The sequence below is a fragment of the Geotrypetes seraphini genome, chromosome 17 (assembly GCF_902459505.1).
Source record: "Geotrypetes seraphini chromosome 17, aGeoSer1.1, whole genome shotgun sequence".
NCBI classification, from domain to species: Eukaryota; Metazoa; Chordata; class Amphibia; order Gymnophiona; family Dermophiidae; genus Geotrypetes; species Geotrypetes seraphini.
The window spans coordinates 22,095,773-22,214,496 of NC_047100.1; the positions used below are offsets into that span (position 1 = coordinate 22,095,773).

Sequence of the window (118,724 nt, forward strand, 5' to 3'; positions counted from 1 at the left end):
GGGAAGAAGCCACGTCGACTTTTTTCAATCGCACAGAAAACATGCCTTTCTCTCCAAAACCTACTATAATTCAGGTAAATCTTGCAATTTGTTTTTAATGTAAAATTTAATCAAGACCCACAGCCGGAAACACATAAGACAAGGGTGTCATACACGTGCTCAAGAAGAAACGTTGGCTTTTAACAAGCGCGCATGAAACATGCCTGTCTCTCCTCAAAACTCAAAAGAAGCGTGACTTTACTACCCTCCACTTATAAAACATATAGATACACTTTTTTTTTTTTTTTCCATCAGCCACAGTCAAAACACAAGTGTAACGGCACCCCGGGACCAGTCGCTGCTTTTTGTCGCCAAAAGCCCACGCCGCTCTTCGAAAATACCTCGGCGATTTTTAAGAATCCACCGGAGGGCTCATTTCAATGTTAAAGAGCACATTTGCATGCCGTTGGCGGAGACCGCTAGGAACCTCGCTAAAGACGGAGATAATCCGTTTTGATAATCCGCCGCTAAAATGCGTGCAGGCTAAACCGTCGGAAAGCAGTCTAGCGACGGCGTTAAACTTTTGAGAAACTTGCCCTAAGTGACTTGACCGGGGTCACAAGGAGTAGCGCGGGGTTTGAACCCACAACCTCAGGAGGCTGAGGCTGTAGCGCTGACCATTACACCACACTCTCCTCCATCAGTTCTAATCTAATCTTCCATTTGTGAGTCGCACATACCTATACAGTTGCACACTTTGCCAACATACACCAGCTGGCGCCCCCACCAGGACAGCTCCTGGGGCGGAACTCCCCCCCCCTACCTCCCTCCTCCTTGCTACGCCACTGGAAAGATGCATGCATACATTTTTTCTGTGTTGATCCCAGAAGGGGGTGTGGTCATGGGAGGAGCAAAGATGGTTCAGGGGTGGCTACAGAATTTTCGCGCAATGTTATAAAATGCAGCTGATCTGCTCCTAATTTAGGCGTGGGGATTTGCACCAGGATTCAGTTCATATCCAAAAAGTGGGTGTGGATCCGGTTGTTGAGCGCTAACCTATAAACACTGTTTATAGAATAGCAAGAAGGCCCAAATTCTATAAATGGCGCTTCTAGTTAGGGCGCCATTAAGCGCCGTAACGGTGCCAGCTTTAATTGGTTTCATTGCCTTTAGTCAACATGATAATTGCGTTGTTTAAAAGCAATTCAAATATAATCATAAAAATTAAAGATGGCGCCGGGTTAACACTGGAAGTACCCTTAGGCATCCGTAGGCGTCTCCGTAGCTGCGATTCTCGTGACAGAAATGTAGGCCTTGAAAACCCTGGCCGACAGTTCCGCTGCCTATGTGTGACGCAGCCGCGATTCTATAAACAGCGCCGTCACGCGATTGACATGTGATCGGCGCCGCTTTTGTAGGCAGCTGACAATCACGGCGCCCTTTATAGAATCCGGGCATTTTTTTTGGGGGGGGCACTCAGTATTGGACGCCATTTACAGAATCGAGTCCATAATGAGGATGCACTGAACTGAAGGCGATGACTGCTTTCTCAGACAAGAGCAAACCCTTCCTCCCCCCCCCCCATTCACAAATATCTGCAATTAATTCAGACCATAATCTTAAAATTGCCGAGAGCAGCTGCTCGGAATCTTTCACAGTGTTGGGTTGAACACCAAGCCAACACATGTGTTTTTAATCACGGGCTATTTGGTTCAGTGCTTGAAAATCATTATCTGTTTATAGCTACTAAAAGCATTTCTTGGGCAATCTTTCGACTGGCTCTAGCAAACCATAGAAACTTTCAAGTGAGAGCTGAAGATATTCTTCAAGCCACCAACAAGCTCTTTTGAAATCTTGCTAATGACGACGGCTCCCTGTTACGAGATTTGCTAAAGAGCACATTTTGTTTTCTTTGTTGGACGCTACATAGGGCCTATTCCAAAGGAGGACTCTGTCGAAAAGATGTAGCCAGGTTACAGAGTCACTCTGTGAAAAAATGTTCCTGTATGTGATCAGCCTTTGAATTTAAAAGAAAAGTGTGTGTGTGTGTCGGGGGGGGTGGGGGGGTGGTAGAGTTGCAGAAGAATATCATAGTACAACTGTACTGATGCTACGCTTGAGAACAGCTGAGTTTCCCCTTGAGGCTGGCGGTTCTCCAAGGCACTAGTCATGTATAATGGGAAGGCTAGGGAACTCAGAGCTCATCAAAAATTTTGAGATCTTTAAGGGCTACGCTAGATTCACTAAGCTCACCGATCGTGTCACCAGTTTGCGAGCGTTCCCCGACCCGATTCACCGACCTCTTGGCTGATCAACCTCCCACCTGATCCGATCCGCCCATGCAAATGAGAGGAAACGGCATGCAAAGTAGGAAGGCAGCGATTCACTAAACAGAAGAAGGAACGCCGATTGGCCTGGCCGATCCAAAAAGAAGCGACTTCTGAGGACCAGTTGCTGCCGACTCTCCTGCTCTCTGCTGCCCTGTCCCTGCCGACTCTCCTGCTCTCTGCCGCCCTGTTCCTTGCAGTGTGAGCCTGTGGTTATAACCCGCGGGTTAAAAGCGTGTTCTGTTCTGGCTGCAGCGTGTTCCGTAATCTGTTCCATAATCTGGCTAAAGCGTGTTCTGTTCTATTAATGTCCACTCAAAACTGCAGCCACTCTCCCCGCCTTTGTTTTGACCTCCCTTGTGCGGTCTGCGCATGCGTCTGGATCGCTCTGCAGCGATCTGTGGGGTCGCTGTGGGGCGTGCCTCCGATCACATTAATTTTCACGAGGACTCGTAGTGAATCGGTCGCCCAGCAAGACTCGGCCACGGATCACCCATGGATCACCCAACAAAGGTGAGCTTAGGGAATCTAGGCCTAACTCTCTTCATGTCTAGCAACCACAATCAGGTCTCTTCTTAGGAGCATAAGTGCAGCTTATAGCTAAGCATGTCCGATGAAGAGTTGACACATAAAGCCAGGGACTCTGAAAACTGATTGAGCCATGGTGGTGCCGCTGGGGACCGGTGAAAAAATTGTTATTGAGAAGCCTAAGGGATACAGCTTGAACTTTACTAGCCGAGTCCTGTGGACTTTGATGGTGTCAGGTCAAAAGCGCGCCGGGACAAAGGCGAGCACAGACAACTGAGCGCAATGCAGAGCTGTGCGCCGAAGAAAATGACTATTTTAAAGGGCTCCGACGGGGGTTTTTGTTGGGGAACCCCCCCCCCCACTTTACTTAATACAGATCGCCGAAGAAAATAACTGTTTTTAGGGGCTCCGAGGGGGTGGGGTGGGGGAAACCCCCCACACTTTACACAGATCGCGCCGCGTTGTGGGGGGTTTGGGGGGTTGTAACCCCCCACATTTTACTGAAAACTTCACTCTTTCCCTAAAAAACAGGGAAACAGTTAAGTTTCCAGTATAATGAGGGGGGTTACAACCCCCCAAACCCCCCACAACGCCGCCGCGATCTGTATTAAGTAAAGTGGGGAGGTTCCCCAACAAAACCCCCCGTCAGAGCCCCTAAAAACACTATTTTTCTTCGGCGCGCACTTCCGTCTTGCGCTCAGTTGTCGGCGCGCGCCTTTGTCTTCGGCGGTTTTGTCTATGAACCGGATTTGATTCTAATAGTTTCTCTAAAAGTTTTGATCTGAGATTGAGGTGCCAGGTATACAAATTCATTTCTTTTGTAAGCATCCTAAATCCTCCCTGTAGTTCTCAGGCCTTGTTTTCTTGCGTCTCTGTATGTATTATTCTAACTGGCATGGGAGACTTCTTAAGATTATAAAATAAATAATGACTTGATCTATAAGTATTTGGGAAATGCTTTCAAACATCACTTGCGCCTCTGAAATAAAAAGAGATTTGATGCAATAGCCTTTAAAAAAAATGATTTCACAGTATTGTCTGCAAAGCCTAAGTTTAAGCATGCAGTTAGCTTACATAATGCGGAGAAAAGGCGGTATATCAAATAAAAATAACCATAACCATATGTGACTCAGAAAAAAATTGAAGGCTTTGCTATACGACGTCCTTTTAGAATTTTATTTTCTATCGAATCTTTAAGGTAGTTTATATTAATTTAATTGTGTAAACCGTGTCGAGCTGACACGGTAAAACGGGGAGACAAGACATTTTTTTTTTTAGATATATTAAACTAAACTAAACCTTAAGTTTATATACCGCATCATCTCCACGGAAGTAGAGCTCGGCACGGTTTACAAGAACTTAAAAAATGAGAAAGGGTAGGAAAAGGTTTACATAAGTTTATAAATCGAGTGGAAAAGTAAGGGAAAAGAAATTACATGTTAGAGAAGAGCCAGGTTTTTAGTTGCTTGCGGAATAAATGGAGGGAGCTCAGGTTCCGCAGTGGGATAGTAAGGTCATTCCAGAGACCTGTGATTTTGAAAAGAAGTGATTTTCCCAGTTTACCTGCGTGGAGAATACCATGTAGGGAGGGGAAGGATAGTTTTAATTTATGGGCGGTCCTGGTGGAGTCAGGGCACGAGGAGTTGAAAGAAAGTGGGATTAGGGAAGGAAGGATGCCGTGAATAATCTTAAAAGCCAGGCAAGAGCATTTGAATTGGACTCTGGAAATCACTGGGAGCCAATGAAGATTGGATAGTGATAGGAAGACGTGCAAAAGTGGCACTGTGAGACTCAAAGGTGAAGGGGAGCGATATGTAGAAGCTGATAAGGAAAAGTCCGAATTGCTTAACAAATGTTTCTGTTCTGTGCAGGTACTTTGACTCCATGGCTATCAAACCAGTCAGACCTCTGTCCCGAAAGCCAAACTTCTCCCAGGCTGAGACAGAAATGCTGGTGCAGGAGGTGCACACACACACACCACCACCACTAGCTCTTCTCGCCCCAAGGAGGAAGCTTTGGGGCATACTGGGCGAGAATAGCTGAGCGCCTGAATGCAGTCCACCGCCATAAGCGAGATGTGGAGGACTGCAAGAAAAAATGGAGAGCCATCAAAAGGGAGGTCCGAGCTAAGGTGGGAAGCTGGCCTCCACATGCTGACAGGGCAGGCCTCAGCCCCATGGAGCAGTGGGTGCTCACCTTTGTGTCACCAACCTCCACCTATGGTGTGGGCCCGCAGGACACGTCAGCTGCCGCACCTGTCTTAATCCCCAGTCCCATATTCAGAGAGACTTCTCTTTCATCCTTCTTCTCCTACTCTTCTAATGGGGCAGTGAGTACACCTGCTCTTCAAACCTTTACATAACACCTGTTTGGTACTGCTCCATGTGCTGGTCCCAGAGCATGGAATGAGATTCTTACACCCTTATACTGACAGTTTGGAACATTTGCTATGATCAGCAGGTGTGCTCAGGCAAGGTGTCTGCACATACACTCCTTCCATCCCCTTCATAATGTCACCAACACACCTCCCTGTGGTAGCTGGGTATGTAGTCACACACCTTTGGGATGCATGCTACTGCCAACTCATCTCACCTAGACACAGGTAGCGCACCTGGAGGGAGTAGGACAAACTGTGGTATGCTGTGACTTCCATATGTGCTTTTCCCCTATGCAGACGGCAGCTCCGAAGAGGATCAGCCAGGATGTAGTGCCATCGAAGCACTAACTGTGCAGGGGCAGCAGGATGAGGCAGATGTGCAGGCAGCTGCAACACTCAGCCAGCAGGAGCCTGACGAGTCCCCCAGGCCACCCAAACACAGGGGCCTGCCAATGGGGACGAGGACCTGCTCATTCTCCCACCGCCTCAGCAGTTTGCCGATGGGGCTGCGGATACTGAGGAGGGCAGTGAGGGAGCACAGCCTGGCCGCTGGAGGGTACCCAGTCGCCAGCATTGCCACCTACTTAGACTGGCCCAGAAGCTACTGGGGCACAATCTGAGCCTGGAGGAATTTCGGCAGCAGAAGCTCCAGCTGCTGAGACAGGGTGTGGAGGCAAAACGGCAGTCAGTGGAGGCAAAACGGGAGAGCAATGAACTTCTGAGGCAGCTTTTGCATGCCAACACTGGCATCGTTGTAAAGCTGAAAGGCCTCCAGAGTGAACTGAGAGCTAGGAACCATCCTCCCTCCACAAGCCAGCACACTCATCAGGTGCCTGCACCACCCTCCAGCACTGGCTCAGTGGCAACAGGACGCAAAGCCACGGGGAAAGGAAACCATCCCCTGATCTTGGGGCCTGTTCCACGCCTGCCTTCTTCCACTCGAGTAAAATGGCCAGCTTTTGTACAACAGGACACTAACTTCAGCAGTAATAGTGTCAGCTCAGACACTGATGTGGCCCCAGTTCGTCCAGAAGCTTCAGCTCTATCTAGAGGGGGAGCTGGGAGGGCTGTTAGGGGCTGAGGGAGACCACGTGGGTGGGGGAAGAGGAAGGGGAGGTTGGTAAGGGGCTTGTGTTGTTGGGGTATTTGGGTGGGAGGGTGGGTTTGGTGAGGATGTGTGTATGTAGGGGTGGTGTTGTGCACAAAATTTTGGAAAATAAAGGTGTTTATTTCAAATAACCTATTGTCCGTGCTGTTTACCAGCTTCAGTTTATCTACACTGAAGCTGACCATTGTCCTTGCTGTTTACCAGCTTCAGGTTATCTACACTGAAGCTGACCATTGTCCGTGCTGTTTACCAGCTTCAGTTTATCTACACTGAAACTGACCATTGTCCATGCTGTCATTTTGGTTTTCACCAAACCAGAGCCAGGTCAGGTTTTCAGGATCTCCAAAATGAATATGTATGAGATAGATTTGCATGCGCTGCCTCCTTGAGATGCAAATCTATCTCACGCATATTTATTGTGGAGATCCTGAAAACCTGACCTGGCTCCGGCTCTCGAGGACCGGAATTGCCTACCCCTGGTCTATACCTAAGGTGATAGTTGAACACATGTCTGTCGTCGTCACATGGCTTCTGGATCCCTCCCCTACTCCATCCTTGGAACTGAATCCAGGACCTAATTATCTAGAGAGAAGCAAATGTTTGATGCTCTCCAGGGGACCGGCTTCTTAACAGTTATTTTTGAAATGGGGTTTTCTTTTTTTTTTTTTTCCAACATTCTGTGAGCCTGCGTCCTTTCTTCCAAAAGTTTGCTCGAGAAGAGCGTTGCAAGTTTTGGCAGACGAATGTCTTCCCACCACAACTCTCCCTTGCAGAAAACCAAGCTGATGGAAAGTTGTTTTCATGTTCAGACTATGCAAAATCCAAGACTCGCGAGGCGCGGTGTTGCACCATAGTAACTATGTTCATCCATGTGCCAGCGAAAATTGCACAAACTGTTCATCTGTAGAGGATAAAGTGACTAAGGACAGCGCTGATCTAACATCACTCACTGTATATCGCTTATTCAAGGCATCTGAGTAAGACACGGCGGGCTGTTTATTGTAGTGAAATTATGCACCCTCCCCCCCCCACTGTAGAACGAATGATGAACACAGCTAGCAGTATGTAATCACAGGTCAATGCCGTTGAGGGTCTTTTTTGTAATTGTAAAATGGATAAATAGCATGAGTAGGATGAAAACCCCAAAAATACTTTAGTGCGGCTGATGGCAGAAAGGGCCTGATCTGCTAGTTCGCGTTGCCTGCAGCAGGAGTCCCATTAAAGTGGCTTTCTGCCAGGTTGACTGTTTATTAATGAATTCATGTATTTGGTCCCAAGTGATTTGCAGCTACTTAAAATAATATAAGAGAAAAGATTCCTAAAATGCTAGAGGCCACTTGACAGAATCCTGGCTTTTATAAATGCTAATAGACAAGAGCTCAGCATAGAAGCGCTATAAGTGTCACGATATGCATGTAAATGTATATATTACATATGCCCATGACACACCCATGCTCCACCCACATTAATGCATTTCCATAGTGCAGTTCTGCACTATGGAAATGTAGCACACTGTTTATTGGATAGCACCTGGCGCTTACACGTGGAACTGATCATTTACTGGTGGCATTCATGTGTCTAAGGCAGGGGTGTCACAGTCCCTCCTCGAGGGCCGCAATCCAGTCGGGTTTTCGGGATTCCCCCAATGAGTACGCATGAGATCTATTTGCATGCACGGCTTTCATTGAATGCTAATAGATCTCATGCAGATTCCTTGGGGAAATCCTGAAAACCCGAATGGATTGCGGCCCTCGAGGAGGGACTTTGACACCCCTGGTCTAAGGTGTCCTTTTATTAAGGTTCGCTAACAGATTTAGCATGCACTAAATGCTAAGACGCCCATAGGATATAATGTATGCCTTAGCAGTGAGCGGACGCTACATCCGTTAGTGCACCTTAATAAAATTTCTGTGCACTACCGATGCCTATATTTAAGTAGAATTTAAAGATTTGCCTATCACCAGTTTAGCTCCAGAACCTAATTTGCAGTGCAGTGTTCATTCTATGTGCCTTCACCGGAACAGTTTCCCAAAACTTGAAACAAAGAATCTCTGTGGAACAGAACTCTACCTCCTGCGGGAGACTGCTTTCCTTCTTTTCCTCCTCTTATACCCTCTTGCTCCTCCCTCCCCTGGCTCCACCTCCTTGGGTTGCCCTGGGACCCTCCCGTCTGTCCTCGATTTAGAACAGGGGTCTCAAAGTCCCTCCTTGAGGGCCGCAATCCAGTCGGGTTTTCAGGATTTCCCTAATGAATATGCATGAGATCTATGTGCATGCACTGCTTTCAATGCATATTCATTGGGGAAATCCTGAAAACCCGACTGGATTGCGGCCCTCAAGGAGGGACTTTGAGATCCCTGATTTAGAAGAATGATTCCTTGTTTTCTGTATCCTTCCTTGCTTTATACAGGGGAAGGAAAATTCTGTGGTTCTCTGGTATTTTGGTGTAACGGAGACAAAACAGAAAGGCCTCTCTGTTTTGTCTGCGTATATCCCAAGGTGAGGTGTTCTGTTTGTCTGTCCATTTTGGTGTAATGGGACATACACTTTGTCACAGTGAGTCAGACCAAAAGTCCATCTAGCCCAGTATCCTTGTCTCTACCTAGGACAGACAGTAGGTGCTTAGAAGCACAGAACATACCTTTCTCTAAGGGCGAATGTTGCTCTTTAAACTGTTTTAAAATCTTGAGGAAGGTTCCATTTATGTTGGATTGTGGCGTCTAAACAGGCATATACTTGCTTTATTTTAGAGAACAATTTCTGGGGGAGTGGCCTGAAATCTGGTAAAACCCCCACTTTTCTTCAAACTCCATAGCAAAAGAGATGTAGGGCTCCAGCCCCTCTCTTCCAAACAGACTGCAGGGAACAGTTTTTGGACTGTCTAATGCAGACTCACCTCTCCTGTTGCTCCTGTCCACGACGAACCTGCCCCCTCTCCCGTTTCATTTTTTTTAAAGATATATTAGTGATAGGAAGAAGTGCAAAAGTGACACTGCGATACTCATAGGGGAGAAATATGTAGAAGCTGATAAAGATAAGGCTGAATTGCTTAGCAAACATTTCTGTTTTGTGTTCGCAGCTGAAGCACCGGGAACGGGACTGCATAAGGCAAATGCAAGTAGGGATGTTGTGGAAGACCCTGATCGATTTTCAGAGGATTGTGTTTGTGAGAAGCTAACTAAACTAAAGGTAGACAAAACAATAGGGCCAGATGGTGTACACCTGAGGGTACTGAAGGAAGTTCTGGCAGCTCTTCTTGCTGACCTTTTCTATGCCTCTCTAGAATTGGGAGTGGCACCAGAGGACCGGAGAAGGGCAGATGTGATCCAAGGAAGAAGTAGGGAACTTAAGGCCATTAAGTCTGTCTTCAGTGGTAAGTAGATTAATGGAGGCACTTTTAAAACAGAGAATAGTAACATTTCTGTAATCCTGTGGATTACAGAACCCGAGGCAACATGGATTCATTAGAGACAGACCTTGTCAGACAAATCTGATCAAATTCTTTGACCGGGTGACCAGATAACTGGATTGGAGTGCGCTAGATGTGGTGTATTTAGATTTTAGTAAAGCATTTGACACTGAGTGCCCTAGGGATGGGTCAGGAACTGGTTGAGTGGAAAGTGAGAGTAGTGGTCAACTGAGATCTCTGTAAAAGAGTAGACACCCCTGATGGCGTGAATAACACGAGGAAGGACCTGGCAAAGCTTGAAGAATGGTCTGAAATCTGGTAGCTAAGATTTAATGCTAAGAAATGCAAGGTCATGCGTTTGAGCGGCAGAAACCTGAGGGAATAGTCCAGTTTAGGGAGTGAAGAACTCTTGTACATGAAAGAAGAGTGGGACTTGGGCATGATAGTATATGATGATCTTAAGGTGGCCAAACAGGTTGAAAAGGCAACAGCGAAAGCTAGAAGGATGCTAGGGAGCAGAGAGGTATGGCCAGTAGGAAAAAAAGAGGTAACGATGCCCCTGTGAGACCGCATTTAGAATAATGTGTACAATTGTGGAGGCCGAGATGTAAAAAGGATGGAGTCGGTCCAGAGGAAGGCCACTAAAATGGTGCGTGGACTTCATCATACGACGTAGGGGGACAGACTTAAAGTTTTTAATATGTATACTTTGGAAGAAAGGCGGGAGAGGAAAGATATGATAGAAATATTTAAATACCTACATGGAATAAATGCACATGAGTCAAGTCTCTTTGGAAGCTCTGGAATGAGAGGGCATAGGATGAAGCTAAGAGGTGATAGGCTCAGGAGTAATCTAAGGAAATATTTTTTTGCAGAAAGGGTTGTAGATGCGTTGAATAGTCTCCTGGTGGAGGTGGTGGATTCAAAGACTGTGTCTGAGTTCAAGAAAGCATGGGACAATCAAGTGGGACCTCTTAGGGAGGGGAGGAGATAGTGGATGCTGTGGATGGGCAGACAGGATGGGCCAGTTGGCGTTTACCTGCCTTCATGTTTCTATCTACAGATTAAGCCCTGCTAATTTTGAGTATATTGTCTTGTTGGTCTTTTAAAATTTTTGAAATTTCTGGCAATTTTTAAACAAAAGCAACTTTCCTCCCTCCCTCTGTCTGAAGCTCTTTTAGTGAATGCAGAGACCCAGCAAATGCCCACTGAAGCAGAAAATTACATCATTATCAAGCTTTCTTCCTAATGCAATATATAACTAAGTTACTGGATTAGTTTTGAAAAAACAGGCAGCCTATCTAGCTGTCAGTGTGTTGAAAGTGGGGTCATATTATTGTTACATCAAGCAGAACATTTCCAGGGAGACGACCAACTCAGAAGGGGGTAATGTCAAGATTTCATTAAACAAATACTCCAGTTTGAGAAATAAGAAATTGCTAAAACTAAATGGTGCCATTAGTATATGACATTGAAATCAAAGATACTTTTGTATGCAAAGACAACTTAGCACCCAATTAGGGGTGTATATGCCTGTTTTATAAGTGTGTGTCTGCTCATCGCTGAGAACATGCACTGCGGCTGCCAAGTGAGAAACACAAATATATTTTAAAAAAAGGCCAACTTTGCATCAGAGGAAGATGAGCTCTTCGTTGAGGAGGTGATAAGGCATTATAAAGTTCTTTACAGGCCTACTTCTACCAAAATGACCCTGATGGGGAGCTACAGGAGGCGAGAAGAATTCAAGATTGTTTAGATTGTCAGCTCTTTCGAGCAAGGACTGTTTTTCTTCTTCTTTGTGACTCTGTGCAGCGTCTGGTAGCGCTGTTGAAATAATGATTAGTAGTAAGAGCACCCAGCACAAGGCGAACTAGCAGAAAAAAAGCACCAAGGGCCTCCAAGGTTGGGATACCAGGATTTTACTGGAAGACCCAACACGGGCCGTGTTTCAGTATAAACACCTGTGTCAGTGGTCGATTATTGAGCTCCTCTCTGTCAGTAAAACATTAATATACTGAAAGCTGATGAATCGACAGTTTGCCCCACTAGTGCTGCGTCTCAAATGCCATCGCAACAAACTCCTTTGTTGCTAAAAGGGTGGGTGCGGGTCTTCTTTGAGGATACAGGCCTTTTGCTGTGATTATTCTGTTGCTTTTTTTTAAACATTTGATTTTTGTTGGATTTTATGTCGTTTGATTACATGTATTGACTTGCTTTATGTTGTAATTTTGGTTTTAACTGATGTTGTCCATAGTCTGTTATTGAGAAAGAAATGGGGGAAGCCACTGCTTGCCCTGGATCGGTAGCATGGAATGTTGCTACTCCTTGGGATTTGGCCAGGTACTAGGGACCTGGATTGGCCACCGTGAGAACGGGCTACTGGGCTTGATGGACCATTGGTCTGACCCAGTAAGGCTATTCTTATGTTCTTATGATAAACCACTTGAATGGCATATACCAAGGACACAGTATATAAATCTTTTTCAAACTATTAAAGGGATGAACTTAATTTGTACTATACGTAATAAAGCTGCCTTTTACAAGTCACCTGGTTTGCATTTCATTGTGGAGGTGTTGCCTAATGGTTACAGCAGCTGGTGGTTGGACGAACATCATACTGGAGAAAATATTTCTTCGCATGTGTAATTAAACTCTGGAATTTGTTGACAGAGAATGTGGTGAAATCAGTTAGCTTAGCGAGGTTTAAAAAAGTTTTGGATAATTTCTTAAAAGGAGAAGTCTATAGGCCATTATTGAGATGGCTTGGGGAAATCCATTGCTTATTCCTAGGATAAGCAGCATAAAATCTGTCTTACTACTTGGGCTCTAGCTAGGTACCTGGGACCTGGGGTTGACCACTGAGCTTGATGGGCCTTTGGGCTGTCCCAGCAGGGCAGTTCTTATGTGAACCAAGTACAGTGGTGCCTCGCATAACGGACACCTCGCACAGCGAACGCTGCGCACAACGAACTTCAGGTCTTGCTTCCCACAACGAACTTCGTTTCACACAACGAAGTCGCCCGAGCTGCATCCTTCCGCGCAGGCACTGCGCTTAACTGCCCTCTCTCCGCCTGGCTCCCTGTGCAGTGGCGGACCGTCGGCTCGCAGGGGCCCGGCGCCTACTGCTGATGCGTTGGGGGGGGCGGAGCTACTCTCGCCGCTTCCCCATGAAGGGAAGGGTGAGCGCTCAGAAGAAGAAATGTTTTATGTAAAAGCAGCACAAACTCGGGGGGAAACGGCAAATGCTGGGACTGTGAGCTGCCCCGCCAGTAGAGCAGAGATCTGCCTTGCAGAAACAACTGCCCTCTGACCACAGAACATGAAAACCACCGGGCCAACCAAAAATAAGCCAAGAAAAAAAAAATGAACAGGTAAGTCCCAGTTTTTGCCGCTGAGACTCTGCCCTCTCTCACTGTAAAATTAGACTCTACTTAGTCTGTCTTTAAATTTAAAAAATGTGTGTTGTTTTAAAAAACAATTATGCTTTTAGATGTATCTAAATAAACATAATAACAAAAAATTTATCTTTTTTTATGTCATCTTAGCATATTTTATGCTGCAGAACAAATTATTTTTTTTAACATGTATTGTTATGGGAAAACGCATTTCACATAACGAACTTTTCGCATAACAAACTTGCTCCTGGAACGAATTAAGTTCGTTGTGTGAGGCACCACTGTATAGGACAATCAATGCATTGTGACATCACTGATGAGTTTGGCTCTTAGGCATTGGTGGGAAGAGGCATTATGACATCACAATCTCAGCTCTGGAATATTGCTACTCTTTGGGTTTCTGCCAGGTACTTTGGGACCTGGGTTGGCCACTGTTAGAAACAGCTACTTGGGCTTGATGGACCTTTGGTCTTTCCCAGAATGGGAATTCTTATGTTTTTACCTTGTGACTTTGGGTAAATCATTTAAATCTCCATTGCCAACAGTACAAACACTGGGGTACATTTGGTAAACCATATTCTGGCAACCATGCACATTAAAGGACAATTCATGAGGTAAAAGCTGTAGACTAGAATCAACTTACATAGATATCATATTAAAAATTACAATGCCAACCAGGATGTCAACTCTGTCAGATGGCACTTTGGAAAAACTGGCCACTGCCCCAATGAATTTATGGTGAGGATACTGAAAGGCAATTTTAAGACCTTCCAAGAACGTAAGGCTTTTGAAATCAAAATGATAAAATATTTTGATAGCCACCAGACAGGACTCAACAAGGACCTTGGCTTTCTTTCCCACTACAAAGAAACTTAAACTGCTTTGACAACTGTCTCCTATTTAACAAAGACCTTGGCTTTCTTTCTCACTAGAAAGAAATTTAAACTGTTTTCTCATCTCTTTGTCTCCAACTACCGACTTGCTGCAGTAGCAGTCCATGAAGTCCAACATTCTGCCTCAGGGGAGGGCGACTCCCGCCCACTGCAATCCAAATGCTGGAGGTATGGGGCAGGCAGGCTCGATGGCGTGCTTGGTGGGAGATGGGACAGAGGGAAAAAGAGAGGTTGCACAGGTTGGGGAGCGGGAACGGAGGGAAAGACCGAGGCTGCACAGGCTGCGAGGGAGGGAGGGAAAGAGAGAGAGATGCCTACTTTGGGTTCAGGCCTGGCCAAAATTGGCTGTCTGCCTATGCCACTGATTGCAACGGGCATGTTATATTGATTACTGTTATCGCAATGATTGATGTTGTAATGTTCATGTTGCATTGATTCGAGCTGCAGCCTGCTTCGAACTTAGCGGGATATAAATTCACAAATAACAACAAAAAGGAAAATCGAGATGATGCCCAGAGGAGAGGACAAATTGGATTGTGCTTCATGCTGGCATTTCTCCTGCATTCACAAAATCCATCCAGTTTGCCACAGACCCTACAGCTCTGCCTATGTCAGGCAACACTTACCAAAGCAACGCTGGAGCCTGTTTTGAGGTCCCCTGATGGCACCATGAGGGCACATCTTGGAGCAGTTAGCCCTCTGGTGAAAAATCTGTCTCAGCCCAGTTGAGAAGCTCCTAGTTTCACTTTTAAAAGCTCACACCTTTCATCGCTGTGAGAACTGGACGGTAGAGGATGGCTGAGGAGAACAGTTCTGCCCATAGAAACATAGAAACTGACGGCAGAAAAGGGCCACGGCCCATCCAGTCTGCCCATACCGATGTCCCACCCCCCTAACTCCCTCCGTGAAGAGATCCCACGTGCCAATCCCATTTTTTTCTTAAAATCCGGCCCAAGCAGAAAAGCTAGGTCAGCAGTGCACAGAGTGAGTCGAGCCAGCTGCACTCATGCGTGAAACGTTGATATTCAACTGAACAGCAATGTGAAATCTCCCCTACTTGTACCATAACAGCGAGGAGTGCTATGGAATACAAGATTCAGATTTTACGGCCAGCTTAAGAGGAAATTCTCTCTTCTGCGCTGAAGCCTATGGTGGTATCCTTGGATGGTTCATGGGAAGTTGTGTGTGATCTTTATAAGTCTGTTTCCAAAATTGGAGGTTACCTTGGATATTGGACCAAAACGATTGAGGACGCACAGGCAATGAGGACAGATGAAGCACCCCACAGATTGGAAACCTGGCGTAATACAGCTAGACTTGTTAATCTGAGGGTTTTGAATTTTCATCAGATTCTTGTGGCACCGCCTGCAGAGCTGTTTAAGAAATATTTGGTAGAGATTCTGAAGATATTGAGCTCTGCTTTTCTTACCATTTATGACATTCTTCACATAGAAGGTTAAGAAAAAAGGTGATGGAAACAAGCATGAGAACATTCCTACAGATAGTTATCTGGAACATTCCTTGATTAAAGATCATCAAAGGGGAACCCTACTTACATCATAAGAATTGCATTACTGGGTTAGACCAATGGGCCATCAAGCCCAGTAGCCCGTTCTCACGGTGGCCAATCCAGATCCCTAGTACCTGGCCAAAACCCAAGGAGTAGCAATATTCCATGCTACCGATCCAGGGCAAGCAGTGGCTTCCCCCATGTCTTTCTCAATAACAGACTATGGACTTTTCCTCCAGGAATTTGTCCAAATCTTTCTTAAAACCAGCTACGCTCTTACCACATCCACTGGCAACGCGTTCCAGAGCCTAATTATTCTCCGAGTGAAAAAATGTTTCCTCCTATTGGTTTTAAAAGCATTTCCCTGTAACTCCATCGAGTGTCCTCTAGTCTTTGTCATTTCTGAAGGAGTGAAAAATCGATCCACTTGTACCCGGTTCTACTCCACTCAGGATTTTGTAGACTTCAATCCTTCATCCTTAGGGCTCCTTTTACGAAGGCGCATTAGGGCCTTAACGCACGGAATAGCGCGTGCTAGCCGCCACCGCCTCCTCTTGAGCAGGCGGTAGTTTTTCGGCTGGCGTGCGGTAATCCAGTGCGTGTGTTAAAAACGCTAGCGCACCTTCGTAAAAGTATATGCAGGAATAACAGCAGGGCAATTAAAGCGCTTACAAACAGTACAAAATGCTGCGATTCGGTCGCAAGGCCATGCACATATTCGTGACAATGTGACTCCTTTGTATTTGAAATTCCACTGGTTACCAATGGAATTTAGGTTCAGATTTAAGATTTTGAGGTTAAAACTATAAAAATACTAGGAGTCACATTAGTACCCATTCGACCATGGTTGAATACACAAATATAGTGGTAAAGAAGTGCTTTTTTACACTATGGAAATTAAAGACCTTTAAAAAATACTTTGACCTTTTATCATTTAGATTACTTTGGTGCTATCTATATTAGACTACTGTAACATCGTCTATTTGGGCATACCTAAAAAAAAAACCAGTGAGGAAATTAAGAATTGTTCAGAACATGGCTGTCCGCTTGCTATTTGGATTGGAAAAAAGCGACCATGTTAGTCCCTACTACAGACCGGTGACCAATGGAGGCACGAATAATGTTTAAGTTTTCGTGCGTTTGGTTCAAGCTGGTTTTGGGGGGGGACTAGCTCCCATCTACCTTCTATCTCATTTCGTGTTATATAGTCCTACGAGGATAACCAGAAACTGTAATCCATTTGCATACCCAAGCATTATCGGTTGTAAATACAAATCCTTTTTGGAAAGGACTCTTATGTACCAAGCAAGTAAACAGCAATCTTGGTTAGGTAACTACATTAATCGAGCTAGCCTGACCTAGGGCGTCTTTAGGAAAGAAATAAAAATTGCATTAATAGATTTATCTCCTAAACAGAAGTTTCACTAAATCTAATACTGCTATTATGTCCACTCTTGTGTTAAATGTATTTTAATAATTTGCATACTGTAATTTGCTGATTGTCCAGCTCTTCGGTATGAACCGCCTAGAAGTCATCTGATTATGGCGGTATAGAAGAATAAAGTTATTATTATTATTACAAGCGTTATAGCCTTCTCCTTGGTGTTATTCTATGCACCTAAGCATTTATTAAGATCTTTGAACGATAACAGAGAAGTTGTTCCCCATATTTCAAAGGCTCATCTTGCCTCGAGTAGAAATTGTGCGTTTTTTTTTAAATTTAGTCCCAAAATTATGGAACAGCTTGCCTGTAGAATTAAGAAAGGAAGAATCTTTTCAAAATTTCAAGACATTTAGGGCCTCTTCTACTAAACCGCGCTGCTCTCGACGCTCATTGAGTTCCTATGAGCGTCGGGAGCAGCGTGGGCCATTCAGCGCGGCTCCCCGCGCTAAAACCACTAGCGCGGTTTAGTAGACATTTTTTTTTCAACTGGCCTTTTTAAATTGATGAGAGGAATTCGGGACTGCTCTCTGCATTTATACATTTATATAATTTTTAAATTTGTATGAATTAACTAATTTAAAATTTCATTGATCAATTTGGATGTTATGGGATATTATGCATTAGAAATGTTATTCTTTTTCTTTTCTATTAAAATGGAGTTCTTTTCTTAATTTCGATTGAGTTATATTGTAAACTGTCTTGATCCATTTTGGCTGTGTATGTGGAATATAAAGATTTTAATAAACAAACATAAACCTTAACCATTTCTCTGTATAGGCCTTGTCCATAGATTGATATGGTCCCTCAGGAAAACCAAGCACTTCCCCTCCTGGCCAGTTTAGAGCAAAGCAAGCCGTTTTGGCAGGTTACCCGCGGCTGCCACCGTGTCGTTCTCTACTGTATTGCCTCAGGTACAAACATGAAAGGCAAAACTATAATTGCATATAAGCGCCGAGATACTAGCATGAGGGCGGGCAGATGTGTTGGAGAGGCATGACTGTGTCTCCATGCTACATATACAGCTAAAGAATAGCGATGGTTGTGTGGAGATGATGGAGCATTGAGGCACACTTATTATGCCTGCATCGACCTGGCATGAGTGTGCCACTTTGAGCTTACGTCGGTACTCTATAAGGGCATCCATGTGGCTCAGCATGTCCGTGATATCCAGTTATAGAATTGTCCCCTTAGATTATAAGTCCTTCAGGTATATGGAAATAAGAACACAAGATTTGCCATACTGGGACCGACCGAAGGTCCATCAGGTACAGAATCCTGTTTCCAACAATTGCCAATGTGGGTCACAAGTACCTGGCAAGATCCCAAGGACTAAAACAGATTTTATGCTCTTATCCTAGGAATAAGCAGTGGATTTCCTGAAATTCATCTTAACAATGGCTTATGGACTTTGCTTTTAGGAAATTAGCCAAACCTTTTTTAAACCCTGCTAAGCTAACTGCTTTCACCACATTCTCCGTCGTCAAGATTCCAGAGTTTAATTATCTATTTTACCTGAACATAACTCACCTTGAGCTACTACTGATAAAAGATATGAACTAAAAACAATTAAATTATTAGTTAGACAGCAAGGCTCATCATATAGATCTATTTCCATTCAGATATCCAAGTTTAGTAAATCTTTGTGAGAAGAGAGGTGGGTCAGAGGTTGATAGTTCTGGCTTTTTAGTTTTATTTTAATCATAGCATTTATAAGTGAAAAAGTTATTCTAGAAACTACTCATTAAGGACAATGACCAGTTTTTAATATTTAGACCTAAAAAAAAAATCAACTGGTCTCAAACACGTTGTGGCTTGTTCCAGAAAATACAATTTAAAACAGATAGAAGGGGGGGGGAGGGAGAATCACAAAAATTATTGAAATGCTCAAAAGCGCTCCTGGCTGTCGTGTGGATTCATTCTTACTCCAAAGAAATGAAATTAGTCTGTTTTAATGTTTTTGGTTTTTTTTAATATGATCCAGGTATTAAAACAGTACTGAAGATGTCTTCATGCCATAAAGGAAAACAGATAAATTGTTCCAGGACACTACAGAGCATAGCGTGTTCATATTCAAAGGAACTTGATGCCGACACCAACACAACTGCATTGCTTGTAATTTCAAATGCCTAAAACAGCAGCTTTTTAACATACAGCAAATTGACATTTCTGTACATGGATGTAATTGTTGTTTTTTTTTTGTTATTTTGTTTTTTTTAATCAGACTTTGGTTATTTTAACATTGCTGACCTCTAACTGTTAAAGTTACTTTTCCGAAGTTTAAAGATCTTTTCAAAATCAACAGAGGTGAAGATGTGCCAGGTGTGAAAGACTCCCAATAAGCTATGCGCACTATACCGATGACGTGATGCATCATAAGACTATTTTCTCCCACTGACTACAAAATCATACTTCATAATGTCCCTACGAACAATGTCCGGTGGATAAGTGACAAATTAAAGCGACTAAGCAGTACCATTTTAAAACTCTTTAAGATTGCATGCAGCTCTGGGACTGTATATATTTCTAAGACGGACAATATCCTCTGAGTTTCCAAAATACAAAAATATTTTGTCAGTACTTTCATTTACATCCCATTTACAATGAACATGTAAATAACTTAAAATATATTTGCATTGCCTGATAAATTACGGAGGGGAATAAAAAGGTACAGAGAGTGAAAACCAGGAAAAAACGGTTCACACAGAATGGCCCAAGCTAACAGGAAACTGGCGGCTGGAACATACTGTGGTAACTTAAGATATATGAAGGACTCCGTGGGGAAAAGGGTGCTTTTATGTCGGTACCAGGTAATAGGGTTTAAAGTGAAAGTTGCTTCAAAGTGAAATGTGCAAAAGAATTCACCATGCTAATAATTAGGATTATTTATAGAAGTCAGTCCATAACTTTTGCCTTAGTACTTTAATTCCCAGTCCTTAAAACTTTTTTGTTACATAAAAAAAAAAAAAAAAAAAAAAAGCGCTTAAATCCAAAAACAGTGCAAGTTTGTAAATTGACATTCTTACTAAGAAATAATACAGTTTTTGCTTTTTCGCCTTTTTCTGCTGTGCAACTGTCCTCTGCCACCTAGGGTGGAGGACTTGGGGATGCCACCGCTGCCGCCACCGCATGAGCCATACTGGTGAATGAGGTCCTCGCTGGTTACATAGCGAAGATGAGTGGGTTGCGGAATTGGCTCTCCTAGGAAATAGCCTTCATTGTCGGATTCAGACGAGGAAGAGCACGTTGAACACCAGTCGTATTCGTTGAGATAGGGCCCCCACCTTTCAAATATATGATTCTGTAAAGCAAGGTCAGATGCAGTCCTTTGATAATGGCTGTACATCTCTCTCTTGTGGCCCGGTTCCATTGCGTCTCTGGACCCTCGTTGGAGCATGAAGCGATCATAGTCCTCCCTGGTTCTCAGAAACGGCTTGTCTTTCATTCTATTGCACTGTTCACTGGCAAGGTGAAGGGCATTGTCTGATCGAGACCGTCTAGACCTCCTTTGTCTGTGATGGCGATAGTTTTGATCGTTGTCACGGGTTCGCCTTCGAGTGCGCTCACTCAGGGGAGGGAATTTCACACTGCTCTGTCCTGCCATGTCGTTCCCCGTCATTCCGCTTTCAAACGGAAATCCTTGAAGCATCCTTCCGTGAGACGACAGCTCCCTGTACTTGGCGGGATTTGCAAGCTGATTTAGATTTGGCTCCAGGTCTTGGTACTGTTGTGTGGACAGCAAGCTTCGAACGGATTCAACACTCCTAAATTGTGCAGAGGAATTCAGAGTCCCCATGTTGCTTAATTTTTCTGAAACGTTCATTCCAGAATCTTTGCTTAAGTCTGGCATCGAAAACCTGGAGAGGTGCTCCTGACGCTTGGGACCACCTTCGGTAGATAATCCTGGTAGAGAGGGGGAAAAAAGTGAATTGAAATGTCAGTTGATTGCGATTAAAGACTTTGTCCTAAGAGAACTTTAAAGATAAAAGCTAAAATTCTGATTGGCGTCAGCACTAAGTTTTTTCGCAAGTATGTCTAACACCACCAGACCAAGAAACATCAAGAAAGAACGAACGAAAGGCAGAAAAAGACAGAAACCATTTGAAGAAATTGCTCCCGACACAAATCATTACAGCTGCTAATACAGGAACAACATGTACTCACTTTCTAGAGTTTGGTTCAGGTTGTGGAGGAGCTTTGCCTCTCCTTGACCTTTATCATTTTACCAATAGTGATGTTTTAAATCAGTATGGTCTAATTATGAGATATCCAGACGGAATTGAGCAATCCTGGTTCCATGTTCTAGAATCTAGACCAGTGGTTCCCAACTCTGTCCTGGGGCTCCCCCCAGCCAGTTCCTCATGAATATGCATGATCGAGATTTGCATATCTGTCACTTACATTATATGCAAATCTCTCTCATGCATATTCATGAGGGATATCTTGAAAACTCAACTGGATGGGGGTCCCCCGAACCAATGGAAGACATCTGCTTTTTGATTTACTACATAGCAAAAACACGGTCTTGAATGAAATGGCTTAGCTTTACAGGTATCAGGCAGTTCTGTAACTAGGTGAACAGGGATACATGTTCCTTCTGTGTATGTAAGTACAGAGGAAAGTTACACATGTACGTACTCTATATGCACGCCAGACAATCGCGCGGGGACAAAGGAGCTCATAAAATGCACGCAGGACGTCAGCGCGCCAGATTAAAAGTTAAATTTAAAGCGCTCCAAGGGGGGTAACTAACAAGTGTTGGTGCTGCCGTGGCGGGGGGGGGGAGGGGTAGGAACCCCCACACACTTAGAGAGGAAACTGTAATTTTTTCCCTTCTCCTTGTACCCGTGCTGACCATTTTTTTTGTCACTGTTTCGGCGGGTTACCCGTGTCTAGCTGCGGGTAACAGCCACCGTGTCATTCTCTAGTGGCCATTGTCAAGAAGCATAATTCAGTACAAGCATCAAACTAGTTTCTTTTGCTCTGTGTCTGTATTAAAGCACATTTGCTTAAAGAGTTGAGAGTCCAGCCGGTAATGTTCTGAGATTGCAGTGCAGAAGGTTTAACTGATGATATCCCCAGGGAAAGTCATAATACTAGGCGCACACTGCTTGCACCTACTTTACAAGTGCTTTGGGGGTGATTTTGGGATGCTTTTAGAAAAGCCCTTTTATGTGGGTAAAACGAGCTTCATCTGGGAAAAGCTTATAAAGCTACCTCCATCATAGGAAGGGGGTCTTAAAAAAACAAAAAACTTACAGAAAAATCAAAAACTAAAAATTATTTTCTGGTGTATTAACTCTCCAAACAGATAAAAACATCAGTCGAAACATAGAATTCATATTTCCTTCTTGGGGGAAGGAAGAGCCACCTAAACTTGGCAGAATGATTGCTCTCCCGAACGTTTACTTGTAATATGAGAGTCTCCGTTCCCCTGAATGGCTAAGATGCTCGGATTATTCTTCTGTGGTACGCTGCAAAGGGTTTTAAGAATGAGAAACTGTGCTTCCCCTCAAATCAACTTTACTCTACAAAAGGCTCCAAATATGGAGGTGCGCACCGGAGAACGTCTGAATCTTCTGACAAAGCAGCACAGCTGCCGGGTCTGCGCCGTACATGGATGCGTGCGATTCCTCAGAGCTTATTTTAAATTGCACTTAATATAAACACGGGCCGTTGTTCCTTTGCAGTTCGGATGTGAGGCTTCTCACTGGAATACTGAGAAAGCCACAGACATAATATTCTGTACTCTTAGATACAGCCATTCTTTAGCTGCCGTCAGCAAAGAGACTAAACTAATTTTGATTCCTTCATGCCTGAAACCAAGGTGAAGAAATTTCTGATAAGTCTGAGTGATTTTCAAGTAGAATGAAGGAGTAGCCTATAGAAACTAGAGCAGTGGCCTATGCTAGGGGCATCACTACCATTGAGCAAGCCCAACAAAATACCCAGGGCCCTCTCTTCCATGTGCCGAGTCCAGCACCTCCTTTCCCCGCACTCAGCTTCTTACAATGCTAAAGGTTGCCTATCCGACCCTCTGCCAGGTACTACCGCACTAATGCAACTACCTGTGGGCAGGACGCGTCAGAGGAAAGATCTTGCTGGCCAGTAAGGCAGCCTTTAACGCCGTCTCTGATGCTGTAGCTGTGGAGGACCTGGCAGGAGGGTAAGTGGCTGAGTGTGTGTGTGTGTATGGGGGGGGGGGGGAGGGGGAGGTGCTGGCCCAGAAGGACCTAGGGGGGGCACACATGCTGGAGAGGGGCCCACATCAGTCCTCCGGCCCAGGGCCCACTGAGTCACAGCTATACTACTGGAGTATATGTTAGAAAAGTCAGGTTCAAATTAGAGAGTTGCGCGGGGACAGAAATCCCACCCATCCCCGCCCGTCCCCACCAGAATCCTCGCCATCCTCACCCGTCCCCGCCAGGATCCTCTCCGTCCCCACCCGTCCCCGTCAGGATCCTCTCCGTCCCCACGCATCCCCGCAAGGAATTACCTCCATCCCCACCTGTCCCCATAAAAAGCAGTTTCTTTTGTTTTTGCGCTGCTGTTTTCCTTGTGGAATCTCTTTGATGGAACCCTTTTTTTGCTTTCTGTTCAGGTAATTAACTTATAAACCCCCTATTTTACTAAGGCTGACGTGACCATTATGGGCAAACCCTGCTTCCAAAGCCTTCCATCCCTGTGGGAGTCCCGAGAGCCAGAGGGGGGTCCCTGTGGGAATCCCATGGGTTAGGGGGGATTCCCGCGGGACCCGCGAGATTCCCGCGATCCCAGTTTCCGTGCAGACCTCTAGTTCAAATTCCACTTCCACTCTAGTCCCAGTGCTGCCGCTAGACCACTAGGGAAACAAGATAGGCCTGGGGTCTTTCAAATGGGTCTGGGAGGGGGCTGTGATGCCTGTTCAGGTAGGGAGGGGGCGCTGAAGGTTTTTTTTGTAAATAATTAAAAACAAAAGACTAGTACTTCGGGGGAACCTCAAATATAAACTGAGACTCCCGAAAGCAATCCGGATAATTGGAGTTTGGATAATCGGTGTTCCACTGTAGTTGTTACACATGGAAATAGCTTTCTAAAATCACTCCTATATATGTACACAGAGGAGCTTGAACTTGAAGACAGAAACCATTCCTTTGGAATATGTTAAATTGAAACCAATTGCTGCATATGAACAATATTAGAAATAAATTTAAAAAAAGCATTCGTTCCAGCACAAAGGTCGAATGCCTCATTTTCAGCAAAATAATCCAGACTTTAGTAATTATATAGAATTGTAAAAAGCACAGACACATTTTAAAGGACTGAACATTTAATATGTCTGAATGGGGAAGTTCCAAGTTATGTCTACAGGATGTTGTGTTGACATTTTTCCTAGGAGATGAAGTCCTTGGCATGCGTCTTACTGAGCCTCGCGGTCATCAGGATACCAGCGTGATTGGCCAGGAGATGCTCATGCATTGCAAAGTTGAAACAGATGTTGTAAAGTTGAAGAGAGAGCATCGATTGTAAAATGTTATTAATCTTTAGTCACTTTGAGTCACCAGGTTAACTCTTTAGATTACCTGGGCACGCGTTTAAATATTCAACATACATAAAAGAGGTAATTTTCTATGTCATTCATGCTGTATATGTCAATGCATGTGGATAAATGCCTCATAAAAATACTAGCTGGTATAAAAGAACGTTCTTTGGCATGATGGCCCATATCTTGTGGTGAGTATGCACGTTGCAAAGTTTGAACAGAGGGTAGTCAGAGTTTGAAAGTATCCACATAGGACCTGATTTTATATATAGCACTCAAAAAATTGTTACCAATTAGAATGGAGTTTCGTGTAATTCTATAAAAGGCATGTGCCATAAATAGAATCAAGCTTAGCGCCAGTGCGTGTCATAATTTTGAGGTGCATCCATTTAGGCCAAGGAAAACTAAGCCTAAATGCCTAAGTTTTGCATGCATCAGTGTACAATTCTGGAGGCCGCACCTTCAAAAAAATATAAAAAGGATGGATTCGGTCTACAGCAGGGGTGTCAAAGTCCCTCCTCGAGGGCAGCAATCCAATTGGGTTTTCAGGATTTCCCCAGTGAACATGCATGAGATCTATTTGCATGCACTGCTTTCATTGTATGCTAATAGATCTCATGCATATTCATTGGGGAAATCCTGAAAACCCGACTGGATTGCAGCCCTCGAGGAAGGCTACTAAAATGATGCGTGGTCCTCATCAAAAGGCAGATCGGCACAGACTTAAAGACTCAATATGTATACTTTGGAGAAAAGGCAGGAGAGGGGAGATATTTTAGCGTCGGATTCTCATAACGGCTTACCGTGGTCTTTTTCGAGCTTCCTAGCGGTCTCTGATTCTGTCATACAAATGGACTCATCAATATTTAAATGAGCACTCTGAGCGATTTTTCATGATTGCTGGGTGATTCTCCACGCACAGCGTTGGCTTTTGGCAACCCCCCAAAAATCAGCCACTGGTCCGAGGCTGCCAGTACTGTGCCGGCACTGTGAAAAGCGCATCTCTGGCATGCATTTTGACTGCGGCTCATGGAAAAAAAAAAAAAAAAATTACAAGATTCACAAATTATAGTAGGTTTTGGGTTGCTTTTTTGTTTTTTTTTTTTGGGGGGGGGGGAGAAGCAAGCTTTTTGAGCATGTATACTTCCATAGGAGCCAAAAGTCAGTATGAACAGGATGCCGCCTTAAAAGCACTGGGGTTTTATCTGTTTTTGAAACATCTCGTGCCTATGACATGTGCATATATTATGCTCCAATCAGGCATGCACATATGTATGCTTACAGCATTGCTTTTCCAGTGATTCATCTCATGTAAATTTAGTGAGCTTTCACTACTCTCCACCAACCGTATTTGCATGCACAGTTTTTCGAGAACGACTCGCCTTTTTGGAAATCTAAACTAAACTAAACTAAACTAAACCTTAGGTTTGTATACCGCACCATCTCCGCGTACGCAGAGCTCGGCACGGTTTACAGAGGTTGAGAGGAAAGGAACTACAAGGAAGGGATATAGGAGAGGGACTGAGGAGATAGAGGGGGACAAGATACTAGAGCACGGGAGGTGATTAGGTTTTTGAAAAGAGCCAAGTTTTCAAGTGTTTGCGGAAGGATTGGAAGGAGCTAGAATTTCTGAGCGGGGATGAGAGGTTGTTCCAGAGTTCTGTGGTTCTAAAGGGGAGGGATGTTCCAAGTTTTCCTGCGCGGGATATACCTTTTATAGAAGGGAAAGATAATTTCAGTTTTTGGGAGGATCTAGTCGAGAGCGGGTTTGAGGAGTTCCAGAAGAGTGGGATAACAGGAGGGAGGACGCCGTGTAGAATCTTGAAGGCTATGCAGGCACATTTATAGAGGACTCTGGAGTAAACTGGGAGCCAGTGAAGCTTGGAGAGGAGTGGGGAAACGTGGTCGAACTTGCCTTTTGCGAAAATAAGCTTGGCTGCGGCGTTTTGAATTAGCTGAAGTCTATGGAGGTTTTTCTTTGTTAGGCTTATATAGATGGAGTTGCAGTAGTCCAGTCTGGAAAGGATGGTGGATTGAACGAGGATGGCAAAATGAGAATGATGAAATCATTACAGTAATGGCTGCGACAGGGGCCCGTTGGTTTTTACCGCAAAGTTTTGAGAATCTAGGCCTTAGTCCTGCATACCTGTGCATTAACCTTCCATTGTGGACCTCGCTGATATGTATATTTCAGTCACGTGCAACCTAAGTGCTTCCGAAAGTTCCCACGTATTAACCAACAACAGATTAATCAATGACTAGTATCAAAGGACTCATTAATCTTGTAAATGGCTCTACTGGACTCCATCAAAGTCTGCAAACATCATTTCTTAAAAATGCAGACTTGGCCCTTAGTCTACCCCTGGGTGTTCTAGAAGAAAAAAGTGGAGAGTGACGGGGAACACAGAAACTAGAACTTTCTTGACATATGCGAGGAGATGTGAATGATGTGGAGTTATGAAACTTATAAGTTACTCCACACTTTTCTGGACACTTTTCGTTTCGTTTTAATATCATTGAAACAAAAAGTGTCCAGAAAAGTGTGGCATAACGTGTAAGTTTCATGGCTCCACGTCATGCTCTTCTTGGTTGGGCTGAGAACTTTTCAGCGGCCCCTGGTATTGTGACGTCATGATGCCTCATTCCACCAATGCCTAAGAGCCAACCTCATCGGTGATGTCACAATGGCTTGGTTTCCCTATACTTGTGCCCATTTGCTAGATACATTTGCCTCACTGAAACGATAAGTGTCAAGAAAAGTGTGGAATGACTTGTAGGTTTCATGGCTCCACATCATTCTCTTCTTGGTTGGGCTGAGAACTTTTCAGCGGCCCCTGGTATTGTGACGTCATGATGCCTCATTCCACCAATGCCTAAGAGCCAACCTCATCGGTGATGTCACAATGGCTTGGTTTCCCTATACTTGTGCCCATTTGCTAGATACATTTGCCTCACTGAAACGATAAGTGTCAAGAAAAGTGTGGAATGACTTGTAGGTTTCATGGCTCCACATCATTCTCTTCTTGGTTGGGCTGAGAACTTTTCAGCGGCCCCTGGTATTGTGACGTCATGATGCCTCATTCCACCAATGCCTAAGAGCCAACCTCATCGGTGATGTCACAATGGCTTGGTTTCCCTATACTTGTGCCCATTTGCTAGATACATTTGCCTCACTGAAACGATAAGTGTCAAGAAAAGTGTGGAATGACTTGTAGGTTTCATGGCTCCACATCATTCTCTTCTTGGTTGGGCTGAGAACTTTTCAGCGGCCCCTGGTATTGTGACGTCATGATGCCTCATTCCACCAATGCCTAAGAGCCAACCTCATCGGTGATGTCACAATGGCTTGGTTTCCCTATACTTGGGCCCATTTATTAGATGCATTTGCCTCATTGAAACAAAAAGTGTCAAGAAAAGTGTGGAATAACTTGTAGGTTTCATGGCTCTACGTCATTCTCTTGGTTGGACTGAACTTTTCAGCGGCCCCTCGTATAACATTTCAATAATCTTTCCTTTACTGCCTTTTAAAAAAAAATTGCTCAAGGTCACCTCTCTGCTAATTGCACACTGAGTTCTATACACACAAATAAAAGGTTTTCCATGACAGTGTGAAGTCAGTAAATTTAACCACGTGTTGGTTCTTTTATGTAATAACTATCTTATTTGGCTCTAGCTCTGTTAAATAAATGTAATACTTTCGGTGAACCTGTAAAATTGACTAGAACTCTTTGGCTCCGACATCAATTAGTATACCATACGGCAAAAGCATCGAGAGGAGATGCTCATTTCAAATAACCGGTTAGCGGCTTATAGTGAAGGAAGTGGATGGTAGCACTTTGCCAAATGTTTATGAGATTTGGCTCGCAAAAGTTTATATAATATGCAGCTCACATTTACTGTTACGGGATTTTTTTTTATTTCTGAAGGCTGCAGTTGAGCAATGCATAAAACAGCTGTCTGAGCCTAGCTACCATGTCTGATTTGAGAAACCTTGTCTTTGGTTCTCAGAATTGACAAATGCCTTTGCGGAGCCTTGTTCTAGTTGCTTGTCGGAACATGGTTGGCCATATGAAAAGACATCACGTCTAATTATGTACAGAACAGAAAGACTGGGAGGTAATAACCGTAGCGGTGGGACCGCTTTGGTTGAGACCTGAAAAAGCAGTTCAAAAGATTACAGCAGGGCTGCCCAAGTCCGGTCCTCGAGATCTACTGGCAGGATATCCACAATGAGAGAGATTTGCACACCAAGAAGGCAGTGCAGGCAAATCTCTCTCATGCATATTCATTGTGGATATCCTGAAAACCTGGCCTAACAATAGATCTCGAGGACCGGACTTGGGCAGCCCTGGATTACAGCATTCGGTCACAGGGCATTGTGCAGCTTTTAACACCTTTTTAAATGGCTAAGATGTGTCAGCAAACCGGGGTTCGCTCTAATTCCAGTTAGCATGAAGAAACTAAACGGCTTTTACTCACGAAAAATGCTTCCTTTTCAAGCTCTAAGAGGCAAAGCAGCTGATGGAATTTGTAATCCAATACTGCCTTTAGAAATACAAAATGATAACCAAGGTCTTACAATCTCAGACAGTGACGCCAAACTTTTCTCCCCAGATAAAGCAAAATGTATGAATGCTTTGTATTACAGCAGTATATTTAAAAGCCAAGTACTGTACCATGTCTTGAGTTAGATCTCTTAGGGAGAGGAGGAGATAGTGGATGCTGCAGATGGGGAAGACTGGATGGGCCATTCGGCCTTTAAAAACTACTTTATTTACGAAACACCTTGAAAACTAATTTCTTGAAATTTAGTCTTATTTTTTTATGGTTTTTATTGTAAACCGAGTCGAGCTTTCTTAGAATGATGACTCGGTTATATAAAGCCAAGCCTTAGATTAGACTAGATCTGACATCATGTTTCTATAACTATAAAGCTTTATGGCCCACAATGCATGTGTTAAGAGCCGTGGAGGGGCATAATCAAAAGAAATGTCTAAGTCTGATTCGGATGTATGATGCTAGACACCCAAATGTCCAGGCTCAAAAAAATACATCAAGAATTTTTTTTTTTTTTTTTTTCAAAAAATCACGTGGACGTCCAGACTATTTTTGTCCAGAATGTCTGTACATCTATGTTTATTTCACATTTTCGACCACAAAAGCGTCTTAAGTCCCAAATGCCCAGAACAAATTTGGTAAAAATTTTCAGAGCTTTAAGTGAAACAAAAATTTCCTCCTATCTGTCTTAAAAGTATTTCCATGTAACTTCATTGAGTGTCCCCCCAGTCTTTGTATCTTATGAAAGAGTAAAAAAAAATCAATTCACTTTTATCTGCTCTACACCAGTCAGGATTTTGTAGGCCTCAATCATATTCACTCTGAGCCATTGCAAATACCAGCACAGTGTTGGATTAATGTGCATCTACACAAAATATTATGATACACTTTGCCTTTGGATGTACGAGGAGTGTTCAATAATTTATCTAACTCAGTATGAAAGAAAGTAGCAAGTGGGGTGAAACAAGTCTGTGAATGTTGTGACATATCTCAAGATTACTCATGCACAGTTGCAGCTCAGTGCAAGTCTAACATTCCAAGAGACAGGATGTCAGGAGAGTCCTCGTGTAAATTAAGTAAGAAACTGCTAGATTTGGAGCACCGTTCAGTGATAAAATTTCTCACAAAGGAAGGGAAAAAGCCAAAGAAGATCTATGATGCATGACTGCAGTTTATGGAGAGTCTGCCCCATCATCCTACAAAGTAAAATTTTGGAGCAAGCAGTTTAAGTGGGGTAGAGAGTCCATTGAAGATGATCCTCACACTGGACGACCTGTGAAAGCAACTTCCATAGAAATGTGCATGAAAGTTGAGGATTTCATTTTGTCAGACAGACGAATTAAGGTTTCCTGAATAACTGAAGAAACAGGCATCTTGGCATGTACAGTTTGGAAAATAATTCATGAAAAGTTGGGCATGTCTACGATTAGTGCAAGATGGGTTCCAAGAATGCTGATGCCGCGTCAAAAGGCCACGAAGCTCTAGAGCTGTCAGAAGAACTTGGTGATGCTCCGTGAAGACAAAGTGAATTTATTTCATCGTTTGGTGACTATCACAGAGATCCTGAGTCCAAAATAGAGTCAATGCAGTAGAAGAATAAGTCATCCCCCACCCCCCAAAATTTTAAGACAGAAATATCTGCAGGCAAAGTCATGGCAATTGTCTTCTAGGATAATGAAGGACTTTTGCTTCTGGAGTTCATGCCACACTTGAAAACCATAACTAGGGAGAGTTACACCAACACAATGATCACTTTCCTGGAGTCAATTAAGGAGAAAAGACGAGGAAAACTCACAGCAGGCATGCTGCTTCTTCATGACAATGCGCCGGTGCACATGTTTCGACAATCACAGGTTGCCATCGGAGAATGTGGGTTTCGGCAGCTGAACCATCTACCCTACAGTCCTGACCTGGCACCCTTGGCTTATTTCCTGTTCCGAGTTTTGAAGAAATCTTTCCATTGACAGCGTTTTTCAAGTGATGAAGATGTCAAGGAAGCTGTGACATCTTGGTTTGAAGGTCAAACAGAAGAATTATTTTCAAAGTCAGGGCAGGAAATGTGGACGAAGTGTATGGAGCTATCAGGGGACTATATTGAAAAATAAAATAAAATTTATTGTGAAACTCTTTTCCTTCCTACTGAGGTAGATAAATTATCAAATGCTCCTCGGTACGCATGGAACAGAAATATTTTGCTTTTGATAAAAAATGAAATCTTGTTTTTTTACTCAAGCAGTTACATGATATCAAGTCTTTTAAGGATACCACTTTCTGATTGATGTCTTTATTCATTCTTATTTGTTTGTTTATGATTGTAATCTCTATCCCTCTGATAACCAGAGGTACTTAGCCAGTCAGGAATGGCGCCTGGCTAAGTACTGCTGAGCCAGCTATCTGCCGATATGAAGCAGAAAATAGGCAGCTATCCCACACTGAATACCTGGTTCGCCAGACTGACTGGTGAGCAGTTTGGTCACGGCCAATATTTATTGGCTGGTTGGATAAGGCACATGGCCAAATAGGCCTAAAAGGCAGATCTATCTTTGGTCACTAGGCCTTAGCTGGCCAGCCAATGAATATTGGCTTTGCTGGCTAAGTCAAGGTAGTGAACTTTGACTTGGATAAGCAATGCCTGTGGCCCGATACAGCCCCGGCACTGTTTATCTGGGATCGCCGCAGTCTGCGGCTGTCTCATGGGGTCTCAATATTGGGCCCTATGTATTTATTTATTGCTCCTGTTGTTTTTTAATGATGCACTTCACCTAGATCATTGACAGTCAAAGTAATGAAGAGGTGGTGTAGTCCAGTGGTTCCCAAGCCTGTCCTGGAGGACCACCAGGCCATTGGAGTTTTCAGGCTAGTCCTAATGAATATGCATGAGAGAGATTTGCATATAATGGAAGTGACAGGCATGCAAATCTGCTCCATGCATATTCATGAGGGCTAGCCTGAAAACCCGAGTGGCCTGGTGGTCCTCCAGGACAGGGTTGGGAACCACTGTGGTCTAGTCTGTGAAAACCTCAATTGTCGGAGTTCCTTAGGAATTGATGTAGAAAACCTGGGTCTTCCTTCCTTCCCACAAGGGCAGGGTTTCCACATAAAGTGGGAAATGGGGCGAGTCTCCCACCCAGACACCCAATAGGGCTTTTGGTCCTCTAACTCAAAAAATAAGAAGAGATGAAGACAAGAAATGGGACAGGAGCGAGATGGGTCTCCCATAAGAAAGGAGTGTGGAGAGAAAATGGTTTTGAAGTCTGAGAATATCTGAGGAGGATACTGGAGGCTATGAGTGCCAGAGCTACTCCTAACTATCCTACATAATCTAATCTCTAATCTAATCTTTGTGCGTCGTGCAAACCTAAACAGGCTCAAAGTGACTTGCAGTGGGAAAAGGGTACCTTGGGGTATAGAGAGAAGGACGAGAAAAGGAGAAGACGAATCTAATCATACTAAGCAAAAGGATCATGTGGTGATCATGTAGATATTAATTGTCAAAGAGTAGAGTTTTCAGTTTCTTCCAGAATAGGGCATGGTTGGCTTCTAATGGTCTCTGTAAAGTCATTCCAAATTTTGACTCCCAGGAAGGTGAGCATGGTCTGGAATAGGGAGGGTCAGGTGGCTTGCCTAGAGCCACAAGGAGCTAACATAGTAGATGACGGCAGATAAAGACCCGAATGGTCCATCCAGTCTGCACAGCCTGATTCAATTTTAATTTTTTTAAAATTTTCTTCTTAGCTATTTCTGGGCAAGAATACAAAGCTCTACCCGGTACTGTGCTTTGGTTCCTACTGCCGAAATCTCCGTCATAACTCACTCCAGCCCATCCTCCCCCAAACGGCCATATACAGACACAGACCGTGCAAGTCTGCCTAGTACTGGCCTTAGTTCCATATTTACTATTATTTTCTGCGGTGGGATTTGAACCTGAGCCCTCTGCCGCTATAACCATTAGGCTACCCCCTCTACCTCTTTTCTTGTTTCAGGCTTAAAATATTTAAAAGCTGCGTCTGGTTGTGAGCATTTCACATGCCACAAGATGAGTATTTCCGCTTGTTTGCATATGCAATTTTGAAACGCTGCACTTGGAAGGTCAGCTTTCTTTTATGCACGGCTGTAGAAATGAAATGCTCAAGTTTCCTGTCTATTCCTGCTAATGTTATCTAGGCCAGACCGGCTCAGGGCTTGTGGAGATCATCTTTCTCCATTCTCACACACTGCAGTGACAGAGCGTCGTTCAGCATTCCCTGGCTTCAGGCCATGATCCCCCTTCACAGATGTCAGCCAGCCATTCACCGTACCTCTGTCTTGATAGCCAGAGCAACTGGAAGCGCAGAGCTTCACAGCTCTGTGCAAAAAAAAAAAAAAAGCAGAGAGAACCTGTAGGCGACAGCTAGGATGCTCAGCTATGGTATTTTTTTTTTAAGGACGGTCCTGTAGCAGATTGCTCCTGGGTATATTTGTCCCCGTTGTTCTGCTTTCTCACGTCACTGGCTGGGTAGCGTATTCTCATAATGTCTGCTGCAGTTTCTCCAAATAAAGTAGAACCAATTAACCAGAACTTTTAAGCAACCAGAAATAAAAATTCTAAGAAATACAGACGTTCCCGGAGCGTTTGTTTTTCGCTCAGATGGCTATTGTGGCCTTGCCTGATGGATCGCCAGGTAGGGACGCTGTTGTTCGTCGTACATAGCTTCCGGCTGGTCTGCGTACGTTGGGTCAGCTTTGGGATACGACTATGCGCCCTTTAGAGATTTACAAGAAGAATTTGGATTAGAAGACAGGGATTCATTTCTATATACGTGCTTGCACCTTTTTTTGTTTCGTCGGGCTTTTTGGGAGCTTTCTTTAGGTGAGACCTGGCTAGGGCAAGCTCTGAGGGCTGGGGCTGGAAGGGGGGGGGGGAGGGGGAGTTTCCAGGCTTTCAAGCTTTATTAAAACGGGAAGCTCCTTTGGATTCTTACAAGGCTAGTGGGGAACGGGATCTTCCTGGGGAGCGTACTTTCTCTCACTGGGATTCTATCTATAAGAGGTTATTTAAATTGACTTTAACTATTAATTATATTGAAAACAGATATAAGATGTATTACAGATGGTACTATACCCCTGAGCGACTTTTCTCCATTTTCCATGAGGGAACAGATGCTGTTGGCGAAATTGTGATGAACTGGGGGGGGGGGGGGGACGGGACAGGACTTCCTTCATATTTGGTGGACCTGTCCGGCGGTACGCTTGTTTTGGCAGCAGGTGGGTTGTTCTTTGGTTCAAATTCTACATCAACATTGTTGTTTATTGATGGAATGTTGCTTACTTAATGTGGGAGTCCCTGGCAGAAACTGGCGGCCTGTGCTTTTACGGCAGCCCGCATTGCTTTGCCACAGTGTTGGCGTGCTCCTAAGTTGCCCCCTTTTCTTACCGTTTACTAAGATCTGGGCGCCATAAGTACGCTGGAGACAGCGCTCTACTTAACTCTGTGGTTTTTTTGCGAATGGGGTAGGGGGGTGTTTGAGGGGTGGGGGGGGAGAAGGTTTCTTTCTGTGGCTCTATTATAGGGATTTCTGATTACTGTTTTGTTCTCTGATTTTGGAGCATGGCTGTCTTGGATTGGATTGTGCTTTTTGCTGTGATTATTTTTCCTTTGCAAAACCTTAAACATATTTTTTTTAAGTTCAATATTTTTAATGGTATATATAACAACAAAACAGAAACGATATAAGCAACAAGGACAATAACATGATAGTACACTCATTGAACCAAAGTCTGAAAAGCAATGGGGGAAAGAATAGGAACACTGTATGTACATCAGTCAATCAATGAGAAAGAGAAAATAAAATAAAACAGCCAAGTACTGGAGAGACAAAGCAAATAGAAAGCATGTAAAATAAGCTATATAGGTAGGTAGTACATATTGTAACAATGAAGGAGCTAAAGAAGTCGGAGAGATACTAGTTTAAAAAAAAAAAAATCGATTTCTGGCAGAAATTTAAGTGTAAACTTGGCACACCACACCTGAGAACGCCCACTGTTTGCCTACCACATGTCCGCTAGTTGGTGTCTGGAACAGTTTATAGTATGGCATAGTATGGGGTATAGTATTAGTAGGGCTTATTTGTAATAGTAACTCTCAAGCAACCAGAAACGACATTTATCCGGCATTGATGAATCCCCATGGGTGGCAGTTAATTGAGCGTCTAGTTGTGTATGAGTGGATCTAACATTTAAATGCCTGCACCATAGAGCTGGTGCATCTAACTGTGGCAGGATGCATACAGCTTACAACATTCTGCCCTGCCCCATTTCTGCAAGCTCCGTCCTCATCTGCGCAAGCCTCAAACACTTGAAAAACCTAAGTAGCAACATTCTAGAGCTGAGATTGTGATGTCATAATGCCTCATTCCACCAATGCCTAAGCTCCGTCCTCACCTGCGCAAGCCTCAAACACTTCAAACTCCTAAGTAACAACATTCTAGAGCTGAGATTGTGATGTCATAATGCCTCATTCCACCAATGCCTAAGCTCCGTCCTCACCTGCGCAAGCCTCAAACACTTCAAACTCCTAAGTAACAACATTCTAGAGCTGAGATTGTGATGTCATAATGCCTCATTCCACCAATGCCTAAGCTCCGTCCTCATCTGCGCAAGCCTCAAACACTTCAAACTCCTAAGTAACAACATTCTAGAGCTGAGATTGTGATGTCATAATGCCTCATTCCACCAATGCCTAAGCTCCGTCCTCATCTGCGCAAGCCTCAAACACTTCAAACTCCTAAGTAACAACATTCTAGAGCTGAGATTGTGATGTCATAATGCCTCATTCCACCAATGCCTAAGCTCCGTCCTCATCTGCGCAAGCCTCAAACACTTCAAACTCCTAAGTAACAACATTCTAGAGCTGAGATTGTGATGTCATAATGCCTCATTCCACCAATGCCTAAGCTCCGTCCTCACCTGCGCAAGCCTCAAACACTTCAAACTCCTAAGTAGCAACATTCTAGAGCTGAGATTGTGATGTCATAATGCCTCATTCCACCAATGCCTAAGCTCCGTCCTCACCTGCGCAAGCCTCAAACACTTCAAACTCCTAAGTAGCAACATTCTAGAGCTGAGATTGTGATGTCATAATGCCTCATTCCACCAATGCCTAAGCTCCGTCCTCACCTGCGCAAGCCTCAAACACTTCAAACTCCTAAGTAGCAACATTCTAGAGCTGAGATTGTGATGTCATAATGCCTCATTCCACCAATGCCTAAGCTCCGTCCTCACCTGCGCAAGCCTCAAACACTTGAAAAACCTAAGTAGCAACATTCTAGAGCTGAGATTGTGATGTCATAATGCCTCATTCCACCAATGCCTAAGCTCCGTCCTCACCTGCGCAAGCCTCAAACACTTCAAACTCCTAAGTAGCAACATTCTAGAGCTGAGATTGTGATGTCATAATGCCTCATTCCACCAATGCCTAAGCTCCGTCCTCATCTGCGCAAGCCTCAAACACTTTAAAATGGTAAGTGTTCGAGGCTTGTGCTGTTAAGGCTGAGCTTACAGGAATGGGGCAGAGACAAAACTCGCAGGGCAGGGGAAAAATTTTTCCCCCCCCATCATTCTCTACTGTGCATCCTTCCGCCAACCCAGAATGCCACTGTCCACTGGAGAAAAGTTAGCCTTGGCCGACCACCTCAATTGCTGCAATAATTCTGCTCTGTTGAACTGACAGTGGCACCATGGAAACCAGGTGGAGCTTTGCAGTAACGAGCAAAATGTTGCCTAGCAACATACGAATGAATTCGTGAACGCAAGTAGCAAAAAAGATGCTCCAGTTTTTGTAATCTGGAAAACAGGATCCATCATCAGGAGAAGTCAAGACACTGAGGTGGAAGAGACTTGCAAAAAAAAAAAAAGGATGCGTCAAAGTAGGGCAAAAATATCTGACTCCCAAAATAATTCCGTTTCTTGTCACTACAAGAATTCCTTGGTAAAGCTACAATGAAAGAAAGCAGCCATTAAGCTATCACACATTCTCTGCGTTATTAGTTTATTTTGTCTAAAAATGTGTTTAATTTTAATAAGAAAAGATGGATTTGTTTGAACAAGCCTGAGAGATATTGAACATGAAAAGACTGTTCAGCATGCCGGAAATTTACACGAGTAAAGATGCATGAACCAGGAAACAGTGGTTGCTTTTTGGTTTTTATTATGGCCAATTCCACAAATTTGTGTTAATAAAAATTTTTTAAACACACACAAATCAACTTTATACCGTAAGCTGATTTTGACCCTACATATTTCAGGCTGTGCGGACAGGATTCACGCTCATGAAATAATAATAATATACCGCCATACCCAGGGAGTTCTAGGCAGTTCACAACAGATAGATGAATTACATACAGTGCGATTGAAAAAAAGAACATAACATAATGATATCCCTCCCGTAAATTCCAGAACTGAATCCAGCCGTTCCCGTCTAGACGTCGATTTATTATATATGGAGGAGAATTAATTTTCTCTTATAGCATCTTTATGGTTTCAAGGTCCAATAGAAGAGAGCAGATTGCGCCCACTTTATTAGCAACCCAACGTAAAGACAATGCACAAATCAGTCTTGTCGATCTGCTACGGGTTTTAATCATCGACAAGACTATATGTGCATTGTCTTTACGTTGGGTTGCTAATAAAGTGGGCGCATTCTGCTCTCTTCTATTGGATCTTTATAGTTTCAATAGCTTATAAGAACATATTAACAATGAATTCCATTGCTGAGCTCTACCAATAGGTCTTGGGGCTTTAAACCATGCTTTTGCATCAGTGAAACAAGGGGGATCTCAAACCCAGGGGTGAAAGGGAAAGAGGATGGGATTTGTGGCTACAGTCAAAGCAGCTTACATATTATATATTTTGTACCTGAGGCAATGAACTTACCTACTGTCATAAGGAGCTGCAGTGGCATTTGAACGCTGTTTCCCTGGCTCTCAATCGCTGCAATAATCACTAGACTACTCTTTATTCTTTTTTTAGCATTTGATATACTGACAGTTGGCCTGAAAGGCACATAAATGGTTAGAACAAAAGTTACATATACAATAAGGCCAGAGGTTGTGGTAAGAGTGGATAGCGTAGTTGGTTTTAACAAATTCCTGGAGGAAAAGTCCATAGTCTGTTTTTAAGACATGGGGGAAGCCTCTGCTTGCCCTGGATCGGTAACATGGAATGTTGCTACTCCTTGGATTTTGGCCAGGTACTCGGGACGTGGATTGACCACCATGAGGACAGGCTACTGGGCTTGGTGGACTACTGGTCTGACCCAGTATGGCTGTTATGCTCTGATGAGGTTGGCTCTGAGGCATTTTGACATCACAATGTCCGCTCTGGAACGTTGCTCTCATTGGGGTTCTGGAATCTTGCTATTCTTTGAGATGTTGGAATATTGCTACTCCTTGGGTTTTGGCCAGGTACTAGTGACCTGGATTGGCCACTGTGAGAACGGGCTACTGGGCTTGATGGACCATTGGTCTGACCCAGTAAGGCTATTCTTATGTTCTTATGCCCCTTCAACAAGCCTTTCCTTATCTACTACTGCTAGACATACGCAGCGCTATGCATTAAAACATCCAAGAGAGTCCCTGTTCAGTAGAGCTTACAATCTAATCAAACGGACAAAGAGGACAAGTAGGGGTTTAGGGAGTTTCCCAGGCACAGGTACTTTACAAGCAAGTGGGGGGTTAGGAGTTAAAAGCAACCTCGATTTGAATACCGCCCGGGGATGGAGCTTGACGCACCGACTCAGGAGATCTGTTCCTGTCCTAGGGTGCAGCAAGAGAAGGAACGTAGTGGAGATGGCAGTAGAGGAGAAGGGTACAGAGAAGAGAGACTTGCCCATGGTTCCCGGGGAGGAGTAGAGGGAGAGATAAGAGCTGCAGCGTGAACGCACTTGGAAGTCAATAAGAGGAGTTTGCTTCTAAAGACAGCCCGATATTGAATCTGACTCGCAAATATTTTTCACCGAGGTGTTGGTACAGAGAGTCTGAACGATCATATCTTAGCATATATGACATACTGATGGACTATGAGAGACTTCCTTGTTCACACGTCGATATTTTGTTAGTTTGAGAAGCTTAGCAAGACAGACGGACAGGCCCTTAAACAGCCCGTAACTAGCCTTTTAAGGCTCCTATCCTCTCCCCTTCCACGAATGTTACTTTTTTAAAAATTATTGTTCTTCCCTCTTGCTTTTGCTTCTTGTGAATATGTGTGTCAGTAATGTCTAAGTTTTTCCTTTATTTGATATTATAATTTTAATGTAAATTGCTTAGAAATCACTTATAAGCGTTTTATCCAATATTTTAATAAACTTGAAACTTGATAATTCATTAACGGGCCCCCCTTTACCATGATTTGGTACAATTTGGAGTTTCTGCTGCTGAACGGGGGTCATTACTGCATGGTAGCTGCAGGTTTTATGCCATACTTAGGGTGGGGGAGGGGTGTAACCAGCCTTTTCTTATTGGGGGGTCCTGCATTAATGCTACCATTAGCGCATGGTACCAGCTGGCTGTTAATGTGGAAGTACGCAGTCCTCCTATTTGAGAGGTAGTAAATAGCCTCGGGTTAACTGTGCAATGACACGGGGACAAATCGGTCCCCGTCCCCGCAGGAACTCAATTTCCCTGTCCCGTCCCCGTGAGCTTTGTCCCTGTCTCTGCCCCATTCCCGTAAGCTCTGCCTTAACCGCGCAAGCCTTGAACACTTATGATTTGATGTGCTTGAGGCTTGCGCAGATGACGACCGAGCTTGCGGGAACGGGGCAGGGACAGGAAAGCAACTTGCTGGGACGGAACGGGAAAAGAGGACATTTAATTAATGGCTTATGCGGTGTTATCCTGGGATTGGAGCTGCTATCGACAATATGTTTAAAAAAAATTCAACACCAATACATGCCAGGTTTTATACTATACCATAGCTCTTTTGACGTCTTACCTGTGGCATTGGAAAGGGCGAGAGATTCCATCGATCCTCTCGGAGTCCGTTCTGTAGAGGTCAGCTGCTTGCTGAATTTAAGTGCGTTAATCGGATGCCTGGTTCGACACTGCTGAGCGGTCAGGCTATTCCCTTCATCATAGCTTGGAACGCGGACGTTTGCTCTCGTCTCGCTAAAATTTTGGTTGGTCATGTCGTTGAAACTTTCCTGCTGTCTAAGCCTTCCCTGATAATAGTCGTCCCTGCAGTCCTGGGCAAAGCTCTCGCTGTGTCCCATCATAGCTGTCGATAAACTTCTCTTTGGATTACCAAAATGTTGCGCCCACGTGTCTGGCTGAGCCCCTGCAACCTGTCCGGGGCTATAGGAGGTCCGGATGTTACACTGGCTAAGAAGTTGCAAGGGGCTCTGCGAATGACTTCTTTCTGTCTTGTTTCCATAATGGTACAACTCATCTCGGCTTCTCCATACCTGCTCCCTCTTTAGGCTCGGAGTCTGACTGGACAAACTCAGCAGATCCATTTGCATCGATAAAGGATCCACGTCGGCAGACAGTCTGTTGGATGTCACGTGTAACTGGTTGCACGGATTCAATTTCTTTTCTTCCATTTTCCCTTTGTTTTTGCCAATTTTGGTGCTGTGGCGCGATTCCTTTGCTCTTGCGTTCTGAAATGTGGAGTCTGACGAGTCGGAGCCGTTAGGATCTTCTCCTGCGCTACAAGCTCTGGAGCAAAATATTTGTCCTTGTTTGGGTAAGAAAGGACGTCCCAGTAGCGATTTTTTGCAATGTGCACAACAAAAGCAGGTCTCTGTAGCATGCCAATGCTGCCCGTCGTACGTCATCTGACCCTGATCAATTCCTTTAAGAGAAAAACAAAAAAAAAAACCATAGAAAATATAAATGGTTTTGTTCTATTATTTTATTAAACCACATTGAGACGAAAATATCAATTCAAAATCTTCAGGAAAATTCTAACTAGTGAACCACTCCTGCCTGATTAAATCACTGGTGACCTGGTCAAATACATTAATCAGATTTGCCTGAAAAGACCTACCTCTAGTAAACCCATACCGCTTCGGATTTCTCGGATTTGAATTACTGTAATTTATGATGGTCAGCCAATCAATTCCACCAACTTGGGAATGTTCAGCTTCTGGACAGAGGTCAACAATAGAGAATGACACGGTGACAAAATTCATCACCGTTCCCGTCCCCGCAGATAACTGCGGGAAACCATCTTCATGTCATTCTTTAAGGAAAGAGGGAAGAATCAGAGTATAATTGGGCACAACCACTGACCCGCAAGCTTTGCTTTGAAGAATGCTGGTGTAGAAGGACCGAGGTTGAAACAGACACTACAGAATGACAGTCTCTGGTATCCAGAGCAGATATTGTGATGTCATAATGCCTCATTACACCAGTGCCTAAGAGCCAATCACATCAGTGATGTCACAATGGCTTCATTATCCTTGGCTCACATAAGAATCAGAGTATGAATGGCCACAACCACTGACCCGCAAGCTTTGCTCTGAAGAATGCTGGTGTAGAAGGATTGAGGTTGAAATAGACACTAGAAAATGACATGGGATTATTTCCCGCGGTTATCCGCAGGGACAGGAACGGTGATGAATTTTGTCACCGTGTCACTCTCTAGTCAACAATGCCAAGTGAGCAACCTATATCATTGAATATGGTTGTAGAACTACAAAAAGGCGATATAGAAGTCCCATTTTTTTCTCTTTCCCCACATGTTTGTTTTGTTTTATTTATTTAATAACCCACTTTTTCCAGAGCAGCTCACAGTAAAACATGCACAATAATTAAAACATGTCTGATACACATTTATACACCAGCAAGTTGGCGACCTGCGCTTAAGCTGTTTCATCGAGCTCAATACACCCATATTTCATACTGCAAAACAGGTGTGTCTTCAATAATCTCTTAAAGTCACGTAAATTTCCCTCTTGTTGCATGCACGTTGGTATTCGGTTCCATTCCTGTGGGCCCATGCAAGAGAACACACTAGCCCTTGAAATCACCGACCGCAGGCATTTAACTGGAGGAATGCACAAGTAGAATCACACCTTTGGCAAAGGTATGCGACAGAAATGTAGGCCAGGCTTTTGAAGGCCTACATTTCCGGTGCTTACCTTTGACGTGAATCATGGAAACATAGACATAGAAGATGACAGCAGAAAAGGGCTACAGCCCATCAAGTCTGCCCACTCTGCTTACCCACCCCCTGTCTATGCCCTAATGACCCTCGTAGGGATCCCACATGGGTATCCCATTTATTCTTAAAGTCTGGCACGCTGTCTGCCTCGATCACCTGCACTGGAAGCTTGTTCCAATGATCAACCACTCTCTCTGTGAAGAAATACTTTCTAGTGTCGCCATGAAATTTTCCACCCCTGAGTTTGAGCGGGTGCCCTCTTGTGGCCGAGGGTCCCTTGAGAAAGAAAATATCATCTTCCACTTCGACACGTCCCGTGAGGTACTTAAATGTTTCAATCATGTCTCGAATCACGCCTATGGATACGCTGTATAGCGCTAACGCCATTTCCAACATTAGACACGCCCACAGTGGGGTTAGAGAACATAAAACGCCTCTGTAGGTGTGATTCCAGCGCAGTTTTTTAAAATTGCTTTTAGCGGGTTTTAAATGGCTTTTTCAACTTAAGTTAGGCGTCGGTAGGGTGCCAACCGGAACCTAACTTAAGACACCATTTATAGAATCCAGGCCTTAGTGCATCCACATTACCGCGTGCTAACTACCGCATGAGCTCATATTGCCTGAAAACTAGTTGTTGGTAAGTGCTTACGCAGTAATTTTTTATTAATGGCCATTAATAAGAGAAACGGAAACTTGGCCATTTTCCTAAAAATGTCTTTAGTGAACGGGTAAAACCCATGTAAAGGCTGCATTAAGGCTACTTTTTACCGCAGCTTAGTAAAAAGACCCCAATATTGCACATATATCATAATTTCCTTTAAAAAAAAAATCCCTTTTTTTTGGCCTAACACCTAACAGTCTATAAGGGGATTTTGAAAAATGCATTATACAACATGCAATAGTCTTTCTACATCTCCCTGCAGATAATTAATGTGTTAAAAGGATAGATCTCGCTGTTGCATCTTCAATGTGCACGTGCTTTATATGTCTCTTTACCGTGCTCTTCACAACAAAATGCAACGTTACCTTGGCAACTATCACATCACACGGTATTTATAGAAGTGAAGGGCTACAGAACATTGTCCCTTGTGTTAATCTATTCTGCTCAACATCTTTATTGACCACCTCTGATGTACACACACACAAGCACATATGCACAGACATGTACATCAATATATATATATATATATATATCAGCAATTCCTTTTGGAACACTAATTTAAAAATCTCAGCACGGGAGTATAATTAATGCAAACATTTTGAACCAATCTTCCAAACAATGGCACAGCCAAAATTGAGTCAACAGTATAGGTGAACCTTAACCCCCAGACTTATTTATATATTTGGATATATAGTATATTCAAGAGCTCAGAATGGGTTACTAGTTTAGATACACAATAAAGCATAACAGGGTATACATAATAAGGTATGACAAGGTTTACATAATAAACTAGAACAGGATATAATAATATAGAGCATGATATAATAATAATATAGAACAGGATATAATAATATAGAGCATGAGAGTACATTTTAGGTCATGACACAATAGCACAATATATAGAGGAGCATGATAATAGTCAAAAAGCATGGCAATACTTACTAGGATAAGACAAGACCTCATACAGCATGGGGTGCTGATGTTATGAGTTTGGAATGACAGTGCGGTAACTCTATATAAACACCCAAAACTGGGCACTGATCCAAGACGTCGGCCCAACTAAATTGGCTAACGAGCCAATTAGTGTCAACCATTGGGTCCAATCTGAATGTGGGCACGCATCTTGCTACCTTGCTCAAATCCCACAGCAGCCACTCTGAAGGGGGCGTGGCCATGGGAAGGGCACGGCGGGGGGAGGTCAGGGGCATTTGTAAAATTTGTGCGCGGGGTTATAGGCTATTGGGGGAAGTGTGATCAATTTGGGCACCAGGAATTATACCTGGTTTCGGCAGGCGTTAAGTCCTGGCGTTCAAATTGGGGCACTCATCTTTGATGTTCAAGGCCACAGCCCGGCACAGCTCCTGTCAATGGCAGCCACAATAAGCGGTAAGAGTGGCAATGCTGGCCACCGTGGGGGTGGGGGTGGGGTGGAGATGAATGCTATCAGTGCGGGGCAGAGCCGACTTGACTATATGTCTAAACCCTAATTTTGGGCCTTTTCTGAGGCCAAAAAATCCTGGCTTGGAAGCTTGGATAACTAGTTATTATCAAGATGACATCCAAGGAGGGTTAAATCTAAAATCAGATATCAAAATGGATATCTGCACCTAGATTGTGAACTGTCTGAGGTCAGGGAACATATGAGCATAAGAACATAAGAAGAGTCATGCTGGGACTGACCAATGATTCATCTAGCCCAGTGCCCTGCTTCCACAGTGGTCAAGCCAGGACAAAAGCACTTGGCAGAAACCCAAATAATAGTCTACTCAAATGCAACTTGCTTTGAAACACTATCAATGGTGTAGTGGAGGAGACTAGCGCCTGGCACCACTGTGCTGTGAGTCCCCCCTCTTCCCCGTCGCTTAAGCGCCCCCCCTGCGTACCTCTTGAAATGTTCTCCAGCGCGAGCGACATTTTCCACTTGCTGCTTGCACCGGCCTCGGCTCCCTTCCGATGTCCCGTCCTGGTCCCACAACCAGGATGTGATGTCAGGAGGGGGGGGGGGGGTCGAGGCCGGCGCATTCCAGGCATCCGCCGCCCTCTCCGTGAAACAAGAATTTCCTGACGTCGCTCCCGAGTCTTCCTCCCTGCGGCCTCAAGTTACGTCCTCTCGTTTTATCATTTTCTCTTCTCTGGAAAAGATTAGGTTCGTGCTGGTGAACATTTCAAAGGGTACGCAGGGAGAGGTGGAGAGATGCCGGCGCTCCTGCGAAGGGCACCCGTGTCATTCCCTCCCCCTCCCCCCGCCTCCCTACACCATTGGAGTACTACTGAAAAGGCAAGAGCTCAATTAAAAAAGTATTTTTTTTTCTAGCTTAATGAATCTGCTTCTACAAGGTACAAATGATTTTTCATACTGTTTCTGAATATGTTTCCAATCATTAGCCTTTGTCCTCACCTATGTGCTGAGCACAGGTATCACAATATTCCGCATACAAGGACTCAAAGCAGTTGCAGCAGTACGGACGCCCCTCCTTCATGATATACCTCTGGCCTCCCAGCGCCGCTTCACATTCAAAACAGCAAAAGTGCTTCATGTGCCAGTGCCTCCCTTCGGCTTCCGTGCATTCGTCTGCAAAAATGATCTGAAACGAAAAAGGCCTCAGCAAATCAGAACTGTGCTTGGGCAGCTAGAAACGCCGAGGATAATCTGCGCCCTCGGTGTCGGCGGCGATAATTAAATGGCCCGGGACGAACATTTACTCTGCAGCACTGCGCTACGTGCAGCGAAGACAGCCGTGGAGCACCCTCGCTGTCTGCCACTGCGTATGGCAAGGTGGGGGGGGTGGGCCCGGGGGGGTGGGCCCAACTAGAAATAATCTAATCGCGACATCCGCTACATCATTCTCCCCCAAATCCCTTCATCGGAGGATCTCATGCCTCAATTTATGCGTGCAACTAGTAACTGATTTTGTTTAGCATCAGTAATTGCTTGTTAAGAAGCCAATTATTCTTCCTAGTTAGCTTGATATTCAATTACATTGCGCGCAATTTAGGTATGCAGCCGAATTTTTAGTGCTTTTTTTTTTTTTTAGTAGAATATGGGGTAAGCATGATTTTATAAAGGGCGTGTTTCCTTTATAAAATCATGCTTAGAATCGTTTTACGGCACCAAATTTTGAGCATCAGTACTAAATTCCCTCCTTAGTGTGCACTTAGGGCCCAATTCTCTTTTGGACGCCGACAATGGCAGCCCACTTAAGAAGCGTCTGCCAATTGCGTGTCAATCACGCACTGGCATCCAAAAAAAGAATCACGCCTATATTCCCGATTATACACCCGAAATGCGGGCCAGCATTTTGCAGGCCTACATTTAAGGCGTCGGTCTTGCGTCTACGTAGATGCATAGCGACACTTACGTTCACTTCTGGGCAAAGCCACGCCCACGCCCCACCTTGGGCATGCTTACGCATCGCTACACAGAGGCCTACAATGTGGGCGTCCCCACTCAAACCATATCTCATTTTCCCTGAGCTTGGGGACATATCTAGGGGCATGACGTCATCTGCACATGCTCGGAGGCCCTCCAGACATGGCTCAAAGCTCGGGGAAAATGAGACGAAGTTCATGTGGGGGGGGGGGAGGTGGAAAGGCGCCAACGCCGGAAATGACTCAATCCCTGGTGGCAAATCCGGAATCCAGCCGTGGCACACAGTTTGCGATTCACCCATCTACAGTATCCTTCTGGTAGGTGCAATATAATGCCCCCCAGCATACTCCGGTGATACGCGGCTAAAACGGGTAAACAAACCTTGCAAAGCTCTAAGGCAGGGGTGACCAACCTGTGGCCCGTGGGCCGCATGCGGCCCAGTGAAGTATTTTGTGCGGCCCCGGTTGAGGACGATGCAGTGTTTTCCTCTGCTGCCCCCTGGGGTTTACCGTCTTGCCGGCTCCCTCCTCTGTCTTGCTACAGCGTTTGCGCGGCCCCAGAAACATTTTTTTCGACCAATGTGGCCCAGTGAAGCCAAAAGGTTGGACACACCTCATTCTCGTTCATTTTATGAACGCTGTCGGAACCGCAAGCCCACGGGCAGGATGTCACTGCACAATGCCTTAGCAAGTACAACGAACTCTGCGGGCTCCTACCTCATCACATGCTGCGCAGCGAGGCTTCAGGCATTCCGCATGGTGTCTGCCGCAGTAGATCTTTCCATCTTGGTGAAAGTAGATGAGGTCGACTAGTAACTCGTTGCACACGGAGCACACGAAACACTGTGGATGCCAGCAAATTCCATGTCCCGCCCTTGAGGCAAATACGGCCATATCTCCTCCGTTGATCTGGCCCTTGCACTGTGATAAATAAAGAGGGGGGTGGGGAAGACATTTGTTTCAGACAGAACTCATATGTTTATCCCTCTGATGACATAAGGTATCATGAAGGGTCCCTTCTCTAATGTTCTTCCCCATTTATCTAATCTAATCTAATACACAATTTATTAATCTCTAATCTAATACACAACTTATTAATCGCACTATACCAAAAAGGTTCAAGGCGATTTACATTCAAAGAGGCCGTAAAATCTATGGGAAAATACAAAACCAATCAATAATTAAAATATCGTCATAACATGAATATTACAAGTCATATAAAAAAAAAGTTTGCAAATTTCTATAAAACCTTATGTGTTTTTCTTGAAAGTTGAGGTTCTTCCTTTTTATCCTCCCCTAATAAGTTTGACACGGGTACCATTTGTCGTTTACGTGTTTCAAGATGCCTCTTTTTACATTGTAAATCGCTTAGAAATTTCTTAATAGCGCTTTTTTAATCAAATTTTAATAACACTTGAAACTTGTTTCAAAAAGAGCCCCCAGAACAGGGAAGAGAAGATCCAGGAGTGGTTACAAACTGGCCCCTTGCTTCTTGGGTCTGTCTGCACTTCAGGGAGTGTTTGGAGAGAAAAAGATTACAGCTTTGCGTCCCTTCTAAATACAAAAAAATAAATCTGATTTTTTTGGTTTGAAAACAGAACTACAGTAATTAGCACCTGAGCTACCAAGAGAGCTAACCTCCTAAGCGTGCGTTTACAGGCCTGCCCTGCTCTGCCCAGTCCCACCCATCATTCCACCCTATCCACAGCAGCACCAACCTTTCCTTCCAGCGGCAGCAGACGAGGCCTTCCCAAAAATGTCATTTCCTGTTGCTGCAGGACCAGCGTCAGCAGGACATTTCTTTTTACAAAGGCCTCTCCTGCTACTGGAAGGAGAGGCTGCGCAGTGACAGATCCCAGCTCTTCAGCGAGAGTGCGGAAAATGGCCCACAAAAGGCGAGAGAGCAGGAGACTTGGCAGGTCTGCATTAGAGAATGACACGGGGATAAACTTTCCCCGTCCCCGCGGGAACTCATTTTCCCGTTCCCGTGAGTTCTTTTCCTGTCCCTGCCCCATTCCTGCAAGCTCTGTCCTCATCTGCGCAAGCCTCAAACACTTTCAAATCATAAGTAGCAACATTCTAGAGCTCAGACTGTGATGTCATAATGCCTCATTCCACCAATGCCTAAGCTTCATCCTCATCTGCACAAGCCTCAAACACTTTAAAATCCTAAGTAGCAACATTCTAGAGCTCAGACTGTGATGTCATAATGCCTCATTCCACCAATGCCTAACCTCCGTTCTCATCTGCCCAAGCCTCAAACACTTTAAAATCCTAAGTAGCAACATTCTAGAGCTCAGATTGTGATGTCATAATGCCTCATTCCACCAATGCCTAAGCTTCATCCTCATCTGCACAAGCCTCAAACACTTTAAAATCCTAAGTAGCAACATTCTAGAGCTCAGACTGTGATGTCATAATGCCTCATTCCACCAATGCCTAAGCTCCGTCCTCATCTGCGTAAGCCTCAAACACTTTCAGATCACAAGTAGCAATATTCTAGAGCTCAGACTGTGATGTCATAATGCCTCATTCCACCAATGCCTAAGCTCCGTCCTTATCTGCGCAAACCTCAAACTTTTTAAAATCATAAGTGTTCTAGGCTTGGGCGGTTAAGGCAGAGCTTACAGGAATGGGGCAGGGACAGGGACAAAATTTGCAAGGTCTGGACGGGGAAATGGAGTTCCTGCAGGGGATGGGAAAAATTTGTTCCCGTGTCATTCTCCAGTCTGCATCACAATCGATAAAGAGCTGTCACCCATGACGTGCCCATGCCCCTCTCATGGCTATGTCTCCTTTTGAGAGTTCCACACGATTAGGGTAAGGCGCCACGCCTTATGTAAGCGCAAATTTTAACAAGTGCTAATTAAATTCAATAACTAATTATTAGCAGCCAATTCTCGACGTTAATTGGTTCATTAGCCAATTAATTTGTGCACGCATCGGAACCTAGACGCCATATAAAGAACCCAGGGGAACAGGACTGCTTTCCCTTGGCAGACTGGCGTCATTTGTGCGCCAGCCTGCGTCACAAATGAGGCGGCCCGTTACGAAATCACCTTCAGGTCATTTCAGAAGCGGCTACGCCACGTAAATAACGATTGCAGAAAGCTGTGATGTGGACGCTCGGGATGGAGAGATTTCAAGGGGCGTGCTGTGGGCGTGGCTCGACTGCTTTTTCTCTTCTTTGGACGACAGGGTTTGAACTCCACCATGCCGCGCCCCCTCCCCCTTCCCCCCCTAACTCTTAGCTTCTGCCCTCTGAATCACTGTTTGTTTGCGCAGCTGCACATGCACAATGAAACGTGTACAGATGGACGACCAGACGCAGCCTTAACAGGCTCCTTCATTATTGGTGAACGGCACCTAAAAATGGGAACCATAAAGAGATCTTTGGGGCTAAGAAAAGGCCAACATAATCACCTCCCCCCCCCCAAAAAAAAAAAAGCTCTTAACCCTTTCAGGACCATAAGGATCGTAGGCCAATTTTTGTGGTTTTGACGACATTTTTATGGTAAAAAGGGCTTGCAGATGCCAAAAAATTGATTTGTTTTATGAAATATCATTATTTTTTTAAAAAAAATCACACTTCTGGCTTATGGACAGTGTGGCAAGTGAATCTTCTCGTCAATCTGGCAACAACGCTAATGAATGAATGTCGGAACCAGTTTGTTTACATAAAGGCAGTATCCTATGGAATCCGAACATATCAAATTTAGAACTGTAGACTATCCCAATCAAAATTTATAGGATTTTAAAGTTATGGGACAAATATGTCCCTTGGTCCTGAAAGGGTTAAAGAAAGCACTTTAATTTAAAACAAAAAGCTGATTCATAGAACTTTGACTATCCCACATCTATATCGTGGCTAAAATTCCCTTGGCTGTCCTGCTTTCTTTCCTCGTCGTCCTGTTACATAACAGAAGGCTATTTGTATATGCTTTTCATTAGTGTTTTATGTAATTGATCTGATGTCATTGTTTATTCTTAATGTGTTTCAAGTACCCAACTATCCACCCCTCCTGTTCCCCCAGGATCCAGCTAAAGGAGGCTTTTGTCTTTATCTTAAAGTAAACAGAAAAATGAACAGAGCGGCTTTGACCGGGCTCCAAAGAAAGCTTGTCCCGACTCTTCTGTGAAACTGAGCCACATGGTCATTCTCAGCTAAGAGCTGGCGCTGTGAAAGCCTTTTTTAGTAAAGCCCTCATTCTTCCTGCAGAAAATTCAGCCCATCAGAGAGAAAAGTCACTTTGACGGCATAAGTGCTGGAGGTATGTCTCAGCACAGTGGGGTGCCAGGCACGCACTGTTGTTTTAAAACAAGGTGAAAACATCAGTGTACAGGGGTTCCGTTCCAGGAATCCCTGCGAGTTTTGAAAAACCGCGAATACGGTTTTTTCGCCTGTCAAAAGGCAGGAGGGGGCAGCTGGGGCGCCGGCGGGTGTGGAAAGGTAGGGCTGACCTCAGTTACGGCACTGGTCTTTGACCTAGGGGCTGCCGCAGGAGTGGACTGCTGGACACGATGGATCCCTGGTCTGACCCAGCAGTGGCAATTCTTATGCTCTTAATATAGATCTACATTTTTTCCAGAAGACATAATTTGAGGTTGAGGGGTGGTATACTGGAAAAACAGAGACTTAGACGGTCATGATAGAAACTTACAAGATTATAAAGGGTGTAGAGAGGGTAGAGAGGGACAGATTCTTCAGACTGGCCGGGGTAACAAGAACGAGAAGAAAATTGAAGGGAGACAGATTCAGAACAAACGCTAGGAAGTTCTTCTTCACTCAGAAAAACCTCCATAGACTCCAGCGGATACAGAATGCTGCGGCCAAGCTCATCTTCGTAAAAAATAAATTTGACCATGTCTCTCCGCTTCTGTCCAAGCTTCACTGGCTTCCGATAATCACCAGGGTCCACTTTAAATGCGCCTGCCTAGCTTTCAAAATCCTACACGGCATCCTCCCTCCCTGTATCCCTCTTTCTTGGAAATCCTCTAACCCTAATACCACCAGATCCACCCACAAATTAAAATTATTCTTCCCCTCATTAAGAGGCATTTCCCATACAGGAAAACTAGGGACCTCCCTCCCCTTCATAATCACCGAACTCTGGAACAACCTTTCCTCCCCTCTTCGGAACCTGAGCTCTCTCCAACTTTTCCGCAAACATCTGAAGACCTGGCTATTCTCAAAAATCTGATACCTATTCCATCTCTGGCACTCTAAGCCCTCTAAAAACCCTTCTTACTTGGACCTCTAACCTTTCATTGTTAATTCTTTTCTATCCCATCTCCTGTAAGCCGTGCAGAGCTCTACGAATGTGGAGATGATGCGGTATACAAACCTAAGGTTTAGTTTAGTTTAGAGGGTGGTGGATACCTGGAACGCAGTGCACTTCCAGAGGAGGTGGTAGAGCAGAGTACGATTTCGGGTTTCAAAAAAGGGGTTGGACAAGTTCCTGAAGGAAAAGGGGATTGAAGGGTATTGTTAGATTAGGTACTATACAGGTCAGAATGTCTTAAATAATGGATCAATTACAGGTCGCTGACCTGGGGGGCCACCGCGGGCGCGGACTGCTGGGCACGATGGACCTGTGGTCTGACTCGGCAGAGGCGGTTCTTATGTTCTTATGTGTAATGTTAGGAAATTCTTTTTCACGCAGAGGGTGGTGGATGCTGGGAATGCCCTCCCGAGGGATGTGGTGTAGAGGAAAACGGTGTCGGAATTCAAAAAAGACTGGGATGAACACAGATCTCTAACTAGAATATGAACGGGAAAACTTTCATGGTCCGAATCCCGCAAAGGAGATGGTTTGGATTGGCTGGCGTGAGTTTCAACTCCAGCAGTTGGAACCTAAGGACAGTACCAGTTCTAAGGTTTGGGGCCCAGAAGAAACAAAGGAAAAAAAAAAAACAAAAGAGGACAATTCAGTCATGAAATTGTAAGGCAGGGAAGACTGGATGGACCGTTCAGGTCTTTATTACATTATATTACATTACATTAGTGATTTGTATTCCGCCATTACCTTGCGGTTCAAGGCGGATTACAGAAGAGGATTTGTGGACATGTCCAGAGGTGTTACAGAGTAGAGCGGGTTGCTTCAGAGGATTGAAATATTTCATACGGTGTTAGTTAGTGTTCATGGATTTTTTGAATAGCAGCGTTTTTATTTCTTTTCTGAAAGTTTTGTAGTCTGGGGGTCACGATTAGTAGACTGGAGAGTTGGTGGTCTAGTTTTGCTGCCTGTGTGGCTAGTAGGCCATTGTACAGTTTTTTCCGTTTGATGTCTCTGATTGGAGGGTATGTGAATGGTGTCTGGGTTCTCCTGTGCCTTGTTGTAGTAGTTTGGATTAGGCGGTTCTTCAAGTAGGCTGGCCTGTCACCATTTATGGATTTAAATAATAGAATTTAAATAGTATTCTCGCTTGAATTGGGAGCCAATGTGAGTCGAGGTATGCCTCGGTGATGTGGTCGTGTTTTCTTAGTGAATAGATTCGTTTCAGGGCTGTGTTTTGTACTGTTTGTAGTTGTTTTATCATGGTTGTGGGGCAGGGGAGATAGAGGATGTTACAGTAGTCTAGAAGACCTGGGACTAGGGACTGGACAATAAGCTGGAATTGTTTTCTGTCGAAGAATTTCCACACTTGCCTTAGGTTCCTCATGACCGCGAATGATTTCTGTATTGTTTTGTCGATTTGTGGTTGCATGGTGCAGCCTCTGTCTATCGTCATTCCCGGAAGTTTTAGAGTGGGTTGAATGGGGGGGGGGAGGGGGTATGCGATTGAGTTTATCACTAGGTTTGTTATGGTTGGGGCTTTTATTTTTTTTTCGAGACGTATGAATTTTGTTTTGTCGGGGTTCGTTTTTAGTTTGTGGTCTTTCATCCACGTTGCCACTGTTTCTAGAGTTCTGTGTAGTGTGTCTGTCATGGTGGGCGTTGGCTGATCAAAAGGAAGGAGAATGGCGATGTCGTCTGCATAGCTATAGGAGGTTAAGCCTATTTAGGCAGGTGCCGAGGGATGCAATGTAGAGATTGAAGAGTTGTTGCTGTCGTTACTCTGATTCTTCCCTCTCTCCTTAAAGAATGACACAGGGATGGTTTACTGAAGTTAACCGCGGGGACAGAGACGGGGGGACAAGTTCTGCCCTTTAGGCCTGATTTTATAAACAGCGTCTAACCGTGCCTAACTTTAGGCGCAGTAGTCAATCAGCCGCTAGACGCCGCTTATAGAATCCCATTTACCGGTGCCTAGGCATGCTTAGGTTTGGCTAGCTGTCTTAGAGAAGGTGCCAGTATATCAGGCCATGTTTTACCTAGCCTAATTTAATGGCACTTAACTAACGCCTAGTAATGCCTAAGTCAATCAGGCTTATTTTCTACCCTTAACCACCTAGTAGTTGAAAGATAAGTGCTTGATTTTGGCTTTATCTGATGTTACTTATGAGTGATATTGCGTTTTGCACAGCTATCTTGCACTATTGAAATTTGCCATTTTGCACAGTTTATAATATGCTATTTGCGCAGTTTTGAAATAAGTTAAAAAAAAACAAAATATATACAAAATAAGAGTGAAAAAACTACTAAAATTAATATTGTTGAGTAGTTAAGAGATATACGAACTGTGACGAATTAAGTCACGTTTAAATATATGACGGTTTTTTGATCAATGAAAGATATCCACGCCACAACTCCTTATATGGATTATATTATTATGATCCTTGGAGTGGCAATTCTGAGATCTTTTCCTTCATTTTTGATTATTTCACCTATATCATCTTATTAGATGGTCTTTTCTCAGTTGATTCACCTTTTGGGGACCTTGTTATTTGTGGTTAATCTTTCTCTTTTTTTGTACTATTTTTGATTGAATATCTAGGCTCAGTGCTGACCGCAAGAGTCAGCCCAACTAACTCTTGCGGTCTGAACTATCAAGCCCCATATGTAGGATTTCCCTGGACAAGTCCTCCTTTTCGAGGACATGTCCGGGGATCCGTCCGGGTTTTGAAAAGCTTCCTCGAAATCGCGTCGGGCAGGAGGGCATCCGCGCACACGTCGCATCCTAGCCGACAAGATCAGGCAGCGGGGGGGGGGGGGGGAGGGGGAGGGGGGAAGGGGAGGGGAGGCTAGGGCGGAATTGGGGGCAGGCCTGGAAGTGGGTCTAGGAGGTCTGGATTTTACTAAAGTAAAATCTGGTGACCCTACCCATACGCACAAGATAAAAAGATCAAGAAACAGTACACAAGGCCCATTTTGATAGCTAATGTTTATGAACATTGGAAAAAAAAAAAAAAAAAAGCTTATTTAATATGGGAAAATGTCCAGCAGATGAAAAGCGAGTAGTATCTGCAAACGGTGTGGGGTGTTGCCATTTACCTGTTCACAAATCGCTCCAGTCATCGTCACAGGGAAAGGCCGAACGTTGCCTCTGCCTAAACTTTCTCTTTTTCTTTGGTTGCTGAAGAGTTTTAGTTCTCTTTTCTCTTCCTCATCCAATGAATTACAATATCGGACCTAAAAAAAACAAACGAGAAGATGTTTTACGCAGGAAAGATTTCATGCTTATTTTAAAAGAACATGTTTTACCTCAGCTTGGTAAAAGGACTTACCACAGGTCGCACTGAGGCATTCCACAATCGAAACCTCATGTGCTACCTGTGCACTCAAAAATACACATTTTACTTTTTGGCTGAGGGAGAATGTTGGGGGGTAGAGAGTGGGTGCGTTTGTCGTAATTAGCACAGCCCCATTGCTGCATGCTAGCCGATTGGCGTGGGGTTAGCGCGTAAGCCCTCGCTGTCTAGATAATGGATGGCGGCAACGGGAACACCAGCGCATTAATGCGAAAAAGTGGTCTTAACGTGCAGAAAAGACCCACCTAAGGCCCTGCAGCTTTGTAAAACAGCCCCTAAGCGAGTTGGTAACAGAAGGAAATAAAATAATGAATAATATCTTCATGTTAAGGTTTTGCATATATGCAAAAAAAAATGTGTTTCACAGGTAGAAAATATCATGGCAAGTTCACGGGCCCAAATTCTTTAAAAAAAAACCTCCAAAAACACCCATCTAAAGTTAGGAGCCTAGACTGGTGCGCTTAGCCAATCTGAGCGCTTAACTTACAGAGCCTAGACTGGTGCGCTTAGCCAATCTAAGCGCTTAACTTACGGAGCCTAGACTGGTGCGCTTAGCCAATCTAAGCGCTTAACTTACGGAGCCTAGACTGGTGCGCTTAGCCAATCTAAGCGCTTAACTTACGGAGCCTAGACTGGTGCGCTTAGCCAATCTAAGCGCTTAACTTACGGAGCCTAGACTGGTGCGCTTAGCCAATCTGAGCGCTTAACTTACGGAGCCTAGACTGGTGCGCTTAGCCAATCTGAGCGCTTAACTTACGGAGCCTAGACTGGTGCGCTTAGCCAATCTAAGCGCTTAACTTACGGAGCCTAGATTGGTGCGCTTAGCCAATCTGAGTGCTTAACTTACGGAGCCTAAACTGGTGCGCTTAGCCAATCTAAGCGCTTAACTTACACCCTCTTTTTACTAAGCCATGAAAAAAGCCATGATGGAGGTTTCTACTGCAGCCCAGAGCGCTAAATGCTCCGACACTGACAGGAATTCTATGAGCCTCAGAGTAGCGTCGGCCATTTAGCTCTGTGGGCCATGGTTGAAACTTCTACTGCGGCTTAGTAAAAAGGGGGGTGGGAGGGGTGTTTAATTAGCATAAATGGCGCCAATAGAGCCATTAGCAACTCATAATTGGCTTAAATTAAAATTAATTGGATAGTAGGCGCCTAACTCAATAGGCACTTACCACTTTCGCGTAGATGCTTAGTTCTTGTTGCCCATCAGAAAATAGGTATGACAAGGGGCAAATTGTGGGCGTGTTTGGCGTGGTAGGTGCCTGTTTTGGACTTCAACACCGGCATTAATAGAAAGTGCCTAAGTAAGGTTACCAGATTTTCAAAAGTAGAAAACCAGACACTCCGCCCCATCACAACCCAGCCCTGCCCCCACAAAGCCTCATCTCTCTTCTCCGACCTCCGGGCTGCTTCTGGGGGGGGCCTCTGAGCATGCTGTGTGTTTTGGAAGTCCAAACAGGCACCCAGACAGTCCTCTAAAAAGAGGACATGTCCGGTTTGCCCAGACGTCTGGTAACCCTACGCCCAAGTCCACTTTAGATGCGATTCTATAAAAGGTGCCTAAGTTAAGCTTGACCTGCGATAAGCGCCATGTGCTTCAGAATCGGGGCCATGAACAGTGGCATAGTAAGGGGGGGGGATGCAGACCGCCCCGGGCACCAGCTTCGTGGGGGCACTGGCACCCCTCCGCCATGCCCTACCACACCACCCTGGCGCCATCCCTGCCCCGTCCCTTTTAATCTTCGCCGGCACGAGGGGCTTCTGCAAACATGCCCCTCGTGCCGCCCTGGTTCTCCTCTGCATCACTTTTGGGCCACAGGCCAGGAAGTGACGTCAGAAGGAAATCCAACGCTGGCATATAGAACTTGCTCGCAGAAGCCACTCGCACTGGCGAAGACTGAGAGGTACCGGGAGAGGGGGGGGGGGGGGGGGGGGGGAGAGCGAAAGTGTGGAATGGGGAATGGGAAGGAGCAAGGGGGCATAGAGAAGAGGGTCCAGGGGGTGCATGGGGGGCACGGGCGGGCACCACCAGCCATGAAGTATACTGAAAATCTCAAAAAGGCAAAAGTAAGCTGAAATCTCTTGGTGCAGAAAAAAAATGGAGTCTGTTCATATGACAAGTGGTATAATGTAACAAGATAAGCCTAAGACATTATACAGGCAGAAACATTATGCAAGGAGGAAAAAAAAAAGATCTCAAGTGCCAAAGAGCAATCTGCATGTGATTTCTCAGTGCTAAAAATCAGCTGTACCAATCATAGATCTAAAAATACTCCCTGCTTTTACCAGGCTTTTCATCAAAATAGTTAAAGCTCTGGAACATGCTGCTGGAGGATATGATAAAAGCAGTTACCCTATCTGGGTTTAAAAACAGGTTTGGACAAGTTCCTGGAAGAAAAGTCCATTAACTGCTATGAAGAAAGACATGGGGAAAACCCACATTGCTTATTCCTGAGGCCATAAGAATTGGCGCTGCTGGGTCAGACCAGTGGCCCATCGTGCCCAGCAGTCCGCTCCCACGGCGGCCCTTAGGTCAAAGCCCAGTGTCCTAACTGAGTCTAGCCTTATCTGCGTACGTTCTGGTTCAGTAGGAACTTGTCTAACTGTCTTGAATCCCTGAAGGGTGTTTCCCCCTATAACAGATTCCGGAAGAGCGTTCCAGTTTTCCACCACTCTCTGGGTGAAGAAGAACTTCCTTACGTTTGTACGGAATCTATCCCCTTTTAACTTTAGAGAGTGCCCTCTCGTTCTCCCTACCTTGGAGAGGGTGAACAACCTGTCCTTATCTACTAAGTCTTTCCCCTTCAGCACCTTGAATGTTTCGATCATGTCCCTTCTCAATCTCCTCTGTTCGAGGGAGAAGAGGATAAGGATTGCCACTGTTGGGTCAGAGCAGTGGTCCATCGTGCCCAGCAGTCCGCTCCCGCGGTGGCCCCTAGGTCAAAGATCAGTGCCCTGAGTCTAGCCCTTCCAGCGCACGTTCTTGTTCAGCAAATACTTGTCTAACTTTGTCTTGAATCCCTGGAGGGTGTTTTCCCTTATAACAGCCTCCGGAAGAACGTTCCAGTTTTCCACCACTCTCTGGGTGAAGAAGAACTTCCTTATGTTTGTACGGAACTGATCCCCTTTTAACTTTAGAGAGTGTCCTCTCGTTCTTTCTACTTTGGAGAGGGTGAACAACCTGTCTTTATCTACTAAGTCTATTCCCTTCATTATCTTGAATGTTTCAATCATGTCCCCTTTCAGTCTCCTCTTTTCAAGGGAGAAGAGGCCCAGTTTCTCTAATCTCTCACTGTAGGGCAACTCTTCCAGCCCCTTAACCATTTTAGTCACTCTTCTCTGGACCCTCTCGAGTAGTACCGTGTCCTTCTTCAAGTATGGCGACCAGTGCTGGACGCAGTATTCCAGGTGGGGGGGGGGTCGCACCATGGCTCGGTACAGCATGGAATCTTGTTACTCTTTAGGATTATACCAGGTACTCGTAATTCGGATGGGACGCTGCTGGAAGCAGGATTCCGGGCTGGATGGACCACTAATCTGACCCGGTATGTTCTTATCTGCTTAGCTCCAGAATGTTGTCCGGGATCCTGAATAGCATTCTGAAGTCGAGTACACTTTATTAAATAAAGACTGATAAAATAGAAAATTTAGATCTATAATTGATTCAGCTGAGGTCTGGCATTGAAAACTCATAGTTACATTGCTTGTAGCTGCCTGGCATTTAATCAGACAGTGCCACTTACTACTACCGCTAACTGCCCCTAAATTGTCTAGTTAGTGCTGGGTCGGCCAGTGGGCAACCCTTATGCAAAGACTTGGAAGCCAGTACTTAAAACAGCTCACTAGAAACATAGAAACATGATAGCAGATAAAGGTCAAATGGCCCATCCAGTCTGCCCATCCGCAGCATTCACTATCTCCTCCCCTCCCTATTGGCTAAGGCTCTTTACACCTGCATTGTGATGTCATAGAACTTTATGGTTATAGGAACATAGTAACATGATGGCAGATAAAGGCCAAATGGCCCAACCAGTCTGCCCATCCGCAGCATTCACTATCTCCTCCCCTCCCTATTGGCTAAGGCTCTTTACACCTGCATTGTGATGTCATAGAACTTTATGGTTATAGGAACATAGTAACATGATGGCAGATAAAGGCCAAATGGCCCATCCAGTCTGCCCATCCGCAGCATTCACTATCTCCTCCCCTCCCTATTGGCTAAGGCTCTTTATACTTGCATTGTGATGTCACAGAACTTTATGGTTTATAGGAACATAGTAACATGATGGCAGATAAAGGCCAAATGGCCCATCCAGTCTGCCCATCCGCAGCATTCACTATCTCCTCCCCTCCCTATTGGCTAAGGCTCTTTATACTTGCATTATGATGTCATAGAACTTTATGGTTATAGGAACATAGTAACATGATGGCAGATAAAGGCCAAATGGCCCATCCAGTCTGCCCATCTGCAGCATTCACTATCTCCTCCCCTCCCTATTGGCTAAGGCTCTTTATACTTGCATTGTGATGTCATAGAACTTTATGGTTATAGGAACATAGTAACATGATGGCAGATAAAGGCCAAATGGCCCATCCAGTCTGCCCATCCGCAGCATTCACTATCTCCTCCCCTCCCTATTGGCTAAGGCTCTTTATACTTGCATTGTGATGTCATAGAACTTTATGGTTATAGGAACATAGTAACATGATGGCAGATAAAGGCCAAATGGCCCATCCAGTCTGCCCTTCTGCAGCATTCACTATCTCCTCCCCTCCCTATTGGCTAAGGCTCTTTATACTTGCATTGTGATGTCATAGAACTTTATGGTTATAGGAACATAGTAACATGATGGCAGATAAAGGCCAAATGGCCCATCCAGTCTGCCCATCCGCAGCATTCACTATCTCCTCCCCTCCCTATTGGCTAAGGCTCTTTACACCTGCATTGTGATGTCATAGAACTTTATGGTTATAGGAACATAGTAACATGATGGCAGATAAAGGCCAAAGGGCCCATCCAGTCTGCCCATCCGCAGCATTCACTATCTCCTCCCCTCCCTATTGGCTAAGGCTCTTTATACTTGCATTGTGATGTCATAGAACTTTATGGTTATAGGAACATAGTAACATGATGGCAGATAAAGGCCAAATGGCCCATCCAGTCTGCCCATCCGCAGTAACCAGTTGAACAAATGGCTAAATTTTGGACAGCAATTAGCTGTGGAGCTAACCAGGCACGAGTCTGAATATTGCCCAGTCCCCAGTTAACTTCTGGATAGCAGCAAGAGGAGTTTTGGTTACCCTTCCCTGATCTCCCCTCCAATTAGTTTGCGTGAGCATCTGGGCGACCTCTATAGAAACCAGAGGTAAGTTTATAGAATCTCTGGTTTCTCTTCAAATCGAATAAATCTTTCGCCTTTTACTAAAGATTTCCGTGGAGAGGAACATTAATGAGTTTCGTTAAATTTTTGAAGGTCCTACTAGTAATAGTAGGACTAAAAAAAAACAAACAAAAAAACACCCAAATAGTGGCAACATTCCATGCTACTGATCCAGGGCAAATAGTGGCTTCCCCCATGTCTGTCTCAATAGCGGACTATGGACTTTTCCTCCAGGAATTTGTCCAAACCTTTCTTAAAACCAGCTACATTAACCTCTCCTACCACAACCTCTGACGTGTTCCAGAACTTAACTATTCTGTGAGTGAAAAAAATATTTCCTCCTATTGGTTTTTAAAGTATTTCCCTGTAACTTCATTGAGTGTCTCCTAGTCTTTGTAATTTTTGACGGAGTGAAAAATCGATCCACTTGTACCCGCTCTACTCCACTTGGGATTTTGTAGACTTCAATCATATCTCCTCTCAGCCGTATCTTTTCCAGGCTGAAGAGCCTTAACCTTTTTAGTCTTTCCTTTTATCATCTTGGTCGCTCTTCTTTGAACCTTTTCTAATCTTTCTTGAGATAAGGGGGCTGCTGATTGTAAGCAGTGGTGTAGTGAGGAATGTTGGTGCCAGAGGCAGTGGCATCCAGCATCGCTGCACCGTGTGCCCCCCAAATCTTCCCCGTATACCTCTTGAAATGTTCACCAGTGCAAGCAACATCTTCCATCTGTTGCTCGCACAGGCCTCAGCTCCCTTCTGACATCACGTCCTGGTCCTGTATCCAGGAAGTGATGTCATAAAGGAGCCAAGGCCGGTGCAAGCAGCAAGTGGAAGATGCTGCTTGCACTGGCAAACATTTAAAGAGGTATGCGGTGTGGTGATGGTGGGTGTAGAAAGGAGTCAACACCACCCCCCACCACAAAGACAGTGCCCGGGGTGGTCTGCCCTCCCTCATTACTACACCACTGACTAAGCTTGGGTAGGCCTGGGGAGGTCTGATATTTGTTAGACTTCGGGGGTACTTAGCTTGAAGTAGTTGAGAAACACTCTTATAGGCAATCAGCTGGCGCCACTGCCTCTCCTCTCCGACCCTCTTCCCTGCTGGCGTCTCAAGGCCCACCTGGAGGGCCTCTGCACATCCGTCGTCGACGTGATGATGTCATGCATATGTGTGATGTCATCGTGTGGACATCCACGCACTTCTGGATGCCTCAAGCCGTGGCCACTACCCTTTAGTGTACCCCATCTCGACAAAGTTTGAGAGACACTGATTTAGAGCAAGGACACCGGGTATATCTCCTAATCTTCTGAAGAGGGCACCATGCAAAATATTTGCAAGGACTGTGACACAACATTGCTTAGCAACACACTGTCATGCGAAGCAAACTCCCCCCCCCCAGAAAACGTATCTTGCTCCTCTCTATGGTGATCATAGTGTACACGTTCCTCTCTTGCAACCATTTTGCAACTTAACACATTTGCATCAACACTGCATAATTAGCCTACAATGCTCAGCTAATTTTAGTGGATTCTTTAATCCACGGTGACAGCATTTCAGAAATGTTCCCCTATATATGGCATGAGCACACGGGAGAAAACCACTTGACTTTTTGCTTTACATGTATCGCTGCCTTTTTAGCCTCAAGGGATTACAAAGCTAACAAGTCATAAATCCAAATTCGTACACCAATTAAAACACATAAAGTGCAAGTCATTCAAATTCAATAAACAACAAAATACATCATAAAAAAAAATTGGAGCTTACACCCAGTTATGCTTTCCTCCCTGCTCAAAGGAATTATACACTTTAAATATTAAGGGTTTTTTTGCATTTTAAACAACAAACTCATCTTACCGCCAACCTCGGCCTTGTTGCACTTCAAATCATTACCTCAGGAGCTCCTAAGGGTTAGTAACATGTTTTCCCCTATAACAGCCTCCTGAAGAACGTTCCAGTTTTCCACTACTCTCTGGGTGAAGAAGAACTTCCTTATGTTTGTACGGAATCTATCCCCTTTTAACTTCAGAGAATGCTAGAGTGATATTACTCAAGTACCATCAGCATCCTAGTATTAGTAGTTCACCCTCTCCAAGGTGGAGAGAACGAGAGGGCACTCTCTAAAGTTAAAAGGAGATAGACTCCGTACAAACGTAAGGAAGTTCTTCTTCACCCAGAGAGTGGTAGAAATCTGGAACGCTCTTCCCGAGGCTGTTATAGGGGAAAGCACCCTCCAGGGATTCAAGACAAGTTCCTGCTGAACCAGAACGTACTCAGGTAAGGCTAGACTCTATTAGGAGACTGGTCTTTGACCTAAAGGCTGCTGCGTGAGCAGACTGCTGGGCAAGATGGACCACTGGTCTGATCCAACAGCGGCAAATCTTATGTTCTTAAGGAGGCACAGTAATCTACTCTTGTTCTTTTTTCAGCAAGGGAGATGGAAGAAGCCCTGCCGTTAGGTAGCTCTGGCAGGTCTCAATTTCTTCCGTCTCCTGCCATGGGCTGCCTTTCCGAGACAGGCTTCAGCGCCATCGGCAACTCAGTATCAAGGGGGCAGAGAAAACAGGCTTCTCCCTTTTCCAGGGAAGGAACCCGGTGCATTTCGCAGGTCTTAATGTGTACGGTCACATATAGGCAGAAAACATTTGATAAATTAGGCAGAACTTTTTTGCTTTCTTGGGGGGGGGGGGAGGGTTTGGTTTCTCCATTCTAGGCTTGTTTTTCTATGGTCATGGAAAACTATTGAAAATGAAAGGAAAAGAGATGGAATTTGATATACCATTTTTCTGTGGTTACAATCAATGTGGTTCACATACTTATTTGGGGTGATGGAGGGTTGAGTGACAAGGAGCTGCAACGGGAATTGAACCCAGTTGCCCACATTCTCAGGCCTCTGCACCAACCATTCGGCTACAATTATTAGTTTGCCCAGGGTTTCAGCCAGCTCGGGGCTGTGTCCGAGCATGTGCAGATGTGATGCGATGATGATGTGTCTGACATCATCCGCTCATGCTCAGAAGTCCTCCCGGACACAGTTGCGAGCTTAAGAGGAGGCTTGTGTGGGGGCGTTGCTGGGGGCGGGGCCATGTGTCTGGGGTTTCACTTGGTGAAATCTGGTACACTTCCCCCTCCCCATTCGCGGTTTCTGCACTTGCGATTTCACATAATCGTGATTTTTTTTCTGGGGAGGGGGAAGATTAAAAAACCCATATTTTTTATCTCCCTGCCGCCTTCCCGGCCTTACCTGGTGGTCTAGCGGGCTTCCGGGGCAGGAGCGATCTTCCTACACTCCTGCCCCGTGCAGATCGCCATTAGGAAATGGCTGCGGGAGTTCCCTTCGTAGTCTCGAGATCGCTCCTGCCCCGAAAGCCCTCTAGACCACCAGGTAAGGCCGGGAAGGCGGCAGGGAGGTGGGGGTGGGTCAGAGCCGGATAATCGTGGTTTTTTGCCATTCGCGGTCCGGCTCTGCCCGTATCCCCCGCGAATAATGAGGGAGAAGTGTAACCTTAACTATAATCCCCTAGAATTTGGCATTAGTTTTAGGAAAGGCAATTTTCAGAAAATGGTGACAAGGGAAGAGGAGAGTTTTCACAAAAGGCTTGCTATGTTTTCTAAGCATACTTAAAGGCATACAAGCAGTCCCAAAGATGTCTGCCTGTTTGCCTAGCCGTACCTGTCACAACAGGCCAGTGCAAAACACGTTTGACAACCCACTGATTTCTATAACGAGAACAGAACAGCACGCACTAACTTCTAAGAATGAATATAATATTTATTTACAGGCTAGTACGAGTAGGCAAAAGCCTGCCAATGTAACATTACAAAGATAACGCAATATACAACTTATTAATCGCACTATACCAAAAAGGTTCAAGGCGGTTTACATTTAAAGAGGCTGTAAAATCTACGGGAAAATACAAAAGCAAACAATAATTGAAATGTCAGTATACCACGAATAATACAAGTCATACAAAAAAAAAAGTTTAAAAATTTTTACGAAACCTTAAGTAATTGATATCAGTCCTAATGTGATCAGGTAGATTATTCCAAATTGTAATGGCAGCGTAAGCAAAAGAGGATTTGAGCTGTCGTTTATACCGTACTCCTCTGATCTGTGGAAAATGTAGTAATAAAGTACCACATAATCTGGTGGAAGAATAATGCAAATGAGAAAAAAGCAAAATCAGATTAGCTGAAGAGTCCGTCTGTAATTTACGATGAACTGTGCAAGCTGATTTCAACTTAATTCGCCTCTCAACTGATTCTATCATATCTTTTTAGATCAAAAAAATAATCTAACCGCAATACATAATACAAACAGAGCAAACCGAGAACGAGAGGGCACTCTCTAAAATTGAAAGGGGATAGATTCTGTACGAACGTAAGGAAGTTCTTCTCCACCCAGAGAGTGGAAGAAAACTGGAACGCTCTTCCGGAGTCTGTCATAGGGAAAAACACCCTTCAGGGATTCAAGACAAAGTTAGGCAAATTCCTGCTGAACCGGAACGTACGCAGGTAGGGCTAGTCTGAGTTAGGGCGCTGGTCTTTGACCTAGGGGGCCGCCGTGTGAGCGGACTGCTGGGCACAATGGACCACTGGTCTGACCCAGCAGCGGCAATTCTTATGTTCTTAACCTAGTACAATCAAGGAGGCCCTCTGGGTTCACCTAGGTGAGGTTTTGTTCCAGAGGTGCACTACTTGAGTATAAACACATCGATGCCACATGTTCTTTGATGCGAGATCTCAATTTTCTAAAGAAAATATTTTCTATATGTGCATGCAGGCCACAGAAAACACAATTATGGTTTGCTAAGAAGCAATGCCCAATCACGTTTTTGGGTAACTTAAGAATCTTTCCTGTATGCGAGCCTACCCTAATTAACCTGATTGTGTTGCATGGCTGTTTCACTGACTGGGGGGGGGTGGGGGATTGAATAAATGGCAGCCAAAGTTAGGCACTGGGATAATCTGTGCCCAACTAATATTCCGTAAGGGATGCTATGCACAGATCGTCTTTTATAGAACTGGCTTAGTCAGCATTTTGGCCCTGATTCTTTAAAAAATGCCTAAAGGTAGGTGCCTAGATTGGCGTGCCTTACGCAATTGTTAAAAAGCGTAATCGGTGCCAATAAAAGCAATTAGCCCTTTATCACTGGTTTAAATTAAAATTAATTGGGTGGTAGGGTCTGCACCTTCCAGAAAGTAGGCGTGGTTAGGGGGCGGATCGTGGGCGTGTTTTCCATTTAGATGCCTAAAGCAGACTTAGGCGCCAATATTTAGGCCAAGGAAACCCTGGTATAAATAGGATGCGCCTAAGATTCAGAGGCCTAACTTTGGGCACAAGCATTTATGCCTCTCAAAAGCTGGTGTAAATGCTGGCACCCAACTAATGGAGGTTAGGCATTCTATACCCACCCATGCCCCCAGTGGCATAGTAAGGGGGAGCGGTCGGCCCTGGGTGCCGTCTTGGTGTGGGGGGGGGGGGGGCGCCAGCTCCCGTCCTCCTCTCTGCCACCCACTGCTGCGTGCCCCTTCCCTTCCCCCGTACCTCTTAACGTTCTTGGCGTGACTAGCAACCCCCAACCTGCTACTCGCACCGGCGGCGACTCTTTCTCTGATGTCACTTCCTTGGCCTGGTCACCACCCCAAGTGCCTTTCCCCCTTGCTACGCCACTGCCACAACTCCTTTGGCATTGTCCGCTTTGAAATTTAGGCACACAGGGCAGATCTGCTTGGTAACGCCAATAATTGCCTGTTAGCACCTAACTGGCCAATTAATTTGCTTACAGATCCGTGATCCCCGCCCACACTTGGTCAACCTTTCAGAACCCCTCCATAGTGCACTGGAGTTGGTCTAAGTCGTCACGTCCTAAGCGCGGGTCCGGACGTGATGTCAGAGCGAGTGCCGAAGTTCATAAGGGACGGGGGATGGAAAAGAGTGCGCGGGCAGGGGGAGGAGTTGGAAGGGGCGGGGAAGAGGAGGAGTGCTGGTGCCCTCGGGGAGGACCGCCTCCACCATTACTTGGTCTAGTGTTCAGAATGCCCATGGTAATTTACTGTACATTCAACAGGCCAGAGCAGACGTACGCTAAATGGCGTTCTATCACTTACCTCATTGTCATGAGGCGGCAGCTGTTGTAACAGTTGTTTTATTCTAGATTTTTCTCCTGGACTATTCACATAGGGCACCTTGTCATCTGGGAGGCAGCTGTAATACTGATGAACCTAAAAACAAACAAAAAATGCTACATGTACCTGGGTCTTATTTCTATACTCATGAGCCATGAAACGCTACAGCAGAGGAACATGGGTAATATAAGCACAGTGAAACTAAATACAGACCGGTCGGTGTGTAGCTTTGGCTGATGCAGCCGACATAAATCCAGATGTTCAGCAGAAGACGAAAGGCAGTTCTGCAAGTTAGGCGTCCACATTTCTGTGCATGCTCTATATGCAAATATTTAGAATACCAGCACTTGTGCGCCATCTGTGCCCGCATATCTAGGGTTACAAGATGTCTGGATTTACCCGGACACGTCCTCTTCTTAAAGGACAAATTCGGGCGTCCGGATGGCTTTTCAAAACCCGGCACTTTATCCGGGGGAGTGGTCCGGCGGGAGGGACAGGGCATCCCTCCTGCCGGTGACGAGTGATTGCGCCGGAGGTTCGGGGGTTTGTCTGGCGGGAGGGATTGGGCACCCCTCCTGCCAGTGAAGAGCATTATGCAAATTTTATGCACATTTTGCAGAGCTAAGGGCACTTACATTTGTAGCTGCTAATTTGTACCAATTCACATCAATTATAAGCCAATTGGTTATTCAATGAAGTTCGGTGCATAACCAACCTCATTTTATAACGTGCAGAAGGAGGGATTTACTGGCAGAATATCATTGCTAGCCAAATAATGCAAATCTCGGCCCAAATTCCATCCCTGGGCTGTCCAGGGGACCATCTGGATACTGCTGATGTAGTCTGCAGTGGCACAGTGAGAGAGGTTGGTACCCAGGGCAGTGGCGTCCAGCATCACCACACCCCACTCTTCCTTGCTGCTTGGACACCCCCCTCCCCCACTTTTCCCTGCTGCTTGAGTGCCCCTTCCGCATACTTTCTTGAAATGTTTGCTGGCACGAGAAGCACCTTCTACCCGCTGCTTGCGCCCGCCTCCCTTCTGATGCCACGTCCTGGACCTGCGGCCAGGACGCGACGTCAGAAGGGAGCCAATGCTGACACAAGCAGCACGTGACAGATGCTACTCATGCAGGCGAACTTTTAAAGAGGTACGCAGGGAAGGGGTGGAGAGGGAGACATTCCCTGTCAGTGCAAATACGCAGATAGCCTCCAAAATGATCCAGACATTTGAGTACTTGGCCCACTTTTCTATGACAGGCCAATGTTTTACGTTTTGAGAGCATGGACCCCTTTTCAGTGTTATCGTTGGCGTGAAGAGCTGATGTTTTACACATGACGTGCAAGGGGAGCTGGGTCGTTCTAGTTGAGCTTTTCCCTTTTCCCTCCTAAGCCTCCACCTTTCAGCAGGTTTCCTTTGGCTCAGAGGATATGTCAGCACCTGTCTATGCTTCAGATGCTGCCGCTGCTCCCTGGCACTCAATATGTGATCTCTGCCTACGCCCACACTAAACACCCGGCAGCTTTTCTGAAAACAATTTGCGAAAAATGATTAACAGATAAAATCTGTCAAAAGGCTTGCTTTTGACAATCTTAAAGGGCATCAGCTCAGTTCAGCCAAATTATCTCTACCTTCTGGAGGGTGAAGAGTAGATATTTGGCAAATTAATATTTAGTATAACCTGAATAAAAATAATTATATACATAAGGGATGCATCATTCCAAACGTTCCATTGATACCCTTCATTCTAGCTTTAAATCTGCCTAATTATACTGATTTACTTAAACAAATACATATACCGTATACCAGGGATGTCTAACCTTTTGGCTTCCCTGGGCCGCATTGGCTGAAAATTTTTTTTCTGGGGCCGCGCAAACGCTGCAGCAAGACAGAGGAGGGAGCCGGCAAGACGGTAAACACCCGGAGGCAGCAGAGGAAAATACTACATCGCCTTCGACCGGGGCCGCACAAAATACTTCACGGAGCCACATGTGGCCCTTGGGCCACAGGTTGGACACCCCTGCCATATACGTTATTGGTTTGCATAATTGTATAAATATATTTACTCATTCTTTCTTGTGTCATAAACCCACCTCATCGTTTCTTCAGCAATTTCATCTCACTATTTTTTATTTTTTTTTTCAATAAATCAATGACGTAGCCAAGAGTGGGATCGGGTGGACAGGGGCCCACCCACACCCACTTTGGTCTGAAGTAGGGTTACCAGATATCCGGATTTCATTTATTCAGCTCCTGCACCCCTTAAATACAGCAGATCCCAATAAGATAACAACTATAAATAACAAGTTAAAACAAATAAGTCAATGGCTAAAGGATAATATGTTGGCACTGAACGCAACAAAATCTTCCGTAATGTTTTTCCCATGGAAAAATGATCTTAAATTGTCCTCACAGATTCTCCTGGACAATATCCCTCTTCAAATAGTAACTACAACAAAAATATTGGCAGTAACACAAGATCAGGAACGTTCCTATCATGACCAGATTAGTTCAGTGGTTAAAAATTGTTTTTATAAGTTACGTCTCATTAGATCCTTATCCAAAGTTTTAAAACCCGAGGCCCTTAACATTCTAATACATTCATTAATCATTTCTAGGCTTGACTATTGTAACACCCTATTTCAGGGCATAACTCAAAAAGAAATGAGAAGATTACAGATAATACAAAACTCAGCAATAAAAATTATTACTAATTCAAAAAAAAAAAAAAAAAAATACGATCACGTTTCACCACTTCTACAAGCAGCTCATTGGTTACCAATCACACATAGAATAACCTTTAAAATTTTACTGTTAACTTTTAAAATTCAACAAACTCGTGCTCCGATTTTTTCTGCATCGTCTCTCGATACCGTATTCTCCATCCAGGGCACTTAGATCAAAATAATAGGGACCAGGAGATCTACTATTTTCTCGGTCATAGCGCTCCCAGCTTTGGAATGATCTACCAATATATTTTCGTAATGAATCCTCTTTAGGAAAAATTCAAGCGTTCCTTAAAACGTTTCTTGTTCAAGGACGCATTTGAAAAATAGACAACATAATTTACAAATCGCCAAATTTCTTAGATCATAATCACATTTACGCGTAGATTATAAATTTATCTTTTTTTTTTGTGTTACCCACCGTATGTGTTTCCCCCCTAAATGTTTCCTTTTTTTCTTTAAAGATTGTAGTTCATCCCCTTCACCTTCCATACCAGTCATGCATTAGAATGTAGAGAATTTGTATGTAATTGTTTAAAAGAGTTTTGTTTTGCCCCCCCAATTTTTAAAAATGTTATACGCATTGAAGCATTTGATATTGCGTACATAACAAAATTTAATGAAACTTGGACGTGTCCTCCTTTTCAGGACATGCCGGGAGTCCGGATGGCTTTTCAAAACTCAGCACTTTGTCTGGATTTTGAAAAGCCTCCTCAAATCGCATCGCGTAGGAAGTTTGAAACAGGGCGGGGCGGGGCCATCGGTCCAGAATTTGCAGCTGTAAAATCTGGTAACTCTATGTCTTAGCATGTCCTACGGTAGTGTCTTTCTAAGCTACAGTAAGCACACGTTACGGCTTAACGCAGCTCAGTAACAGCCGCGCTGGGTGTAGTTTAAAAAATTCAGAAATTATGTAGGTAGTACCATTGTCTAGCCCAATCTCATCCGTGAGGACATTTCTGCTGTGGGTACTTTCATCCACAAGAAACGCAGACAATTTTCAGACAAATCTACTTTGGAAAATACTCAAGTTAATTGCTTTGAAAAACTGTCCTTCTTATCTATCAGGTCCTAAAAAAAATGTTAACAATCTTTCCTTATTTTAGATAGTTGATAAATTTTCCCATGCAATGTCGCTGATAACGAGTCAGTCCACAGAAGAAGCCTTTTATATGGGGTTACCAAAATAAAATATATAGCCTTTTATAGAGGGTTTCAAAAATAAAAAAAATCGGGGACACATGGCCCAGTCTTGTTCTGCCTCCCAGCCACACGCCCACAAACCTCATCTCTTCTTCTCCGGGCCTGGGTCCGTGTCTGGAGGGCCTCCGACCATGTGTGGCTGTGACGCAAATGACGTTGCGCCCTCACATGCTCGGAGGCTCCTAAACTAAACTAAACTAAGCCTTAGGTTTATATACCGCATCATCTCCACGGAAGTGGAGCTCGACACGGTTTACAAAGTTTAAAAATAAAGGAAAGAGAGGAGAAAGCTTTACAGGAGCATATGAATAGAGGAGGATGTGGACAGGGGAGGAGATGATTAGATGTTAGAGAAAAGCCAGGTTTTCAGTTGTTTTCGGAATAGTTGGAGGGAGCCTAGGTTCCGCAGCAGGATAGTGAGATCATAGTGCACATGCTCGGAGGCTCCCCCCCCCCCCCAGACGTGGCGTCGAGCTCGAGGCTTTCCAAAACCTGGACAAATTGCTGGGTTTTGGAAATCTGGTCACCCTACCTTAAAGACTAGAATCTCATCAGATTATTCTAATCTGCCTTTAGGTTTTCCTTAATTTCCTCTATCTTTTTATATCATTTTTCACGTACTCATTTGCACACTACACTAGAAGTACGCAAAAGGTTTTCTCTATGTCCGCTTCTCATCTTCTCGAACACAAAGTCATATGACTGTGTATTCCTGGAGCTGCAGAAATCTCGGATGATTCACGCAGGGCTGTCATTCTGCTCACTTCCATCGCATGTCTGATTTTCTCTCCATGGTGTACATGTTATGCAAGGCAATGGGGGATAAAACAATGCTTCATTCTGGATGCTGTCTTATTAATACACGGCTGGTTTCCCCCAACATCTATAGAACAGCTTCTGTAAACTTTAGTGTTTTCTCAAGCAAAATTATTGATTTCTACTTTTCCTGTAATTACTCCTTTCACTCATTGATTATTATGGAGTTGGTGTAAATATTTTGGAAGTCACTCAAATGAGACAGTGGGGTGCCTGATGGATTTTTGGCTTCCTGCCCTTACTTTAAGCAGCCATCAAAAGTCGAAGCATGCTTCCTTTCCTCCGTTCCTGAGCTGATGACATCAGGAAAGTGAAATATAACATGAGCCCATGCTACATGCAGAGGAAGATGCTTATACAATTACCCCAGGGGTTTGCAAGGTACGTGTATAAAAACATGTGCTTAGAAAGCATAGTCGGGGGCTGGAGGCTGTGTCTTGGGGACACTACTGCCGAGCATGGAAGGAATTTTGGCTGCTGGAGCCGCTGAGATTGGCCCCAAGCCATAAGGGCGGAATATGCACTGATGTGAATAAATAAATCTAGTATCTGTTTTCATGCAATATGGTACTGATTTTAGAAGCACTATTTGGGTTTCAGATGTGCGCATAAGGGTATTTCGACATGTATATTGCCTAAGTCTAAATCCTAATTTTACAAAGCTGGAATATATATGTCTGAGACTTATTACCCACTTAACATCTAAGTGGTTTACAATATAAAACCCATAAAATAATAAAACCTATTAAAACAATCAAATCCAACTACAAATATTACATTTAGCAAGGAGGCGTGGTCTCTCTTTGTTTTAAGTAGGGCTAGGGTAGGGCTTCCCGATATCCGAGAAAACCCGGACGTGTCCTCTTTTAGGGATTTCCAAAACCTGCCAGTTTGTTCAGGTTTTGGAAGGCTCTGAGTTTGGGGACCCGGCCATCGATGTGATGACATCACACACATGTACGCATGCGTGTGATGTCATCGTGTTGCCATCCAAGCATGCACAGAGGCCCTCCAGATGCAGCCCCGAGTTCAGGGAAGGAGATAAGAGGTTCATGCGAGGGCGGGGCTAGGAGCAGAATGGGGCAGGAATGGATAGTGGAATGGGGCGTGGCCAGTGTCCTCTGTTTTTTTAAAGAGGAAATCTGGTAACCCTAGACTAGGGTGGGCCTCAAAAATTAAGAGGGCCATTCTAGAACCGAGCACCACAATTTAGGCACCAAGGGACCCTGGGAGATAGCTGGGCTGACTCCCGTGGTCCAACAGTGGCCAACCCCAGGTTCCAAGTACCTAACTAGATCCCAAGTAGTAAAACAAATTTTGTGCTGCTTATCCTAGGAATAAGCAGTGGAGTTCCCCAAATCATCTCAATAATGGCTTATGGATTTCTCTTTTAGGAAATTATCCACATATTTTGCCAAGACGCTCTTACCTTCACAGATCCTGTTTTAAAATACTAGCAGAACTCGAGACATCCTGGATCCAGAGGCCTCAATTCCAATTTAGAACATAAGAAGTTGCCTCCACTGGGTCAGCCCAGAGATCCATCGCGCCCAGCGGTCTGCTCCCGCGGCGGCCCATCAGGTCCATGACCTGTGAAGTAGTTCCTGACCATTTTTATAACCTACCTCTACTTCTATCTGTACCCCTCAATCCCCTTAACCTTTAGGAACCTATCCAAACCTTCCTTGAACCCCTGTACTGTGTTCTGGCCTATCACAACCTACGGAAGCGCGTTCCATGTGTCCACCACCCTCTGGGTAAAAAAGAACTTCCTAGCATTTGTTTTAAACTTGTCCCCTTTCAGTTTCTCTGAGTGACCCCTAGTACCTGTGGTTTCCCACAGTCTGAAGAATCTGTCCCTTTCTAAAATAACCCCATGTTGGTGTTTATCGTTTATTCTATCTCTTAATATACTCTCCCCCCCCCCTTCCAATGAGCAATCAGAGTGGTTGACAATTAAAATCAATTAAACCCAGAAAGCAACTGCAATCTTTAAAATAGGATGGTAGGCTAAAACCAGTCCAGAGTAAGGTTAAGGAAAAAAAAGATGGGTTTTTAAACACAGATTTAAATTTGAGGTATGAACGTTCACTACGAAGTTCAATCGTTAGGGAATTGCAAAGAGAAGGAGAGATGTAACGAATGGATGGAGTGGAGAGTGGAATAGTACTTATGAACATATAAATAAAATCTTGATGGAGAAGTAAGTATCGGGAGGACTAGCCGCAGAAATAAAGGGGGATGTCGTGAAAAAACCAAAAGGCCAAACAAGCGGGCATGGATTGTATCCCCACCCGATCAGTCGCATAGTGAGGGCGGTAGGTGCCCGTGGTGGTGGTGCCCCTCCCCTGCCCCCCCCCACCTCCACATGCTCTTTCCCTGAGCCCTCCCTTCCCCCGTACCTCTGTAACGTTCCTGGCGCGAGCAGCAACCCCCCCCAACCTGTCGTGCCAGTGTCACCTCTTTCTTTGATGTCACTTCCTAGGTGCGGGTGATGTCAGAGGAAGAGCCGACGCTGGCATGACAGCAGGTTGGGGGGGGTCGCTGCTCACGCCAGGAACGTTACAGAGGTATGGGGGAAGGGAAGCAGCGCGCGCGCACACACGGCAGTGGGGGGCAAGGGTGGAAAGGAGGTCGCACCAAAATGGTGCCTGGGGTGGACCGCCTCTCCCCCCTTCACTACGCTACTGCACTCGATGATATCAGATAAGTAAAGTTCATAAAGACCAAAGTTAACAGAAGGTATATTGGTTAAAAGAAGTTACATTAATGAAATTGAATTATACATTTAATGAAAACAAAAAAGAAGCAGAGATCGACGACCCCTAAAGTGCATGAGATTCTTACGACAGTGGAAATGAAATATGGAACTTCATAAAGGGGTCCTTTTATTAATGCGTGCTAAATGCTAACGCATCCATTTGGCATGTGCTAATCTTTAGCACACCTTAAGGAAAGGACCCCAAGATGCACCGCTGATGATCCAGCCTCTAGCAGAAAATTTAAGCCAACAGAAGGAGTTAAAGGCGAGCAGATAAACAAAGGCACATATTTTTTTTATCGGTATTCACACGCCCAAACTTCCATCTGCCTCAGAGCAGGTATAACATGAAGCAGGCGTAAGAAATGTCTTTTGAAAGCCTCGGCCCTCTGCTTTCCAACGACCCTCTCGATGTCTGTACTAGGAGAACGTTCTGCTGGTGATGAAGGTACGTACTGTAGCTGTTCCCAAGATTTTGGCAACCGAGGCTGACCACATGGCCATGACATTCTTGGCAGAGGCTGCGGAGCTCTGCCATTGCTTTCTGCAGCCAGCAACACAGGACTTCCCAGGAAGTGTCTCATCCAAGGAAAGAAATGATCACCTAGCTCAAATACATTTAATCAGAAGTATAGAAACTATGGACTTGGGGAAATCCACTGCTTATTCCTAGGATAAGCAGCATCAAAGCTGGTTTGCTCTTTAGGATGTTGCCGGGTACGTGTGACCTGGATTGACCAGTGTGGGAAACTGGGTTTGAAGAACCTTTGGTCTTTACCATTATGACAATTCTTATGTTCTAACATGAGCCAAGTATAGGACAATCAAACCATTGTGACATCACTGATGAGTTTGGCTCTTAGGCATTGGTGGAATGAGGCATTATGAGATCACAATAGGAGCTCTGGAATGTTGCTACTCTATGGGTTCCTGCCACTGTTGGAAACAGGATATGGACTAGAGAATGACACGGTGACGGTTTACCCGCGGCCACCGCATTTAAGCCGCGGGTCACCGCCGAAAACGGGGAAGAAAACTAGCAGTCGCTGCGGTGACGGGGACAAGGCCATTCACCGACCGCGGAAACGGTGAACAGGTTTGTCCCCGCGGGCCAATGTACCCCCTTCTAGGAACCGCTATTTACCTGTGTTTCACCGTGCTCCTCATTTGTCAGATCAACCCTTCCTGCCAATCGCAGCAGAAGGGTACCCAACCCCTCCTGCCGGTCCTCCCAATGGCCTCCCCTAAGATCGCCGGCAGGAGGGTACCCAACCCCTCCTGCTGGACCCCCCCCCAACGAACCCTCCCACCCCAGAACCCCCTTAGTCTTACTTTCCAAGTTGGACCGGACAGCTCCTCGCTCGTCTGGCCAGCAGGCCTGCCTCCATCCAAATGAGGCGGGCCCGCCCCTCCCCTCCCCTGCCTAACCCACAGGATCCTAGGGCCTGATTGGCCCAAGCACCTAAGGCCCCTCCTATAGCGGGAGTGGCTTTAGGTGCCTAGACCAATCAGGCCCTAGGATCCTGTGGGTTGGGCAGGGTAGGGGCGGGCCCGCCTCATTTGGACGGAGGCAAGCCTGCTGGCCATACGTGTGAGGAGCCGTCCGGTCCAACTTGGAAAGTAAGACTAAGGGGGTTCCGGGGTGGGAGGGTTCGTTGGGGGGGGGGGTCCAGCAGGAGGGGTTGGGTACCCTCCTGCCGGCGATCTTAGGGGAGGCCATTGGGAGGACCGGCAGGAGGGGTTGGGTACCCTTCTGCTGCGATTGTCAGGAGGGCCGTTGGGGGGTTCTACAGGAGGGGTTGGGTGCCCTCCTGCCGTGATCGCTGGGGGGAGGGGAGACTTGCAGCCGTAGCCGCGGTCACTATGCTAATCACGGCAGGGAGATCTTTGCCGCGATTAGGTACAGCGGCCGCGTCTAATTACCATATAGGCTAACATTGTAAGCATTTAAAGTACATGTCGTGTTTGTTTTTGCATTGCTAGCCCCAGGGGTGGTGGAAGATTAGTGATTGAAAAACTGTATGAAAAATAACTATTTTAAATTTAGTGATCAAAATGTGTCAGTTTTGAGAATTTATATTGATTAATTTTTTCTCTGCGTGTTTTGTTTTTGTATAGTTATTAACTAATATTTAACTAAGTTTTAAAGTTTTAAAGAATGTTTCCTTTATACGTAAATAAAGAAAAGTGAATGGGATTGCAGTGGCGGTGACGGGGCGGTGAATGGGGTGGCAGTGGCGGTGACGGGGCGGTGAAGAGGATGGTGAGACGGGGACGGGGCGGTGACGGGGATGGTGAGACGGGGACGAGGCGGTGACGGGGATGGTGAGACGGGGACGAGGCGGTGACGGGGACCAATTTTTTCACCGTGTCATTCTCTAATATGGACCTTCAGTCTGTCATCTGGCTGATATTCAAAACTATTTATCTGGCCAGGGATGACTTCTTGCTGCCAGTTAAATTGTATTTTACCACCTAACCGTAGATATTCAGCAGAAGATAACCGGTTATCTCCCGCTGAATATCTCTAGCTAACAACTAGCCGCTAAAGCCTAGATTCTCTAAATGGCGCCGTTGGTGGCAGCCACCTTAAAAGCAGCCGCCGATTGCCTGTCAATCACACCACCGTGCCATTTAGAGAATCGTGACTCTGGCATGGTAGGTGCCGGAAATGTAGGTCCTGGTTTTTCAAGGCCTGTATTTCCGGTGTCTACCTTTGACGTGAATTGTGCCTCTGGAGGCGCTTACTGGCGCTTTGAAATTTTTTTCTCTCTTAACATAGGTACCAGTAGGGTGGGGGATGGAATGGGTAACCCTCTCCTCCCCCCCCCCCCTAGTTCCAGGGCACAACAGGTTCCTTCGAGTTTTCTGGATATCCACAATGAATATGCATGAGATAGATCGGCATACCAAGAAGGCAGCGCATGCCAATCTGTCTCATGCATATTCATTGTGGATATCCTAAAAACCCAATGGGACTTGGTGTACCCTGAGGACTGGGTTGAGAAGCCCTCAAATAGGTGCTCAGCTATAGCAATCCAAAATGCTTTCTTTTTAAGGATGCTTTCAATCTTTGACTCTTTAAGCTAGGATAAGCTTAAAACCCTCGATCTCTGATTCCTTAAGCAAGGACAAGCTTCCAACTAACCTTATCTCCATTCTATAACCTTTTTCTTCTTCTTTTTCTTTCTCCTCTTCATTTCTCAAAACTCTACCTTATGTTTTTCCCATCTCATATTGTATTTCTTACCTCTCTTCCCCATTGGCACTGTACGTCTTGTATGTTAAATTCATGTCTTCTATATTATACCACCATGAATGTTTTAAACTTCTATTTTTTGTACATCGCTTAGAAGTAAGATTAAGCGATTAATCAAATTTTACAATGAAACTCGAAAACTTGATCTAACCTTTGAACCTCTGAGTACACCAACATACTAGTTCTTCAGTTTGATCTTAGCATTGCGTTCAATCTAGTTGATCACGAGACCTTACTGAGATGTCTGGATGCTCTAGGAATATCAGGACATGTTTGCCTATGGTTTAAGGGTTTCCTAGAGACTCGTACCTATCAGGTTCATAAAGTTGAAAACTATTCATTTAAATGGGAAACTACATGTGGAGTGCCACAGGGATCAATCACCTCTTTCTCCAACACTGTTTAATCTTTATCTAGCTTCTTTAGGAACTCTATTAGCTTCCTTTAAAATCATACACTATAGTTAAGTGGACGACATAACAATTTTAGTCCTGATTCTATCATTATCAGCAGACACTCTACAATTTAACTCTTCTGTAATCCAGACAGTGGACTCCTGGAAGAAGGATCTTACTCAAACTCAACCCAGACAAAACTAAAATCTTCCTGGTTTCACTTTCCAATAAGATCACAGAGAACACTATACAGTTGAACAGTATTACATAATCTATTATGCCAGTTATAAAAATTTTAGGGGTTTATTTAGACCAAAATCTATCACTCGATGCTCAAATTAATGCATTAGTTAGGGAAACTTATTTTATGCTATGAAATTGCGATTGATTAGGGCATATTTTGATCCTTCCTCATTTAGACTACTGGTACAATCACTGATTTTGAGTTCCCTGGATTATGGTAACATCATTTATCTGGCCTCCAGTAAAAAGAATATCAAAAGGTTGCAGATCATCCAGACCACGGCTGTTCGGTTGATTTTCAGTTTGAAAAAAATAACTAAATTCTATCGGACGCTACATTGGCTCCCAGTAGAGGCAAGAATATTATTTAAGTTGGGTTGTACCTGTTACAAGACAATGTTTGGCCTTATACCCGATTATATTATTGATCACTTTAAATTTACTGACAGAAAATGTTTTTTCTCGGCATTTTGTACTGTAAAAGGTTGCATATACAAAAGATTTTTTCATAGAATTTTATATTTTCAAGCTGGATCATAGGATAAACCCTTTTCTGTCCTGATAAACTCTAACTCCTATCTTTCCTTTGGAAAAATGCTAAAGACCTACTTATTTGACAAATTCTTCTGAATGTGATTAAAATATACTGTGCTTGAACAGTCTCTTGATCCGTGTTGAACTGAGAGGTTATTGTCGTGTATACGTGAATTTGTTACGTTATACTATGAATTCAGTTAGTTATCATTTATTTATGGAAATCAGTACAGAATATATGAAAAAAAACCTTGAGCCCTGGCAATTAAATCTAATGCCTTATTACATTCCAATTTGAATAACCTCCTTAGATATGTAACCCCATTATGAAAGCAATTTAATTTTGCTTGCACCATTACCACACAGAAAACTCCATGAGTGAATCAAGATATTATACTATGAATGTGACAAGCTTCATCTTATCTAAATTTTCATTCATTCCATGCAGTTGGTGATATAGTCTGAGCCCATCTCCATCATTCCAACACGTTCCAAGTTGCACTGCTGTCAATGAAGCAGTTGCTTTGAACTCCATTTGTGTAAAGTGGTAGCACACACGAACGGTTTAATTATCCTGGAGTGATTTTGTGATGTTTGTATCACTCAGTAAAGTGCTTATCTTCAGAGAATTAGAAACATAGACACCCCCTCCCACCCCCACACTTGGCACCAATTTAAAAGATTCTTCAAGAAATTTCTGGAAAGGCTTAACAATTTTTCATTGGCACCAATGCTTCTGCTTCTGTGTTTTTACATCATTGCATTTGATTATATGTTTTTAAGGCTATAGTCCTTGTTTTGATTATTCTTACCACCTCTATTTTGGGTTTTTTCATTTCATTTTATATCCTAGTTGTTTATTTGTTATGTATCATTGTTAACATACAATTGTGTCACTTTGGATTACATTTTATTAATGTTTGTATTATATACCCAAGTTGCCCATAACTCCCACTCTCCCCCCCCCACTCATTATTTTGTTCAGCCATTTTTTTACTTCCCATGTCCAGATGACTGTTTTGGTGCAAGTTGGGTTCCCTCCTTGGTTGAGGCAAAAATCTCCCATGTTACTGTGGTAGGCAGTTCATAACCCACAGGCTGAACTAACTCCTGTGTATTCAAAGTTGGGGCATGTGCGACTTCCAGCATTGAATATCTAGGTATATGCAGACAGCTGGAAGTTAACCAGGTACCAACTGATATTTTTATTTTATTAAAACGTTTCTGAACTGCACTACCCTACAATTCTAGGCCGTTTCCAAAGTAACATATGTAAAAAACATCATATATAAATATAATTTAAAATATCACAGGTTAGATTGAACAAGACAAAGAAGCAGACATAATCAAATAGCAGACACAACAAAAATAAGATACAATACAGCTTCTGCCAAGTGTATTACAATAATTAATACTCGGTTAACTCAGTGCATAAAATCAGGACAGCCTTTTTGCTTCCCTAACTTTATGTGCACCAGTGGCATACAGTGAGGGATTCAGGGGATTCAGTGAATCCCCAGCTCTACAGCCCTGGGGGAGGGGGGTGGGGGGGTTGTTTACTTTTTGCTTGATGCAGTTTGATTTGTTGAGTCAGCAGCCTGCTCAACCAGTCAAACTGCAACAAACAAAAAGCACCACCCCTCCCCCCAAAAAAAGAAGCAGGGCTCTTGGGCTGGGGATTCTCTGAACCCCCTGAAGGCCCTGTTCACTACTGCTCTGAATCTGACTGGCTGAGCAGCATCTACCTGTTGCCTGTTCAACCAATCAAATTCAGAGCAGTACCCTCAGGGCCTCCAAGGAGTGGGGCGAATCCCCTGAAGGTCCTGACCACATGTCACTGATGTGCACACTTAGCTGGTTTAAATATCGCCGCTAACTGGCTAATCACCTAAACTCCACCCTCAGACTGTCCCTAGCCTAGCCGGTTAGAGAACGACCAATTAGCACTACCTGGTGAAGTATCGCTGAATGATGGGGGTCAGCCAGCTCAGCGGGGTTTAACCAAATCCCTTTGAATATTGATCTCTTCATTTTTAAAAGTTCAGCTTTTCCCTATAGCAAAAGATGCAACCAAATTTAGGCTCACCAAATTGTGGCATCTCACAATGAAAAAATAGCTGTATATTAAAAGCTTGTTTTCTACTTCAGAGCACTACATTTCAATCCAGCACACTGCAGGGAGTATTTCAATTTTAGCCAACCTTTCCGAGTCATCCAAATTGCATTTGTCCTTTAAAAATAAGGCATTATGCACATTCAGCATGGGTGCGCGTCAGCTTTATTAGAGCAACTGAAAACCGTGTTTGTGGTTAACTCATTCAATGTAGCAGAGCCCAAAAGGCTTGGAAAGAATCCTTCTGGTGAAACAGGGAAAGTTGCTTCTCTCATATGTAGCACATGTCAAATTTGCAGGGAGGAGTCTAAGGTCCTTAGGCATCTGAGCCAATCAAGGCCTTAGGCTCCTCCTTCTATCCCATGTGATTCATAGGAAGGGGTCCAAGGTCTGACATCTGAGCAAATCAGGGCCTTAGGATCTTCCCCATGTATCCCATGTGATACATGGGGAGAGGCCTAAGGGCCTGATTTGCTTAGAGTATGCAGAGGGAGGAGCCTTAGGCCCCTCCCCATACATCACATAGGATACAGAGAAAGTTGCATCACATGGTGCACCAGGGTGGGAAAGGCCTGTCATTTTCCACAGGCGGGGCTTGGAGCCAGAGGAATAGCAGGAGGGCCTGGAGCATATGCGGATTTGTGTGATGTCATCCGCGCATGCTCAGAGGTCCTGCAGATGCGGCCGGAGCTCATTGGGGCTTTCTAAAACCCAGACAAACTGCCAGGTTTTTGAAAGTTCATCTGGGCAGCCGGATAGTTCTCTAAAAAGAGAGCATGTCTGGTAACCCTAATTGCTTGTCTCCACCAGAAACCGTTCCACGCTTTCACCACCATTTCCATGAAGAAGTATTTCCTCAGAATATTCCTGAATCTGTCCCCTTTCACTTTCATCCTATGTCCCTCAATCCAGAGCTTCCTGTCACCCGAGAGAGACTCCTGGATATTTTATGCCATGGAGGTAAGGAGGAGAAGGCGTGGGGATCTTAGGACTTTCAGTTAATTGGGATGATTAGAGAATTACGTATATTTGCGCATTTGGCCATCTGCTATATTTTGTATTTTGAAGTTCTGCAATTTAATCTTCTCAGAATTTTAAATGATATCTAAACATATTTCCCTCTCCCACCTTTCTTCCAAAGTATACATACTGAGACAATAAGTCTGTCCCCATACACTTAGAAACATAGAAACATAGAAAAAAGCGGCAGAAAAGGGCTATAGCCCACCAAGTCTGCCCATTCCAGGTATCCCCCCCCCCTGAATTTACTCCCTTAAAGATCCCACGTGAGTATCCCATTTTTTCTTAAAATCCGTCACGCTGCTGGCCTTTATCACCTGGAGTGGGAGTCTGTTCCAGTGATCCACCACTCTTTCGGTGAAGAAGTACTTCCTGGAGTCGCAATGAAACTTCCCTCCCCTGATTTTCAGCGGATGCCCTCTGGTGGTCGAGGGTCCCACTAGCCCGAAGATATCATCTTCTGACTCGATGCATCCCGTGATGTACTTATACGTTTCAATCATATCTCCCCGTTCTCTTCTTTCCTCAAGTGAGTACAGCCGCAATTTCTTTAGTCTTTCTTCATACGTGAGATCCTTGAGCCCCATTACCATCCTGGTGGCCATTCTCTGAACCGACTCGATCCTCAGCACGTCCTTTCTGTAGTGTGGTCTCCAAAACTGAACACAGTACTCCAAGTGAGGCCTCACCATGGCTCTGTACAACGGCATCATAACTTCAGGTCTCCTGCTGACGAAACTTCTGCGGATACACCCCATCATTTGTCTTGCCCCGGAGGAAGCCTTCTCCACTTGAATGGCAACTTTCATGTCCTCACTAATGATCACCCCTAGGTTGCGTTCCGCCGTGGTCCTAACCAAGGTCTCACCATTTAGTACATAAGTTCTACACGGGTTTCTCTTGCCCAGGTGCATTATCTTGCATTTTTTAGCATTCAAGCCTAGCTGCTAAGTGTTTGACCATTGTTCCAGTAGCAGTAGGTCGTGTGTCATATTATCAGGTAATAAGCATCTGCCTACTATGTTGCAAAGTTTGGCGTCGTCGGCGAACAGTGATACCCTTCCTCTAAGTCCTTGCGTCATATCTCTTATGAATAAGTTGAATAGAATCGGACCCAGGACCGATCCCTGCGGCACTCCACTGATCACGTCCGACGCTTTGGATGGGGTACCGTTTACCACCACCTTCTGAAGTCTGCCGCTCAGCCACTCCCCAACCCATGTAGTTAGAATGTCTCCTAATCCTATCGATTTCAGTTTGTTGAGTAATCTTCGATGAGGGACGCTATCAAATGCTTTACTTAAGTCTAAATATACCACGTCCAGTGACTCTCCGGCGTCCAGTTGTCTAGTAACCCAGTCAAAAAAGCTAATCAGATTAGATTGGCAGGATCTACCCCGGGTGAACCCGTGTTGGTGTGGATCACGGAGATTTTCTTCGTCCAGGATTGTGTCAATATGCTGTTTGATCAGTGTTTCCATGAGTTTACACACTATAGACGTGAGACTCACTGGTCTGTAGTTTGCTGTCTCTGTCCTGCAGCCCTTTTTGTGGAGTGGGATTACGTTGGCGGTTTTCCAGTCCAAGGGGACCCTTCCTGTGCTTAGGGAAAGATTGAAAAGAACAGATAATGGTTCTGCCAGGACTTCCCTTAACTCCCTGAGCATTCTGGGGTGTAGGTTATCCGGTCCCATGGCTTTGTTTACTTTGAGCCTTGATAATTCGTTGTAGACACTACTGGGCGTAAATTCGAAATCGTGAAACGGGTCTTTCCGGTTATCTCCCGTCTGAAGCTGTGGACCAGCTCCCGGCGCTTCGCGGGTGAACACTGAGCAGAAGTATTGGTTTAGTAATTCTGCCTTCTCAGAGTCTGATTCAGCAAAGTTACCGTCCGATTGCTTCAAGCGTACTATCCCATCTTTGTTTCTTTTCCTGTCCCTGATATAGCTGAAGAAAGATTTATCCCCTTTCTTGATTTTCCGTGCTAGCTCTTCCTCCATTCGGAGTTTGGCCTCTCTGACTGCTGTTTTGACAGCTTTGGATCTGTCTAGATAGTCCTCTTTTGCCCCCTCTCTGCCTAAATGTTTGTAGGCGATAAATGCGTCTTTTTTCTGTTTAACTAGGTCTGAAATTTCTTTACTGAACCATTGGGGTCTTTTGTTTCTCCTGCGTTTACTTACTGTCTTTATGTATCGGTCTGTTGCTTCGTGTAGGATGGACTTCAGAGACGACCACATATCCTCCACATTGTCAGTTTATGCTTGTTTATGTAGTTCCTGGTGGACGAAATCTGCCATGCGGTTGAAGTCTGCGCCTCTAAAGTTGAGAACTCTTGTTGCTGTATTTGTTTTTGGGAATCCTTTCTTGAGGTTGAGCCATACCATATTATGGTCGCTGAAGGCCAGTGTGTCTCCTACTGAGACTTCCGTGACACTATCTCCATTGGTGAGGACTAGGTCTAGTAACGCCTGGTCCCTGGTGGGCTCCAATACCAATTGCTTGAGGCGTGCACCTTTTATGGAGTTTAATATTCTTTTGCTGCTACCCGTAGTCGCGGAGAGTGTGTTCCAATCTGCATCTGGCATGTTGAAGTCTCCTAGCATTACGATAAAGACCAGTGACCATTTTACTAGTCACCCTCTGGACTGACTCCACCCTCTTTATATATTTTTGAAGATGTGGTCTCCAGAATTGTACACAGTACTCTTCCTTTTATGGTTCTGTTTTTTGTATGAGTACAGATACTATAAAGTGTCTTGATTTACGCTACATGTCTTCTAGTCACTATTGAATATCTACCTTCTGCTGACCAGTTTTGACCCTAAGGCCGCACACTCCTTGCTTATTTCAGTTCACATAGTGGCACTAAATATCCATTTTTATTAAAAAGAAGAACGGCTGACCTTGGTGATTGAATATTATAATAAGAATATCCTTACTAGGTCAGACCAATGGTCCATCAAACCCAGTAGCCCATTCTCATATTGGCCAATCCAGGTCCCTAGTACCTGGCCAAAACCCAATGAGTAGCAACATTCCAGAGCTGAGACTGTGATGTCATAATGCCTCAGAGCCATCCTCATCAGTGATGTTACAATGGCTTGATTGTCTTATACTCGGCACACATAAGAACAACATCCATACTGGGTCATACCAATGGTCCACCCAGTAGCCCATCCTCATGGTGACCAACCCAGGTCACTAGTACCTGGCCAAAACCCAAAGAGTAGCAACATTCCATGCTACCGATCCAGGGCAAGCAGTGGCTTCCCCCATGTCTTTCTCAATAACAGACTATGGACTTTTCCTCCAGGAAAGTGTCCAAACTTTTCTTAAAACCAGCTACGCTATTCACTCTTACCAGAACCTCTGGCATTGCGTTCCAGAATTTAACTATTCTCCGAGTGAAAAAAAATTTCCTCCAATTGGTTTTAGCTTCATCGAGTGTCCCCTAGTCTTTCTAATTTTTGACGGAGTGTACATTGTTGTCTAATCCAGTGGTATTCAACCCAGTCCTCAGGGACCACCTGGCCAGTTGGGTTTTCAAAATCTCTATCATCCATATTCATTGCGGATATCCTGAAAACCCGACTGGCCAGGTGGTTCCTGGGGACCGGGTTGAATAGCACTGATGAATTTTCAAAAAGCCATTAAGACCACAAACTCATTTTTAGGTGAGTTTTCAACTGAACCAAATGGCTGACGTTTCGTTACATTTTATTCCAGTGAGACCCTATGGTAGAATATCATGATCTTGATAACTTCATCCTTCGGCGTCTCCTATGCTTAACTTCCCTGTGTTGCGTTCACCATAATAAGAATAACTTGTGGAGGCATCGCAAGATCACTGGATTTAGCAGAACAGCATAAAGTGAGGAGGGGGAGTGGTAGATCCTTATGTCTAACTATTTAGCCCCCTCTCTGCACTAACAGCTGCTTTCTGACGCATGGCAGATATGGAAACGCAGCTCTGGGCGCCCACTTGGGTCCTCACTTTGAATCCGACACCTCAGATGCCAGCACGCAATGCCGGAAGGACTGCACCAGCCGGCTAATTCTTCTTCATGGCTGCTCAGAAGATTTCATGGTTATATTTTGCAGATGACTTTTCTGGGCTTGCACTTGCCCCAGCATGCACGCTACCGCGTTGGGGATGTTCGAGTCTCTTTTTCTTACGCCAACCATGACTAAACATTAAGCCCGAAGTATTTTGTAGATCTTAAGCAGTGGTATGTTGGCGTAACCCATGCCCTTCTGAACCGGGCCACAAGATTTCCATTGTTCTATAGGGATTTGCATGACTAATTAAATCAACATGCTCAAGAATGAGTTTAACTAAATATTCACTTGCATACGAAAGGACCAGCCTCTAAAAGGAAACTTAGAGCCATTCACATTTCAGGGCAAAGGTTAAAACGTTCAGACTAGGGATGAAACGCTTGGCATATTTTAAAACAGGAGCAAGCAGGATTAACCCTTTGATGGGTCTGAAAGAAACAAGTTCCATGCTGTTTGATACCATTTCTATTCTGTTGACATTTGTCATATTAACGCACTCTTGTGCTGTTACATGGTTATATTTCTAATACTGTTTCATGCTTGTGCTATTACTAGGATTCAATTTGCCATCTCCAAGTTTGCTTCATGGATTGTATTTATGCTTATAACGAGGGTTCTTCAAAATGTTTCCGCACTTTCATAGTTGTTAACACTCTTTTCTGATGACATTAAGAAGTTAGTAGGACGCTGGGACAAATGTATCACAAAACAGGGTGATTAGGTGGAAAAGTGTTGTAATTTGCTTTTGAGATTATTTACTGTGTTTCCCCCAAAAATAAGACCTACCCCGAAAATAAGCCCTAGTTAGATCGACCCCCCGAAGCCCTTTCTGAATGTCCCTGACTCCATCCCTGACAACAATGTTGCCCAATTCACCAAGTGGCAGCGCTTTCTCTCCGCAACCCCCCCATGTGCAGCATCTTTCCTCCCCTCTCACCCATCCCCCCCGAGCAGCATCTTTCCATCCCTCCCATCTCCCCATGCAGAAGAACCCCGTCGACCCTCCCATTGCGAGACCGACATACCTCCACTCCAAGCGGCAGCGGCGGCAGCACTCTGAACAGGCTGCTTCACGGCCTTCCCCGCCGGAACCTTTCCTCTGCCACATCACTGATTGGCTAACAGCCACAGTTTACAGAATAGTGCTTACAAACAGGAATCATGTCTAACTTTAGGCGAGTCCAGTTAAGCACGGTTTATAGAATAATTCTTACACCCAGAAATCGGGCCTAACTTTAGGTGTTTCCATTTTCACAGACAAATGTGGTGCAATTCCTCACACCTTAATTAGGTATGTAACCCCCCTTATTCTAGAATTATATGTGCAAATTCTACGAATAACTCCAATCTGCCTATGACCTTTCCATTTCTGAGCCCCCTTTTTAGACTCGTGTGTAAAATTTAGGCACCGATCCCATACCTAAATTTATGCATACAACTTTTAATTAAATCCAATTAGCATTACTAATTGCTTGTTAGGATGCCATCAACACTAATTGGCTTGTTATTCAATTAAGTTTCACATGCAAAATGGGCCTGCACCCAAATTTGCATGCACAACTCAAAGCACCATATATAGAATTTACCAATTTGGGCACAGGTTTTCAGCCATAATTCTGTGTGCGGTATGGCCTATATTCACAATAAAGAAAGCCAGCAGACTGTTGCTAGAAATGGACAGAAACATGATGGCAGATAAAGGCCAAATGGCCAATCCAGTCTGCCCATCCACAGCATCCATTGTCTCCTCCTCTCCCTATTGGCTAAGGCTCTTAACACTTGCACTATGTCATAGAGCTTTATGGTTATAGAAACATAGTAACTTGATGGCAGATAAAGGCCAAATGGCCAATCCAGTCTGCCCATCCACAGCATCCATTGTCTCCTCCTCTTCTTATTGGCTAAGGCTCTTAACACTTGCACTGTGATGTCATAGAGATTTATAGTTATAGAAACATAGTAACATGATGGCAGATAAAGGCCAAATGGCCCATCCAGTCTGCCCATCCACAGCATCCATTATCTCCTCCTCTCCCTATTGGCTAAGGCTCTTAACACTTGGCTATCCACAGTAACCATTATCGCTTCCTCTCTCGAAGAGATCCCAGGCCTTCTTGAATTCAGACACAGTCTCTGTTTCCATCACCTCTTCCGAGAGACTGTTCCACACATCTACCACCCTTTCTATAAAAAAGTTTTTCCTTAGATTACTCTTAACTTCATCCTAAGCCCATTCTGCCTGATCGCGCCGCTCTGTGATTGGCTGCAGTCACTTACTGACTGCAGCCAATCACAGAGCAGCATGGGACCAGGCAGCAAGTGCAAAGGTCGTGCTCCTGCATTCTGCGTTGCTCTTCTAACACAAAGGCAGCCGTCCAGGACACGCTGGACCACAGCCACTAAAAAAGGTACCAGGGGGGCTGCGGACTAGCTTCTGGCGGCTTCGGGCTTTGGGTGGCAGGCTTCCCAACACCGGACCAACCTACGTGTAGAGGAGGAAAAACCAAGAAGAAAAAAATTTTGAACCAATTTTTTTTTTTTCTTGGTTTTTCCTCCTCTACAGGTAGGTGCGTCTTATGGTCCGAAAAATACGGTATTTACTTTGTTTACACCCAACTGTTCTTTACGCAACTCTACTTTATTTGTCTCCCCCCCCCAGCTCACGGTTGTACTCAAGAGATTCCAGCAGCGTCTGCTTGCTTATCAGGCAGCGAGCTGGGACAGGGAGTTACGCTCTTTATTCACAAAATCTTAGAAAACTACTAAAATCAATATTATTTACAAAATTTCTAGAGCACTAATACGATCTTATGACAAGTTTTGTACATCACTGGGAATGTCCAGTTTCTATCCTTCTGTGAACTGCATCGATCCGTAAGGTTTTGCGGTCTAGAAATGTAAATGTAATTTTGAACGCATCTGTTCTACATTTGGGTTATTTTTCAGATATTTAAGATGTCAGGCCAGGTTGTTAGTGCGATTTTGTTGTCTCAGGCTATTTATTACCTGCAGTCATTTAAAATCGATGGGGTGAATTTTCAAGCATTGAAATGATCGCATTCATTTAAAGCACTGATACTTACATTATAATCACTGTCCATAACAGTGCATAATACAGTCACTGCACCAGCGTGATCTGTTTAATTTAGGCTTGCTATAAGCTGCAGTTATAAATCAGAGCTCTCGTTATACAATCTCCTGAGCTCCGAAATGCACCTCCTACTTCCGTCTCTAAAGAGGCTTGTCAGAGGGCGAGCCATCAATTTGGCACTATTTTAAAAAGCTCTCAAGTGGAAATCTTGGTGTCTGCTTAGTCAGGAGAAGAAACAGAGAACAAAAATGTCCTCTTTTGTAGCTTTATAATAGTTTAGGCCCCTGTTCAACAGTGCTTGGTACGTGATAACGGCTTTAGTAAATAGTCTCCGTTTTGTTTTAACTTAAAATATTATTCTAGGCTGAAAAGTTACTTAGTTGGAAAGGAAGATTTCAAAGCATGCAAATTACCTTCCATTCCTCTGCACATAATTCGTTAGAACACAAAAAGAACTTGCATTAAATTAAAGAGTGTGAAGACAATTCACTTAAGTCTAAAGCTCTGGAGACGGAAACAATAATTGGAAAGAGATACAGAGAAAAACAATTTTTGAAACAATCAAGAAAAGTTAGAAAGAAATTGGAGGAATATACATACTTTCAAAGACCACATAAATGTTCTGCCTCTGATTTTCCTTTTACCAAGAGGCTTCCGAGCCAAGAATACTAAACATTAGCACATTTCCTTAGGAATAAAATGGTCATGGTGGCAGTTAATGCCCAAAGGGCATCAGATTTCCAATTCCCCTGGCCTAAAGCACAAAATTAACAAATAGGAACTGCAAATCTAATGCAGCAATTATTAGGATGTACCCAGCATTTTTCATTAGAAACACAGAAACGTGATGGCAGATAAAGGCCACATGGCCCATCCAGTCTGCCCATCCACTGTTCCCTCCTCTCCCTATTGGCTAAAGCTCTTAACACTTGTATTGTGATGTCATAGAGCTTTATGGTTATAGAAACATGATGGCAGATAAAGGCCACATGGCCCATCCAGTCTGCCCATCCACTGTTTTCTCCTCTCCCTATTGGCTAAAGCTCTTAACACTTGTTTTGTGATGTCATAGAGCTTTATGGTTATAGAAACATGATGGCAGATAAAGGCCAAATGGTCCATCCAGTCTACCCATCCGCAGTAACCATTATCTCTTCCTCTCTCTAAGAGATCCCACGTGCCTATCCCAGGCTTTCTTGAATTCAGACACAATCTCTGTCTCCGCCACCTTATCCGGGAGACTGTTCCACGCATCTACCACCCTTTCTGTAAAAAAGTATTTCCTTAGATTACTCCGGAGCCTATCACCTCTTGACTTCATCCTATGCCCTTTCATTCCAGAGCTTCCTTTCAAATAACAGAGACTCGACTCATGCGCATTTACATTGCAGGTTGTGTGTTATCATTAGCACGTACAATCAGGTTGTTTTGGGCTTATAAAGTTATTCTTGCGCTCCTTAGTTGCAGCCCTGAGGGAAACAGAGAGCTTTTCGCAGTCAGAACTTTTAAAGGACTAACACTTTACTGCAAGCCACGTTATTCAAGTTACGCAGTCAGGAAGAGCTCTGCAAGCGTTATGCATGTTTTGCATCTCATTACTGTGCATCCCATAGTTAACTTATTTTAATAAAAGAGATTATTGCCCTTTAACACTTTTAAAAGAGGCAAATAACACATGCTAGGGTTGTAAATATGTTAATAATTATCCCCTATACCTCTCTATCTATAGACATGTAGAGGGGCATTTTTGAAGAAAAAAACCCCCCATCTAAGTCCAACTTGGACATTTCCAGCTGGATGTCCAAAGTTGGAGGAACAGAAATGGCCATTTTCAAATGGCAAACTGATGAATGTCCAAATATATATATATTTTTTTAATTGTCTACTTAGACATCTTAGCCACCGGGATGTCTAACTTTATACCCCATTTTTGATCAGAAAAACATCCAGGTTGAAAATATTCTAATCCTGACCATTTGGACATGGGGAGGGGCCAATATAGTAAAGAACTGGCCATCTAGACATCCCAACAGGACCACCTTAGAGGACTTTACAAATAGGAGCACACAAAAAATAAAATTAAAACATATTTAAAAAACCCAAAAATGTATACATTTCAGATCATTCCGTGAAAGCAATTAATTTACAGCGCTCCACTACCTCTATTATCTCGCGTTCCTCATCCTACCTAAACTTCAGAATATTATTAAAAACTAATCTATTTGATGATGGGATAATCGCACGCCAGACGCCAGTGCGCCGACATTCCAGAGCCGACAATTTGGCGCAAGACAGAAGCGCGCGGGGAAAAAAATAATTTTTAAAGAGCTCCGATGGGGAGTTTGGGGTGGCAACCCCCCCCACTTTATTGGTTAGTGTTTGCGCTGCCATTGCAGGGGGGGGTTGGTTGGGGGGGGGTGAAACCCCCCATTATAGAGAAAATGGAACATTTCCCGAAAAAAATCAGAAAAATTCCGTTTTCTCTATAATGGAGGTTTCCAACCCCCCGAACCCCCCTCCAACAGCAGCGCGAACACTAACCAATAAAGTGAGGGGGGGGGGTTGCCACACCAAACTCCCCGTCGGAGCTCTTTAAAAATTACTTTTTCCCCTGCGCGCTTCTGTCTTGCGCCGAATTGTTGGTGTGATGGCGTCTGGCACGCCACTGACTATGAACCAATCTATTTAACCGATTTGTAGCCTAAGACCCCTTACCCGAGCCTTGCCCCCTAAGATCTCTTTTTTCTTACCTTCCTTCCCGCTCACCTTCCATTTGACCCCTTATATTGTACCTGTTCCATGCTTACATATATTAATTGTATCTGTATCTGCTGATTGTACCCATTCGCTGATTGTCCAGCCCTTCTATATTGTAAACTGCCTCAAACTACTACGGCTTTGGCGGTATATAAGAAATAAAATTATTATTATTATTATTACCTCAGATACAACAGGATGCAAATTTTGACAGGGCAGGAAATAATTCATGTACTTATTTGTTACATTACAAATTACATTTATAATCCACCAGTACTATAAAGTTCAAGCAGCTAACAAAACCCCCCCCCCCCAAAAAAAAAAAAAAAAACCCACCCCAAACTTGAGCATTCTCAGGAATGAGACAGATCACAAGCCATCAAATACAGCAATCCAAACTTATTTAAAGCACACATGTGGAGGAGCATTTTTGATAGAACGTCTGGTAACCCTATGCAAAACAGATGCCGATGTCTGCACCGTTTCACCCGAGGCCAGCCATTCCCTCTTCAGGATTTCCATGATTTGCTCAAATTCACCTACTCTCACAATACGCTTCCACTAAATTACCGCCCTGGAGAGAACGCATCAGGTTTTGAGGCACTGGGTATGAATTTCGTTTCTTAACGGATTAGCACAGCTCTGCAAATAGGGACGATCGATTTCAGTTGCAGATGGAAAGAACTGCAGGATCTGGAAATGTCAAAAACTTCATTGCCTACACTGGCAACGCTGATTGATCGTTCTCTTTCTGTTTTGATATTTTAGATTTCACTCGTGTCTTGTAGAAAGATTGAGCCGACTCTTGTTTCCTGTCGCTCTACGAATTTCTCATCTCACAGCCAGTTCTACATAATTTGTTTTGCCTGAGTCACCACCACCGAATAATAAATATCTTTTTTAACACATGCTGCCCAGTCTTTTCAGTGTATTTCTCATTTAACAATGTGCAAGCTTAATTTCTAGACTTCTGTAAAATGTACCATCGATATCCATTCATTATACACAGTGGAACAGTCTGAAAAGCATGGAAAAACTAATGATTAGGTTACCTGTTCTGGTTTTAATCCAGGAGGAATCCAAGCATACTCTTCTAAGGCGCAACCAGAATCGTCGTCGGATGTCGAGTTTCTTTGAAAATCAAACATGAGCTTGTTCATGGTCTTTTCCATTTCTAGTGGCATCGCTGTCGCACCGTGCTCCTCCGGCGGGCACTTGCAGGGAAGGCAAATCTTCCTGCGGGAAGCAGAAAATCCATTCATGAGTCTCATTTAAAAAAAACAAAAAAAAAAAACCAACAACACACAGAAACAGTCTCAATGATTCCTGCCAGTCGCTGGAGCCTGGATACCAAACTCTAAACACATTCTCTGGCAACGTGCCCCTGGCACAAGCCCAGGGCATGTAAAACAGTCTTCTGACTCCCCGTGTGTGCGCTTTCTGACAACTAAACCTTGTCTTTGTTAAGAGGTCAAAGTTCATGTGTTATGGGCAACAGAGCAAAGAATTAGTTCCGCTTTCTGATAAATGTTTAAAAACAAAAACAAGAATAAAAGCTTGTAAAAAGAAAAAAAAGGTATACTCGATGCCAGCTCAATAGCCAAATAGCTTCAGTGATGATAAACATAGCTCATTAGCTATGCAAAACAATGCTGTACCTGTAATAAGTAGGGTTCTCCCCTTGATAAGGCACACGAGTATTAGGTGATGTCATCATCCAGTGGTGTTAGACCAGAAGTGCACCCCTAGTGTTTAGAATCAGTGACGCAGTGAGGGTGGTGGCAATCCTCCCCTATCAGTTCCTTCCCCACTCCCTCCTGTCACACCCCCCTTCTCTTCTCCCATAACCCCAGTGCAAGCGGCAACGGCAGAAGATGTCGGCAGAAGAGCCGATGCTGGCGCGAGCAGCAGGTTGGGGGTCGCTGCTCTCGTTGGTAATGTTAAAGAGGTATGGGGGAAGAGAAGGGGCACACGCGTGTGGTAGGGGGGGTAGAGAAGGAGCAGGGGGTGGAGAGGAGGATGGGTGCTTGCGCCCCCACCAAGATGGCACCCGGGGCGGACCACCACCCCTTTACTATACCGTTTAGAATGGTACGCCATCAAAAGCGCAGAGGACAGTGGGGCGCTGACATTTGAGCGCAGGAGAAAAGTGCGCTGCTGCTTCCGCTGCTTTGAGGCGTTCCATTTTACGCTCTGAGGGGGGGGGGATCCCCATGACTACACTTAGAAGTCCTCGTGCTCCCGTTGGAGAGGGGGAACCCCCAGTACACTGAAAACTCCCATTCTCTGAGTTTTCAGTGTAGTGGGGGGGGTGTTTCCTCCACCCCCCCCAAACAAGAGCGCAAGGACTTCCAAGTGTAGTGGGGGGTTTCCCCCCACACCCCCCTCTTAGAGCATAAAACAGAACGCCTCAAAGCGGCGGGTGCGCTTTTCTCCTGCGCTCAAATGTCGGTGCGGGATTGTCGGCATGCCACTGTCCTCCGCGGTTTTGACGCGTCACCGTTTAGAACTACTACTATTATTTCTAGAATGCTACCAGATGTACAAAGCACTGTACAGAGTCACAAAGGTGATAGTCCCTGCTCGAGTGAACTAGCAATCTATACAATCAAGACAGACAAACAGGATGCAAGGCTAGGGGTTTGCAGATAGAGAGGGATGGTTAAATTGCTGCTAGGGTGGTGAGCAGAGGGCAGTAGGGTTATGAGTTGAAAGTTGTCTCAAAAACAACCCAAAATAAAGTTCCGTGTACAGCCCTTCCCACACTTAGTGTGGTGCCAGAACTCAAACTCTCTGGGAGATGAGTAGCGTAATGTACTATATCAACCCAGAAAATACCTGTTATAGGTGAGCAACATTGCTTTTTCTGTCAACAAGTCAGACAAGTGGGTGACACCCAAGCTTTGGGCTTCTCAGTGTTGAATTGGCTTAGTTGTTATTCTCTCAGGGTTTCCGCAGCTGGCATTGTGCTTGTTGCAGGTTTCCGGGTCTCGCTGCGTCTTTGTCAGGTAGAAACCGACATTTCAGCCATCATGCTATGGCTTTCATCAGGGTATGCTCTGAAGTCTGCAGTGTGACTTTGGAAATAGTGAGTTCACTGACCTGATTGGGAACAGGGCAGTCCACCAATTTGAATTTTGGCGGGAAAGTCGGTTGGGCAGAAATATGACTTTTGCTCCGGCAGGTGAAGGTGCTCTGGAGGTGGCCATACTGTGAGCCTTAAATGCTTCAAAGGTCTGTGCCCTTTGGGCATTTGAACTCTTTAAGGTCACTACACAAAGAGATCGATAGCTTCTCAGGGGAAGATGCTCAACTACGCTGTGCAGGGTTGGGTAGCTTCTGTACAGATGAAGCCTTTTTGTGAGATTTTTATAGCAGCAACTTTCCAGCGTCTAAATCAGGGGTGTCCAACCTTTTGGCTTCCCTGGGCCGCATTGGCCGAAAAAAAATGTTTCTGGGGCCGCATAAACGCTGCAGCAAGACAGAAGAGGGAGCCGGCAAGACGGTAAACACCAGGGGGCAGCAGAGGAAAACACTGCATCGCCCTCGACCACGGCCGCACAAAATACTTCACGGGGCCGCAGGTTGGACACCCCTGATCTAAATGTTCCCTCAGATGATTTAAATGGTCTTTTTGAGCTCTCGGTGACATTTAGGTCAGGGCCAAGTCAGGCGCTTTAATTCAACCTTCTGAACTGAGTTGTTGAGGAAACTTATTCCATGTGTTCTCAGCTCAGGGAAGGCAGGTCTGTCCCAGTGCCATTGGGTGACATTTCATCACTCAACACTCACTTCTGTGTCCGACTCAACTCGGCTTCTAGGTGAAAAATGCGCGTCGCTCCATTTAACAAAGATTTTCTCTTTATCGTTTGTTCTTTCGTGTTATTTCATTTGTAAACACAGTAAAATCTTGGTTTACGAGCATAATTCGTTCCGAAAACCATGCTTGTAACCTAAAACACTCGTATATCAAAGCGAATTTCCCCATGATAAATAATGGAAACTCAGACGATTCATTCCACAACCCCAAAACTTTAATACTAAATACTGCACGTACTCGTATTGTAAGACCTCGCTTTGTTTATCAAGTTAAAATTGAATAAAATGTTTCGTCTTCTAAACGCTTGCCTACTAAGTTACTTACAATCCACGGTTTTACTGTATATGAAGATAAAACACCCAATTGCTTCAGAGGAATTATGAATTTCGTCTCGTAAGGCATCAGGACTGCTTGTAATCTATTTATTAGAAAATGTAACATTGTACACCACTGCTAAAAGGTAAATATAATTGTTTTAATTTATTTAATTATAGAAGGAGAGCTTACGTTGCATAATAGATTTCTCTATGTTGTGAACCCTTCTTAATTAATTTGAACAACTGGTTCAAAGTGACTTGGGAATAAGATTCATTCACGCTCAAGCTTGATTTCCCTCACTGCCACGACAGTGCAAAGCCAGGAGCAAACCACGAGGCTAAATCAAATGGCGGAGCTTTGCCAGATTCTCACCATTTCCTGCGTTTCAACAGATCAAAAATACGCAAGACCCCAATGTCCGATGAGCGTCTGGTTTCTTTCAGAGGAATTCAGATTAGCTGCTGGGGGGCCTAGGACGATTCATCCCAGACCCTTAAGAGCTGCCAGTTCAAGGGGGGGGGGCCCTTTCACTGTGTCCCTCCCCCACATGCGCCCTTACACTTCAAAATTCACAGCTACCTAATCGCTACTTTAAGAGTTTTTGTTTTCAGCCGTATTTCAGCCCTTATACTTCAAAATCGTGCCACTACATTCAGTTAAACTTTTGTTTTCATAGCATGGGGTGCGTGTGGTGGTGGGGGCAATGCCCCCCCCTCCAACTCTCCCCGGTCAGCACTCCACCTCGATCCACACCCCCCGTGATCAGCACTCCCGCCTCGATTCAGCATGTCAAAGGGCCACACTGTGATCAAGCATGTCATAGATGCCGCAATGTTTTTTTTTATAATCCAGCACTACCCTTTTCTGGGCAATTTGTTCCTTTTAATGCTGTTTGTCATAAAACCTTATTTGAGCTACAAAGAACGCCTCAGAAAACTGGTACTATTCACCCTCGAAAAGAGAAGACTGCGAGGGGATTTGATAGAGACTTTTAAAATATTAAAAGGATTTGATAAAATAGACCAGGAAACAGCATTACTAACATTTTCGGAGGTGACACGGACACGGGGTCACAGCCTGAAACTGAGTGGCAGCAGGTTCAGGACAAACGTCAGGAAGTTCTGTTTCACACAGCGAGTGGTTGGCGCTTGGAATGCTCTCCCGGAGGAGGTGGTGGCGGAAACTACTGTTCCGAGTTTCAAGCGCAAGTTGGATGCACACCTTCTGGCAAATCATATCGAGGGATACGGGGAATCCCGATCTCCAAAAAGGAGTACTTAAATGGGCCACCGCGTGCGCGGATCGCCGGACAAGATGGACCTCGGCCTGATCCGGTGAAGGCATTTCTTATGTTCTTATCTACCACGGACCCCTGAAGAAGGCGTGTTGTCCGAAACACGGACCGTGTCAGGTCCCTTGTTTGGTAATAAGGCTGTATATACCATTAAAGCAGGGGTGTCAAAGTCCCTCCTCGAGGGCCGGAATCCAGTCGGGTTTTCTGGATTTCCCCAATGAATATGCATTGAAAACAGTGCATGCAAATAGATCTCATGCAGATTCATTGGGGAAATCCTGAAAACCCGACTGGATTCTGGCCCTTGAGGACCGACTTTGACACCTGTGCATTAAAGTTTGAAATAAACAGTGCCTGCATCTTGTATTTTTGCTTTGCCACAATGAAAGGGCCACAATGAACAGTCCCATGATGAAAAGGCCACAAAGCGTCCCATTCCGGCTGCTGGTGGACACCTTAACGTGTAATCGCAGTAGAATTTCATGTGGCAGTGTTAATTAATTACCGGGAATGAACAACCTAGTGCTGTACTAAGGTGTAAAACCTGATTTTACAGCCGTGGCCACAGCGACTGAAAGCAGATCGAGAAACGGTTAAACCATACTAAGAGCCAGATGTATTAAAGTTTTCTCCATTTGAATATACGGACAACATGTTTTATTTACACCTAAGGTATTTTATCGTAAATAATAACATTTATTAGCTTGTTCAGCATACATAGTAACGTAGTAGATGACGGCAGATAAAGACCCGAATGGTCCATCCAGTCGGCCCAACCTGATTCAATTTAAATTTTTTTCTTCTTAGCTATTTCTGGGCAAGAATCCAAAGCTGATGCTTTGTATTAAGGAACTGTCGTTTCAGCAGGATTAAGTATCGGACCTCATTCTCGGAATATTAATTGTAGGCCTCAAAATACAACAAGTACAATCAACAATTCCCACTACACGGCCGATTGTGCTTTTGGTGTAATAACTCACACGTAAGGACATTTGTTTTCCAAAATGCAGCAGGAACATATAAAGTTCCAATAAGTCTACAAAGGTCTAGTAGTGTACGAAATGAAATTGGAGAATATTATAGCTTTATGGACTATGTTTACAGTGTATGTGGTAAGTAATGCGTTACATGCCTTCCTGGGTGCTGGCCATAAACTTGCTGCCTTATATGAATACAGAACATTTCCATTTCTAAGGCAAATATTCACCCTCTGATTCTATAAATGGCACCCAAAAATGGCCATGCATTGAAAGCAAATGATAACTTCGACCCTGACAAAGCAATCGAAACGTGAATTCATGTCGGGGGAGGTGCTAGCGACTTAAGAAGATTGTCACATAAGCCTCCAAAATATAATAGAAAGTTGCATGAATTTAAGAATGATAAATGATAAAAGATGAAAAAAATACAGCAAAAAAGTGAATCAATGAGGAGCAAAATCACATATAAAGTCATGATAAAAAGTACAAACACGTACCAAACAACCAGATACTAAAACAAGATAAAACAGCAAAAAAACTGCTCTAACTCATACTGTCGCATGGCTGACACCCTCTTTCTGAACTGCAAAAGAATATTCGAATGGCGCAGTGTCAACGGTAAAGCATTCCACAGCGCCGGGCCCTGCACAGAGAACATGGCGGATCCAAAGTTAGCGCATCTCACAGTGATCTGAAGATCCTTTAACACTGCAATGATATGCTTTTCATATTATCATGTTTATATTGGAAAAAGTTTCATGTGACAAATAATAGAGCCTTTCGTATTTGGTTATATACAAGAGGTAGTTCAGAGGCATGTCCAGCATTCAGGTGCAGTTTTGTACATTCTTAAGTCGGATTTGTATGTAAGTCAGAACTTGTAGATTTTAAGATTCTTGCTGCTTCCCTCTGCTCCCAGATGACAAAAGGGCCATTACTATGTTCCCTCTAAGGTACAACCACACACCGTTCTTAATGTGGCCATGCATCTTTCCTGAATCTGCTGCAGGAGAAGTATAGGAGACTAGGCCACTGGAAATACTGTTCAGTGAAATCAAATTATGCCATGATCGCGTTCTTAAGTACGAGTCGTACTTAAGTCAGGCGTCTGTAACTCAGGGACTGCCTGTACTTGACTCACATAAGAACATAAGAGTTGCCATACTGGGACAAACTGCAAGATCCCAAGAAGTAGCAACATTCTAGAGCTGATTTTGTGATGTCATAATGCCTCATTCAACCAATGCCTAAGAGCCCAACTCATCAGTGATGTCACAATGGCTTGATTATTCCTATACAGGCATTACCCGGGTTAAGAACGTGGTACTTTAGTGGGATTTGTACGCAACTCTGAACTTGTAGATTTTAAGATTCTTGCTGCTTCCCTATGCTCCCAGCTGACAAAACCCCCTACCAGTGTCCCTCTAAGGTACAGCATGCACAACCACACACCGTTCTTAATGTGGCCATGCATCTTTCCTGAATCTGCTGCAGGAGAAGTGTAGGAGTCTAGGCCAGTGGAAATACTGTTCAGTGAAATCAAATTATGCCATGATCGCGTTCTTAAGTACGAGTCGTACTTAAGTCAGGCGTCTGTAACTCAGGGACTGCCTGTACTTGACTCACATAAGAACATAAGAGTTGCCATACTGGGACAAACCAAAGCTCTTTCAAGCCCAATATCCTATTTCCAAGAGTGGTCAACCCAGGTCACAAGTGCCTGGCAAGATCCCAAGAAGTAGCAACATTCTAGAGTTGATTTTGTGATGTCATGATGCCATTGACCCCTCAACGTATTAATCCAGTTTCCCCTAGCATAGCAACCACAAATGTTCACGCTACATCACGGAGGGGCAGAATCAGCCATAAAACTTTCTTAGGCAAGCCGCAGCTGGAATCTGTTTAGATGTAGAGTGGTCACAGCAAAACCAAGAAGACCCAAATTTCCGCAGGAAAAGAAAAACAAGTCCAAACAAACGAGACTGTGGAAACTCACTGTTCTCGGACCTTTGGTTGTGATTTGTTAAAAATTTTCTTGACAAAAGCAAGATCAACAGTACAAACTCTACCCACATATATCATAAGAGGACCCAACAACTTGTCACCAACCCTCCGCAGAGTAGGGCTGCCGGGTGACAAACACAGGGATTCTGGCGTGTCCCCTACAACCAGGGGTACCTTCAGGACTTTTTCAGGTGGCCCTGGGCAATTGCCCGGGCCTAAGAGATGCAAGGTAAGTAACAAGGTTTCACCATATCACCAGCCAACACAAGTTCTTTAGGAAAGAATAAGTTGTTTATTCTGACCCACAGGTCAAAAGTATGCAACAGAAAACAAACATCACTTTTGCAGGTCATTCAACAAAAATAGTAGATTTGCAAAAATAAAGCTTTACTGCAAATTCAAAATAAATCAAAACTCCTTAGGCAAACATAGCCACAGCAAACTCTGGTAACAGTTCAGCTTTTCTCTCAGCTCCCACATGCAGGCCACATCACACAGCTGAGACAGATAATCTAATTAGCTTCCAGAACAGGAGTCACAGCAGGATTTTTTAAGTTCCAACAACCAAACTTAACTATGTCAGTTTGAGCTTCAGGTTCACAAACTTGCTTTTAAATCTATTCCTCAGTTTGAAGCAAGTATTATTCTTACTCTCAAAATACTTATAAAGTTCAAACATATCTTAACTTCTTCAGGCATAGTTTGCACAGCAGGAACAAACCAAACATCAGCAAAAGAAAAAAAGAAACACAAACCACTAATGGTTTCTCAGTTGCTGCATTCTTTCATGCAACTTCCATACCTTCCGTCTGGCTTTCTAACATAGGGCCAGCCAGTTCTATCTCCATGCCTTCCACACGATCTAGAACCTGGTAGTTTGAAGTAGGCAGGATTTCCTCCAACTCCTGCATGGGATAATCCAGCACGTTTTCCTCTCCTGCTCTGTTCCACAGCTCTTCCCCTGCCTTGAGCTGTGGGAGTGACTCGCCCTGGTCACTCGCTCCTCCTCCTCCTGCTTGACTCAACCTGCTTTTAAACAGATCAGAGCCAATCCCCTTCAGCCTGTAGCGGGGGATGGGTCTTGGCTCTACAGCAGCTTTTCTCTGCCTAGGTTTTTCTACTGCAGCTACCTTCCTCGGGGCTTCTCTAGCTGCTCTAAAGCCAGGAGGCTGCTGTTGCCAATCTGCCTGCCTCTGTTCCAGTTCACTATCTCTTTGGTTATGGGGGCAAGGGAGGTCAGCCTCAAGGTGAGTGCCAGAATCGATCTGGTCTGCTCTTCTGCATCCGATCCTATCAGGGACCGGACTAGTGCTGGTGCTGGGTTTGTCACAAACTCTAATGTGACCTTGTTCCGCATGCGATACGTCCATCCGTGTGGAGGTTTATTAAGATCTCGATTAAAATGAAGAGATCTATTGTTTTTAGGATTTTCAAGACTTTCTTCCACATCGGTCAAAAAACTGTATCATTACATTAGTATCCCCTTTTTTTATGTGGTCTCTTTCACTCACAAACTCTCATCCACAACTTGTCAATGCGGACGCCATGTCTTTTCAACCACTCATGCAATTAGCACGCACAAATGTTCATAATTCACAACTCGTCAATTTGGACACCATGACGTTTTATTCACAATTTCTATTTACAATTTTTATTGATGTGGTTATGTCTTTCCACCCTTCACATGCACACACGACTTCCTCATTCATAGTTCACATCTTTTTGACACCATTTATCTACAGTACTCATACACACTTAGACTAATACACATCTTTTGATATTCATATCCTAGGCTCCCTGAGGAAGGCGTGTTTAGCCGAAACACAGCCTGTGTTGGGTCCTCTTATAGATATATATGGATAGAGTTTGTACTGTAGATCTTGCTTTTGTCAAGAAAAAAAATTTTTTTTTTAATAAATCTTTATTAATTTTCAAATGTTCAAATGTTAACAGTGCCATACAATGAATTTAAACATAAACACTACACAGAACGCACTTTAAATACACAAATAATTCAAAAAAAAACCAATCATTTTCTCCCCCCTCTCCTTAATTAAAAGAAGTACATATTTAATTTTAATAATATAGATAATTAAGTATAGAAATTTGTTAATAAATTACAAGCAAAGGTCAGAGAACATTGAGTTTCCACAGTCTCGTTTGTTTGGACTCGATGTAGAGAAGTCATCATAATGCTTCGCAGAATTCAATTCAGAGCAAATGTTAATAACAGACACTTCCCTTTTTCAGATGGTTATTACCACTGGCAAAATCTAGTTTTCCACACAGAAACGCTAGGCTTCTTTCCCCCTGTGTACAGCAGATTTGAGAAATAACACACCAGGCTTATTTTCCGTGAACTCGCAACAAATGAGTCATCCAAGCACTGCAGTCTGTTTTGTTCATTTCGCTCTTGCAAACTAAAGAATTCTAGTTGAGGGTTGTCAAGTAGAAAAACCTATAATGGAACACGGTATCTAAGGGGGAAGAATCAGTGTTATCAGAAGAAAGCTCTGATACTTTGTGCATACTGAAATCATTTCCATGCTAAAGACAACACAATGCAGGTATGGACGATGATTAAATTAGACAAATCATGTATTTTACTTTCTTAAATATTTCTGCTCTATTCCCATGTTAATCTTCAGAGATCACAATATGATTTCCCAAAATAACATGAGGTGACGTAAAATCTTTTTACCGACTATACTCATGAAATCAGCAGTACAATTTAATAGAGAATGATAAGACGCAAGAGGTCAATGATGGCTTTCATTGTTTTTAAGCAAGGGCTCCCTGGGGGATAATTTTAAATAATGCAGATGCGTAAATAATGCATGCGTACCTCTCCCTGTGCGAGGCCTGGCACATTTTCAAAATAAAAGCACGTACATGCTTCTGCTTGGAAAATTACCCCAGGGAATTTATCTGCTCACGTCTACACCATTTAAGTACATAAGAATAGACATACTGGGTCAGAAACAATGGTCCATCTAGTCCTGTAGCCTGTATCAAATAGTGACCAATCCAGACCACAAGAATCTGGCAAAAAGCCAAATACGGTAGAATCTCAGCTAATCAGCATTCAATTGACTGACACTCTCAACCAACCGGCAAAAAAATTGCTGTCCCCCCCCCCCCCCGGAAGTGACGTTAGAGAGAGCGCCGAAGCCGACGCGGGTAGCAAGTTGGTGGCTGCTTGCGCCAAAGTTAAAAAGGTGCGGGGGAAGGGAAGGAGTGCGCTCGGGACAGCGGGAGGAGTGAGAAGGGGGGGTAGAGAGGAGGAGGGGTGCCGGCGCCCGGGGCGGACCGCACCCCCCCCCCCAATGGGTACATTATGTTAATACAGCAACGTCTTCCTCTTTAGTGGAATGCTTTGCCTAGGAATTTACACACGTGTGATAATATTTGGTGGTTTAGGAAATTGTTAAAACCCTATTTCTTTGGCCAGGCATTTCACTGAGCGTAGAAGATCTGGGTATTTAGGGAGCTGTTTGTCTTATTTATTACAGTTTATGTACAACGCAGATGTGGTTTTGTTGGCTTTAATGTAAATTTGTTTCTAAAGTTATTACGAATGTTTTTATTGCACGCTGCCAGGTTTTAGGCGGATAATAAATATTTAAAATAAACAAACAACAAAATTCCAGGCTACTGATCTCAGCCCTAAGGCCTCAACACAACATCCCCCAATCTAGTAAAAAAGAACACATAGGCTCAACAACCCCAACACAGCACCTCCTCCCATGCCAATAAAAACAAGAGGCGTTTCGCAACCCAAGAACATACCTCCCACTCTAGCAACAAGCCAAGAGAGGCTCAGGAGCGCCAACATACGCCTCCTCTCTGCCCTATCCTTTTATTCTTCACTTCTTGGGCCCATCCTTTCCTTACTCTGTCCACCACCTCTTCCCTCTTTCTGTCCTGCTCTAAACCCATCGTATATTCTCTCTTCACCTCTCCTGCCACCCTAAACTCATCCTGCTATAGCGCCAATCCCATTCTGCCTCTATCATCCCACCTCTACCCTTCTTTCGCCATTCCAAGATCCAGCTGTACACCAGTTTGTGGCCCACTACCCAAACCCCTTCTCTTTTCTCTCTTGCCCCTTAAACTCCTGTCTCCATCTAACCAAGCTAAAAAATAAAAGGGCATGGCAGACTCCATAACAGATGTCTTCTCCTCCAACCTCCATGAAAACAATGATGACGTATCTTTATCTTTCTTCAGCAACTTTTTGGCCCAGTTGAGCCAGGCCACCTCTGTTTAGCAGGTAGCAGCACAGGGATGCTGATAGGCAAAGAAAGCATTGGTAGGCACAGGATAATCCAGGAGAGAAGCAGTGATAAGCTCGGGACCGGATCCAAGACAGATGTAGATGCTGTTTGGGGCTGAGGCTGGAAAAAGTGCAACAGCAGCAGTCAGCTCGATGCACCGGGTTCAGATCAGCAGCATGGTAGTAATGGCATTATGGTTCCTTGAGGACAGCAGGTATCAGAAAAGGTGGGAAACAGCTCCCCTCTCTCCCCCCCCCCCCCCGACCTGCACAGAATTCATGTTGTGCCACAGGCAGGCAAAGAAGCTACATCTGAGAGTCACATACAGGTTAGAGAGAGCTGTTGACATTTTTTCTAACGCCTTCTTTCCTGAAACATAAGATGTCTCAGGCTACCACTGCAAACACTGCCAAAAGAAACCACACACACACCACAACACACAAATTAAAAATAACACAAACCAAACAAACCATTGCAACAACACACTCATCCCATTAAGAGAGAAGGGATGGGCGCCCAGCCTCTCCTAGACGCAAGGAGGCTCATACCCAGCAGGGTACAGGTTTATGTCACCTTCCCGGCACTAAACTGCAGTGAACACTATAGAAAATGCTGTGAAAAAAAAAAAGAGGAAGATCAACAACCAGAGAACCCAACCCAAGCTCAATCTGTCATCAGTACTCATACTAAAAGCTATCACAGTACATCATACATGCTCTTAATTGCAAACAGGGATTCCTAAACTAGTACCCTAGACCGGTGTTTCTCAACTCGGTCCTGGAGTACCCCCTTCCTTGCCAGTCAGGTTTTCAAGGAATATGCATCAACTTAATTTGCATACACTGCCTCCATTATATGCAAATTTCTTTCATGCATATTCATTGTGGATACCCTGGTAACCTGACTGGCAAGGGGGTACTCCAGGACCGAGTTGAGAAACACTGCCCTAGCCCCTGCGTATTTGCGTAGACGGGAAACAGCACATGAAATATGCTTCATATGGAATCCAAGAATGGGTTTAGGACACGCTAATATGACAGAAGGAAACACATCTGAGAGAAGAGCTGCATTGCCAGCAGGTACCATGTAAAAGCTAATACTGTAATGGAATTCCTTTTTTTACCCTAAGGAGTTCTAGCTGAGGTTGACTGATACGCTCGATCAAATAATAGGTTAATCTGTGCAGGAGAAAAGGATGCACTTAATTTGCTCTTCATTATAACCCCTCCCCCTTCTGTTTGCAATGTACTGTATAATCATAGATAACATCAAAGCATGTAGCAGAGCAATCCTGAAGCTTCAGCACCAAATAGGTCTAAATTATTCAGTTGGAACAAACGAAAACATGCCCTTTTACTGTTCTAGTTTCCATTTAATTTGCAAGTGCATTAACCCCTTGGCACCTGGCATTAGGATTTTTCAACTGGCAAAATACTTACTGCTAATTGCGCAAAGGGCTCGATTGAAGATTTGGAAATATACTTCTAATTCACCACTGACAACCTTATCCTTTTACATCTGGCCTGCCAGCTGTGCTCCTGGAGGGCTGGATTTGCTGTGAATACCCTCAGTGTGAGCTAATGAAAACAAGCCCCATGTGCAGACGATAGGCAGCAAAAGTGACTATAGCCTTGTGAAGCGTACATTTTGTAGGACAACCTCTCGAACAGTTACCTGGACCTGCCACAGTTAAACATAAATCGTTAAGCCTTTCGGTTCCAGGCAGTTTACAAAAGAGGTAAGGCTGGGTAGAGACAGCGAACTACAACATAAGTATGAAGGCCGATAGCTGCAGAGTTCACAATGTGGTAAGAAAACATAGTAACGTGGTAAATGACGGCAGATAAAGACCTGAATGGTCCATCCAGTCTGCCCATAAGTTATACCCATTTAAAAATACATGTCTCTTCTTTGATATTTCTGGGCCAGGTTCCAAATGCCGATATTGCCATCCAAGTTCACTCCAGCTTATCCAACCATTCCATTTTTTGCAGGATATCTACTGTAAAGTCTGGCCAGTAACATCTTCATGTTCCATATTACCTAGTGGAGTTCACATTGATGGCCATCCCAGCCCATCCTAAACCGAATCACCATATATGGGACAGAGACCGTGCAAGTCTGTCCAATACCGACCATAGTTCTTTAATTTACGTCCTTAGTTTTCTAATTAGAGATCCTCTATTTTTATCCCACACTTTTTTAAAATTCCATCACCGTTTTCCTCTCCTCCACTTCCCTCGCGAGGCCATTCCAGGGATCTACCAACCTTTCCGTGAAGAAGAATTTCCTAACATTGCTCCACCGATTCTTACAAAAAGGAAGGCTTACAAAGAGGTAAGGATGACCGTTGTCCACGAGCTGCAACATAGAATTGAGGGAGCGATGGTGATGGAAGACTTGTTCTGGGAGTCCTAGGGCAGATTGCTGAATTTGGAGAAGAGGTGTGTTTTTAGGAGCTTTCTGAAGTGCATGTAGGAGGCTGATGCTTTGACCAGTTGGTTCCATTTGGGGTCTTTGGAAGGAGCTTGATAGGATAGTAGTCTGTTGACGAATCTTTTTTTTAGTGCACCCTTTGACTGAGCGGAAGGTGAAGAATGATTGATGTCATGTTGATTGTCCAGGTTCAGAAAATATGAACTGATTAGTGAGGTAGTTCAGCAGTAGACCATGTAATGGTTTGTAAAAGAAACAGCCAAATTTGAAGAGCACTTGGCTCTCTATCGTCAGCCAATGCAGTTTTTGGTAGAATGCAGTAATGTGGTCAAATTTTTTTAGGTTATAGATAAGCCTCACTGTGGTGTTTTAGATGATGTTTAGTCTCTGGAAGTGTTTGCAGAGTCCTGCTAAGTAGACGATGTTGCAATAGTCTAAGATGCTTAGGACTAGTGCTTGGACCAGGGAGTTTGAATGGTGCCTGTTCACAGTATTTTCTTATGGATCTGAGTTTCCAGAATGTGTTGAAGCCTTTGTGTATGACATGGTTCACTTGGACAGTTGACTGTCTAGATCAGGGGTGTCAAAGTACCTCCTCGAGGGCCGGAATCCAGTCGGGTTTTCTGGATTTCCTCAATGAATATGCATTGAAGGCAGTGCATGCAAATAGATCTCATGCAGATTCATTGGGGAAATCCTGAAAACCCGACTGGATTCTGGCCCTCGAGGACCGACTTTGACACCTGTGGTCTAGATGTACACCCGGGATTCTGATTGTGGGGGAGATAGGGAAGATGGTTCCCATTAGGGCTAGGGAGTTTACTGAAAAGTTAGTGGCTGTGGCTATGAAAAATATTGTTTTCTTGGTGTTCAGTTTTAGTTTGAAGTTGGCCATCCAATCTTCTATGGTGGACAGGATGATGTCCAGTCTGTGTATTTCCGTGAGCATCAGACGTGTAGCTATAATGGGAGATGTTTAGACTGCTTAGCTGGTCTCCTAGCTTGAGACCTGATCTTGAAGAGCCACACTAAGAAAGGGCTGGACCAGCTAATTTTAAGATTCAGTGGAGTCAGGGTTGAAGCTTCTGGAGCCTGATGCTGAGCCTGGAGTTGACATGTGGAGGGGGTGAAGAAAGGAAGTGGTGGAAGGGGAGTTTAGAGTTGCAAGAGACTGATTGGCAGGTTTTTATACATAATTCCTGCTGATCAGTGATTCTGCAAACTGGATTGGTTAGACAATACAGGAGGGGTGGGATATTAAACTAGATACTTAAGATGGCCACTTCTGAAGCACAGGGCTTTTCCTCCCATCCTCCTTCTTGGTTATGCTATATTATTCTGTATTACAGATTTGATTTTTTTTTCTAGTTTCCATTCTAGGACTGTTGCTAGAAGTTATTGGTTGTCACAGCAGGTGGACACCCAAAGGTATGCGGGACAAGCTCTGAAAATAAGCATGGCGGAAGATCAGGTTCTATAAGTGGGTCAGCTGAACTGAAAAAAAGGAGGTCCATGCCCACTCCTTAAGCCTCAACTATCTAAGGTGGGGTGTGGAATGTAACATTTATGCGGTATATAAATTTATAAATAAATAATAAATATGCATTGATGTTGATTGGTGGAGGCAACTGCTCAGCTGCCAAGGTGATGGGCTGGGGAGGGGTGGTTTATGCAACACTTCATTTTTGTAGCTCAGGTTACTGAACTGGCTTTTGTTGCCATTACTTATGATAAGTAAGGAGCTTTTTTGTTACTTCCAACTTGCTGTAATGCCACTGTTATTTGAGTGGAAGGGATTGTGGTTGGGTGGTTTGGAGCTGGAAGAACTGGGATCATAGGTAAACTGGTACCAGCTCCAAAGGTTAATACTGTGGTGGAAGGAATCTTCCTTGCTCCTCCTATCTGACTCTGTGGATAGTAAATTTACCCAGGCTCTAGGCACCGGAAGGCCTCTCTGTGGTGGGCTTGAGTATCAAGGCGGTCAGAGAAATTCTCTTTGCTGGCACATGCAAATTTCGGAATCTTTTGTGTACCGTGTGGGATGCTGAGGTGAGGACCGCCTTTCCCCTCCTTCTTATACGGTACAGATGCACAGCCTTGCAGGCCACTTTTTCCTTCTCCCACCCTCCCTCCCTAAGAATATGGTATAAATGGTTTGCAATATTATGAATTCCCCTTTAAAAACCAGCACACCGACAAAGCCGCGCACGACAATGGCGCTCCGACAAATGTGCCCCAACAACTGCGCGCACAACAATTGGATATCTGGAAGGCTCTGATTGGCTCAGACTCCTCAGGCCCCTGAGGTGCCTCAAGCCCCTCCCAAGGGATGGGGCCTGAGGAGTCTGAGCCAATCAGAGCCTTCCAGATATCCAGGTACATAAAGGGTTCCCATAATCATCATGTAAACCTTACCCCAACACTAGATGAGAAGTGAATCTTTAAAGTGTAGGGAGGGTTACTTCATAACCTTCAAAAAGACAAAATAGTATCCGTGCTTGCATGCATTTGTCCTGTGTACATTTGACGGGTCACCTTAAAACCTCTACTACATAATAATATCTATCTATCTTTATATAAATATAGATAGATACATACATAGATAGATAGATAGAAGCAGCATCCCACATGTTACCCAGAAGATTCAGAAATCTGCATGTGCCACCAAAGCGAAAACTTCTCTTCTCCCCTTGATACCCAAACCCACCACAGAGAGGTCCCCGGTGTTGATATGGTTTTGAACACTGCCTCAAAAAACCTAGGAGTTAATCCGACCTTTCATTTCCTTCTCCGCTCGGTTTGTCTCTCCATCAACAGAGAGCAACCCCTAGGGGTAGAAGAGAAGAGCAGGTGCTGAGGATGCAAAGGCCCTAAAGGACGGAAAAAGAACAGAAATACAAGAGGGAGCCAGGAGCAGATGAGACACTTGGAAGAGTGCCATGCTGCTCCGACCATCTTGAGTGAAAGGGGCGAAGGGAAAGAGGATGAGGAAAAGGAAGAGATGTCAGGGTACCAATCGGGTGCTAAAAATGCGAATGAAGGTCCTGTACTGTACATTAGGTTACATATTTGAGCATAAAGCTTGCTTTCAAAAAAGTAATGGATGACACACAATAAGAGAGAACAGTGTTTATGTTTGTGTATGGAGGGGGAGGGGAGTTTTTACACTGTTAAAATAGTGAGCTCATACCACTTCAAACACATGAATCAGTCTGTGTTCAATGTTACAAAAAACAAGCTTTTATTTTAAACACTATTCTAGATCACTTGCTGCAGTGGGCAATGTGGTGCATTAAAAGACAAGGTTTAGGTCAGCCTGAGTCCTGAGTGGTACTGCTGTGTCCTGCCATTCACAAGAACCCAGCTCCTGAGTGGGTTCTGCCACTTCCTGGATTGATTGGGCTGCTATGAAGGCTGCATTCATAGCTTCTGAGGGTGTGGAGTCGAGAATGACACAGGGACACATTTTCCCCCATCCCTGCAAGCTCCGTCCTCATCTGCGCAAGCCTCAAACACTTTAAAATCCTAAGTAGCAACATTCTAGAGCTCAGATTGTGATGTCATAATGCCTCATTCCACCAATGCCTAAGTTCCGTCCTCATCTGCGCAAACCTCAGACACTTTAAAATCCTAAGTAGCAAGATTCTAGAGCTCAGATTGTGATGTCATAATGCCTCATTCCACCAATGCCTAAGTTCCGTCCTCATCTGCGCAAACCTCAAACACTTTAAAATCCTAAGTAGCAACATTCTAGTGCTCAGATTGTGATGTCATAATGCCTCATTCCACCAATGCCTAAGCTCCGTCCTCATCTGCGCAAGCCTCAAACACTTTCATATCATAAGTAGCAACATTCTAGAACTCAGATTGTGATGTCATACTGCCTCATTCCACCAATGCCTAAGCTCCGCCCTCATCTGCACCAGCCTCAAACACTTTAAAATCCTAAGTAGAAACATTCTAGAGCTCAGATTGTGATGTCATAATGTCTCATTCCACCAATGCCTAAGCTCCGTCGTCATCTGCACAAGCCCCAAACGCTTTAAAATCATAAGTGTCCGAGGCTTGTGCAGTTAAGACCGAGCTTGCAGGAATGGGGCAGGGACAGGGACATAACTCGCGGGGACGGGATGAGGACATTGAGTTCCTGCGAGGACGGGGAAAAATCTGTCCCGGTGTCATTCTCTAGTGTGGAGGGAGTCAGGGCCAGTGCCTATGGGTGACATCTAGAGGCCAGGTTCAGGTACTGTATGGCTCCAGGCTCAGGACTATCTTTGCAATGCCTAATGTAGATCTACTGGGGGGAACGAGTTTCAAAACAGGATGATAATCCCCAGGTAGTTCCCAGATTGCTGCCAGATCCAAGCTCAATGGAAATCAAGGTCAGAAGTATAAAGGAAAAGAAAAAAAATCTGCTGGGTCAGAATAAAAAACCCCGAGAGCGAATAGCCCAAATATAGAACTCAGAGCCACAGGGAGTGATTAGAAAAAGCAGACATGCCTAGGAAGAAATTATTTACTTAACGCTGACTATGGTTTTAATTCTGCCAAAGCCAGGAATGCTGCCGGTTGCACAAAAGTGGGTGTGGCTTCCACTGCAAAGAAGGAGGTTGATCATTTTAATCTTTGAATCGAAGCATTTAATCGCTTGCATATTGTACACGCCAGATTCATTAGGATTGTTTTCCTTTACTGAACTGACGTTGAGGTACATCCTCGGGAAGACCTGAATTCTTTAAGGAACGGCAGGAAAATCCAAACATGTTCAAATGCAAATCGGCACAGAGACTCGCTCAAGGCAAAGGCAGCCCTCCTAGGCTCGTTTCGGATTTATTTGTTTTTATAAGAAGGTTTCAATGCACAGACTTCTTTAGCGTTGTCAAAGTCTCAGATGTTTATTCTGTCTTCATTCCTTCCTTTAGTTATGGCTCCCTTCTTCCCCCCCCCCCCCCTCTCCCCTTCTTTGCAGCTGTCCAGGAATTACCCAGCAACAAAACTGGAACCTAAGCGCTTCTCAAACAAGAGCCCTACCTCGTACATTTCTATGAGGGAAGGCATTGCAAATAAAATCAGGAGCAGGAATACTCTTAAAAATTTTCAGTTCTATAATTATTTCAAAGTTGTGACTCGGTGCCCGGAGGGACTGGTAAAGACTGACCCATCTGTGAAAGCAATTACCAGCAGAATAGCTAACAGTATTTGTGTACTCCAGATAACACCGTGAAGAACGGCCTAAAAGCAAGGGTGTCAACAAGAGAAATGGCCTCCCACACCCAAAAAACGTTATAGGGAAATAATAATAAAAAAAACCCCACCCCCAGCTCATTGTACAGTATTATCCAATGATATTTCTTAGGTAAACATGGCATGCACACACGGATCCCGGGGTCTGGAGTTTGCAAATACACTGAACGCAGTACAAGAGGGAATATGCAAAGTTACAAGATAATACGGCCGAAACCGATATGACAACGCTGCAAATATTTTGTTCAGCTTTAATCCTCTGGTTTAGCGAAAGAAAGGTCCGATTCGTGTTTCCTTAGCTAGGCCAACGGCTCATTATTTCCAAAAGTATTTAGCTGATCACAAGTCACCTCTACATCATGCACGGTGGTGAAAATATTTTCGATTTCAGACAGAAAATTAAAGAGGCAAACCAAGGGGTTCTTTTCCAAAGGCACGCTAAACCGCTGGCGGCGCCGGCCACGACCGCCTCCTCTTGAGCAGGTGGTAGTTTTTAGGCCAGCGCGGGGGGGGGGGGGTTATCGCGTGATGAAAAGTCACGCGCGTGAACCCCGCTGGCGCGGCTTCATAAAAGGAACCCTACAGGGTTGTTTTATTAAATAGGTGAGCTAACCGACTTAGCGCTAAAATGCTAAGGCGCCCACAGATGATAATGGGTGCCTTAGCATTTAGCGCGTGCTAGATCGGATTAACACGCCGTAATAAAAGGAGCCCTAATTTAATATGAAGAGTCATCTAATCACTACTTTCAAACCTGTCAACCTGGGTGCAAGATACTGCACAGTAATAGCCAGTAGGCTTTTTTTTTTTTTTTTGTCTTTGTATTATTTATTTACCCGGGGGTATTTTGAGCAAAATTTTTGTTTAATTTTGTTTCTACAATACATATTTTTGTTACTCGATATCCATGTCAAAAAAGTCAGTTACTCATATTCAAAATGGCAGCCCTGCCCCCCTCCCCCCAAAAAATAAATCGTATATTTTAGGAAATAATTCTTAGGTTTGCTTTCCAAGAATTGAAATTATATACAGCTACAGCTAAATTATATAGTACGTGTATATATATAAAAAAAAAAAAAAACCATTATCGCTTCCCTTCAGAATGTACATTAGTTTATGCCATGTAAACTCATTTGAAAATAGAGCAAGAAAAATTGTCCGTTTAAAACTTGATAAAGGTAAAATAATTTAGCAAACGAATGCGTAGCCACTCCAAGATCCCAGAGAACGCCGGTCTCCCCTTTATTTTGCAAGCACTTTTTTTTTTTTTTTTAATAAAACCAAAAATTTACGAAGGAAAGCATCCTCGCTTACCTAGTTCCAGCAACGAGGATGGTCGGAAGCACCAGATCTGCCTTTTAACCCGTTACTTTGCACAGTTCCTGGTCTTTTTGCCAGCTCCTCCCGAGAGCACCAGCTGCGTAAGAAAGCATCGTGTTGCCTTTCCTCTCTCCCTCTCCCTCGCTTAACTAGTTGCTTTCGTGAAAAGAGCAGTGGGCTTATCAAAGCGTGCATCAAAAAAAAACGCCTGGAAACCCTCAGCTGGACAAGGAGGAATCCTGCTCTTTCTTACACTTTGTAGCTGCCTCCAAAGGCTCTGTTCTCTCTTCCCCCCCCACCCCCTAACAGCGTCCAGTGATCTCAATGCATCCAGCAGGCTGCCTACCAACCGCTCCGAAGAGCTAGGCTTTTACGAAAAGGATCCTCGGAGGCAGCAGGACATCCAATTTGCTCTGCACGCACGAGGCATTTAAAAGAGGAAGTGCTCAGCCCCGTGCAGGATAATTGCCAGCTTGGCCGCTGGCGCGAGGCTCTCCTCCCCCGCATGCTAATGAGGCCGGTGACGTCAGCAAGTCCCAGGCACTGCGATGGGACAGCTCGGAGTGGCACTGGCCGGCCCGGGAAACTCATTTGCATGGAAATCAATCGCTCTCTGCTTTGTGGGGTTGGAAATCAATAAGGCCCCAGGCTGTTTAGCAGAAACAAACCAAATCCCTTCCAACTGGCTTGTGTCTGTGTCCCTGTTCAGTATAATTGGCAAAGGAATACTAATGAAAACAGAATTGCTTTCAGGACACTCATTAGTCCAGAACTGTGATCTTCTTGGTGTTTGACCAAACCTAAGCATACTTTCTAGGGAGACTTACTCTTTTATATTAAACATGTGTCTCGCGCAGCCTTCTGACAAAGAAGGTTATTTGAGGCAAACGTTTGAATGCACCAGGGGTAGGCAATTCCGGTCCTCGAGAGCCAGAGCCAGGTCAGGTTTTCAGGATCTCCACAATAAATATGCACGAGATAGATTTGCATCTCAAGGAGGCAGCGCATGCAAATCCATCTCGTACATATTCATGGTGGAGATCCTGAAAACCTGACCTGGCTCCGGCTCTCGAGGACCGGAATTGCCTACCCCTGGAATACACCGTTAACCCTCTAGTGTTTCTAAAGTTTTGGGTCATGATGTCACTATGACTAAAACCATTTAAAATCATCCTAAATTTTTTGGGTGCTAGAATATATGTGTGTGTGTCTGTCTTTATTTTTTTTTCTCTCTCCTTAGCCGCTTTCTGTATTTCTGTCTGTATTTTTTTTTTTTTCCCTTAGCTGTCCACTACCACCCCTTGCCTGCTCCCCCTGTCCATTCTCCCTTCCTTTTACCTCCCCTGTGTCCTCCACCACCCCATCACTGCTCACCTTATCCAGCAGAAGCCCTTCTCCCCTTGTTTTACCTCCCACTGTCCATCATTACCTCCTTCCTGCTCCCCCTGTCCAGCAGTAGGCCTGTCTTCATTTTTCTGCCCCCCCTCCCTGTTCATCAGCACCTCTTCCCCTGTCCATCAACCCCTTTTCTGCCCCTCCATTTCCGTGTGTTGCAGCATTTCCCTCCCACCCCACTTCCCTGTGCAGTATTTTCCTCCCCCCCATACCTTCCTCCTGAACTCCATGCCCTACTTATGTTAAATTGCTTTCCGGGTTTGGCTGCCGTGGCCTGCAGCCACCAACAGCCGCCGTGGCCAACATCCGCCGCGGCCGACATCTGACTCGGGCCGCCGCGGTCGACATCTGCCTCGGGGGGGGGGGGGGAGGAAGAGAGAGCGGAGAGAGTACTGTAGGGGCATGCGCACTCCTACCTGCGGGTCCCTATATCGCAGCGACGGCAAAGTTAGTGTAAGGGAGACGCCAAGAGCAATAATTGAGCACTGGTGCGTAAGGGAACTTGCAGGAAGGGAGGGAACGCAGGCGGGGATCGTGAGTAGCCACCGCTGCGTCTTTCAACAGGGAGCAGGCCAGACCGTAAGCCGCGCATGTGCACTTCCTATGGGTCGCTACAGCTCAAGGAAAACCGGCACACGCATAGGAAGTGCGCATGCGCAGCCTAGCATTTTATTATATTAGATATATATATATAAAAATATTTTTTATCACATACCTTTTTTGGAGTTCAGGCAGTTTCTGCCAGAACTGCTACTATTAATCATTACAAAAAAGGCATGTGGCTGAAACTTAAATTGTGAGTTCTAGTAATTAAAAAAAAAAGAAAAAGAGATGGCGCTAAACCCAGACAAGTTGGCTGAATCCAGATCGTCATGGTTGCCATAATTAATGATCCAGATGTCCTACAACGGTGGTAAACATGAGCATTCAATGTTGTCTTAAAAGCAACCCAGTCCTCAGGGCACACCAAGCTAATCTGCTTTTCAAGACATGCATAATGAATGCGAATGAGATAAATTTCCATGCGCTGCTTCCATTGTATGCAAATCCATCTCATCCACGTTCATTTTGGGCATCCTGAAAACCTGGCTGGCTGTTGAGAGAACCCACGCAAAAGCGATGCTATGATAAAGTGTAAGTTAAGTTTATTAACTGTCCAAGTCAAGATATTTTTTATTAATTGCTTTACTACTACTCAGTGGCGTAGTGAAGGGGGGGCCAGGAGGCGCTCCGCCCTGAGTGCCGTCTTGGTGGGGGCACCAGCACCCATCTTCCTCTCCATCCCCCCACTCCCGCCCGCGCGCAGCCCTTCTCTGCCCTCGTACCTCTTTAACGTTGGTGGTGACAAGAAGCGACCCCCCCCAATCTGCCGCTCGCACCAGCGTCGGCTCTTCCTCTGATGTCACTTCCTGGACCCGTGCCCAGGAAGTGATGTCATTGGAAGAGCCGATGTTGGCGCAAGCAGCAGGTTGAGATTGCTGCTTGCACCAGGAACGTTAAAGAGGTTTAGGGGAGGGGAAGGCATCGCCACCCCAGGCGCCTCTCACCCCCACTACGCTACTGCTTAGGTTACTTCTCAGTATGTCATCTTTCACCTTCATCCTATGCCTCTTTATTCCAGGCTTTCCTATCAACTGAGATTTGTTTACTGTGCATTTAGGTCTCCTAAGTTTTACAAAGCCTCTATTATACCTCCTCTATCTCTTGCTTTTATTCCAAAGTATACATATTGAGATCTTTACATCTGTCCCCATACCCTTTTTGATGAAGGCCACTTACTATTTAAGTAGCCACCCTCTGGACCAACTCCATCCTGTTTCTATCTGTTTTTAAATGCAATCTCCAGAATTTTACACAATACTCTTAATAACGTCTTGTCAGAGACTTTATGCAGAAGCATTAAGACCTCCTTTTATAATAATAATAATAACAGTTTATATACCGCAATACTGTCCCACTGGCCATTCCTCTCCCTAGGCACCCAAACATCCTTCTGGCTTTTGCCTTTTCGATCCGTTTAACCACCTTAAGATCATCACACTCCTCTTTTGAGCAATCAATTCTGCTAGAACTCAAAAGGCACAAATCTCAACTGATAATCAACAATTTCCCCACTAGCACTGGCATTTGCCAATGTAATCGTTCTAGTTGTCCGGTGCTCAAGTCAGTCGAGGTCAGAAATGTTCTCAACCTCTCTAAAGCTGCTAACTTTGATGTTGGGTAAGCCGCTCAGAAGTGCATAGATAAACTCTGTCATTAAAAACACTTCCTTCATTAGCAAAGCACCAACATACTTAAGAACTAGTCAGTCTAACAAGAGGAAAGAATTAGCAAGAAGTGGATAGCCAAATAATTGACTCTAATCCTTTTGTCCTCTTTTACCATAATGTAGAGACACACTTGTGTACTGTGGCATCAGCTTACTTTGCAGCTCCCCAGGTTCTTCGGGGGGGGGGGGGGGGGGGAGGGAAGGAGGGGGGAGCAATAACTTCAGAGCCACAAGCTTTACGCAGGCAAAAAATACACCGTCCACACCAAAGAATGTTTCAAGATCAACACCATTTACCAATGTAATCAAAACAGATAGGTTAAAGGATCGTTATTGTACATCCGGAGATACCAATCCAATATAATGCAAACAAAAACTCTTCCAACAGTCATGCAATTCTGTGGTTTTTCATCCCTCCCCCATTGATCCCAGCTATGTCCAAGACATTAAAGGACTTCCCCATTCCAGTGCATGATTTCTCTTTATTTTTTTTTCACAGCCCTTCTCTGCAGTAGGTTGAACTCCTCATCCTCCAGCATTTCTCCTTCTGACATCTCTAAAGTATGGAACTTAATTGAAATAACTTACTGCTACTTTTCCTGAATTTTTTTTGGGGGGTGGACTTTTAAGGGCCTGAACTGCTCTCCATTGACATACCACAGATTCATACCAGTTTGGAAGCCTAAGGGGAGACGGAGAGCCAGGGATAGGAGTTACCTTCAGCTTCCAACTGGAAGTCCGTCATGGTAAATTAAAGAACTAAGGCCGGTACTGGACAGACTTGCATGGTCTGTGTCCTCATATGTGGTGATTTAGTGTAGGATGGGCTGGGGAGGGCATCAATCGAACCTCCTCTATTTTCTCTGTCACAGCTCCTACGATCTGAAACTCCCATCAAATATCGGAGCGGAACAAAATATAGATAAATTTAAGGGCATTTTAAAATGCTTCCTTTTTAAAGATGCCTACAAGTAATTTAACCATTTTGATATCTTATCTTTTTATCTACCCCCCTCTTTCCCTGTTTCTTTATCTTCAAAAATTATAGTTCTCCCTTCTCTCCTCCTGTTTATTATCCGACCCTATTTTGTGTATGTTTGATCCGTGTTAGATCTTGTCTGTTTTATGATATTAATTCCCCCTTTCAATTTTTATGTATTATTTTAATGTACAATGCTTTGAATCTTATGTTTAGCGTTTAAACTATGGAACAGGAGGATGTTACTGGCCAGACTTTACGGTAGATATCCTGCAAACAGGATGGTTGGATAGGCTGGAGTGAGGTTGGACGAAAACTTCAGCATTTGGAACCTAGGACAATACCAAGTGGACTTTATATGACCCAGAAATATTAAAGAAGAGACAAGTTAATGTAATCATGTATTTGTAATGGGTATAACTAATAGGCAGACTGGATGGATCATCCAGGTCTTTATCCTGAGATTGTGATGTCATAATGCCTCATTCCACCAATGGCTAAGAGTCAACCTCAGCAGTGATGTCAGAAGGGCTTGATTAGATGGTAACTTCAGCATTTGGAACCTAGGACAATACCAAATGGACTTTATATGACCCAGAAATATCAAAGAAGAGACAAGTTAATGTAATCATGTATTTGTAATGGGTATAATTAATGGGCAGACTGGATGGACCGGACCATTCAGGTTTCAAGTTTTATTGAAATTTGATTTTGTCGCCTATCTGCCGTCATTTGCTATCTTAGTATGATTTAAACGTGCTCCTGAAAAACTCAAAACAAGCTCATCATCAATCCCTTGGGGCATACTTGTAAAAAACTTATTCACCAAAATCAACAGGCTTCAAAAATAATCCAAAGGTAGCAAAATGTATATATACAACCCAAAACAAAACATATAAATAAACAATAAATGTTCTCATCACACTAAAATATGAAGAAAAGGAGCCAGTGAATAGGGCAGCAAGATTGGCTGTGTAGCAAAGGGGGTGCGGTCTGCCCTGGGCGTGGTCTTCCCAAGGGCGTGGCACCCCTTCTCTCTGCCCTCCCCACTCCTCTC

General features: G+C 44.4%; 1 protein-coding gene and 1 non-coding gene across 3 annotated transcripts; one reads left to right on the top strand and one right to left on the bottom strand.

Annotated features, from left to right (window-relative positions):
- Window positions 1-19,117: 19,117 nt before the first annotated feature.
- On the bottom strand, window positions 19,118-113,522 carry PRICKLE2 (prickle planar cell polarity protein 2). Of its 2 annotated transcripts, XM_033926593.1 has the most exons (9): window positions 113,019-113,522; window positions 92,384-92,567; window positions 80,242-80,343; window positions 66,339-66,452; window positions 54,589-54,726; window positions 46,931-47,134; window positions 45,243-45,429; window positions 40,012-40,869; window positions 19,118-20,870 (listed from the first exon to the last, which is right to left on the bottom strand). In XM_033926593.1, the coding sequence occupies exons 2-9, from the start codon at window positions 92,513-92,515 to the stop codon at window positions 19,993-19,995; spliced, it is 2,613 nt and encodes an 870-aa protein (XP_033782484.1). In that variant the 5' UTR covers window positions 92,516-92,567; window positions 113,019-113,522; the 3' UTR covers window positions 19,118-19,992. The 2 variants fall into 2 exon arrangements, with proteins under 2 accessions (XP_033782484.1, XP_033782485.1); XM_033926594.1 differs by lacking the exon at window positions 80,242-80,343 and having other exon boundaries at window positions 113,019-113,516.
- LOC117351478 lies at window positions 60,227-60,345 on the top strand. Its single transcript, XR_004537430.1, has one exon. It is a non-coding gene; the product is annotated as a U5 spliceosomal RNA (small nuclear RNA).
- Window positions 113,523-118,724: the final 5,202 nt, after the last annotated feature.

Bases quoted from the DNA above. Each gene is read 5' to 3' on its own strand.
- PRICKLE2 (XM_033926593.1), bottom strand. From the start codon at position 92,515: ATGCCACTAGAAATGGAAAAGACCATGAACAAGCTCATGTTTGATTTT. The intron at 47,135-54,588 runs GTAAATGGCAAC...TATTTATCACAG, and splicing joins CTGGAGCGATTTGTGAACAG to TGCAAGGGCCAGATCAACGG. The intron at 40,870-45,242 runs GTGAGGACAAAG...TTTCTCTTAAAG, and splicing joins TACCTGTGCTCAGCACATAG to GAATTGATCAGGGTCAGATG.